At 37.5% G+C, this 144179-nt stretch overlaps 1 protein-coding gene across 1 annotated transcript; it reads left to right on the top strand.

Moving 5' to 3' along the window:
- The first annotated feature begins 32546 nt into the window (after nt 1–32546).
- LOC121476977 (elongation factor Ts, mitochondrial-like) lies at nt 32547–131223 on the top strand. The gene is made up of 2 exons (XM_041731137.1): nt 32547–32771; nt 130705–131223. The coding sequence occupies exons 1-2, from the start codon at nt 32547–32549 to the stop codon at nt 131221–131223; spliced, it is 744 nt and encodes a 247-aa protein (XP_041587071.1).
- The last annotated feature ends 12956 nt before the right edge of the window (nt 131224–144179 follow it).

The following is a 144179-nucleotide window of genomic DNA, read 5'->3' as shown; positions in this document are numbered from 1 at the left end:
AGTGAACCTTCTTCTCAACCACTGTGGTGAGCTTTGGAACATCCAAAAATCCTTGGATGAGTGCTAGCCATCATCAATAGGATGAGCAACTAGCATCCATGAGTGGACTTGAGCAGGATCATATTCTGTTGATACCAATGTTCTGTAGGAACATTTGGCAATACTTTGAAAACATTTAAAAATGTGTCCATTGCTTGTCTGCACAATCCAATTTCTAAAAATGTATCCTAATGGAATTTAGGATGTGTGCAAAGTTCATTTACAAAGATGTTCACTGTAGAATTACTTATGGTACAGACAAATTGGAAGCAATCCGAAGATTCTACAATAGGTACTTTAAACCATTGTATATAGATATAATTCTTTTATTGCAATTAAAACATATAAAAAATTTAGAAAATATACTTCAAAAGCTTACTAATAATTGTTATCTAATAAGTCATGGGGTTATAAGTATATCCTTTTGATCATTTTGCCACTTGGTATTTTCTACAATGAACATGTGGTGCTCATATAATAAAACTGCCCAGTGGCTCACACCCCTCCACTTTGGTATGTCTCAGAGCTTCCCATTCCACCTCAAAGCCACAGTAACAATCCTGGGCATTGGAATCTCCTTAAAATCTATAATTTTGCAGTTGTAACATCTTAAGACTATCTCATTTCACAGTATCTTTTTACATGTCTTTCAAATATACAGTTCTTCAGAGAACTATATAATACATGTTATTGTTTTAAGTTAGAATATGTTATTCTTAATTTTTGTATTTGAATATATCTTATGTAACTGTCTATGTAATTGGGAACATCTGGTGCTCAGAACCACTTCTTCAGAAAGTAGATTTGTTTTAGGGCCTACTTCACATTTGAATCATTTTAGTTAAGGATGCTAAGAAGCGATCCTTAAATCCTTTTCAGTATATGGTGGAACTGAGAACCAAATTATTGTCAGAAAGAAAAATAAAGAAAATTCCAGTAAGGAAAAATCTCCATCTTCATTCCTATATTTGTTTCTCGCAGTCACAAAATGTCCTTAAGTTCTGTCAATGGGAGCAGGGTAGTACCTTCTCCCAACCTCCATTATGCCTTGTAGTTAGATCTGGATCACAGAATAAATAGCTATGTATTTTGGGCTATAATGGAAAACAAATCATATTGCCCATCCTTCAGATACACTACTTTTACAATTTTCCAAAGAGTATTATTTTCAACCATTGCTATGCCTGATGTCTCAAGTTGTACATCTGGGTTTCCTACTACCTTTGTGTCTTAAAGCTTATGAATTTTAATGCCATCAATGCCTATATACTAAACCTGCATCACCTTTTAGATTAGGTATTTAGAGAGGAGTAAACCTGGAATGAAGGTGATTGAGGTCTGGAGAAATAATTTCAATGGCGACTGAGTTAAAGGACCTTGCTTTCATGTAAATTAATCATTCATTTATCTGGTTTGCTTCGTTCAGACTGTGGGTTATAGTTCATGCTAAATGAGTCAATTTCAGATCTTCATTTCACTCAGGATTATGTAGCTTTTACACTCAACAACCAACTTTTTTTTTTTTTTTTTTTACTAATTTACTATTCTAATAGAAACCTACTGAGCTTAGGAGACCCCAAAGTACCTTCAAAATTCCCAACGTACTGCAGTAAATTTCCCATGGCATCTCCTTATTAACATGCTCAGCCCTCCCTAATTCTCATCCTCCCACATGGGCAAGGTGAGAGGGCTTTTTCCCTGAATGTTGGTACCTTGTAAAATCTTTATCATAGCGCTTATAGTATTATATGGGCACTATTTATTTTGTTTTTTCATAGTTGACTCCTTAAATAAGGCCAGTACTATGACTTGCTTACTTTACAGATCCAAACCCTCTGTCTGCCATAATAGGCAATCAATGGGTTAAATACATGTGACATAAATCAGGAGATAACTGTAAGAATTTGACATTCTCCTTGTAAAGAAATGCCATAGGACAGAATGTCCATTTACTGTTAAGGATAAACTTATGTCTGTCCTGGTAGTGATAAAAAGCAAGAAAGGAAAGCAATGATATTTTATAGTGCCCATTTAATGATCTATAAGGCTGGAATAAAAGCTGGATTTTTTCCCCCCTCTATTGTGTAAGTCAATTTGATAAAGTAGATACCTTACAGCTTTTTGCTGGGGCATTTTTATGCATATGCAGTAACTGTTCAATCTCGACAGATAACTTTTTTTTCAGTAAAATTGCAGCTAACTTCTGCACAAAGCTGATACCATTCTGCCACTCAGAAATCTTACACTGTATCGGAGTCACTGCACCAAATATCAGCCAGCACACTGAAGCTTGTCTGGAGCAATGAGCAGTCAGTAGAGCAGCAGATTTCATTTCAAAGCCACAGTGTAATTGAATAAGCTTTTACTTTCTTAGGCACTAGATAAAACACTGTTTGAATGTATCATTACTAAGAAAAAGTAGTCTTTCTGCATTTTTTCCCCTCTTCTGCCCATATCCCTTTATTTCTACACCATAAAAAACTACAGTATTCACATATAATTTAAGGGGAAAATGTCTCATAATGACAAGATTAAGGAACTTCTAGAAGCAGCCTGAAATTCAGGTGGCAAAACACATTGGGTTAAAATCTTGTCTTTAGCTCTAGGACTTGGGAGGGAGAAGTGAGATACTTCTCCATTCTTAGAGGCCAGTTCAATGGCTGAAATATGTGGAGTGTAAATTAAGTGTCAGACAATACACTGGGTGCCTGATGGGTGTTGGAGACAAAAAGACAAATGAGTTGAAGTGGCTTTGCTTGAGAGGCTCAGAAGGAAAAACAGACAATATGATAAACTATAAAGAAGCCCATAGGGGGCTTTGGGATCCTAGAGGAGGGACATGTATGCTTCCATATCTTTTTGTGTGTGGTGTGTGTCAGGTTTTTTTTTATTTGTTTCTTTGTTTCTTTTTCTTTTTCTTTCTTTCTTCTTCTTCTTCTTCTTCTTCTTCTTCTTCTTCTTCTTCTTCTTCTTCTTCTTCTTCTTCTTCTTCTTCTTCTTCTTCTTCTTCTTTTTTTTTTGCTTTGGGATTTTATCACTTGGACCTCAAGAGTCTTGGCTACTATAATCTCTCAGTACTAGATATACTGTTCCTCATTCCCTAGTCTCTGTGACTATCTCTTGGATCCATGGCTCTGTCCTTGCCCGTTGATGCCTGCCCTCCTCTTGTTTTGGGGGCAGTATTAATACCTACTGCTGGAATACAACTGGCCATCCTCTGTTTTGAAACAGTTGGCTTGCCTGGTTCCACAGTTCTGGATTTTCCACCGAGGTTTCTCCTCTGTTTCTTCCTGGGTCCAAACCACAGCAACCCAGTCACAGAATTCTGTTGGCAAGTTGCTGAATGCAGCTGCCAGACGATGATTTAGGTCTATTGCTTCTTTAAAATCAGCTGATTTATTGTGATGCCAAGGACCCCAAGGGGACATCTTCCCCTCTTCGGTTACCACTTTAAGAAGTAGATTAGGTACAATAGAATGGGAATTTAATTAGGTAAGTCATTTAATATTTACTGAATGAGCATTTCTTCATCACTTGTGGATGTCAGGTACCAAGCTAGGAATTGGAAATACAAAAATGCCCTGGTGTAACTGATAGCAAAACAGGGGAGGTGGCCATGAAACTAAATAGTGACACTGCTGTCATGGAAGCTGAACTGAAATTTGGAGGGGGCAAAGGAGGGAGGTGGAGAGCCAAGGAAATCTCCACAGAAGGGGTCTCATTTCAGCTGGGTCTTAAAAGCCAGTACCTCATCAAGGAGTGTGGAGCAGCCTGTTCCAAGGCATTGGAGTGAGAAACAATGCAGTATGATTGGGGACTGATTTCAGTGTAGATGTGGGTGGAAGGAGGGTTCAAGGGATTGATGAGTTTTGCCCCAGATGTAAGTGGATTGTTTTCCTGCCTATGCATTCTCCTAGTTAGTTTCTCTTCTCCTTAGTGGGGGAGAATTTCCACTTTTTTTCTTCCTGCTGGAGGCCATATTTCTAATAATTCACTACTCTCAAAATATTAATTTCAATATGTTTTGGGAAACAATGTTAGATTTTTTTACCCTGACCATGGAGGCTAAACTCCTTAAGAGGTATTCACTGATCTGAAAGAACTAATACATTTCTTAAAAAAGATTTATTTGGGAGAGAGAGGGAGAGAAAGGGGCAGAGGGAGAGAGAGTCTTAAGCAGACTGTGCTGAGTGTAGAGCCCAACACGGAGCTCAATCTCAGGACCCTGAGATCACAACCTGAGCAGAAACCAAGAGTTGGATGCTCAACTGATGGTGCCATTCAGGCACCCTAGAACTAATACAATTTTTAAAAAGTGACATTTATCCAGCAATATACACTGAAGGAGTGGCTGAAACACTTGGTGCATCAGATTCATTGTTTTACCATCATACAAAATGGAGCCGTGCAGCCTGTACACAAATGCTCTAGTAACTGGCGTCACACCTGTAAAATTGTCTCAACAGCTTACAATAATCAAGGAGAGGCTTTGTGTTCTTAAACTGAAATACATGATGAGTAAGAAGATGATTCTTACTACAGGCATTCATACTTCTGTAATTTTAATTTTTCAAAATTCAAGATGAATAAATTGGAAAGAGATGGACTAAACCAGTGATTCTCATGTATATCAGAACCACTCATGGAACTTGTTAAAAATAAAGGTGGGGCAAGATCTGGAATTTTTTTTTAATTCCACAGATGACTTGGTGCACAGTTACATTTGTAAATTCTGGGATCCAATGACCACTTGTGGATATGTCCAGTCATATGACTGTTAGGCAATTTTCTGGGTGAATAAGTAAATGATGTAAGAAATCTCTCCACCTATTCAAGATTGAATTGTATATGAAAAGAATTTGTTGAGATAGAGTGTCCAAATGTTTTAATTGTGAAAGATTGTTTTGAAAACCATATCATTGAATTCTAACCATCCTGCTAGTCCAATATAACCATACATACACAATATATACAAAATACATAGTTCAATGTAACAAAACATGAATCCACAGCTCACCTGTTGTTTCTGTTCTTCTAATTCATATTGGTAATACTTCTGTCACTTTGGGCCACTAATTTATAAATACCTTCTACCCCCAGGCAAACCTATGTAGTAATGTGCTATTATTAAGCCAGAGTTACCTTCTCTCGGTTGAAGCAGGTGTCTTCAAGCTGTTCAGCATCTATAAGAATTAGAGAAAAAAAATTAACTTTCTGCTATTGTGAATTCTGATGTGGTTGGTTGTTTAAAAAACTACTGAGTGTTAAAACATTTTAAAAATTATGAGGCTTATTGTAGAAAAGCAAATTCAACATGAACATTCGAATAACATAAAATGACATATATGATTTCCTTTATGATACATCAAATAGGGAGGGCCAAACTGGTGATGTCTGGGTCAATGCCCCACCCTGCAGTGAATGGTGGTAAACAGAGGAGAAATGTATTCTGCTTGAATGAGGTAGAGCAGAGAGACAATTCTTTCAAGGCAGAAGGGGGGTGTTGTGGCCAGAAAATAAAAGACACCTAGCATATAAAAACAATATAGGTCCACTACAATTATAAATTGGATCACATTGTTATTTATTTGTTTCCTCTAAAACTACAATTGAAGTAAGTGTACACAAAATAAGCCTCTCCATTTAGCTTTATTTTTGATACACTTTTTAGGGTGGAACACCAAGGTATGCATACACTAGCCATTTCAAGAATATAAGAAGGAAAGGAAAGAAGAAGGTGTGTAGGCAGGTATGTTCCAGCATCAAAAAACTGCGTTGATACACTTCAAAGAGAAATATCGTTTCCGATGTATGCAACATTAGATGCTATTATTATTATAAAACGGTATGAAAAAAAAAACGGTATGGTTTTGTCAGTGAAGTGCTAAGATTTGCATGTGAGATGAAACGAGTGGTTGTTTTGGTTGCTTTCCCAATCAAATCTACCGTTCATCTGTGTCAAAGCTGTTTCTATTAAAGTAAGCAGAATCAGAAGCTCCAACTTTCAGTAACAAATGCAATGAGAAGTTACAGGTTGTTATGTGCCAGAGAATAAACATTTTCTATGGGCACCATTTGGTAAGGCCAGCAGTTTGTCCAGTAGTAACAATTTAGAAACTTATGACCAAGCCACCAAATAGATCATAACTCCATTCCACTCTTCTGCTCGCTTTACTCTCACTTTGATTTTTGAGTCTTCTTTTGCATCTTCTCTTTCCATTTCGTGCAGTAAAATCCATACAAAACCCCATTCTCCACTCTTCTTGCCCCACATTACCTGTTTTCTCTAAATACTTCTTACAATAATCATCTTTTCTTGTTTCTAATCTTTTTCTCCTTGCCTCTCTTCCCCTTAGTTACTTCCTGATTTCTTGCCCAGATGAATGTAGAAAATGAAAAAAAAAATGACAAGGGATGGAAAATAAAAGTGAATGAAACAAAAATGAGAAAAGAAAACCTAAAGACAGTAGGTTGCTTTTGTATAAAAATAGAGACTAATGCAGGCCTTACACGTTGAGACTAAATGGAAGAGGTCATGGTCACTAGCTATTTGCAAAGCTTTTAAACTGTCCTTTTAGACTGCCTTCTGAAGGCAGTGGAAGGGAACTCCTCAAAGTGTCTAAAAGGACACATACCATCCTATTTCCTCTCCAGAGCTTGGGAAATAACTTTAATATGAAGGCTCTCAAGGTGGGATATGGGAGGAGGAGGGGGGAAAACAGAAAAATGGCCTTTGACACTAGAACAGAACCTGGAAATGTGGAAAAATTAAAAGGTATGCCAAGTGTTGGAAATAGTATCTGTGCTTAGATGTAGCTTGTGGCTCTCTACGGACAAAATCTTCACTAAAGGTACAAAGTGGTCACGGTTTTGAAGAATCTTTGATAAAAGGGTAAAGGTTTAATAGCTAAACTTGGGGTTTACTCAGTAATTTTGTGAGATTTACTTTTATTTTTAGTAACAGAAGCAAATAGGAGTTGGTGCTTAAATGTAGACTTCTTCATCAAAGATGATGGTTTTGAGGCATAGATACCCTAAATTCACAGGGATTTGGCAATTCTGACACATCTGGAGGCCTCTGCGGGAAGAAGTGAGATTTAGTGAACCAGCGGAAGGAAGTAAGATCTGTTTTAATTTCAGCTGGAATACACCCTTGTCCTGTGACTTGCACAAGTGGTAGGTCTTGGTTACAGTCTCAGAATTGTGAACTGGGGAGAAGATAATGAGTAGAAGCAAATGAGAAATCCGTAAAATGGATTTCAGTAAATAGTAAAGCTGTACAATATGAGGGATTCTTAAATATCCAATACATGTATTCGTACTGGGTGGGCTTTTTCCAAAAGCCCTTTCTTGTTGATTTCTGTCAATCGCATTACTGTCAGGAAAGATGGCCTCTTGATTTAGAATGTATTGAGATTTTCTTTCTAGACCACTAAGTGGTAAATTTTTTTTTGTCAAGTTGCCATATATATTTGAAAATAATCTGTATTTTCTGAAGAGTTTTCTCTCCCTAATCAAGTTTGGTGACTGTTAATTAAAGGCATTAGAGCCTGTTTTTGTTTTTGTTTTTCACTTTGATTTTTGTGTGAAAATCCCCCATAATGATTGTGGATTTATCAAGTTTTGCTTGTATTTCTCTCAGTTTTGGTTTATGCATTTTGAAACTATGTTGGTAAGTATATAGAGGCTCATAGCTGTTAACTTTTTGGTGGATCACACCTTATAATCAATAATAAATCTTCTTTCTCTTTTTGAAGGTTTTTGTTTTGTTTTGCCTCACAGTTAATTTAGTCAGAAATTAATAATGCTATACTTGCTTTCCTTTGGGTGGTGTTGATTTACAATACTATTTTTCTTTCCTTTATTTTCACGCTTTCTGTACCACTGTCCTAGGTCTCTTGTGGACAGCATAAAGGTAGACAGTATTTATTTCATCAGATTCTTTGAGAACTTTGCCTTTCAATAGAAGATCTTTATTCAATCACATTTCTTATAATTTCTATTATATTTGGACCTAATTTCATTATATATTTCTAATTCTTTGTTATCAAATTACTATGGTTTCTTGTTTTTCTGTCTCACTTTTCTGTACTCTTGTTTGATTTATTGTTTCCTCTTTGAGCAATTCTTTTCTTTAGTGGTTTGGAAATCATAACTACTATTCTATTCTTCTACTGATTTGTCTTTATTTTTTTATGTGCCGCTGATTTCATTTTTATTTTTTTGAAAAATAAACCTTATATCCAACATAAACATACACATACAGAAAAGTTTGCAGGGGTACCTGGGTGGTTCAGTTGGTTTAGCAAATGACTCTTGATTTCAGCTTGTCTTTATCTCAGGGTCCTTGGAGGAAGCTGTGTCCGGCTCCATGCCCAAGGGGTATCTGCTAGAGATTCTCTCTCTCTCTCTGTCCCTCCTCCAGATCTCACACACACACACACACACACACACACACACACACTCTCTCTCTCTAATAAATAAATAAATAAATAAATAAATAAATAAATAAATAAATCTTAACAAAAAGTGTGCAAATAAATTTTCACAAATTGAATGCCTGTGTGTAACTGGAACACAGAACAAACATGAAAACTTAACTACTTGAAGTCTCTTTCCTGAGATCCTTCCTAGTTACTATCCCTCTGCCAAGGGGAACCTCTGTTCTTACTTCTAACATCCTAGATTAGTGTTGCTGATTTGTGAACTTTATGTAAATCCAATTATACTCTTGTATTTGGCTTCTTTTGCTTAACATATGTTTGTGACATTTATCCATGTTTTTTCATGCAGCTACAACTTGTTCATCCTTTTTGCTGTGCAGCATGGAGCATGTAGTATTTCAGAGTATAAATCTCTGCAGTTTAGCTACCCAGTTTACTGTTGGCTATTTATGGTCCTTTTGGTTTTTTTTTTTGTTTTTGTTTTTGTTTTTGTTTTTTTGCCGTTATAAATAATGATACTATGAGCCTGCTTGACCTGTTTCATAGTGAGTACATGACTCATTTCACTTGGGTATGTACACCTAGCAGTGAATTGCAAGTATAGAGTCTGTGTACATTCAGCTTTAGTAGACTTTTAGTAGGTTTAGTAGAGCTGTTTTACCACCAGTTTTCCAGAATGGGTGTACCATCTTATACTCCTTATGCTCCTCAGCTGGAATAGGAAAGTTTCAGTTGTCCCATATCCTTGCCAACACTTCATTTTCATCTTTTTCCATTTTAGTCACTATGGTGAGGGTATAATAATATGACATTATAGTTTTAAGATGCATTGCCTTGATGACTATGAACTTGAGTGTTTTTTCATGTTCATTGGCCATTTAGATATCCTCTTGTGTGACCTTTGCTAATTTTTCTATTATCTGCCTCTTTGCTTACTGTGTTATAGTAGTTCCTTATATATCCTAGATATGAATTATATGTGGATATATGTGTTGAAAATATATCTTTCCAGTTTTGTGTCTTCTGATGAACAGGATACTTCACTTTAATGTGGCACAATTTCTAACTCCTCCTTTATGGTTAGTTCTTTTTGTGTTCAATTTATGAACTCTTCACCTATACTAGAGACTTGAAAAAGATATTTTATTCTTACACTTTTAATACACATATTTAATCATATTTTTCTGGGAATGTTAATAGTTAGAGCAAGAATACCTTTACTTCCTTTCTCTTCCTCTTTCTGGGCTCCTTCCATGTTGAGATGGCCTGTCAACTTAGATTTAGATTGTTACTGTCTCTCTTTTATTTTATGGTGGTTGTTATTCTATTTTATTTCATTTTCATTTATTTTATTTTTAATTATATTATTCTATTTTATTCTATTATTTTTCAGGTTTCTTTTTTCTTTTTCTTTTTCTATTTTTATTGCTTTTTTCCATTTTATTTTCTATTTATACACAAAGTAAATCTCAGGTTTATTTTTTTAATTAAGATTTTATTTATTTATTCATGAAAGACACAGAGAGAGAGGCAGAGACATAGGCAGAGGGAGAAGCAGGCTCCCCACAAGGAGCCTGATTCAGAACTCGATCCCAGGACCCCAGGATCATGACCTGAGTCGAAGGCAGATGCTCAACCACTGAGCTACCCAGGCATCCCTATATCTAGATTTCATCTTGATTTATTTTTATATATGTATTTTTCTGCATCTCTCTATTTATATCTTTACACTGATGTAAGTACTTCCCCAACACATTTCCAGTACTCCAGAAGGCTCCTATATATAGCCCATTCCTCTAAGATCTAGAGTGGTTTATTACACGTCAGTAGATAGCTGATACAGCTCCCTCACACATACTAATTTATTCCAAGAATGGACATAGTTTTCTTTCTTATTATTTCAAAGAACATAGTATATTAACCAAGGTGGGCTAGATTATGTTAAGTTAACAAACAAACCATAAACCCCAAAAAACAAAAAATAAAATCCCAAATCTGAGCAGTTTAAACCAAAAGCACTTATTTCTTCTCATACCACATTTTCTGTTCATCTTAGTCACTCAGAACCCAGGCTGAGGGAGATATTATTTCAGTTGAGTTTCTACGTGTTTAAGTTTTACTAGGGAGCACCCCACTTTCAGTACCAATTTTTGGGGTAGTCAGGTTAGGCTAGGTTAAGCCACAGCTTAATTTCCTCCCCTTAATATCTGCCTCTGCTTGGTATTTCAGGTGCTGGGTCGTTATCATTCTACATCAAAAACTTAGGGGGGGATCCCTGGGTGGCTCAGCAGTTTAGTGCCTGCCTTTGGCCCAGGGCATGATCCTGGAGTCGCGGGATCAAGTTCCACTTTGGGATCCCTGCATGGAGCCTGCTTCTCCCTCTGCCTGAGTCTCTGTCTCTCTCTCTGTGTCTTTCATGAATAAATAAATAAAATCTTAAAAAAAACCCTTAGGGTCTCCAAGGCAAGTTTCCCTTATGTTGAAAATGGATGTCCCAATGTCCACTGTCAATGTAGGTTCATCAACTGTAACAAGATAGTACTCTGGTGGGGACTATTGATAATGAGGGAGGCTGTGCATGTGTCAGGCAGGGGGCTTATAGGCAATACTCTACACTTGCCTCTCAATTTTGCTGGGAACCAAACTGTACAAAAAATAAATCCTCAAATAATAAAGCAAATGGATAGAGTGTTGTTACCCACCTTATTAGGGTGGCTGTGAGAATGATATGATTATGGGTATATGTAAGGGGATCATCTGCAAATTCTCTAATTCCCCTGTCATCAAACATGGAATCTATGTCCCTTCCCCTCGAACTTGGATAGTTATCATGGAAAAGGCTGTGTAGCTTCTTTCTTTTGGATGTTCACTCTGGTGGAAGTCTTCAGCTGCTAAGTTAGATGTCTAGCTGATACAAGGGCACCATTTGGAGAGATCTGAGAGAGAGAGATATAGATGATAGATAGATAGATAGATGATAGATAGATAGATAGATAGATAGATAGATAGATAGATAAAGATATCTGAGCTCTTGTTGGTCCAGTCCTCAACTTTTGAATCTTCTATCCCAGGAACCGTATGAGTGAAGAAGTCTTCAAGATGACTGAAGCCCTAATCATTGTCTGCCTGCACTTGTATGTGGGAGCCCAAGAAGGAACCACCTAACTGAGCCCAGTCAACCCTCAGAACCTTGAGAAATAATAATATTTAATCATTGTCATTTTAGACCATCATTTTTGTTATACAGGATAACCAGAGCAGAGCTCACTACATAAGGAAGGTATTATTCTAAGTATTTATGTATATACTTAACTCATTTAATCCTCACAGCTTTATTATGCCTCCCACTTTACATACTAGACAGCTAATGTATAGAGAAGTTAAATGTATCATGTGGCTTTTTTCAAATAACCCCAAATCTAGTAGTAAAAAAATAATAATTCTGCTGATCTGGGCCTGGCTCACCTGATCTTCACTGGCTTGATTCACCCATCTGAAATTAGCTGTTGGCTCATTGATGGCTGGGGAGTCTATGATGGCCTCACTCATATTTCTGGCATCCACTCATTGTCATCGGGGAATACTGGGGTGAAAGAGCCATGTGATCTTTCATTATTTAGCAGGCTAGTCCGGACTTGTTCACTTGGTGATGGCAAGGTAAAGCATTCAAGGGGTCTTGAGGCCTGATCTTGGGATCAATATAGTGTCATTTCCAGTCTATTTTGTTCATTAGATCAGGTCGCAAGGCCAGCCCAGAGTCAAGATATAAGGAAAACAAAATCTTCCTCTTGATGGCAAATTGTATCGTAAAGGGTAAGCAATTCTCAGGCCATTGTGCAGCAACATACTCTATTACATAACTTGCCCGTTGCTACCCAGGTCATAAGTGATAGATCCTGGATCTGAACCCAGGCAGCAGGGCTCCAGAGGGCATACCACTCACAACTACACTACCCTAAGTAAATGATAGCTATTATTAGCTCTTGGTGAAAACTATCTTAAAAGGCAGACTGGCTCCTATATCAAATCAGGAAACCAAGGCTTTTATGTCATGTTAGAGCAGATATTTTGAATCTTTGTTTGACCACTTAGCAGCTATTTGTTCTCAAATTACTCAAACTTCTTGAATCTCGATTTTCTTATATGAAAAATGAGTTTTGTAAGATTAAATAAGATAATAAGGTACAGTCAGTTCTGCTGTAACACAACATATGCATTTCTAAAAATCACTGTGCCATGCCAAATTGCACAATAAAAACCACAGGGTTTAAGGAAAAAGTGAGGTCTGAGCATAACACTAAACCATCAGTGACACACGTTAAATCAAAGAATAAGACCCTAACGAAAACGGCAATGCAATTTTACATGATTAATGGTTAATATATGAACATTACAATAAATATGGCTTTATATTGGAAAAAAGACCTGAAATTTGTTTGTGAAACTGGGTATTGGCAGGGTTGCAACTTGCGAGTTACTGTGGAGTGATAGATGGGGTGGGCAGTCCTGAAGCTGGACAATATATGGCAACTCTGGACATGGTCAGCTGCCTCATGAGCGGTGGGGACCTGAGGCAGTTGGTAGGCACTTGAAGTGTGTGTATGTATGCTCGGTGTGCATTCCTAAGTGGTTTGTTTCAGCGGAGTGAAGTGTTTGGTTTTCACCTAGTGTTTCTTTCAGACAAAACAGCGCACAGGCAAGTAAAATTCACGTTGTTTTCAAACGGTTCTCTAATATATCAATCATTTGGGAACAAGTTTGTGTTCAAAACATGCATTTGAACAGAATTGACTCTAGGGTTGTTAGAATGCATCTAACATTACCTCTCAATAATTGTTAGCTCATCACTGTTAGCAATGAAGACTTTTTGAATGTAAAAAAAAAAGACATAATCTATTTAGTGGCATGAATGTGAGTGAAGGGAGGACATGTGGGTGTACAGCAAGGAATCTAGAAAAATAAATGCCAGTGAGCAAGAATTGCTAATGTATTTCCAGCACTGGTCAGAAAACCCAAGTGTCCTGCCTTCTTGGCAGATAAATCTCAATTTGGAGATGGATGTGTCAGGTCTGGTGACATCAGTCATTAAGGTCATTCGTACAACTTCCTCCTCCTGCCCTCAGTCCACACTCAACCAGCAAACGTGATGATGATTTACCTCTTTGTGCTGTTAAGAGGCTGCATTCTCCTGCTGACATAAACATTCTGAGCCACTTGGCAGTTACATTTCTTAGTGTAAATTGCTAAATTGGCACTCTGACTGGTACATCAGTCTCTTGTAAATTCCAGGGATTAATCAACTACAAGCACACTGACACATTCCATTTTCTGGACCTGCAAAGCTGAGGAGCAGATGCTGGAATGCTGTGACCCTGCGAAGTGGCTGCATCCTGCCAGGCCTGGCAGTTGCCTCCCCAGATGACACATTTACCCATTCTTTGGCTGTAGGAGTGCTGGCATGTAACTGCACTGGATCTGAACACATGTGCATGGCAGCAGATATAAACTAGGCTTCTTCGAAGGTTCTCTTATGGTAGGACCAGTTTCTTTGTTCACTAGTAATTAGCTTCAGCCACTGGGATCTGAACCTCAAGGCACAGCATCCTCACTTACAACACTTGGATTTTGGATGGCTGACTCTGAATGAATTTGCACCTGCAAATACTGATTTTTCTTTCTTCAGGGGGTAAATTACCTTAGAAAGAAAAGGAGTGTGACATTCAGCTGTCTACTCTATTCCCTATTCAGTTTGAACCAAACCTGAACTAACAAAAACACACATGATTAGTGTCATCAAAGAGAAGTTAGAGTGAAATAGACTCTTTTCTTATTTTGCTTCACTGCAATACTGTCAGACATCTAACTTCATGACTGGGTCTGAAATTCACCACTTTTGAAGATGCCAGGTTTGTAATCTTTTCTCTTACCAATTGAAAGAATTTGTAGGCTTTACCTATGGATGAACACATACTACTACAAATAAACCAAAGATGTATGCAGACATTTGCTGTTATTTGAAGGCAAAAATAATTGGCCAATTAGGTAAATTGGAACCATGATCATTATCTGAAATCTTTCAAAACTTTTAAAGTTCAATTGCTGTCAGTATCTGTCATCTCATAAGAGTACTTTAGTACTTAAACTAATTCAATTGCAGTTTGCATATTTATAGGATGAAACATCAATTCTCTATGGTTGCATGCATTTAGGTATTCACTCAAAAACTCAATTATTTGTTCAACAAACACTTAAATATAGTGACTGAATTCCAGGCAACATATTATGTGCTAAGGATATAACAATTGTATGATCCTTGTAAGAGCTTGAAGTCTGGTTGAGGCAAAATACAAATAAATGAATACTTATTATACAACTCATTAATTTATTTATTCAGCAAATCTTTACTGAGCACCTCAAGGCTAAGAGTTATTCTAAACATTGAGAATACAACAGCGAATCTGGGAGACAAAGTCCTTGCTTTGGTAAGCTTGCATTGAGGCAAACAGTTAATGAATAAGTATAAGTAAACAAACAAGATAATCTCAGATGTCCAGAAGTACTATGAACAAAATAAAGCAGGGTGAATTAATACAGAATGAGTAGAGAGGGTAGTATTTTAGCTGCAATTATTAGGAACAGCTTCTCTGGGAGGGTGACATCTGTGCTGAGATCTGAATATCAGGAAGTGGCCAGCTGTGAGGATCTGGAAGAGGCATTTTCCATGTAGGGGGCAGCAATTTCAAAAGCCCTGAGAGAACAAGTTTGGCATGTTTAGGGGCACAAGAAGCCAGCCAGCATGGCTGCAGCAGGACTGGGGAGGACACAGGGCCAGAGATGTGGGCAGGGACCTCAAGACCCATGGTAAAGCACTGGAACTTTATCCTAAATTGGTAAGAGTTCCTGGTGGTTGCTGAACATTGAAATAGCCTGGCCTCATGTTTTTAAAAGATTATTTTGGCAGTTTGCACAGGGGTTAGACGGAAGTGGGTTGACAGGATGGCATTTGCTATAATCCAGTGGGGACATGGTTATGGCAAGCACAATGTCTGCAGTGATTAGGTAGGTTACAATGTGGTTGGTACTATTACAGCTGTATAGAGTATAGGAGAGCCAGGGGAGCACAGAGGCAAGTGGGATTAATTCTGCTTTGAAAGGCTGAGAGTTTATCAGGAGGGGCACGTGGGATACCACATGTGAGACTAGGGCAGCGACTGGCAAACTTCTGTAAAAGATCAGTGGGTAAACATCAACCTAACTCATTCTTCAAGCTGTACTCTTCCACGCGATCCAGTATTGGTCAAACTTGTATCCAACTTTCATGGCTGATCTCAAGTCACATCTTTCTTGAAAGATTTTTGATTACTACAAAAATCCTTGGTAGATTATTTCTTTTGAAACCCTGTGCCAAATATTGTTTCCAATAAGCCCTGGATACTTGATCATATACTTCCTTATGTTGGAGCTAAACATTTCTTCCCAGTAGACTATAGTTTTCTCAAGTGCAAGGACCACACTTTCTATTTTTTGGTATTGCCTATGGGCCCACCACATAGGTGGGTACAAGTAGGTGCCAGACAAATACTCATTGGCTAACTAGATTTAAAAATGACAGAGGAAGGAAGAGAACCTCGTCTGCCTAATTTACAATCTCTTGACTAGTCACAAAGACTCTTGAAGTTAGAGAATTTATCTGGGAGAGAGAAAGGTTTGAAGAGATATCAAAGTGTAGAGGAGATTTAAAATCGTTTCCAAGAAGAAAAGCTGAGTGGCAAATGCACATATATGTGCGCGCACATGCACACACACACACACACACACACACACACACACACACATGCATAGCCAAAGGCAACCATCAGGTGGGCAGAGAGAGCAGTAGGTCCTGATATCAGAGGGTGCTCTGGTTACAGACAGAGTGAAATGTGTTTATCACACACAGAACAACAAAGATACGCAGTAGGTAGTCTTACACATGTGTTTCTGAAAGTGCTTAGAGAGACAGCTACCAGAGAAGTCTCCTGCACACTCTCTGAGGGACCCACTACCAATATGCTGTGCTTTTGGAAGGAATCCTGCTTCACAATCAGCTTCCCAGGCCCAGACCGTCCATCTGTGATGTGAGCTGTTTGGAGGAAGAGTTTGGAATTTGCCCAGCCAAGCACCAGGCACAGACTGCCTCAGATCCAGAGGTGACCCACACTTCTTTGCCATTCACAGCTGAATGTACAGCTGAGCTCTCTTTGGATGGCTTGGAATATCCTCCTTCAGTGGATCAGCGTCCACACTTTGTAACTTTGTGTAAACATTCTCCTAACACATCCAGGATATGTCACAGGGAGGCATAACCTGTGCTACCCAGGTATCTTCATTGCCTGGCGTCCATTGACAGCCCTTCCATGGGCATAGCTTACATGGGTATCCCTTGTAGATATAGCAGAAGCAAGTCTTCCTGCTTTCTTCCAGGGACTGACATCCTACACAACTGGCATCCAGCCCTCCAGCCCGTGGGGTGATGGCATAAAAGATGTAACTATGTCAGTAAGCAGTCCGTGGCTCTGCTGAGGGAACTGCCTCTGAAAGAGATACTTACACTCAAGAAACAAAGTCATATTTCTTCTTCCAAAACACAAAGAATAAGAGTCCAGTGATCTGGAGGAAGTCATCAGTGACTCTAGGTGACACGAGGAACATGACAGAAGTGGTTGCAGCAGATTGGTTTATGTGCTGACATATCACACTGTCTCCTTCAACCAGCTGATCTGAGGATGTCTGAAGGGAGAGTGCCTGTATCTAGGACCTACAACTTCTTCTTTTTTTTAAAGATTCTATTTATTTATTCATGAGAGACACACAGAGAGAGGCAGAGATACAGGCAGAGGGAGAAGCAGGCTCCATGGAGGGAGCCCAATGTGGGACTTGACCCAGGGCCCCTGGGATCACATCCCGAGCTGAAGGCAGATGCTCAACCACTGAGCCACCCAGGCATCCCATAGGACCTACAACTTCTGAATTATGTATGTAAGTACTTTTGAGGATTCTCAGAAATACCTGCAGGTCAGCCTTCCTCTCTGGGTAAGAGTTTTTTTTGTTTTTTTTTTTTTGGTAAGAGTATTTTCAACTAAAGAGCAATGGGGAGTCTTCTGAGCAGAAGTTTCATGGGATTAATGTTACTACAGTTGGCTGGTGATGGCCAGAACACCTGGGCTCCATGAAGAGTTTCCCAACAGTGAGAAAGGGCTGCAGATCAGATGGTCTCCAGTGCAAGTGAGTTCTTGAGTGACTCAAGTCTGAACATATCTAGTAAGCAGGGATTAGTGAGAGGATCTGGGTTTCCATTTCTGGGTGGTGGGTGGGGGTGGGATGGGGCGGGTCCTAGGATCTTTGAAGTCCCTTCTAATTCTCACAATTGAAGGTAAGAGAATTTCTGTAGAATATTCTTATTGGACAGTCTTGAAATTTCCCTTATCTGTCCCTTGGACGTTACTGTGTTGTTATGAGGCTGCATGTCTTTCTCACTTCAGCCATAAGTTCTTATTTCGTAGTCAAGAATGTGGGGGAACACATGGACACAGTGGCAACAGAAAGGAAACATGAGAGGCAGTTTTGGAAAAACAAATCTTCTGTAGGCTTATAGATCTTATAGGCATTTAGTTCACAGTTGCTTTTAGGATTCTGGATAGCTGCCTGAAATCTGTGCAGCAGTATGCAAGGAACTTCAAGTGTAAAGTTATGCTCTCTCCATTGTTCCCACTTGCCCGTATGGCCACAGCAGAGTTATACAACTGACAAGATATTTTTACAGATTTTTCTCAGTAGGACAGAAAATTGATCATTCAGGGATTTATTGAGGAAAATTGTCGGTCAATCGGTGCTTCTACATTGGCAAGCTGATCCCATTGCTAACCTGGTCCAAATAACTTGACAGCACAGAGTATCAACAGTTCATGATCTGACAGATCACTTTAGGTAAAGAAGAAACCAAATTACCCTTCAAATGAATTGATAAAGTTGAAATGCATGAAGAGAAGCAGTTTTCTTCTTAGAAAAGGCCTGTATATATATTTTTAAGATTTTATTTATTTATTTATGACAGACACAGAGAGAAAGGGAGAGACATAGGCAGAGGGAGAAGCAGGCGCCCTGCAGGGAGCCTGATGTGGGACTTGATCCCAAGACCTCAGGATAATGACCTAAGCCAAAGGCAGACAACTGAGCCACCCAGGTGTCACGAAAGGTCCATATCTGAATCAAAATATAGTAGACTGTTAGAGCAAAAAGATTAATGCTAATATAGTAGAGTAAAATTAAGTTCCTCAGTAAAATGAAAGAATTGGGGCAATTTTATGGATGTGGCAACTTGAAGCTCTCTGGCTTTGCTCTGCCCAGATGGCCATAGGATGGGACTGACATCCCACTTGGTGCCAAGGGAAAATGATATTTTGCAAAAACAAACACACCAACCAAACCAAGAGCCAATTCTAGATTAATGTGCCATTTGTGAGCTTCATTTTATTTAACCTTGTTCTATAAGTTAATGGGTTAGAGCTATCACTTTTTGTGGTTTATTTAAATTGCTTTATTTGATTGAGAACCTCAGCTACTGTTCTATTTTGTGTGTGTGCATGTGCAAAAGCTTTTGTTTGTAATATTAATTTTTCTACTGGATATTTTATAATGTAGATATCCTTTATCAGCTTTTATTTTATCTTCATAAAAATATTACCTTATGCTTCTTGTATACATATTAAAAACCTCTGGTTGTTACTGCATGAAATTTATTCCTCCTTTGGAGAGAAATTGGAGGAGCCAGTTGATTAAAGATAACATATTAAATATAAAAGTCATTACCACTTCCATTTTACTAACCCACTTTTGCCCATTGATTTCACCTAGAATTCGTTTTATCCCAGTATCCAGAATCAATGCTGAGACTCAAAATCATTTTCCATCTGATCACTTCTCAGTAAAAGCAGAAACTAGAGAATTGGAAAAAGGGGCAGAAAAAACAAGCCAAAATGTTACAGTATTCCCAAAATAGTTGTGGAATTGAGGTGTATTTGAGGGTTAGGTCTCTATTTTCTAGATTGCTTTAATTCTTTCACATTAAATGTTTTGACTTGGCTCTTGTAAATGCTTTCAATTGGTTGTGGTACAGTATTTTTAGCTTTCAACTTTAGTTTAAAAATGTGTTATGCACACACAGAAGTATATAACTATGGAAGTTACCTCCATGTGCAGAGATGGAACATGATGTTACTAACTTTTTTTTTTTTAAGAAAATAGAGTAGTCTACATCATCTCTTTATTCAACAAATATATTCAGAGCATGTGCTATGTGAAAAGAAAACTGCTAGATGTAAGTTATGCAGATATCACAAGGCCAAAGTTTTATATACTTAGATGTCTAAAAAAGAGGTGATATATATCACAATATCTATTATATAAAAATATATATACAACTTTAATCTGAAAGATTTCCTTCCAAAGGGCTGGGAGTCGTGGGAAGAACAATCTTGACAGTCCAATGTATTTTGGTCTCTGCTAGGATTAGTTTCCTCTTGTTTTTTCAATGTCCTTTGGATTCAAGGTTCATCCCCATACCAGGCTGCTTGCCTTTCAAGTGCTCATCCCAAATCCTCTCCATCTCCAAAATGGAATGGGGAAGAATGGCAAATCTTGCATATCTTCTGGAATTCAGATGTATGGGTCCTTGTGATGTCTTGTAGTTCATACTGACTTCTGATTGAGAAGTCCTTGTCCACTGAGTGACCAGCTCTTACCAGATGTACATTGCTGGTGAAACTTTTGTCCTACTCTCTTGACATAGGCATCATGCCCTGGGAACTAAGCCATCTCCCTGTGCACCAGTCATCAGGCTTCGCCCATCTGCCCTGAAGCCCTCATTCTGTCCCACTGCAGTGACCCCTCGCTGGGCACATTTACTGGACCAGACCCATCAGCTACCTGTCTCCTGTGAGACCACAGGTCCTCCTAGTGCCTTTCTACCGCCTATTCTTTTCCCAGATATTCCCCCCACCACCATACACACACCATCACGACCACCACTACCACCAGCAGCATTAAACGTGCAGCTGCTTCCTCTAAGGTGTATTTCTCCCAGGAAGACTGAAAAAGACAGAAAACTGAGTCTTAGACTGATTTGGTGAATTGCCCAGGGTCACAGAGTTAATGAGTGGGAAAATGCCGGTAGCCAAATCTGAGCAGCTGACCTTAGAGCCTGAACTCTGACCAGCATACTGCCCAGTCTCAAGGTCACATCTCAGCCAAGGTGATCACCATACACCCAGGGTCTTCAACAGTCCAGGCTTCAACTATTCAGTGCCTTTGATCCATGAAGATGCTTTAACTTGTCCAACTGTGTGTCTCATTTTCTTACAGTTCTACAGATCAGAAATTCAAAATGAGACTCCCTGGGATAAAATCAAGGTATGGTGGCGCTGCATTCCTTCTGAAGTCTCTAGGGGAGAACCTGTTTCCTCACCTTTTCCAGTCTTGGGGGCCTGCCCACTTACCTTGGCTCATGGCCAACTTCCATCTTGAAAGACAAGCAGTTACAGCCGTCCTGACTTCCTTCCCTTGTAACATCTCTCTTCCTCTCTCTTTTTTCCCCCAAGACAGAGAAAGATAAATTCAAGGACTCACAGCCACCTCTTGGCTCAGCTTCTCCCTCTACCCTCAACAAATCTGGGCTTGTCATATCATTTCCTCTTTCTCAAAGGGGGGTGGGAAGGGGGAGAATTTGCATAAGGCTCCCCAGGCTCTAAAGCCATGAAACTTTTCACCTGTTTTCTGTCAGGTGGGAGTCTCCTCACACTGTTTCACTGCTCGTTTACACTGTAGTTTCTAGTAAAGCTTTCTTCCTGTGATGTGTAAAGATGAATTAGGTGAACTTTGAAATCTTTTTTCTCTCTGAAGATTTTATTTTCAAAACTAATGCTGCCCATTCTAAGTTTCACAGGTGAGTAAACTTCTCTCCTGAGGCAGGAACTCAATGTCCTTTCTTGAGGCAGGAGGCTAAAATAAATACCATAGTTGTCTGCTGTTGGTGAGAAGAAAAAAGAGGCTCAGTGGGATCCTTGTTCTTCAACCTGCCTCCATGCGACCTCCATCAGGGGAGCTTGCTGTTCCCCTGCCCCCCTCCACGGGGACCACTCCTGGGCTTCAGCCTACTCACCCCTCCATGTCTACCCTTTCATATTATACCTTTCCCGTCATCTTTTGTTTTCTCTTCTACCTCCAGAGGACTAATAAGTCTAGGTCTATAGCTCATTTACATGCGACATCATGAGGCTTTGGACTATCAACTTATTCCTTTCTCTAGGGCTTCTGTCCATTTTTAGAAAAGGGAAAGAAAGAACCACCTTTCCTACAACTGGAACTTTGGAAGATGAGGTAGGGAGTTCGGTGAAAGATGTGCCTAAGTCTTCCTCAGTAGCTGTATTAAGGCAGATAGAGCATTGAGCCTCCACTGCATACTCCAGGTGGAGCTTCCTCTTTTTTTTTTTTTTTTTTTTTTTTTAAATTTTTTTATTTATGATAGTCACAGAGAGACAGAGAGAGAGAGGCAGAGACACAGGCAGAGGGAGAAGCAGGCTCCATGCACCGGGAGCCTGACGTGGGATTCGATCCCGGGTCTCCAGGATCGCGCCCTGGGCCAAAGGCAAGCGCTAAACCACTGCGCCACCCAGGGATCCCTGGAGCTTCCTCTTTAACAGAAGAGGGAAAGAAGAGGAAATCTCCCATATTGGAAATCTGTTGCAAAACTACATTATCAAAGGGAGAGAAGAAATGCTTAATTGAAGAAAAACAGACACTGGTAAGATTTATGACCTATGTTTTTCAACATTGTTTAAGTATTCCTCAAATCTTTCCGCTTATAGCATAGGACGATGGAGGCTCTGTGTGTGTGTGTGTGTGTGTGTGTGTGTGTGACGATGGAAACACATTATTTCTTTGAAATTTCATGGCTTGGTTTTAAGAAAGAGGTACAAACTTCCAGTTACGAAATAAATAAGTCATGGATACATGTATGGGCACATATGTATGGTGTTTGGAATAAAGGGGAAATACCTTGGGATGTGTGATTAGTGTATGGCAGAGTTAGTCTCAGTGAATTTTAAGTTATTCATTATTGTATTAAACATTGCTATTATCATCCTTTCCTCCTCCTCACCTTCCAAGTTTAAGATGGTTATGTATGTGAAAGCACCTAGTATAGCTAGGATCTGCTTATTTTATATCTGAAAAAGTTTAAAATGAGGTATTTGATTCTGGATGACCTCTTTATTTTCCATAGTGACACTGAAAAGTCCGTCCAATAAATCTGACTGAGAAAAAAATCAACTACATCCATGTATATATTTGTTTTTTTTAATACATAACAGCTTTACTGAGCTATAATTCACATATCATACAATTCACCCACTTACACAGTGTATAATTCAACCATCACCACACTGAATTTTAGAACATTTTTTTCACTCCCCCCCAAAAAACCTGTATTCATTAGCAGTCACTCCCATATACCTCCACCCCTCCAGCCTCTTCCCTACACATGCACAAGCCAGCCCCTTGAAACCACTGATCTATTTTCTGTCTCTATGGATTTGCTTATTCTGGACATTTCCTATGAAGAGAATCATACAGTATGTGATTTTTTGCAGTTAGCTTCATTCACCTAACATAATGTTTTCAAGATTCCCATGCTGTAGAATAGGTCAATACTTAAATTCCTGTCTTACTATCAACTAATATTCCATTGTAGAGATGTGCCACACTTTATTTATTCACTGGTTGATAGACATTTGCGCTGTTTTGACTTTTTGGTTCTTGTGAATGACACTCTTTTGAACAGTCATGCACAAGTTTTTTGTGTGGTCAGAGGTTCTTATTTCTCATGGTGATACACCTAGAAGTGGAATTGCTACGTCATATGGTAACCCTATGCCACACGATTTCCCAAAGCAGCTGTCCCATTTTACATTCCCACCAGTGGGGAGTGAGAAAGCAACAGCCCAAGATCCGGGACAGGCGGAGGCCAGGAGGGTACAGGACAGCATGTATATATTTGTTAAGTCTAACGCATGTATTACTCTGCTAAGAGCTTCACGTATTTCTCATTTAATTTTTATAAAAACCCCCAGAGAACCCAAATAATTTGCTCACAGGAATTCAACTGGGAATGAAGAAAGGTACAATATGAACTCTGGTCTGTTTGAAATTTGAAGACCTTGCACCTTCTATAAAATAATTTTATTCTAGTTGCACCAAAGAAAACCACATGGAAGGAGAGATAATGACCAGATTTCACTCACCACTGACATCACTCTCAGTGCTTCCCAATTCCAATCAAAATGTCAATAGCAATTGCTCTCTTAATTGGCCATAGACTCCTGGATTGTACCCTGAAGATTCAAAAAGTTTGGTTTTCTACAAACCAGGCCCTTCTACCTTGTTCACACTGTGCATCCTGACTCTGGACAATGTGACAAGCGCCTGTGTCATCACTCAGTTCTGCTGCCTCTTTATGAGAGAAAGACTAGGATGGTCAAGGCCATGGTGCTGAAGTCTGGATAGCCCAGGTCAAACTGGGCTACTTCTAGCTCCGTGAGAAGATTTGGAAATTTGCCTTGCTGGTAAAGAAGAGTGGTCAAATCAGATGCCCCATCAATTGTTTGTGGTGTGAAAAATTGAGGTCAAACCAGAGCCAGTCCTCAAATGTTTGTTTTCTATCATTTGTTTTGGATCCCATCACTAAAGGCAAGACACTTAGCCACTGTAATTTGGTCTTGTGACTATTTTTTTGTGAAATATAAAGTTTTTATCTTTTCAAAGGGGATTATTATTCCTTGCTGTTTATATCACAATTTAAATACAATTTTATGCTCATAAACCTTTCCTTTTTTATGTTCTCTGTCAACAGCTGAAGGTAAATAAAAATAACATTTGAATAATGCATGCTAATAAAATTCATAAAAGGAAGAGTCTTTAAAAGAGAGTTTTAAAGAGAATTTAAAAATCAAACCCATACACAGGCTAAAAACCCATATTCAAAACACATTATTATTTCAAGGAATATGACATTTCAAAGCTGCTAAGATGTCTTAAAGCCCTTTCAAATTATATGACCTGAGAATATTAAATAATAATTTCTTTTGATTTTGTCCCTAGCTATTCCAGCAATAAAGGAAAGACAATTATGCAAATAAGTCTGGGCAACTTGCTAAAAAGATCACAAACCACTGAGTGTTGTTCTGATGCCTATATTTTATGTTAGCTGCATCTCCTCAAAGAGTGGAAAATGGATTTCTAATTTTCCCCAAAGAAAGTTCACAGAGTATATTTCAGCTTTCAGGGCTCTAAGCTCAGAACACAAGCCAATGCCAGAAATGAAGGAAGGTTGTTTTTTTGTTTGTTTTGTTTTTGCTATTCCCCAGAACAAAGGGTCTGAAGGTATCAAGGATTGTATTGGATTTTATTATATAAATATTTTTATAAAGGCACAATCTATAAAAGCAATGAACTAGAGGGAATTAAAGATAAATTGAAAGTCCTTTCGCTTTTCTTGGTCCTGAATTTCCCAGATAATTGTCCAAATTTTCATTGCACTTTTCATAAGGAGAAACAGCCATCACTTTGTTGAAGCAAAAGCAACTTTGAGATTTCTTTGGTTCCTTTTTTATCTTAAATTGTTTCCTCATGAGTGATGAGAGCCATTCATATAATCCAGCCCCATGTAGGGGTCAAAGTCACAGGCCTGTGACTATAGAATCTTGTCTTCTATTCAAGTTGGATTCACACAATGTGAAAACAATGGAATAAGAGCTGTGTAACTCGGGAAAAAGATATACAAATTCTGTGCAATAAATATGAATCTAGCATACCAGCTGGAGAGGAGCAGGGGAAAACTAAAAATAATACTGTCAATTTTAAAATAGTGGAAGCTAAGACATGCCAGGAAATATCCACATTCAGTTAACATTTATTGAGTGCCTACTACACACAAGGGTCCATGCTAAGTACTTCACATATATCACCTTTTTTCTTCATGAGAGTCCTGCAAACTAAAGACAGATGGATTTTTTTTTAAACAGAGAAGGAAATTGATGTTCCTAGTGGTTAAATGATAGATTTCCAGGCCTCATAGCTGGTGAGTCTAACCAGGTTTCAGATCAGGTTTTCTGACTCTGCTTGAAGTGGTTTCTCCCAGAAGCAGAACCTTGGCCAAGGAATTGAGTGCAAATGATTAAGAAGAAAATGTCCACGAGTAGGGATGCAGGATGGGGATGAGCAAGACACCAGGAAAGGGTGCAATTTTAGGTGAAATTTTAGATTTAGATTTTGTTTTGAGGCAAAGGAACTAAGAATTTGTACTTCCTCATCAGTTAGTCTGTGGCTGGCTCAAGTCATTCCCTTCTCCAGAGCAACCCTCTTAGGTAGGAGTATTTAGTGGCAAAGCAAAAGCAGAAAACAGATACACAGGGCAGGTGCAAGAATATCATCAGAACCCACTAGAGATTCCAAGGCTTGTGCCTCCTATTCTTTCTGTTTCTGTTGTTGTTGTTGTTTTGTTTTTAGTATAACTTTAGAATAAATTCTCCCCCCCCACCCCAAATCATGGAAATAGAAATGCAACATAATAAAAGCACCCAATGCCAGACAAATACAGGAAAAAAACAGATACTCCAGAGGGCATCTTTGAAGATTGCATAGCTGGCAATTTCTTTAGTTCCAATAGAAAGAACCATTTGTGTCAGGCCTATGGCTTCACAGAGCTTGTATGACCTGCAGTATTTTCCCTTGAGCTTTCCTGGGACTCAAGAGAAAAGGAGACTATTTTTATTGTTGGGTTTGCCTCTTTTCCTAATTTCACTTTTTGAAAGCCTATTCTTGGATAAACGGACAATTACTTATTGGTGTAAATAGTCAAGTAGGATGACTTCTATTTCTTAATAAAAGATGAATTAATAGTACTCCCACTTTGCTAAAAGATTTATAATGCTCCGCCTATCCTTTTCTTTCTACAACTTCTCTTCATATATTTATTTCCAGTGAGTGTATAATTTTTCTGGCCAAATAGTAGAAACAGTGATATTTATTTGAATGGGCTGCATTAATACTTCTTCAGTGTTGACCATCATGTCATCAGCTACTCATGGGAGCATATCTATTCCAAGACCCTTCTTTTAAACCAGAGATTCCATCATCTCTACTTCTCTTCTGTTCACGGTGTTGTTTGGGCTATAAACTTGTGTATCACCTCCAGACAAGGAACAGCCTGGCTTTATTTAGCACTGTATTGACCTTCATTGGGAGCCAGAATTTGGACTATAGTCAGTTGTGGATCTTCCACTGGGAACAATAAAAAAGTTTGCTGAGAATGATTAACTCCTCTCTGTGGTATGAGCTACATGCTGCCATACAGCCAACCTAGCAAATTATATATAATACATAATGTGGTTTCAATGCTAACTTTCCATCTCTCTTCTACAAGACTTGGTAGAAATATCTCTAACCTTGTCTTATATGTGTCCTCATCTTTCTGTGTCAACCATCTTTGCCCCAGTTCATTCCATTCGCCATGCTTCTCTGTGTCAGAATGGGTACTTCATTTTGATTAGGCCTTGTTCTATAGAGAGTTTGCTCTTTCTATAGTTGCTCAAAGTGTATGCTTTCCATACAGGGCTTCAGCTGGCTCTCAATTTATACCATTCTTTGATATAAGAACAAGAGGAAGGTTGGTCTTGCAGCACATGCTCTAAAACAAGCCAGCTGTAACCACCAACCAAACCAGAAATGTCTTCCCTTTCCTACATTGCACATTCTCTGACTTATGCTCTCTGAGTGATGTTATGTATGTGTGTATGTGTGTGTGTGTGAAGGTCTAAAGTTGCTGCATTTTGGTATGGGATAGAACAAATTCTGGTTTCGTAGCACCTGAACTATCTCCCTCCCAGTATAGAAAGTACTAACTGTTAATCACAGTTGTGCATCAGGAAGCACTCCTTGTTGATCCTTTTATGGCACCCTATGTGGGCTTTCCGGAGGCCATCTACATATGGGCAAGGCCTGAGGAGTGTGTTCAGGCATATCTACCTACATTAGTGCTCACCATGGAAACATAGGCTGGGGACTGTAATCCAATTCTCAGAATCTCTGCCCATGCAAAGAAGAAAAATAGGGAGATTGATTGATTCCTTTTAGTAATCAGAACAATTCAGTGAAATATAACCTGTCACTTCCCACTAATCAAATATGAGGGTTTTAAAGTTTCTGTGACTTCAGAAAGGGTACTTATGCCTAATTCATAATCAGTTTCAGAAAAGTGACATTCCATAGATCAAATACAAGATAGTCAAACTAGGATTCATTAACATCACATTTAACTATCTTTTTTAAAATCATATGAAGCAATAAATTGAGATGAATTAGTAACTTGAGAGAAGCTGAGAAATGTTAGGTATCTGACAAGACATTTATCACCACAAACACAATTTTCTATCAAATAATAGTGATTGCCTCCATTATAGAAGCCAGAATCTGACAAAGGGGAGAAATATTTCCTAGAAGATGCTACAATTCTGTATGTCTTCTTATTTTTATCTGGACAGAGAACTGAGCTCTTATTCTCATTACTTTCCTTCTGTAAATATAACTTCTAATTTCTTGAAATGTGGGCCAATTCGATAGATATAACCCCAAGGTTTTTTTGTTGTTGTTGTTTCTATGGGCTGCAATCCACAGGCTTTAAGATGTATTAAATAAACTACAAGGTAGTTTATTTAATACATCTATAAGGTATCTTATACATCTATAAGGTAGAGTTCCTTAGCACAGAGTTTGTGATCCAGATAATTTCATAAAAAAATAAGGATAGTAAAAAAATATACCACTGTATTTTTTTGAATGTGGTATATAAAATGATTTAACTTAGATTTTGGAAGTGACTCATCGAAAAGATAGACCCAAAACTATTTTTTTTTCCTGAAAATAATATTCAGTGAATTCTGATTAAAAGGGATAGAGAAGTCTATTGGTCATTGTCATCCATCCATGATCAGACAAGAACTGGTGCCAGGCAAAGTCAGATCTTTCTGTGGCCTATTCATAGCTTCCGTGCTCTTTCCATTACTCAAACTTTAGATGAATTTTTGGTTACTACCATGCTTTTTATTTTTCAGAATTAGAATTTCTGAACTTTGCTCTATTTTTCCAAATTACAATCTCCTCATGTATATGACTAGTTTCACATTCTATAATGTCAGATGAAACCAAATGAAACAAAACTTCTGTTTTAGCCTAGCAAGGGCACATATCTCAGGCATCATGATGAAAGGAATGGGAATATGGTAAGGTTCCTAAAGAATGTGGAAATAAATGCCTTTAATTCTCCTTGGAGGAAAAAGAGTGAAAAATCATATTCACTATGAGAGAGCACTGAGGGGTAAGACGTATGTAAAACCCTTATTTCTTGCATAGAACTGATAGTTGACTTTAAGAATGAAGTAAATTCATTTTCATAAACATTTGAAGATAGAATTATCAGCAGCTTCTGAGTTAGAAAAACTCCCAATCGATCGACCTACCTATCTATCATCTATTTATCCATCTATCATCTCTTTATCTATCTGTCTATCAATCATCTATTTTTGTCCTTTATTCTGTAAGGAAAAATCTAAGATTTTAGAATAGGCAAAGGGATTACCAGATATCCACTCAGTGGAATGGTGGGGTCTCTGGGAATTGTCTAATCTTACAGGGATGTGTGCCTTTGTCTTTCATAGGCTATTCTACAACTTTGTAGAGAAAGACACTAACTTGTAGAAAATGGATGCTAATGCAAATATTTCCTCTTCTTAGCTGTGCAAATGATTCCTGGTCATGGCAATGCAAATGAATTTTGTGCAGTAGAGAATATAAATTTCTGTAAATTAAATCTTCATTTGAGCCAGTTCTAATACCTTACTTGTTCCCTTATGAATGTCTCAAAATTATTTTGACACATTTATTTTATACCTATATGAGAGTCATAATTTTATGTTTGTTGGAACACTATCCTTTAACAATACTCAATGAGGGACTTCTTGTTTTCTTTTGAGAGTCAGAATGATCCTCTGAGGAGGGGCAATGACGCCAGTAGGAGCAGAATCACTTGGTACCACTTGTGGAACACTGCTTGCAGAATAGCAGAAATGGTTGGGATATGGTTAGAAATAGGGCAGTGCTGAAAGTATTGTGAAATTGAGAGCAAAAAGCCAGTTTTGTATTATACATGCACACACATTTACAGGCGTACGCCATAAATACACTTACGGGAGAGAGAAAGGAAGAGAGGAGAGAGCCATTTCTTTTCCTAAAACTTTCCCCTTGCTCTTTGTTTCTTGACTTAGTACTTTTTTTACATGTATCATTATTTGTTTTGTTTTGTTTCCTAGAAAGAACTTCACAGAATGCCTGCAATTTATACAGCAGATATATTTATTTTGGCATGCTGTCAGTTTCATTTCTTTCAAAACAAAATAATTTAAAAATAATATGTCAGTTAATAATTTTGAAAATCTGTTTTTTGAGAATATGTATTTATCACTCTTGTATGCTTACTTAGAGGCATCTATAATTAACTAAAAACATGAATTGATTAAAAAAAATTCTCACTAAATGATTTAATCCTTTCCTGTAAGTCACTAGCAGTAGTAATGTTTCTTCAGTCTCCTTATACCTAGATCAATGTTCAGCCTTTCTTTTAATTGAAATGGAATTTTTGAGGAGTACAGAATAGTTGCTTTGTAGAAAGTCCCTCAGTTTATGTCTGTATGATGGTTTCCTTGTGATTAGACCCAGGCAATAACTTTTTGGCAGAAAATCTACCTAAGTAATATGATATCTTCCTTGACGCATTGAATCTAGCATTTTATGAAGTCATTTGGTGCCATTATTTGGTGCCATTATTGGTAATGTTTGATTTATCATATGATTAAAAATGAAAGCAATGTAGGATTTGACAGTAGAGAGAGAATGAAGAATGGTATATAAAATTTATTGCACTCTGTCTAAAAAGTAACTTATTATATCTGGTAGAAATTTATGTGAGGAGATACTTTTACACTATGAAAGTATTTTATTCCTTCATGAACATTTTAGCCAATTGTTTTACGATCCATATGAATCTTGCTTAAATCAGTTAGTACTATGATGACTGAATATGGTGATTTTTCTGTCTCTTTCATTTCTTTCATATGTAATATTAAGAAGTCTGCTGTAAAAAAGAGCTGCTTCTTCCTCTCTTCTCATTTCATCCTCCTCTGACCACAAAATATACCTTCCAAAATATCGGAAAACTGGATTTTATTAATATGGGGAAATGTTTGCTATCCCAATGCAAATCTCTGACCAACCTGGATTAGAGAACATGATTTAGACTCAGGGCCAACCTAGAAACTTCTGCCACTCATCCTAAATCTAGACCACAGCCCACTTAAGTGAGGAAAATTCCTGTGGAATAGCTATCCTGGTTCATTCCTATCATCTAGTAGACAGAGTTCATCAAGAAATGAACCATTTAATGTCCTCTCAGGGGAATCCACTATGAGGGGAATCAGGCCCACCACAAGTATACTGTACTCTGGAGAGCACTGCTACAGAGCAAGTCTTCCTTATAAGGTACAGCTTCCCTTTCTATGTTCACATCAGCAGACAAGTGAATTCTGGTTAGAATGACTCTCTGGATCAGTGATAACCTGACAACGAGGGTCAGAAATGATACTTAAAATCTGAGGGTAGCAGACAAGTAGATCATTTATCTGAGGGATAGAAAATTAAAATACTTATTCTGTTTTCTGATATTTGGGGTCTACTAAGGGGAAAAAAAGGACAAGGAAGAGGAGCCGCTCATTGCTAGTGAGTCAGCATCTTCGGTGTTGGGTTGAATTGTGTTCCCCTAGAGATGTCGAAGCCCTAGTCCCTAGTACCACAGAGTATGACCTTGTTTGAAAAATATTTGGAAATTGAAGATGTAATTTGTTAAGATGAAGTCATACTGCAGTAGTGTGGGCCCTGAATCCAATATGGCTGATGTCCTGTAAGAGAAGAGAAACCATACGAAGACAGAGACACAGGGAGGGAAGACAGCCATAGGAGGAGGGAGGCAGAGACTAGAGTGATGCATCTATCAGCCAGGAAATTCCAAGGGTTGCCAGCAAATACCATAAGCCAGAAGAGGAAAGGAGGAATTCTCCCTTACAGGTTTCAGAGAAAATATGCTCCTACTAATTGGTTTATTTTAGACTTCTAGACTCCTGAAAGTGTGAGACAATACATTTCTGTTCTTTTTGGCTGCCCAGTTTGTGTGTGGTACTTTGTTACAATAGCCCAGGAGACTAATACAGATTTCCTCATAACAAATACTTAAAACTATGGGGGTAGCTATAGAGTAATGGGTAGAGATTGAAAGAATTTTGAATTGCTTGATTGTAAATGTCTAGATTGATTAGAGGAGACTGTTGGTAGAAATATGGACACAGAAATACAGATCACTTTCTATTTCTTAAAGAATATAGAGATCATCACTAACACAATATGAACAAATATGAACATTAAAAGAGCTTTTGGTGGGGACTCAGATGCAAACGAGGAGCATGTTACTAGTTCCTGGGTGGAAAAAAATCACCTTGCTATAAAGTGGCAGAGACATTGTTTGAATTATGAGAACTTCCCAGAGAAGAACGTGGATATATCACTAAGGATTCCAAGAAAAGGGTGGAATGCAGCTTGGATTCTCCTTGCTGTTTATAATGAAATGTGAGAGAAAAGAGGTCAATTGAAAAAGAAACTGCTAACCAAAAAGGAGCCAGCACTTGATGGTCTGGAAAACATTCAGCTGCACAGATAGTGTTTTCTGAGATGGGGCCAACGGTACAAGTGGACAGATTTACAGAGAGGTGAGTAGGCCGATAACTATCTCAGCAGAAGTCAGTGAGAGAAATGGGGTTTCCCAGGCAGGACCTGTGGAAAGTTCTCAGGTGTTGTGGTGTGGCTCCCTACAACATGCATGGAAGACTAACATGGTTTCTGAGAACCTTATACCAGCAGAAGCAGCACCAGCCTGGACTGAAGGAGACAGAGATGGGAAGAAGTGAAGGAATGATGACTGAGTGTAGAGCCATGGATGCACAGGGCAGTAGGGCTGCTGCTGCCACCACCTGGGCTCAGAAGGTACAGGCCCAGCTGGTGAGGCCACCATCTCCTTGTTCAGAGGTGGGGGTGGTGGAGGTAGGTGTTGCCACCCAGGGCCAAGGGGACAGGATCACTGCCTGGAGCCAAGGGGGCACAGGACGGGGCCACAGATAATTATTCTCAAGACTTGAAAGCTGATGGGGTTTTCCCTGCTGGATTTTGAACTTGCTTTAGACCAGTGACCCCCTTTTTCCTTTCCAATTTCTCCCTGTTAGAATGGGAATGTCTATCCAACGCCTGTCCCTGGACTGAATCTTGGAAGCAGATAACTTCTAGGTTTCATAGGTCCACATATGGACAGGAATTTTGCCCTACAATGAATGAAACTGAGGCTCACTTATAACTGATTTAGTTAATGAGATTTGGGATTTTTGAGATGAGAGATATTAAGATGAGATTTTGAACTTAGAGTTGAGGCTGGAATGGTTAAGACTTTTGGGGATGTTAGGATGTAGTGAATGTTGCACACAGGAAAAGCATGAATTTGGGGGTGGGCAGAGGGAAGACTGTTATGGGTTGAACTGTGTCTCCTAAAATGTTGAAATCCTAGCTCCCAATACATCAGAATGTGACCTTATTGGGAAACAAAGTCATTGCAGATGCAGTTAGTTAAGGTTAGGTCATGTTGGGATAGCCTGGCCCTTAATTCCAGCTGACCGGCACCCTCAAAAGAGAAGAGAGGGGTGCCTGAGTGGCTCAGTTGGTCAAAGCATCTGTCTTTGGCTCAGGTCATGATCCCGGGGTCCTGGGACTGAACCCTACATCAGGCTCCCTGTTTGGTGGGAAGTCTGCTTTTTCCTTTCCACCATTTGTCTCTCTTGTATGCTCTCTTTCTTTCTCAAATAAATAAATAAAATCTTTAAAAAGAGAGGGAGGGAGGGAGAGGAGAATGCAAGCATAAAGACAAAACCAGGCTGGGAGAAGATGGCTATATATGGTGGAGACAGACAGTGGGTGAGGTCTCTGCAAACCAAAGAGCACTAAGGATTGCCAGCAAGCACCAGAAATAAGGAAGAGGCCAGGAAGGATTCTCCTCTATGGTTTCAGAGACAGGGCATGGCCCTGTCTCCAACTTGATTTTAGATGTCTAGCCTCCAGAAATATAAGACAATAAATACTTGTTTTAAGCCCCCTGGTTTGTGGTACTTTGTTATGGCAGCCCCAGAATTTAATACAGTGTGAAGTGAGGAAGATCAACTGACCAATAATCAATTTGTTATCAATATTCACCATTTTCAGTGCCAAACACCAAGACTTCTTATTTCTTATTTCGCTAATGAGATAGCCTCCTTTTCCTATGATATTTTATTAGAAATTTACCCTTAGTTTGCCCTTGAGATTCTACTGACAGAAGTCACTTTGATGGTTATCTGAGCCATCTGTGTAACAAAATATGGTGGAGAAAGAGTCTTATCACCCTCTTCATCTTTATATCCGCTTTATCATAGGCCTCCCTACATCAGTGTACACAAACATTTTTAACGTATCCCACAAGAAGAAATACACCTGCCACTATAACCCTGTGTTCACATACCTATGCATTCACATAAGCTGAAAAAAAGTCCCTTTACCATCTTTAATACTTGCCAAACAGACGTTTTCTATTCTATCCTATTTTTTTAAATGGGGATATCCACCTGTATTTGTCTTCTTGGGCTGCCATAATAAGGTACCACAGACTGGGTGGCTTAAGCAACAGGAATTTCTCTCTCACATTTTTGAGGGTTGGGGAGTCTTAGATCAAGGTGGTATCAGATTCTGCTCCTGGTGAGGGCCTCCTTCTTGGCTTGCAGATGGTTGCCTTCTCTGTGTTCTCACATGGTAGACAGACAGAGAGAGAAAGAGCAAAGAAACAAGCTCTCTGATGTCTTCTTATGCAGGCACTACCTCATGACCTCATTAAAACCTAATTACCTCCCAAAGGTCCCATCTTCAAATACTATCACATTGAGCATTAGGGCTTTGACATATAAATGTTGGGGTGGGGGGATGTCATAATTCAGTCTACTGCACCACCCTATATGTTGATCTCATCCTCATTATTGGGTAACCCACAGTTTGAAAAACGCTGCATATATATATATATATATATATATATATATATATATATATATATATCTGATAATTTGAACTCTGAACTCTAGCCTCCAGAGCAGGCTTTACTAAGTTCTATGTCACATCCTCCTCTACCCTCCTTCCTAACCATATGCAACTGAAACACCACCACCCTATGTGGTTTAGAGATAAATAAGGCTAAGAATTTATAATGACAAACATTCCTTGAAATGAAAAAAGAAATATGAACTCTCAAGTTAAAAAAATATATTTATCATGCAAAAATAAGGTTCTAGCTGTTTTCAAACAGAGTTGCAGCCATACTAAATCATTGTTTCTTGGTATTCATAGCAACTAGGCACCTTTTATTCATGGAGCTATTATATACAAAGGCCCTATGCATATGGGACTCTCGGATTATTCATTACCACTCTGTTTCCTGGTCATTTCAAACAATTGCTCATGTCCCTAAACCAGGTTGACTGATTTTCTTTCTTTCCTCAAATAATTTATTGTTTGAGTGAATCGACCAAGTAACAGCTTGTGTTCTGCAGATAATGCAAGTAAATACAGAGCTGACAGCTAATCTAGATGAGACCATTTGTTCTGGGTGAATCTTGATGTGGTCTTAAGAAAAACAACCATCAGAAACTATTGCTTGACAGATAAGCTAATAATTTTGAGAAACAGAAGGCACCTATTATTCAGGCTTCACTTTTTAACTTGTTTCTTAACTTGAAGTGACTTGGGAATGATGAGAATAGATGCTTCAGTGATGTTGAGAAGAAATATTTGGCTGGTTTCCTTTAAACTAATAAACTATTTTCATTGTCAGGGATTTTTGCAAACAAATTCATCCTATTATCTAACAAATATAAACAGAAAGAATTGCTTGGAATCAATCACTCAAACCCGAAATCAACATTTTTATCAGAAATATTTTAGAATGTGTTTGAGTTACATTACCAGGTCTCTAGAGTTGGGCCATTTGGTATATTTCACATTGCAATTATTCTGGAGTATTTACTGGAAAGTTGTATTTCTCTAAAGAAGTTGATTTCCTCTCTTCACTGTTAAGGTTTTTCGTTGGTCGCTCTAACGGTGATTGGTAACTTCCATATTTAAATTGCATGGGCTATAATTATCACTGAGATCATACTCTGTGGTTTGGAACTGTAAGCCTTGAGCAGTCAGAAGAGAGCATCTGAAAAAAAAAAGAAGAGAGCATCAGTTCTCTTGTTGGAGTTCAACTATGGCTAATGGGCAAACCTCGGATGGTTTACTCTAATGCTGAATAAAACATTGTAGTCAAGGACCTAGGACTGATCAGACTTTGAGAAAATAAAAACTGGGCTCTAGCCAAGTTTTGGAAGCAATGTGAGCATTTAAATGTTTCCTTGCAGTGTCTTGAATAGGAAATAAAAGATTAAGAAAACTTTCTTAGTTAATGCCAAAGTAACACTGTTTGCTGTTATATAACGTTCCTGTCCAAATAATTCTCAGCAACCTTTAAAGGTGGCATGATCTCTACACAAACAGAAACACTGGTTGGGTGCCTTAATTTTCAGAAGACATTGACCTCTTTCTATTATTGTTAACCAATTTTCAAATATCAAGGAATTACCTAGAATCAGCAGTATAGAATACATGTACTTTGAGCATTTTTATCCAAAGCCCAATTGTACAAAATTCACGGAACATTGCTATGATTTGTAGCCTATTCATTTCTCAGTTTGCTTGAATTGAGGGAAATTATAAAAAGCAGTCATAATAAATTTGCCCTCACATCAATGTAGGGATGTCACTGATTGAAACACTTATCTTCTATATTTAGTTAGACAATAGGCAGGAGAACTTATTTATCCTTTAGTGTCCCAAATGAGCTAAAGAATGATAATTAAATGTCAACCCATATGAAGGTGATGAAATGTCTCAGTTTGCCCAGGATGGCCTGGTTTCTACCTGTTGTTCTGATGAAATTATTAATAGTGACTCCTTTTATTGTATTCAAAAGTATCTGGGTTTGAAATTTCAATCATGTGGTCGCTGTACCACGGGAACACAAAATCTGTCTAGTGTGGAGTTAAAAACAGGAGACAAATCATCTACCCCCTTAGAAGCAGTTGGCCAGCCTTGTTACACAGTTCCCATGTGGCTAGTAGGCAAACCCTGCCATTGGTCTACCCAAGTGAATGCCAGGTGAAACATTGTAGCCAAGGATCCAGGCCTGATCAGGCTTTGGGAAAATAAAAACCCAGCTCTGGCCAAGTTTTGGAAGCAGTGTGGGCATGTGAATGTCTCCTTGCAGCATTTTGAATAGGAAAACTTTTCTTTCATAAGATTATAGGGATCAAAGTAAAACCATGGTCATGGAGGGAATTGTTCTTAATTTTGATAAATTCTATGACACATAGCTCAAATACTGGCAGTGTCCTGTATGTGAATCCTCATGCTGATGACTTTGAAATACCTGGATCCCACAAATAATCTATTATATGGCCAATACTGCTGTTTGGAACTTTTTGTTCACCTCCAAGAGGGCTTTAAGAAATAACTCTATGCATGAATAACACTTAAGGAACAAAAACTGTTTCTTTCCTTGAATATATTTATAAATCATCAGTATACTTTTGTCATCCTCAACAGTACAATATCCTACTGCATGATGAATGCAGTCATTATTTCTTTAAAAAATTTTTTTTAAAAGATTGAAAATACAGTAGCAATTTGAATTTGTAAATCAGGCATTCTAAAACCGCTAGCAAATTGCAGACCTACAAGTCAGCCACCTTTTTATCTTTTCCTTGATGGGTGAATTGAGCAGAAATGATGAAGATTAAATCAAGGACGCATGAGTTCCATCTTCATCAGTTTCTGAATGTTGCATGAGCCCTGCAATTCCATCTATAAATGGCATTGTTAGGGAATGAACAAAGCAAGCAATTGATACTTTATTCTTATTGTTGCTTATTACCTTTTTCAAAGTACAATTGAGTGAATAGTGATTACTCCTGCATAAGCATAAATGCCTACATGTGGAAGAAGCAAAAAACTAAATGGCATGAAAATAGCTTTCAACTTCCAAAATCATTTTCTCAATATGCTGAATGAGGCCAGAACTGGGCAATATACATTAAACATAAAACAGAGTAGACTCTTCCAGTTTTGTTATTTAGAATCCAATAATGGAAGGTGAACATTTAGTTTTCTACTTATGGATACAACTAAGGGAAAGTATGTAGTAACACATCCTTTAGTTATCCATATCTCTACTACTTAATCTGTATGCATGACAGTTCGAAAAGCCCTGATTTAGGCTGGTCATGTGTAAAACTTTATTAACATTTGAATCCACCTCAGATGTTAGCCAGGTTTACTCCATTGCCATGACTACCAAGGAATTGCCGTACATACCCTATGCATATGTTTTAGGTAGATAGCTGTGAAAGGAGTCCATCATTCTATTCTATTAGTAATTGGGAATAAATGTTTAGTTGGTTTAAGTTACAGGATTTAAGAATTTTCTTCCCCTCCTCCTATTATAAATATTTCCCACTAATCAAAGCATTGTTAGAATGTAAATAGATTTTTTCCCAGCAAAATCATTTGCAAGTGATTGCCCACAACAATTTCACTTCATGAATGTCCATTAATTACATAGGTTACTACTCAGCTCCCACATATACATTGGACTCTCATTTAGTTACAATAATTAAAAAATGGACACTAACAATTAATTGACCACTCTGGTTGACTAATAATTACATTATACATTTCTAGAAATTAAGCATGATCACAAGCACTATATAAAACATGATTTAATCTTTTCTTTCACATGCACAGGGACTTTCAGGATCTTTATGTGGCTCCAGCTTCATTTATTAACAAGTTTCATTGAGCACTAAGCCTGTCAAAATTAATTTTAGGAATATCTGTGGAATCACCTTCCTTCTCTCCATCTCCAGTGGCATTTTCATACTTTGAGTCCTCTCTTAACTAGATTAATGCCTCTTCTTCTTTCTGGTTACCAGGCTGGCCACTCTTTAAATTGTTCTTCCTTCTGAAATCTGAGAGATTTTTAAAAAGAGGAGTTTATAACTTCACCCCTCTGATAAAAACATACCAATGACTTTCTATTTCTTGCAGAATGAAGTTCAAAGTTCACAGTTTGGTATGGACTGCACTTACTTTTCAGTGTCATACATCATCAATCCTCTCAACATCTCAACCCCACTCTCCACACATGCATCCCAATCCCCCTTTGGTCTGTTCTCCAATTAGAAAAATGACTTTTGGGTTCAGAAGTGTCTGTGAACTTCCTGACCTCCCGGCCTCTGCATCTGCTGCCCCATTGACTGGACCATTGTCTTTGTTCTCTACTTCCTGTTCCCTCACGTTCCATCAATTCATAGTCTCCTTTGGGCCTCAGCTTCACCATGGGTTGGCATGGAGTCCTGCCTGCTTCTGCACACCTCTCTGACCCTCAGCCAGTTGAATACTTCTCCTTAGTGATCCAATAGCAGCCCAAACATCCTTCACCCCGGCACTCATATTTTGGACTCAAATTCCCTGTTTAACTATCTATATCCCTCATCTAGAAGGGTCTTCATGGACGTAAGTCTTTCCCAGCATTATAGCCCCAATGCCTAGCACAGTGACAGGTGTAGGAGTCACCATATACCTTTTTATTAAATAAATGAATGTAATACTGCCCTTTACATCAAAAAGCTAAGATCCAGCAGTTTAAATGTCAGTTTTCTATACATGCTGTCAGGTAAGTATTTACTTTGAATCTCTAGTTATGTTGGTGTGGGCTCTAGAAGATGCTATTTAAAATGAATACTCAATATTAACATGTTTGTCACTTCTTTTCATTAACAAAGTGAAGACTGGACAAATGCAGAGTCGGTTAGGTCAAAATCACCGGCTGCCCTTCATAAAAGTGAAGGTAAGATTCTACTTATTTGCATACACTGATGATTACAAGAGAAGATGGATTGTGGAATATATCTTGAGAACAAAGATTTATAAAGCAAGAATGGCAAAAAAAAAGGAACAATGAACAGTAGATGACATTTAAATAGATGCTCAAATCTTGAGAAATTGCAAACTAAATATAGTAGCCCATGATAAAATTCTGAGAATTTAATCAAGCAATTACATGTAGGAAAAAAGTATTCAATTAAGAGGTAATCAGTAGAATTTCAGGTTTGTTAAGGAATAATCAAACTCAGCTGATGTCGTCATCACCCCAGAAAACATCTGTATAAAGAATTGGCACTTTGCATCCTTAAGGATATGGCTCAAGGCTCAAAGCCTGGTTGAGATGCCCCACAGAGAGCTGCCAGGTGTGGCAAAGATGGATGACTTGAGGCAGGAAGTCTGCATGTGTAGTAATCAGCTCTGCTGTATGACTAATGACTCCCAAATATTAGTGGTTTCCACTCATGAAAGCATATTTCTTATGCACTTGAAACATGAGCTGTTAGGTCAACTCTAGCTCTGTTTTAACATGTCTTTACTTCAGGATCCAGGATGAAGTCGAAGCCATGTTTTGGGGCATGTCATTCTCGTGGGAAAGGAAACACATGAAATAGGGTTTAAACACACAACCACTTTTATGATTCTCCTTAGAGGTGGCATATGTCACAGCTGCTTGCTTACATTCCATTGGCCAAAGCAAATTACATGACTAAACCTGATATTAGGCTGAGGAAGTTATCTGGCACCAACGCAGAAGCCCTGCAAGCTATGGGTAGATACATACTCTTCTTACGTGGAAGGGGTTGAAAGTTTGGGAACAATACAACGTACCACAGTCCTTGAACTGGGAAATAGAGGGGACAGAGTCAAAATGAGGGACTTGGTGGAAATCTGTTAGTTTGAAAATAGAAGGCCCTGTGGAATAACACCTAAAACCTGTGTCTGGTTCATGAGAAGCAGAGTATGTGGTGGCTGGAGGTTAAGGACCCAGGCACACAGATCTCAGACGGTCCTGGGTGAGAATGTGGGCTCTAACTCTTCATTAGCTTTGCGAGCCATTTCATTTCTCTGAGCCTTTGTTTCTGTCGCAGAGTCTGTCTTCTCACCAAATATCAAAGAAAAATATATATGTTTCTCCATTTTTACTCACCTCACTTGCAGGTGCACTGGGCACATGAGAGAAGTTCTGGCTAATGAGATATGAATACTTCCAGGTATGGCCACTAAAATCTTCCCTGAGATCCTCAGTGCATTTTCTCTTCTACAGAGCTGGAGCTGCTAGGTGAAGGTAGCAAGGATCCTTAAATCACCCTTTTTGAAAGACAACACAGACTCCTGACCTGTACCAGGTTTTGTTGGGGTGACAGCCCTGGGTTGCGGCAAGGCATTGAAAGCTGAGGCTTTGTTTGTTACTGCACAATTGCCCAGCATTCGTGTATGAACGAGGATAAAGACTATCTCCAGGGTTTATCTCCAAATATTGACATAACTGATGCAAAGCACAGAGCAACATCTGACACAATACTTAGTAGGTGGCAATTGTTATAATTTACTTTAAAGTCATATTCATACAGAGATTAAGAATAAAGTCTTTGGAACCAATGGATTTAATTCAAATCTCAGCTTTAGTAACTAACTGTGCATATTAAGAACATTATTTAACTGCTTCATGCCTCATTTTCTGTATTTATAACATGGCAATAAAAATAGCATCTGAAAATGCTATAAATTTATAATAAGACAATCCACATGGTGGTAGTGCTGATGGTGGTGGTGATGGGTAATAATCTGCCTGATTTCCCATCACAGGAGCAGAGGTGGTTGTCAGTGAAAAGAACTTAGAGGAAAAGTTTATGTAGAGACTGAACTATGGTTCTTATCTGATCAACTGAACTGACCAGTCACAACATCACCACCAATAAAGCTGTCTCCATCTATAAAGGTAGTGTCCAGATAATGGCGACTCTTTCTGTATCAATAGGTGTTTTGTTTTGTTTTGTTTTGTTTTCCTGAAGACATGAAAAGCTTAGGAACTGGAAATACATAGTTTTATACCATTTTGACTTTATGTTGTGTATTCCATTTTTAGTAATTTTAATGCAGTAAGGAATGTAGCATTAATAATTAACTTTATTTTTTTCCAATTATAATAGTAATGTTTTTTTGTAGGAAGTTAGAAGTTCAGATATTTGGAGAGAAAGAAAAACATGCATAGTTCTTATCCAACAAATAACTAGTCATTTTTCTGTATTTATATCCAGGCTTTTTTCTATGTAAAAAATTGGTTTATTTAACATCATTGGATTTTCTAACGTTATATTAAAATTGCTTCATAAATATGTTTTTCAAGGATTTAATTAGGTTAATATACCACACTTTACATAACCATTTATTTATCTTGGGTCATTAATTTATGTTTAGTTTTTTGCCTTTATAAATAATACCTCTATTAATTTCTGTTATACATTTCTCTATGTTTTATTTATTTAATTAGGACAAATTCACAAAATTGGAATCGCTAGGTCAGATAGAAGAAATATTTATAAGAAATAATATACTGCCAAATTGTTACACCCTCACCAAATACATGAAAATGATGATTTCACATGACTTACCATGGGTTTTATTTTTTAAAAATATTTGCTAATTGTTTAAACCATTTATTAATATAGGCCATATATTTATATAGGTATAAACATATATAGTTATTTTGCATTTCTTTTTTTTTACATTTTAAAGCCAACAAATGGTAAATGAGATTGTTTATATTATAGGAAAAATATGAATAGCTCTCTGTATGTTGCTAATGTGTTTATGTTTTCCTCATATGTAAAGCAAGTCACTTTCTCAATTCATATACAATGGTATTTTGTTACTTAAAAATTAATTCATTTAATAATCCTTGCCTAATATGTATAGAGCACTGTTGAATTCAATATATGAAAAACAGAATATAGACCTTTGGTTGAATCTTTGGTCTAATAAATCTGACCTAATGATTGCTTTATATATAGATCATTACAATATTTGTAGATGAACTGTATTTTCATTGTGGTATTAAAAAAAGAGTAACATTGCTATTCTGGTTATTTAGCATTTTCTTAAATGATATGTCAGTTTGAAAAATCCTCTGAGTTTACTTTTAGTGCATAATTTTTAAGTACCTCTTTATGTCAGTTGCCAACTTATTTGATATTTTTATTCCTGGTTTGCAGGAGTGTATTTAATATTAAGGATATTAGACATAGAGTCTTCTTAATATATTTCATCCTTTATATTAGGGAACTAGTAGCTGGATCTGCTCTCCTTTGCTCAGTTTCAACTGACTAGATGGTTTTTGCCCTCTATTCTTATATGCTCTTATAGCTGAATTTTCCATTGACCATAAAAAAAATCTCCTTTTTGGGTAGCCTCTCAAACTCAGCAGTAACCAATTCCCCATGAAGGTAGGCCACAGGAAGACTTCTGAACTTTTTAGCAAATACACTTAATATCTATTTGTCGTTTTTCACAAGTGGCATAATGTTTAAGTCCTTCTTTCTTTTTAAGATTTTATTTATTTATCTTTTTTTTAACTTGTTTTTTATAATATATTTTTCTTATTGAAGTTTGATTTGCCAACATATGGTATAACAGCCAGTTCTTATCCTGTCAAGTGCCCCCCTCAGTGCCTGTCACCCAGTCACCCCATCCCCCCACCCACCTCCCCTTCCACTACCTCTTGTTCATTTCCCAGAGTTAGGAGTCTCTCATGTTTTGTCACCCTTTCTAATTTTTCCTTCTGTATGCAAATGCTTCTTCCAACCCAACTTTGGAACTGTCAAAGAGGTACTGAACTGTGGCTGAGTTGCTGTGTAAACTGCAATATGGGAAAAATTGGCATCTTCATAGAAATTTCCATTTTGAGCCACAATTCACATTGCTGTTTGTACTTCAGATATTTTATAATACCTGTTCACACATCACAGTTCTGAGCACTGAAAATGTTTTCTCAGAACTCCTCCCATAGAGGTGCTATTCTCCATGATGGCCTATCCCGGTATAAAGCAGGGGAGAAGTTGGTGGACTCCATGGTCCACGTTGTCAATTGAGCTCCTGTGTGTGTTTCTGCCCAGGCTAACTTTCTGCCTGATATTGATCTCTGGACATTTAGATAAGGACTCCAAGGTGGGGTTCCTGCCATAAGCTCTTGTCTGGCTTTTCCCAGGGCACCTTTTAAAATGCCCATGCAGAGTTGTGGCTATGTAGAATTAGCGACTGCCATCCCACTACCTTAGAAGTAACAGGTGCTTGCTACCCTGCTCTCTCCTGATGCTTGCTTGTGACCTGGGACAGAGGACTGCTCTCTAACCTCCCATTTACATTCCTGTTCGGGACTTGCAAGTCATAAACTTTGTGACATTACTTGCTTTATGTGGGTGTATTGAAACTGTGCCTTCAGTCAAACAACCCCAGGGTTTCCACCACCTCAAAAAGCAGAAGTTGGTGGGGGAATGGAGCAGGATATGTGTGGGTGTGGGGGAGTGCCACCTGCTAACCCTGATTGAGTGGCTTTGTGCTGCCTCATTCAATAGGTCATACTCTGCATATTCTTAACACATGATAGCTCTGGGCTTTCCAACACATCCTGTCTCCATCAGTCACTGGAGCGGATTTACCCCCAAAGGAGGCCACCTCTGATGGGGCAGCTCACTTGAGCAATATAATCTCTGAAAGCCTGATGTTGAAGGCTATCTGCCTACAGCACTTTCAACAACTGGGTAGAAGTCCTCCCTTTAAGGAAGATCTGAGTGACACACTTTCATGTCCATCCCAAGACTGAGATCACTCACTAGTGGATAAGAGAAGGGGCTCCTGTATCAGAGTGCCTGTGTTCAAAACCATGCCATTTCCTAGATGTGTAACTTTAGGAAAATTATTTACACCCCCAACCTTGAATTTTGGTTTCCCCATCTACAAAATGAGAGAGCACCTTTTCTCCCCCCATAAGATCATCAGGAGGACTAAAGATAACACATAAAATGCATAAACTAAAAATGACTGATTACAACAATCGGTACTATTTTTTGTTCTTAAGTATTTATATCCTTATGGCCAGAGCACACCCAAGAAAGGGCATGTCAGCAGCCTCTGGAACATGTACACTTTCCTATCAGGATCTAATTCTTTCAATGTCTTGTTGGGGGACCTCACAGTTGGTCATTTACTCCAAATTCTGATCTGTCTCTTCTGCCCCATGAGTCTTTATTGCATGGAAGAACTTTCGTTAACTGCAGGCCCTGCAATTTTGCAAGCTGCTTCTGGTAGAACTGCTTCTTTATAGCTTATTCAGAAAGAAGACTGATCTTTTTTTCTCTTGAACATTTAAATCCTATTAGGTTTGAATAATTTTTCAGCAAAGCTAACAGTAATTTACTAACATATATGTTGTGAGTGCCAAATAATTCTCCTGAAATCTTTACTATTTGAGACACTACTAAGTCAGATGAAACTATTAGGGGCACTTATTCCAAGAGTGAAATGTCCATATGAAACCTTTGAGACAGTTCTCCAAGTCCCAAGTCCCTCCCTTTAAAGGCTCAGGGTGGATCAGTTTGTTGGTACATTGGCTGACATCTAGGCTTGGAGGGGCTAAGATGTAGGGCAGGTTTGCAATGGTTGGCAGTATGATTATATTAGGACTGTTAGGTGGATGTGGGGCTGCCTGGGGTTCTGAGAGTAGGCTTGTGGACTCCAGGGGGGGAAGCTGAGAAGCCACAAGGACCACATTTTAGGAGGAATGCCAAAGGCACACCTTATCTACTTCTTGACCTGGTTTTGGTGATGTCTGTAAAAAGTTTGAAGAAATTTGACAAAAAAAAAAAAAAAAAAGAATTCCAACACTTTATAAAAGGATATACGATGAAAAATATGTTCCTCTTCTATCTCACTCCATTTCTCTTACTCTTTTCCCCAGAGTAAACACTGACACCAGCCTCTTGATTATTCTCACAGAGCTCTTCTCTGCAGATAAGCAGAAATGTGTATATGAATATATGATTCCTACTTAGTGCTTTACTAATATTAACTAAATTAATCCATGCGGATGAGTATAAAGTATATTCTATTACTATCACTTCCCACATTTACAGATGAAGATGAAAGCACAGACAGATTTAGAAAGTTGCACAAGAAAGGATATGTGTGTGTGTGTGGATATATATATATATATATATATATCCACACACATATACATGGTGGAGCCAAAGAATATATATATAAAAAATATATATAAAATATATATATTCATAAATGTATACATGTGCATATACAAGTACCATGTAAGTTATTAGTGATCTATCATCTGAAAGGTATTTAGATAGTGGCTTCTCATATTTCAAACACTGCAATGCATTTCCTTGAACACAGAGCCACCTGTGTAGGCTGCACAATGCAAGGAGATGCCATTCACATAGATTATTTTGTGATACAATTCACATAGATTATAATGGCATCCTTGGAACTGCTCAACACACCAGCAGTGTTTGTTCATGTTGACCTACTTTTAAGTTGAATGTTTCATTTTCTGATCAGCTGGTATTTCCACTGGGTTATTTGTAATATAGAATGAAATAAGGTGCCCTATATACGACAGTGCTAGAATGTCCAAACTCAAGACTTGAGAAATAGCCTGATAAAAATCTGTGCTCAGTTCCCTCCACCCCCAACCTGCCAGGAGAGATGGGAATTCTGTCCTTTCATGCCCTGGAAAAGGGTTTCAGGCACACATGGTGATCTGCAAGCAATGACACTGAGATGTCATTGGGCACCTTTCTCCAGCATGATATAGTTCTGCCTCTCAACAAAATAAACATCATATTTTCACCCAGAATACTCCTGGAATATAAATCATCTGGATAGTTTAAATTTTTTCTTTGATGGCATGATGGATCACTAGGCATTAGATCCTTGAAGAGATGCTATTTTTCGGAAGTTGCCTTTAAGACATCACTCACCCTGTCATAACAGATCCAAGTTTTTATAGCCCTGCAGCTAGTATTCTAAATTGTTGAAGTCGACACTAAGTAGGAAGTCCACCATAAATGACTAATATAAACTTAAAAAAAGTTTATTTGAAATTATTTATTTCAATGTAGTTATTAAACTAATTTGAATTTATCACACAAGTGTTTACAACTAGTATTTGTCTGTTGTACATCCAAGAATTTTCCTTTGTATTTTTAATGATACGTTTTGTTCTAGCTAGTAGGTCCAGAGCACATCTGTCCATTCACATTTGTATGTAAAGGGGTTTATGTCGTTCCCCCTGGAACTGTGACAATCATAGAAAAGAGATGGCCTCTATCTGCATAACTTCATTCCTGCTCCTCAACATAATCAATCAATTTCTGTTTGCAATTTGATTTTGTCAGCCACTATAATGGTCAATTACTAAGTAAGAATTGATCACCAAGTGGCCTGATGCTGTTACCTTAGCAACCCTGCACACAGTCTAGTTATTTTAATCATTTAAATGACTATATTGGAAAAAAAATAAATGACTATATTGGATTAGCCCTTGCCATTTGATCAGTAACACAGTGGCCAACATAAGACTGACTAATCCTACTGTGTACTTAGGCAAAGTCTTTGGGGGGGAAATGATTAATTAATATATGAAAGTATTTCTCTGGACAAAACAGGACACTTCCAGATTTAGTACCTAACTTTGCAGCTATTTTATTTTTCTCATGAATTAAGAAAAATGCTAACCTTTAAGTCATTAAAAGGAGTGTGACACCATAATCTATTCAACAAAAAATACTAGGTAAATTTTTATATATTGGGTGTTGGGGTTATAGTGATGAAAATAATTCATAATCCCTGCCAGCAAGTAAATCAGAAGCTCCCAACAGATAAACTGGTAAGGAAATAATTTCAGTAGAGCATGGCAGTAGACCTTATTGTGCAAACAAGGTATGATGTGAGGAGGGGAAACAGAGGGATTTCCTATTTCTACCCAGAGAAGTCAAGGAATATATATATATATATATATATACACACACACACAGTCAGGAAACATATACGTACAAAGCTTGAGTAGGTTCTTGAAAGATCAATAGTCATTCTCAAGGTAGTCAACATTATAGTAAGGGAAAAGCTAGTAAAGCACGAAATAGCACAGCATTGTATTTTTTCATATCTCTTGGTAGAAAGTGAGAAAAATCAGAAAACTAATTTGAGAAGAAAAGAGGATATTTATTGGAAATTGCGATAGGTAGGCAGAATAATGACTACCCATAGATGTCTCCATCATAATCCCTGAAACCCGCGTGTTGTCAATGACAAAGGGGAATTAAGGTTAGAGATGGGATTACAGTTGCTAATGAACTAAACAATTAATCTAAGGAGATTATCCTGGAACATCCAGGTAGGCCCAATGTAATCTCCATCTTTACATGGAGAAAAGAGAGGCAGAAGCATAAGCATCAGAGTGAGAAAGACTTAACCAGCCATTGATGGTTTCAAGGATGCCAAAGTGGGGGAGGGGTGGCCAGGAGGGGTGGGCAGTTTCCAGAAGCTGGGAAACACAGGAAACCAATTTTCCTCTAGAGCCTCCAGAAAGGAATGCAACACCTTGATTTTAGCCTAGTGACACTTATTTTGGACTTTTGACTCCCAGAGGTGTAAGACAATAGATTGTTAGAAGCCACTAAGGTTGTTGAGGTCAGCTCGATGCAGAGGCATTTATATTATGATTCTTGCTGCACATGTGATGGGTTATGGAGCCTGGGGGAGTGAGGTGTACAGTCTGCAGATGAAGGTCAATTATGGGGGAGATAGAAAGAGTCAGAGAGAGGGAGAGGGACAACAGAGAGATAAACAGATGAAAGAGAGCAGCAGGAGAGAAACACAAAGGTCCTTATACCTACAGTTCAGCCTCTGCTATTCCCTATCCCAGGGTTTCCAAGTACGCAAAGCCCTCTGCAACCTAGCATTCATTAGGCAATTCCTTAAAATGCCTCAAATGAACCTCAGAAAGGAACCTCCAGCCAACATTGTCTTTATGATAGCCTCAAATGGCAGCTATTCTCTGAATCCTAGAATCACATCATTGCTGATTCTGACTCTTTAGGCCAGCTAGACTCATCTTTACTTCGTAGAGTGTCTCATTCAATAATTACTGTCAGGAGTTATTCTTGCCCATCTATCTACACTAGATTCCTGAGGCTGGTGTAACCAAGTACCACAAATTGACTTAAAACAACAGAAATTTGTCTCACATTTCTAGAGAATCGAAGTCTGAAATGGAGGTGTCAGCAGGCCTGTGCTCTCTTGAAACATGAAGGAGAATCCTTCCTTGTCTAAGTTTCTTGGGGTTTGCTGAAAATCTTTGATATTCCTTGACTTGCTGCTCATTGTCACAGGTGTTCTTCCTGCATGTCTCTGTCTTCATTTATAGCCAGTTGTTAGAGGGCCATTGGTTTTATTGGATTAGGGGCCCATTCTCTTCCGGTATGACCCCATTTTAACTTAATTAATCACATCATCATCAGTGACCCTATTCCCAAATAAGGTCACGGTCTGAGATCCTGGAGATTAGGGTTTCAACACATCTTTTGGTCAGGGGATACAATTCAACCCACATGATTCTTTAATTTTTGGCCAACTCCTGTTCAGATTCTACATCCATCTGATTATATCCATCTGGTTCCTGACTCCTGATTTTCTTGCTTATATATGACCTAGCTCTTCTACTTTGGGTTAAGTGTCAGTATATCATTGGTACAGATATGAGAAAGAGAAAAGCAGCCTCTGATTTCTGGCATCAGGCTGAGTATTCTCATCGGGGCTAGGTGTTCTTGTGAGCTGTTCCTGCATTTGGCCTTGGCATTCTCTTGTTGAACATAATCTCACAAAACATCAACATCTGACAAAGCTGCTATGAACATGATGATTCAAAACAAAAACATGACCACTCTATAATCATGTCTGAGCAGAGAGCAAAATACAGACATTGTCCTAACCACAAAAGTGACCAAACATTCCTCTGTATTGGTTAACATGAGTGACTGCTGCTTGTTTATCAATTACAGCTTTGTCTTCTTCTAGTCTTTCCTCCTTCTAGATAAGATTAAAATAAATAATTAGAATTGCCCCCACTTCCTGAGGGTATCCAATCCAGAACAAGGACCCACATCCTTAAATGCTTCCCAAATGACATAACACAACCTCAAATCTCACAGTAAATACTTTCTAACTCCCTCTTCCTGAGCCTCCCTCTGGTTCAGTGATGTACATTCTCCCTCACTGCAACAAGCAATAAGCTTGACTTGCTCAGTTATGAATATGTACCTGATGGTATTTTCCTGGAGGGCACTGACAAGCATTTTAATAATGTATATTGGCTGAAATGCAATAATTGAATTAGGAAACATGCTTTGCATGTGGAATGTATTGATTACCAAGTGATTACTATGGGGATCCTTCTCCTTCAGACAGAAAAATACAGGTGCAAAAAAAAGGCATATTAACAAAAGTATTAATTGGTACACAAATCTGGTGTTCAAGTGCAATCATATCTCTGATTTATAAATCAAATTAATCTCAATCTTTGATATATCAGTTTGATATCAGGTTTAGTATCTTTTTTTTGGGGGGGAGGGGGTGTCATCTTCCCTCTGAAGGGTCAGAAAAACTAGAAAACTTATTAAATCCATGAGGAGAGATCTACTCAACCTCCACGCCCAACTGTGGAATGGAAGGGGAAAGCGTTGAGGTCTCATCAGCTGGCCACTGCCATTACTTCTGGCTGCCCCATGGCATTGCCATTGGAAATTCACCTTGGGATGCCTGGGTGGCTCAGTGGTTGAGCGTCTGCCTTTGGCTCAGGTTATAATCCTAAGGTCCTGGGATCAAGTCCTGCATCAGACTCCCCACAGGAGCCTGCTTCTCCCTCTGCCTGTATCTCTGCCTCTCTGTGTGTGTCTCTCATAAATAAATAAAATCTTTATAAAAAAAAAAAAAGGAAATTCACCTCACTGCATCAGGTCAAGCAGTCAGCAATCTATGATGACATTCTGGAGCCACCAAATGTCCCTTATTTTGATTCTGCTGGTCACATCTATTAGTTCTTGACTCATTCAACCCACAAGCCATTCCACCCATTTACATGCTGGCCTCTCTAGGAGTGCTGTTAGGAGTGGGTTGGGTGCCTCTCCCTTTGGGACTAAAACCACTCTTCCTTCTCCCTTTAATGAAACCTTCTGTCCAGGATGGGCAGCTCATCTTGAAACCCTCAGACACAAAGGCTTCTTTACTTTCACTTCCCCTGTAACAGCAAAAACATTTTTTTAAAGATTTATTTATTTGAGAGAAAAAGAGCACAAACAAAAGGAAAGGGAGAAGCAGGCTCCCTGCTGAGCATGGAACCCATGTGGGGCTTGATCCCAGAACCCCAAGATCAAGACCTGAGTCAAGGCAGATGCTAAACTGACTGAGCCACCCAGGCACCCCAGTTAAAAAAAAATTAACTCTAGAGTGTTCTTAAATTCCCATTCCTTTCTGGAAGGGAAGGAATCTCTGTCTCAGTGAGAGGAACCATTCCCAAGGATGACAATGGAGGTTTTCAAAGCCCTCTCTCAGTAGAACAGAGAAAAAGGAAACATTTTTAAGCCATTAGTAAATGCTTGGTGGGGATGCTGCTGCATGCATGTGACATAGCGACACAGGGCTGCTTGTTTTTGAGTGGTTGCTCACTTGGAATTATTTATACTGGATTGGGTTCTGTGGTACAGTTAATTCTAATAATTTGTCAATACATTCTGCCAATCTTATATACTATCCCAGACTTTTTAATGTTAATGAGATTTGTTTTAGTCAAAGCTCATCAACATATTATTATCTTCGGGTTGAAATAATAATACATTCTTAAAAACATCATTTTTAAACTCCCTCTAGGGAAGATCACATTATTATTAGGAATTAAAATTTCCTTAGCTCCTAGCTCTTTTTCCCAGTGAAACAATTATTTTTATAATGTCATTTTAAATAATGTGATGCTATCTGGGTGATTCTATCAATAACAATTATACTTGTAGCAGACAAAATAGATGCTCATTTTAAGTCCTGGTCAGAGTTTTGTCTAGGACTACCTCCTTTCCCTCTTTCCTTTGTTGCTAACCTGGTGGGGTACCTCATTCTCAGATACAGACTTCAGTAACAAATCATTGGCCTCTGCACAAGTCCTTTGAGGGGAATATGTTTACTTGGTTACTCTTACTTCAAAAAGGGTGGCTGTTACCAGTTACAAAAAAACATGTCTCTTCCACAAGGGTTTGAGGGAAGCAGTATAAGGAGAAGAATATTTTGCCGTTATCAACTCAGACATTTTTTGCTTCAAAGGGCTTCTTAAAGTCTTAGCAGAAAGAGAACCTGAGAGGATGGGACTCAGAATAGGTCAGTTTTTGCTGGAAACAGAAAGCTTTTGAAACCCAGTATAATCCCCCAGAGCATAAGGACATAGAGGGCAGAGCAGGAGCAATGGGGATATGTGTAAAAAGGGTAAAGAAGTCAGAATTTAACTCATGTCCTAGTTTTGCTTTGGTTTCTCCTCAAACCTTGAGTTTGTCTACAACAACAACATCCTTGTGAGGATCCTTTTACAACAATGAATTAATTAAGAAAGCTAATTGGGTCAAGTTTTTTTTTTTTTTTTGACTTAGGTTGAATGATACACACTCTTTCCAACTCATGACACATTCTCCTAAAGATTTCATAACATCTTGAGCTAATTTGCGTAGCACGTTCCTGTTGTCTACAAAACCGGGGACATGTTATGTCTCTGCCATCACTGACATCATCAACTGGAATACGATTTCAGCCCTGCTGAAATCCAATTGTGATGATGACAGACAAAACACATTTCTCTTATGCTTTCAAATCATTCGCTGTTCCTGTAAAGTATTTATTGTTTCTGTTCTCTTCAATCAGATGAAATACAGAGAAAAGCTCATCGGATAAACACTCCTTTTCTGCTCTACACCAGTTTCAGTGAAAATTGAACTCCTGGTTCTTTGACAAAGTATATTTGATAAGAATACTGGCCATGAAACCCATGTAATAAAAGCTTCTTAAACTAAGTGCATGAATTCACAAAGTAGCAGAATCTTCAACCATTTCCCTCTGCCTGTCGTGTTATGTTCTGATGATTACAAATTTTTCCATTTGAAGAATCATCACTTCTAAAATTCTTATTTACCTTCTATTATTTAGGAATCAGAATTAGAATATCTCTTCATTAAAGCCCTACCTATAATGAATTTTCATTTCAGGGCAAGATTTTCAGTGAACAGGAAAAGAGAAATATTCTTCTTCTTTTTAGATATTTTACATTATTTTTGGTTTTATTATTTTATTTGCATGCATTGATTCATTCCTTGATTCATTCTGCCTCTGCTTTGCCTGCTGTCCCTGGGACTAAAGCCCCTGTATGTCAATCTCTCCATCACGTGAACCTCCTACCTTCCACTGGAAGGAGAGAGGAAGAGGTTGTCAGATGCCTATTAGGATTGGGGAGTCCATCTGGAGATCTAATTCCTCTTCCAAAGATCTTAAACTAACCCCCACTGTTTTTAGGCCCTCATTTCCCTCTGCTTTTAGAGGACTTGATATTTTCTATTCTTGAAATTTTCAGAGGTTCAGTTGAATGAATCTGCTTGTTCCTTATTGGTTTTCTTCCTTGCAACCACCTAAGAGAACCTAAGTTCTCTCTTATCCATCTGTTTTCCAGTTTCCAAACTGTTACATATTCTTTTATTTTCATGATCTCTTGTGTATATGCATATGTATACTTTTAGATTTTGTCTTGTTTTTCCCCTTTATTATCCATTTAGTGGGATTTCAGAAGGAAGTGTATTTAACGTACATGTTAAATCTATTGTTTTACTAGAAATCCCTTGTACTGATTTTTTTTAAAAATTTCAAAAATATTTAATTGAAGTGTAAATGTCATACAGTTTAATATTAGTTTTAGTTGTATAATATTGATCGACAATTCTACCATTTGCATTAGTGGTGACATGATTGAAAAAACTACTAGACTAGGGACAGAAGATGTCATTCAAATTTTGTCCTTAAATCTTTATAAATATATAAACTATGTAATCATTAGAAAGTCACTTAAACTCTCAGATCCTCATTTTTCCTTTTCTACAAATTGGAGATACTAATTCTGTTATGTCGGGTCATTGTGAGGATTAGAAATCATATTTACAGTGTATAATAAGGAAGTATAATAAAACAGAAGTAGTGGAATGACACTTTGGAGATTAAGTTATAAAATGACTGCCTTTAATCTTCACTGCGTTGTTCTCGCAGTCTCCGGGTCCCTTGGGCAGGGGAAGGCCGCCTGTTGTGAGGCCGCCCTGAGGAGTGGCCCACGTGGCCACTGACTAAAGCCTGCTGACAGACAATGGACAGCTGCCTAGTGAGTTTGGAAAGAGGTGTGTTCAGATGTGATTACAACTCTCGGCATCAGCTTGATAGCACCTCCTGAGAGACCTGGAGTCAGGAACACCCAGGGAAGCTCTGACCAGATTCCTGACCCCAAGAAAGGGAAGTAATTAATGTTCTTTTTAGCTGCTGACTTTTGAGGTAATCTGCTCTATGGCAGGGAATGGCAAATACCTATAGAGCAGAATAGCTGACTTTTACAAAAAGAAAATATTTTCTTCCTTTTTATGGAAATCATTTGGTAAATTTATCTAATAAGTTCATATATAACTCACCCTGGAGATCCCTGGGTGGCGCAGCGGTTTGGCGCCTGCCTTTGGCCCAGGGCGCGATCCTGGAGACGCGGGATCGAATCCCACGTCGGGCTCCCGGTGCATGGAGCCTGCTTCTCCCTCTGCCTGTATCTCTGCCTCTCTCTCTCTCTCTCTCTCTCTGTGACTATCATAAATTAAAAGAAAAAAATAAAAAAAAACTCACCCTTAAACTCTATTTGGTGTGTGCTGAGGTGCAAAGCAGTAGGGAGTTTGAAGGAGTTCTAGGACTCAGACTTTGGGTTCAGTTGATCAATCGTAAGCTTGAGTCTCAAAAATGTGTCCGAGGAACACAAGTCAGCTTTTTGAAATTCTCCAAGGAACATAAGAATTGTGGTCACTGGGGCACTTGGGTGGCTCAGTGGTTGAGCGTCTGCCTTCAGCTCAAAGCGTGATCCTGGAGACCTGGGATTGAGTCCCCATCGGGCTCCCTGCCCGGAGCCTGGGAGCTCTGCCTGTGTCTCTGCCTCTCTCTGTGTCTCTCATGAATAAATAAATAAAATCTTAAAAAAAAAATAAAAGAACTGTGGCCTTTCAGTCTAGAAAACACCAATACCTGCTTTCACTCCTGAGATTCACAATGAAACACAGGTTACAGGTTCTAGAAATCTGAGACATGCTAAGATTTCTAATGGGTTAGTGGTTTTAAAAAGTTAAACAGGGGATCCCTGGGTGGCTCAGCGGCTTAGCGCCTGCCTTTGGCCCGGGGCGCGATCCTGGAGTCCCCGAATCGAGTCCCGTGTTGGGCTCCCAGTGCATGGAGCCTGCTTCTCCCTCCTCCTGTGTCTCTGCCTCTCTCTCTCTCTATGTCTATCATAAAATAAATAAATAAATCTAAAAAATAAAAAGTTAAACAGCCCGTTGTACCCTCTGGGAAATCATTGGTTACGGTGACCAATAAAATGCTGAAATCCTAGCTTGTTCTCACGGTGGCCTGACTTCGCTTATCAACAGCTATTTAACCTTGTCTCAGTCCCCAAGGCCTAAGGATTCAGCTTTTCCCCAGAGCAAATGTTTTGTTATACAATAACAGGAATTCAGTGTTGTAATCACCAGATGGTAAGAGCTGAGCAAGTTCTGATCTGACGACACAGAAGAAATTGTACCCAGTCTCATTCTGTCAGTTCCCATTTTATCATTTGCCTCCTAATCATTGAGTCAATTATTGCTTGATCCTAATAATTCACTCAGGTTTTCAGAATTGTTACCAACCCCCACTCTCCCCACAAGGATATATATCAGAACATTTCCAATTTAAAACTCCTCACTAAGTAGGGTCTCAGTTCTCCATGGAGGACTCCCCTTCCCTGTGACTTGCAGCATCCCTGCTAAATATTGTATAATGTTTTTGCAACATATTGAATAATTCTTTGGAAATATTTGCACATCTCTCTAGTACCACTTGCAGCAGTGTGTAGCAGTTGCTATGACAACACTCTTTAAAATTAAAAAGAGAAATTAAAAGTTTTGCGTAACTGGAAGGACTTTCTGACACTAAGGGTGAGATGTTAGGATTTTCACATAAGCTGTATCTTAGTGTGTGAGTCTGTTCTGATTAAAATAAGATTTTAGAAATCATCACTGGAAATGTTATTTCACCACATTTTCTTTCCATGTCAGCTATGCTAATATCATTGTTGGAGAAGTTTTATAAAAAGTCTCCAGCTTATAAATTTTATGAAACATGCTTGGTTAGCAAGTTCTCCTCTTTGTTTCTTTTTTTTTTTTTTAAGTTCTCCTCTTTGAACGCTAGCAACAACAATCACAAAAACTACAATAGTATTAAACAATCTTTGAGTGGCTCTGTGCTACATCAGATATATATATACATATATATATATATATATATAACAGATATATAATATATATTAGAGATATGAAGGATTTGTGAAATTGTCGTGAAAAGGAAATATAATAATTATGCAGTCTCAAATACACAATTAAATTTTGTTTTCACAACAATCCTACAAAATAGCTACCATAAGCCCCATTTTACCCATAAAGAAACTGAAGCTCAGAGAGGTTAGATAACTTTTTCAGGGTCAAAAGGCTAGTGCGTGGCAGAGCTAGCATCCAAATCCAGATTTTTTTATACTTTTAAAAATATACTTAGTTAAAAAAATTTTTTATATACTTAGTTTATAATTTCCCACTCATTGCAATTCAGACAGGAGGTTCTTGATATGAGGATAGGGCAGGAGTGATCAAGGGAGAAGCTCTCTAAGGCAAGGCAAAGATCCCACACTTCTGCTGGCCAGACTCAGGCCACTAGGGAAATGCAAATCAAAAGCACCAAGAGATACCACCTTACATTTTATGCTAGGATCATTACAATTAAAACAGAGAGTTACAAATATTGATGAAGACATGGAAAACCTGGAACCCTTATCTACTGCTGGTGGGAATGTGAATAGTGTAGCCCCAGTGGAAAACAGTGAGGTGTTTCCTCAAGATAATTCAACACAGAATTACCAAATGACCGAGCCATTCCACTGCTGGGTAGATATTCCAAACAACTGAAATAAATCAAACTTTAATCAAACTTTAAACAGAGACTTGTACACAAACATTCACTGCAGCAATATTACAATAGCCAAAAGGTGGAAACAACTGAAATGTCTCAACAGACACATGGATGAACAAAATGTGGAATATCCATACAACAGAATCATCTCTGGCCATAAAAAGGGATGCAGTTCTGATACATGTTATTACAAAGATGGACCTTGAAAATATTAGGCTAAGCTAAACATGGCAGACACAAAAAGACCAAAATTGCATGATTCCACTTATATGGGGTATCCAGAAGAGGCAAGGTCACATGGACAGCAAGCAGATTATGGGTATGGTGTGGGGGGCAGGGGATGGGGAGCTCTTATTGGTTACAGAGTTTCTGTTTAGGGTGATGGAAAAATTTTGGAAAGAGGTGGGATCACTGAATTTTACACTTAAAAATGGTTAAAACAGCAAAATTTCATTTTACAGATGTTACTAAAGTTAAAAAAAATGTTCCAATGATCTTTACTGTAACTAACCAACCTTTACATGCTTGACTTTACATGCTTTTCAAAATGGCACAGTGATTGCAAGTCAGCTTCCTCAGAAGCCTTGGGAGAAGGTTGTGAACATCCTGGGGATGCTCAACTTATAACCCTGGCTCTAAAGAGGGAAGAAACAAAAGACATATTCATGAGTCATCCTCACCATCTGTGAGTAGAATATGGTTTGAATTACTGTGTTCCTCTTCCTTCCAGGGTCCATCTAGGTTGGCACAAGCCAGACACTTCAGAAACCTATATAAAGTTCCTCTAACTCACCTGAATGTATAATTGGAAAGATTTGTATTGTCCTAAAAACCTGTAGCCAGATCAAAGCTGCTTATCGGTTTATGTGTGAACACTGACAATCCTTTGAATGCCATTGAAATTGTTGTGTTTTAAAATTGAAAAATGCTGGGAAGTTAAAATTGCAACTACACACACTGCTTGCAATTTTATGTTCTTTGCAAATTGTCATCATGCATATTTCTGGAAATCTGAGGGATCCCAATTTAGAAACTCATTTTTCTTTCTTTCATCCTCTTTATTATTCCAACCTTGTTCTAAACCAGGCCCTATTTTCTAAAGAAAAGCTACAAAGAGGTCACTGTGATTCAATATTTTCCTTTTAGAAATTCAGATTGTCAGAACCATTTATATTAAATTGCTTTTTAAGTAAGGAATTGCTCTTTCTAGATTTTCTAGTTTTCATTGTAAAGAAAAGCTCTAGCTGAGGAGGTAGAAAACTGATGTTTTTTGATCACATCAGCTTTGGGTGAATTCCTTACCTCTGAATTTCCGTTCTTATTGGCAAAATGGGAACAAGTAATTCTTGCTCTACCCACATTACTGAGTTGCTAAGATGATTAAATAAAGATACCAGATATGAACAAAACTGTGAAACACTGAACAAAGCACAACTCCAAGAGTGAAAACTACAAAAGCTTAGTTATTTGATTAGCTACCTTTTCAAATAAAGAGCAGTTTGGAATCTTCTGGGGTTCATATTCATTCTAGTCTCTCACTAATCCCCATACTTGAGTAAGCAGTAAGAGCTCTACAACAAAGCAAGGGAAAAATATGTCTGGTCAGGGTGAATGTTAGCAACTGAGAAAGAAGTATGAAAGAGCACAACATAACTCTTTTTTTTTTTTTTTTTTTACAACATAACTCTTTTTTTTTTTTTTTTTTTACAACATAACTCTTAACCCCCAAACTCCAAACTGATAGGTATGGCTTACACAAAGGAAAGGCAGCTCCATCCAAGCAAGAAATATGCCAGAGCTCCCAATATAGAAGAAAAGTCTTTACTCAGAAAATTGGAGGGGTCTACAGCAATTGCACTACTGGGTATTTACCAAAAAGATAGTGAAATGCCAAGATACCCGCACCCCAGTGTTCATAGCTGCAATGTCCACAACAGTGAAACTATGGAAAGAGCCATGATGTCCTTTGACAGAGGAATGGATAAAGAAGATGTGGTGTATACATACAATGGAATATTACTCAGGCATCAGAAGAGACAAATATCCACCATTTGCTTTGACATGGATGGAACAGGAGGTATTCTGCTGAGTGAAATTGGAGGACAATCATATGGTTTCACTCATATGTGGAATATAAGAAATAGTGAAAAGGATTATAAGGGAAAGATAGGGAACTGAGTGGGAAAAAATAGAGATGGAGATAAACCATGAGAGACTCCTAACTCTGGGAAACAAACAAAGGGTTGTGGAAGGGGAGGTGGTTGAAGGGATGGGGTAACTGGGTGATAGGCAATGAGAAGGGCACTTGACGGGATAAGCACTGGGTGTTATACTGTATGTTGGCAAATTGAATTTAAATAAAAAAAAAACTCAAAAAAAAACCCCTAAAAAAAAAAAAAAAGAAAATTGGAGAATTCTAAAATTTGACTCTGCTTTTCATTTGCTCTCCCTTTGGTGGAACCACACTTTCTGCCAACTTACACAAAGCCTTTCTCATATGGTGGAGGGACAACTGCTGGCCAAACAGATGTATTTAAACACCAAGGAAATCTATGCAGTCTCTTTCTGATTAACTAGGTGCTAAATTAATTCATGTATATATATTAGAAGGATCAGCAGATATAAGGGAGAAAACAGATAAAAGAGAAGGGTTTGATCAATTAACAGAACTGATACAAGAAGAACTAGAGATAAATTAGCAAATAGAAAATAACTTAAAAATAATTCTATTTCCCAGAGAAATTTGAAAATACACTATAGTCATAATACAAAACTATATTGCAATGCCAAGTAATGAAAACCAAGATAGCATTGGAAATTTTAGAAATTAAAAATATTAACTCCCCCAAATGCAAAACATCTAGTCATGGCTAAGGATAATTTTTTTTTTAATCTGGAAAGTAAAGTGAATGAAGTTAATCTCTTTTATAAGACAATGCAAATAGACAAAATAACAGAAAAACAATGGAGAAAATGAAGAGATAGGGGAGATTATACCACAGATCCAAAATACAGCTAAAGGAGTTCCAAAACATAAGCATTGGAAAGTGATGGGAGGACTAATTAAAATGATGATTATTTTTTCAAGCTGAAGAAAGTCACGGATGGAAAAAGCTCACCAAAAGGCAAAATGAGAAGAATGGTTTAACATACAGATAGACATATAGAGAGATAGAAAGATGATAACGTATACACAGATGAACATCCTGATAAAATTTCAGATGCTCACATAAAGAGAATATTCTCAAGGTTTCAAAAGGAAGAAAAGCAGCTTATTTATAGAAGGACTAGAACCAGATAAATATCAGATTCCTTACAGATCTAGACATTAGAAGGCAGTGGGAAATGAGCTTCAGCATTCTGAGAGAAAAGGAGTTAAGAGTTTTATACCCAACCACATTAGCATTCATATGTAAGGGTACATCAAAAATATACATTTGCAAAGTCAATCATCTGCAGAATTTTGCTAAAGGATTGTTTAAGAAAATATCACAGCAAAATAGGGGTCCCTGGGTGCCTCAGTTGGTTGGGTGGCTGACTCTTGGTTTTGGCTCAGGTCATGATCTCGGGGTATGGGGTTGGGCCTCATGTTGGGCTCCTCACTCAGTGGGGAATCTGCTGGAGATTCTCTCTCTCTCTCTCTCTCTCTCTCTCTCTCTCTGTTTGCCCCTCCCCACCACTCTCTCTAAAATGAATAAATAAATCTTTTCTAAAAAAAGAATACAAAGAACAAGGGAGGCAAGAAACAGTAATGAACAAAGAAACAAACAAAATGCATAGTTAATCCAAAACAAGTATTAATATGTAATATACAAACAAATACAGCCGATCTTCATGTGATAGATGGGGAAGAGAAAGGATGGCTGGGTAGAAGAGTAAGGTAGATACATGGTAAAAGAAGAAATGATAGTATGTTAAGTATGTAGAGACACTCATTAGTTGTAGACACAGATAGGGAAATACAAGTTTATTTATTTTGTGTTAAAAAATGTAAGGGTGACTATTATAAAAAGGACAAAACATTGGAAACTTCTAAATCACCAGGTAGAAAAGAAGAAAAAAGATAAGTCAGTCAAACTATTATCAATCTGAATAATCCTTGTCCTAATATATTTGAGGCATATATAGACAAATAATGACCCTGAAATGCCTGCTTATCCACAGACCAGCACTGTGATCTTTACAAGTCACCTTGACACTTTTGATTTTCAAGATGCTTTAGTGATAGTGACAGCTGACTGCAAGCTGCAGGGAGTGAATGTGTGTAGGCCAATGCATGGGTCAAACAGGCCTACAATGACAATGGAGCACTTTACCTGTCATCATAGATGCTAGATTCTATCCATCTTCCATTCAGAGTCAAGTTCATTGAGCATGAGCTCCAACCAAGATCCTGAGCTACACAAAAATGAGGAGAGGCAGCTTGGTGCAGGGTTTAATGACATAGACTTTGACATCAGCCATACTTGTGTTTGAACCCTCAGTCTTCCAGTAATAAAGCCTTGACAATTTCCTTAATCTCTTTGAACTTTAGTATCTTTATTTTGGAAATGAGCCTTATAATAATAAACTAAGCGTAACTTGTATAAAATAGCACAGTCCTGGCAAATAGCAGCAATTAAAGAGAAAACATTTGTGACTAATGTTATTTCAGGAATTAGATAAAATGAAAGACTGAAGGAATGCTAGTTAGAAGGAGTAGAATGAGGGAAGACATCAAGCAAGAAACATAATAATGCTTTGGGGGAAATACAAGCAATTTGATGTATCGAAAGGCAAGGAGGGGCAAGAAGAACCACATCATGGAGAACCTTTAGATGGCATGCCAAAAGGCTCAAATTTCATGCAGTGGTGGGTAATTTTCCAAAGGTTGTCCTGACAAGGAAAATCTTTGAAATCTATAAAAAGGACAAACTGTATTGTAGATAGACAACTTTTTTCATGAAGTGTTAAATGGATTGGAGGGGGTCATATGCATTTGAATACATATGTACATGTACATATATTACCATACACATGCACACACACACACAGGCACAAGATAAAATTAGTGAAAGTTTGTGATTAATTATAAGTGGGGAAGGAAAATAAAGTAGATCAAAGAGATCAAGTTATCTCCAAAGCTTCTGCCTTTGATAAGCAGAGTGGTCATGCCTATGAGAGAGATAAAGAACACACAAAGGAGAGCAAAATCGGAGGGAAGATGAAGAGCTCGTGTTGGGACTCTTGAGTTTCTTGAGTCAATGGGGCATCTAACTATAAACATCTAGCAGGAATTTGCTTAATAATATTCCAAATTAAGGAAGGGTTGGTGGTATTGGTTTGTGAATCAGTGATACGCTTAGAAGCACTAACATTAGTGGGATGGTCAAAAGAAGGAATGGCTATTAAAAAGACTGAGAAAAAAAAAAAAAAGAAGACTGAGAAATTACCTCAGTATGAACTGGAGAGTCTGATGCAACAGAAAGTACAGGAAAAGAGTATCCAGAAGGCAAAATGTTGTCTGTAGGGTGAAAGGCAACAAAACTATCCACTAAGGGCTGAAGTATCCTCCTCTTTAAGAAAATTTTAAGCCATTAGATGATAAGTTTGAAGGAAGAAAGGGAGCATGAATGAAATCATAGAGTGGTAAATAAAACGTAAGAAAGGCAGTAGCTAGAGTGGAAGATAAAATGAAATTTTTTTGGTGATTAAACTACAGCCTGCTATACATCTCAATTCAGGCATTCCTAGGCACAGCAGAATCAACATGGTCAAACCTGTACTTATGTTTATCCAATTTTGTTTATGGGAATTTGATATACTTACAAAGTGGGGGAGAAGAGATAGTAAATACAGGAATGTTGAAAATAGAGGAAAGAAAGGATAACTATCCTAGAAGAGAGATGTGAGAGGCTTATATCAAAATCACATTGGGAAGAGTGTTCCACAATAGGTGGAGACAAACCTTATCCTCTGAAGTTAGAGGTAGGATCAATGAATCGGCTCTGACTTCTGCCTTGGTGCTCAAACAATATCTCTTGTGGTGGCTTCTTATAGAAAACTCCTCATTCCAGCTTCTATGGCCTCCTCAGGTCCGGCTGTTCCCTTGGGATCTTCCCTCCCCCAATCTTGCTTTTTCTCTCCCTAATATGGTAAAACAAAAGAAATATATACTGCTCTGTAATTAATATGTTCTCTCAGAGTCACCAGGATGAGTTTGAGTTTTTAGAAATGAAAGCCTGGAAGACATCTTTTTCTTTCTGCTTCCTGATAGTATTATCTATCTATAGATGCCTTGGTTACAGGCTCTACCACATGCTTGAATGGGAAGGAGGTACAGAAAGACAAAGGTAAGAAGACTTGGAAATAAAAGTTCAGGAAGTCAAGATGTGATTCCAAGCAAAAAGGTGTCAGAAGCTCAAGACAAAGTATCTAAATATCTACACATTGGTCCAAGTAACAGTACAGGGTATTAGAGTCAGGAGGCACTTTGCTCCTCACTACTTTTGGGTCACCTGTTTGGTCAGTGTCTTTTCCCCTGGGCAAGAACTGGTCCTAGAGTGTGAAGCCTGAGTCAAATATTGGGGCTAATGGGTAAGTAAGACTATAGTGGGAGAAAAAAGGAACATGGAGCAAAGAAAGCTTGACAGGGTGATGAATTAATCAGGCAATATGAAAGCTGGAAAGTCTCTAGACCCAGAAAATACTCGTAATAATCAAGCATGGTATATTAAGTACTAAGGTTGTGTGTTAAGTGCTTTATATCCATATCCTAAAAATAAATCCACGAAGTTAACACTATGTCCATCTGACAGAGGAAGAATCTGAAATTTAGAGAATTTAAGTGATCTGTCCAAAGGCACTCAGCTCAAAAGCCTTCAGTAAATGTTTGAGAGAAATCAAATCCATATATGAAGGATTATAAAATCCCAGATGCATGTTTTCTTGATTTTTACCATTTTGTTCCTTAATAGCCCAGCATGCATTTTATGTTACTATCTAGAACCCACAACTGCAAAAACATTCTAGTGCAGTCGTACTGCTATGGTGATGTGGGAAGTCACATGCAGTCACAGAGTATTAATTTAACATTCAATACATTTCCAGATTATATATTCTGATATTTCCTCTTAGAACTATGGGAAATATTTCAGCACCTAGCAAAATGTGTCTTTAATCTCCCTAGATTCTGTTTATTTCTGGCCAGCAAGGCACAACCCAAATCACACTGCTTAAGTTTCTAATTTAATGGAACATTAAGCATCCATTTCTGGTACCTAAATTATACAGTCTGTTATTTATAGAGTTTACATGCAAAGTATTTAACTGAAAAATGGAAATAAAAATAGGAAATGGATGGGTGCCTGCTATTGAATCTCATAAGTGATCCTATAATATTATTAAATACAGTAGGTAATGAGTGTTAATTTATATTTTAGAAATTTTAAAATAAATACTTAATTACTTCCTTTGGCTAATGAGTTTCCAGTTTTTCTTTTGTGTTCCAAATATGTGCTTCTGGAAATAGGTCAGCTATACTCCATATGATATTTAGACATCTCTTATTCTTGGTTATGGTGCAAAAGAACCCCTTCCTCCCTCCCTTCCTTTCCTCTTTCCCTCCTGTCTCCTTCTTTCCTTCCCTCCCTCCCTTCACCTAAGGAATGCAATATATTGTCTAAGAAAAGATAGCATTCAATTCTTATAATAAGATAAAATGTGTCCTCTTTTCCCCTAGAAGAGGAAGAAAGGAAGAAGAAACTCACACCTCATGAATAAACCCATAGGGTTGGAATCAGACAGATTAAATGTCACCTCAGCTCTGCCAATAACTGCTTACTACCCAGGCTTTGGACTAGTCTATCAGCCATGTCTTAGCAGGAGACAGATGACTAAAATGATTGAAGAATTTCAGAAAGGAATTATTTACAAAGTTGTAGGAGGGTTAAGGAAAATCAATAAGGAATATAAAAACCCTGGCAACGGAGGGACATTGCTACTATCCCTAGTGCACTGGGTGACAAGAACTTTGTGAGACCTGGCAAGAAAGTGTCAGAAGAATAAATACTCCACCCTCCCTTCTTCCCACCCTCTGATCTCCTGCCAGTGTCTCCCTTTGGTTGAAGCCAGCTGAAAGAGGACATGGGAGCCCATTATGCAGACCATAGATATCTGCCTCCCAAGGCATTGAGTAAGATGAAAGTAGATATGGAGGAGCAAACAAAAAAAAACTCTGCATAATGATTATTAATAACAATCTCCTTGTAGGAGATAAAGAACAAAAATGCAGTGTTGAAATGCTGCTGTGGGAGGTTTCCGTGTATGAGGTTTGATTTCTCTATTGGAGCTCCCACAATGAAAAAAACAGTTTTTTAATCACAGCCAAGAAAAAATGAGGCATTTGAGCTATGTAATAGTGTCTGTGAGGCATATTCTTGTCCTCAGGCTTATCAGGCCATAAGGATCAGCAGACAAGGGGCTATTCAATATTTTTACAGCTGGAGGCACTGGTCGCTTTTGGTTTCACCCAGTTGGGAACATATTTTCGGCTTAAAGGAAGGAATTCTCTGAGATTTTAAATTCCATTCTCCTAGGTTTGTAATGATAAATGTTTTGTGACATATGTTTTAATTGTAAGCCTGAGGAACATTCAAAATAACTCTCATGTAACATCATCAGACATATAGTAAAGCCTCAAGTTTGCTAAATTGGCACGATCACTGTAGCCAAAACACAGCAGCAGAATGTACACAGGATACACCAGACACACTTCCTGAAGCACTAGGCCCTGGAAAGTATATGACTTCTTCATAAAGCCATCACACTCAGGAGCAGGAAACATAACAAGCTTTCCCAACAAAAAGAAGACAACAGAGACCTAGACAAAATGCTAAGAAGGAGGAATTCATCCCAAAAGAAAGAACAAGTCATGGCCACAGATCTAACTAAAACAAGAAAACGGGGATCCCTGGGTGGCGCAGCGGTGTGGCGCCTGCCCTTGGCCCAGGGAGCGATCCTGGAGACCCGGGATCGAATCCCATGTCGGGCTCCCAGTGCATGGAGCCTGCTTCTCCCACTGCCTGTGTCTCTGCCTCTCTCTCTCTCTCTGTGACTATCATAAATAAATAAAAATTAAAAAAAAAAAAAACAAGAAAAAGTCATGGCCATGGATCTAATTAAAACAGATATAAGAAATACACCTGATCCAGAATTTAAAGCAACAATCATCAGGATACTAGCTGGGCTTAAGAAAAGCAAAAGCCCAGGAAGTTGCTTTTCATAGAGATAAAAGACTTAAAAATTAGTCAGGCTGAAATGAAAAAATGCAATAACCAAGTTGAAACCAAGTGGATGTAATGACCACAAGGGTGGAAAAAGCAAAGGAATAAATAAGTGATATAGAAGATAAAATTATAGAAAATAATGAAGCTGAAAAGAAGAGGGAAAGAAAAATACTGGGTTACAAATGTAGACCTACAGAATTCAATGTCTCCATAAAGTGTAATATTCATATCTTAGGAGTCCTGGAAGAAGAAGAGAGGGGTAAGGGGACAGGTTTATTTGAGGAAATCATAGCTGAGAACTTCCTTAATCTGGGCAAGGAAACAGACATCCAAATCCAGGAGGCACAGGGAACTCCCATCAAAATCAACAAAAGTAGGCCAACACCAAGACATATTGTAGTCAAATTTGTGAAATATAGAGATAAAAAAAAATCCTAACAGCCGTAAGACAAAAGAAGTCCCTAATTTACAAGGGAATACAAATAAGGTTAGCAGCAGATCTCTCCACAGAAACTTGAGAGGCAAGAGAAAAGTGATATGATATATTCAATGTGCTGAATGAGAAAAATATGTAGCCAAGATTACTCTATCCAGCAAGGCTATCATTCAGAATAGAAGGAGAGATAGAGAGTTTCCCAAACAAACAAAAACTAAAGGAGGTTTGTGACCACTAAACCAACCCTGCGAGGAATATTAAAGGGTACTATGAGTGGGAAAGAAAGACCAAAAGTGACAAAGACTAGACAGGAACAGAGAAAATCTCCAGTTATAACACAATGATTGATACAATGGCACTAATTTCATATCTATCAATAATTACTCTGAATGTAAATGGATTAAATGCTTCAATCAGAAGACATAGCATGTAAGAATGGATTAAAAAAATAAGACCCATCTATGTGCTGCCTACAGGAGACTCGTTTTAGACCCAAAGATACCTGCAGATCAAAAGTAAGGGAATGGAGAAACATTAATCATGCAAAAGGATGTCAAAAGAAAGCCAGAGTAGCTATACTTACATTAGGGAAACTAGATTTTAAACCAAAGACTATAAAAATAGATGAAGAAGGGTACTACATCATAATAAACAGATCTGTGCAACAAGAAGATATAACAATTGTAAATATGCCCCCAACTTGGGAGCACCCAAATATATAAATCAATTAATAACAAACATAAAGGAATTCATTGATAATAATAATAGTAGAGGACTTTAACACTCCACTTACATCCACGAAAAGATCATCTAAGCAGAAAATCAACAAGAAACAATGCCTTTGAATGACACACTGGACTAGATGGCTTTAACAGATATATTCAAAACATTTCATCCTAAAGTATCAGAATACACATTCTTTTCAAGTGCACATGGAACATTCTCCAGAATAGATCACATACTAGGTCACAAATCAGGCCTTAAAAAGCATAAAAAGACTGAGATCATACCATGCATATTTTCCAAGCACAGTGCTATGAAACTTGAAGTCAATCACAAGAAAAAATTTGGAAAGACTACAAACACATGGAGGCTAAAGAAATCTATTAAAGAATTAATGAGTCAACCAGGAAATTAAAGAAGAAATTTAAAAAAACACTGGGAAATTAATGAAAATGAAAACTTGGCAGGCCAAAATCTTTGGGATGCAGCAAAAGTGGTCATAAGAGGGAAGTATATAGCAATCTAGGCCTCCCTCAAGAAGGAAGAATAATCTCAAATACACAGCCTAACCTTACATCTAAAGGAACTAGAAAAAGAACAAATGAAGCTTAAAGCCAACAGAAGAAAGGGAAATAATAAAGATGAGAGCAGAAATAAATGATATAGAAACAAACAAACAAAAACAGTAGAACAGGTCAATGAAGCCAGGAAACTGGTTCTTTGAAAGAATTAATAAAGTTGATAAACCCCTAGGCAGACTTATCAAAAAGGAAATAGGAAGGACCAAAATAAACAAATTACAAAGAGAAAAGAGATCAAACCAACAGTACAGAAATACAGATAATTATAAGAGAATATTATAAAAAATTATATGCCAAGAATTGGGCAATTTGGAAGAAATGGGTAAATTCCAGGAACACATAAACTAAAACAGGAATAAACAGAATACTTGAACAAATCAATAACCAGCAAAGAAATTGAATCAGTATTCCAACATCTTCCAAGAAACAAAAGTCCAGGGCCCAGTGCCTTCCTAGGGCAATTCTGTCAAACATTTAAAGAATTAATACTTATTCTTCTCAAGCTGTTCCAAATGATAGAAATGGAAGGAAAACTTCTACACTCATTTTATGAGGCCAGCATAACCTTAATTCCAAAACTAGACAAAGACCTCACTGAAATAGAGAACTACAGGCCAATATCCTTGATGAACATGGATGCAAAAATCCTCAAGATACTAGCAAGTCTAGTCCAATGGTACATTAAAAGAATCATTTACCATGACGAAGTGAGATTTATTCCTGGGTTGAAATGGTGGTTCAATATTCACAAATCAACCAACATAATACAGTATGTTAGCAAAAGAAAGGATAAGAACATTTGATCCTCTCAATAGGTAGAGGAAAAGCATTTGACAAAGTATACCATACATTCCTGATAGATAAAAAACCTCAACAAAGTAGGGGAAAAGGAAACCTACCTAAACATCATAAATTAGGCCATTAGGGTTCCTGAGAGGCTCAGTAGGTTGAGCATCTGACTCTTGATTTCAGCTCAGGACAGGATCTCAAGGTTGTGATATTGAGCACCAAGTCAAACTCCATGCTGGGCATGGAGGGTGCTTCAGATTCCCTCTCTCCCTCTCCCTCTTCCCTCCCTCTCACCCACTCTTGCTCACTCTCTCTTTCTAAAAAAATAAAATAAAATAAAATAAAGGCCATATACAAAAGACCCAAGGCTAATATCAACCTCAATAGGGAAAAACAGAGCTTTTCCTCTAAAGTCAGGAACAAAATAAGGATGTTCAGTCTCACCATTGTTATTTAACATAGTATTGAAAGTCCTAACATCAGCAATCAGACAACAAAAAGAAGGAAAAGGCACCCAAATAGGCAAGGAAGAAGTCAAATTTCCACTATTTGCAGATGACATGATATCCTATATAGAAAAAAAGCACGAAAAAATTGCTAGAACTGATAGAAAAATACAGTAATGTTGCATGATACAAAAACAATGTAAAGAAATCTGTTGCATTTCTATACACTAATAATGAAGCACACAGGAAACAACAGGTGTTGGTGAGGATGCAGAGAAAGGGGGACCCTCTTTTGCTGTTGATGAGACTGCAAACTGGTGAAGCCACTGTAGAAGACAGTATGGAGGTTCCTCAAGAGGTTAAAAATAGAACTACTCTTTGACCCAGCAATTGCACTACTTGGTATTTATTTACCCAAAGGATACATAAATACTGATTTAAAGGTATACATGCACCCCAATGTTTATAGCAGCATTCAACAATAGCCAAATTATGGAAAGAGTCCAAGTGCCCAACAACTGATAAATGGATAAAGATGATGTAGTGTGTGTGTGTGTGTGTGTGTGTATGTATATATTAGCCATTAAAAATATTAAATCTTGCCATTTGCAATGACATGGATAAAGCCAAAGAAAGACAAATGCCATATATTTTGCACATATGTGGAATTTAAGAAACAAAAGAGATGAATATAGGGGGAAGAAAAAGAGAGAGGGAAACCAGAAACCAGATCCTCACTGGAGGGGAGGTGGGCAGGAGAATGGGTTTAGATGGGTAATGGGGATTAAGGAGCACTCTTTGTGATGAGCACTGGGTGTTGTATGTAAGTGTTGAATCACTAAATTCTATCCCTGAAACTGATATTGCACATATGTTAATGAACTAGAACTTAAATAAAAACATGAAACAAAACAAAACATGAAAAACAAAAGACAAAAAGGAATAAGGGGAAATGAAGTGACAGAGGAGGCGAGAGAGAGTGTTGGGGACTATAGAAATAAAGCACTGATAATTTCTTTTTTTTTTTTAATTTTTATTTATTTATGATAGTCACACAGAGAGAGAGAGAGAGAGAGGCAGAGACACAGGCAGAGGGAGAAGCAGGCTCCATGCACCGGGAGCCCGATGTGGAATTCGATCCCGGGTCTCCAGGATCCCGCCCTGGGCCAAAGGCAGGCGCCAAATTGCTGCGCCACCCAGGGATCCCAAGCACTGATAATTTCAACAATGCTTCCAAATTTAAAGGCTCACATGGGAAGAAAGAGCAGAGTAATTGAGAAAAAAAAAGCTAGCAAAATAATCACTTCTGGGAAACATGATCCATCTATTAACTCAATCAATATGTATTTAATGAGCAACTACTACGTGTCAGGCACTGTTGTAAGTGCTGAGAATACAGAAAAAGACAAAATAAATGCCCTCATGGAGTGTGGTGAGCAAGTGATACACAACAATAGGAAAGGTAGGTAGGAATTAGGTTACTAAGGCCATGGAGATTTGGGTAAGGCGGCTGTATTTTATTCTATGTATAGTAATGTAGCATCAAGAATGCATCCATCTACAAATGATAATGCCCTAACTTAACCGAAATTAAAAAGAGGGAGGATTTATTGTCTCATGTAATAAATTCCAGAAGTAGGGTAGCTCCAGGAATGGTTAACTTCGCACTTCAGTAATGCCCTCTAAGAACAGATATTTTACAACTGTTTTGTCATTCTTAATGTATTGCTTTTGTGTTCATGGTTGTAAAAAGACTACCTAAGTTATATTCTGTGACTTGCAGTCATGACAAAATCTACAGAAGAGTTTATTAGTTAGGAGTAGATTTCATGGCAATAACTGAAATAACCCTAATGCCTTCGAGAAACAGAAACTTCTTTTTGTGTAGAAGAAATCTGGAGTCAGGGTTGGTCAGATGTCTCCATGAAGTTGTCTGACTCAGGTTCCAATCAGCTCTCTGCCTCCCTCATTCCCAGGATGAAGCCCTATCCAGTCCTCAGTCATGAACATGGCTGCTGGAGCGCCAGCTATTTTACCCACCCTCAAAGCAATAAAACTCAATGAGGAAGGAAGAAAATAGATACATCCTTTGTCTTTCAAGGGGAGTTTCCCAAAGTGCACCCAAAGCTTTGACTCTCATCTCATTGGGTGAAACTTAATCACAAAGACACACCTGACAGCAAGGGAATCTGTGATTTGTGATCTGATAGGAGGACAGCAACGTCCAGTTAAAAATTAGGAATTTGTCAACAAAAAATAACGGGAAGATGAATCCTGAGGAGAGACAGGAAGGCTCTGGCACCAGAAAGTATCTTCTCTTCTTTATATCACACTTTGAAAATAAGGAAAAATTTCCAGATGCATCTGAACAGAAAACTCAGTTATAAAGGCTTTAAAGTTAGGAGAGGGGGATCCCTGGGTGGCGCAGCGGTTTGGCGCCTGCCTTTGGCCCAGGGCGCGATCCTAGAGACTCGGGATCGAATCCCACGTCAGGCTCCTGGTGCATGGAGCCTGCTTCTCCCTCTGCCTATGTCTCTGCCTCTCTCTCTCTCTCACTGTGTGCCTATCATAAATAAAATTAAAAAAAAAAAAAATAAAGTTAGGAGAGGGTTTTGGGATCAGAAAGTTGTATCAAATCCTCGCTCTGGTATGTAAATTTATGCAGAAACCTCTCTGAGGTTTAATTTGGTAATATACAAAATGGGGATTATAAGTTCATAAAATTGGTGGGAGTATTAAGTGAAATTATATATCACAACAAATGGTGATGATAATAATAATTAAAGATGATTTCAGAGGCGCCTGAGTGGCTCAATCAGTTAAAAATCTATCTTCTGCTCAGGTCATGAACCCAGGGTCCTAGGATCAAGTTCATATCAGGATCCTTGCTCAGTGAAGAGTCAGCTTCTTCCTTCTTTGCCTCTCTCCCAACTTGTGCACTCACTCTCTTTCTTAAACAAACAAACAAAACAAACAAATAAATAAAATCTTTAAAAAATGATTTCAGAGTGGAGGGGCATTTCACTACTGGGATCATATTAGTGACTAACACAGTCCAGCAGCTGATCTGATCTATTGTTTGAAGAGTCAATGTTTCTGGAACTGTTGCCAGACAGTGCAAAGGTGGCTTTGGCCCCACCAGCATCTCTGCAGGCGATGTTTATCAGCACAAGCACATGGCCTTTGGTGCTAGAGAACACATAGGTCCTTTCTTCTGTAGCTACCATCGGTCTTAACATTTGCCACCTTCCATTGAAGAGGGCTCTAGGACATTTTAGAATGGTCTTGCGCTGGGACTCAGCTGCAAAATATAAACATTCATGACACATGGTTGAGTATAACTAATACTAAAGTTCCAAAAAGAAGCTGAAAATCCTAAAGAACTAAAAATACTTCCTTTAAACAACCTTTTTCAGTAAAGCTGCTTCTTTGTTAAACCAGCTACCCTCCCCCAGGGTACCTCTCATATGGGGCTGCATTTTTTTTAATTTAATTCTTATAGCTCAAGCTGTACTGTTTTAATGGTTTTACATTTCTACCACTGAAAGGTGAAGAAAGAGAAAGGGCAATGAAAGAAATAAAAGACTAGAGGAAGATTTATGAAGATATATAAATATATATCTTATGGCTAAGATATATAACTCTAATTCAGAGTTTGGTGGTAATAGGTAGGGGGAATCTAGCAATACAGCCCAGAAAAAGAATGAGAAAAATGAGTGTGTTCCTGATGGGCAATAGCTACAAATCTAGCAAATCAAGATGTGTTCAATCTGTAGAATATTAAATAATTTCTGCACCCCATTGATCAAAGTATAGGAAAGTCATTGAGCATGGTATTTAAACAAGGAATCCCAGGGGCACAGTAAATGGTGGGAATCTCAGGGGATGTTGGCCTCAGGAAGGTTACTTAAAGTCTTTGAACCTTGATATCCTCATTTTTAAATCAGAAATAATAATAGTGATGCCTACATGGTAGGTTCATCCAGGCAATGTGTATAAGGTACTTAGGACACTGCCTGGCACAAATAGAGCCCATGATAAATTTAATCACTATTTTTAATTTAATTAACTTTTTCAGAAAAAGTTCATACTTGTCAAGAAAAAAAAGCAATAGGTAAAAAAAAAAAAAAAAAAGGAAAAAATGTTCTCTTTCAGCATGAGCCTGTAAGAAAAAAAAGTTCCAAAGCTACAATTCTGTCCTCAAATGGGTAAATCTTTCTTTGATTCTCAAAACAGATTGCCTAACATTATTCAGCCTTAAAAAAAGAGGGAAATTCTGTTATATGCTACAACATAGATGAACCTTGAAGACATTACATTAAATGAAAAAAGCCAACCACGAAAAGAAAAATACTACATGATTTCACTTATATGAAGTATCTGAAATAATCAAACTCTTGGAAATAGAAAAGGGAATAGTGGTTCCCAGAGGCTGGGGAAGAGGGATGGAGAATCATTGATCAATAGCCATTCAGTGAGTTAAGATGCAAAAGTTATAGAGATCTGTCATAGAACAATGGGCATACAGCTAACAAAACTATAATGGACATGAGATACACACACACACACACACACACAGAGAGAGAGAGAGAGAGAGAGAGAGGCAAAGACATAGGCAGAGGGAGAAGCAGGCTCCCTGCAGGGAGCCGGATGCTGGACTTGATCCCAGGAGTCCAGGATCATGTCCTGAGCGAAAGGCAGGTGCTAAACTGCTGACCCACCCAGGCATCCCCACTGAAAAAGTTTTAAGATTGTAAATTTGATATGTGTTTTACTGCGATTTTAAAAAAGAAGGAAATTTCAACACACGCTATAACATAAATCTTGAAGATCCTATACTAAATGAAATGAGCCAGTCAAAAAGGAGCACGTATTGTACGATTTCACTTCTATGAAGTACCTAGAGTAGTTAAATTCAGAGAGACAGAGTGAAATGGTGGCTACCAGGGGTTGGGGGGCAGCTATTGATTAATAAGGATGGAATCTCAGTCTAGGAAGATGAAAAGGTTCTGGAGATGGATAGTGGTGATGGTTGCACAACACTGTTTTTCTGTATGTTGGTAAATTAAACACCAATAAAAGTTAATTAAAAAAAAATAAGGATGGAATCTCAGTCTAGGAAGATGAAAAGGTTCTGGAGATGGATAGTGGTGATGGTTGCACAACAATGTGAACATACTTAATGCTAATGAACTGTATACCTAAAAATGGTTAAAATGGCAAATTTCATATACATTTTTACCACAATTTTAAAGAGAAATAAATCAGTCTGCCTTTTCTGTGATGGAGTTTACCAGTATGTCTTCACAAATGAATTGGTGTGATGGAGGCAGGGGCAACTGAGTTCTTAAACAGCTGCTGTATTCCAGGGCTCATGAAAGAATGGGACCCCACTTGCCTATATAATCTGTGGCACTCTGTGTGCTGGAAGAAAAATAAGTTTTGCTTAGACAAAATCTTCTAAGGAGGGCTCCTTGCCTAATTTGCCTGGCATGAGAACAAGAATCAAGGATATTTCTCCACCCAGAAAAATACATACTGTAGATTCTTAAACTCAGGCAAAACGATTTGAGCATGTTTCAGGCTATTTCTCTTAGTCCATAATAAATTTGTAATATATATTTAGAGAGGACATATTTTAAAGAATGTATTTATAATTCTTCCTCAAGAAAGACCTGGTGTCAAGCCTTCAACAGAAGGGCACAGGAGACTTCTTTCTCAGACTTCATCCTTCTTCTTTCAGACTCTATGTCATTGTTTTTTTTTTTTCACATGAAATCTGCATAAGAGTGTCATGCATTGCTTCAGGGCCATTGTGTATAAACTCTTGAATTTATGTAGGCACTTGTTCAAAGTAGTCATTTACTTCTGAGCTATTATGAGCTAATTTCTATAGAAGGCATTGTTTTTCTTAAAAATAATACTCTGCTGGCTGTCCAAATTTGTTGCCTCTCTACTTTCTCTTCTGTGATAACCAACTTCTTCACTCTATAAATGGAAGGTGAATTTTATACTAATTATAGCAGAAAGGGTTACTTCTTGCTCAAATCAAAAACTGGAAACAAGTTAGAGGCACTTCCTATGCAAAACTATCACAACTCTCTTGCCATGGCAATAGGAATAATTTAGAGCATTAAAATTTATTCGATGTACAATATCATTTTGATTTTGTAAGTGGAGATCTTTTGAAATGGAAGTTAATGAAAAGCAGAGACTCTTTCTTTAAATGTTAACAGGAAAATTCAAAATAAAGAGCTTAAAAGCCTGCAGAGTATTCAGAAATTGTAAAGTATAAGGAATATCTTTTAAAATATAAGTGAGCCTGCCCAAGAGTAAGGGAAATGACCAGGGGCCACGCAATAAAGGGAAGATTAAAGCAGAGTGTGGTGGGCTTCCAAATGGTTGGCATTTGTCACCTCCATATTTAGGGTCTTGGGTTTCAACCAACACACAAAGATAGAAGATAAAGCTCTGGGCTTGTTTAAAGTAGGGAATTGTTTCTGAGATTCCCAAGTAAAGCTGAAACCACTGAAGGACTAAACTAGTGGAAAGGGGAATTAAAAAAAAATCTATGGATTTGCAAAGGGAAATAAAACTTTTCTATTTCAGCATGGGCTTTGATAGAAATTTTTTTCTTGTAACTCTAAGCTTGTCCTCGTATGGAATTGGGTTCAAGTTTATACTCCCCCTGTGGTCAAAAATACTTTGACATAAAACGTTAGTTTCAAGTGCCCAAGGCTAATAGTAGGCCAAGGAAGTTGGCAAAAGGAAATGAAAATCATGTTTGGGGGTCATATTCTTTTTATTTTTAAAAAGATTTTATTTATTTATTCATGAAAGACACAAGGAGAGAGAGAGAGAAAGAGAGGCAGAGATACAGGCAGAGGGAGAAGCAGGCTCTATGCAGGGACCCCAATGTGGGACTCGATCCTGGGACTCCAGGATGTACATAGTGTGTGAATGTCATTTACAAGAATGAACTCTCAATTTTATGAACAGGAGAACGTTTAAAAAAATCCCTTTGTTCTATTTCAGATGAATCTAGAAAACACACTCAAAGGAAAGCCATGAGTCGGTGTTTGACTCGGCTATTTGTTGCAGATGTAGACAGGAACAGATCTACATTACAGAGATTTAAGGGCTGTGGAGTGGCAGCACTTTTATTGGAAAGAGCAAGACCCAGGTTTCCCTGTCCCTCTTCTGATAACTCCCCATGTAAAAAAAAAAAAAAATCTCTCATCTCTCTGGAGCTCCGTTTCCAATTTCAGGAGTTGGACTTCCTTATTTCTAAAGTCTCTTTCATCTCTAACATTTATAGACTGTGATTTAAATGTGCTACTCCTTGAAGGCTGTGGGTAATTTTTACAGTGTGAACTTCAGCTGAGGGAGAAAACTCATCACAAATGAAGACTGAAACAGTTGGAGCAGGAAGGAAGCTCTTTTCTGGATATAGCTTGTGACCCAGATGCTCCTACAGCTAGCCTTTCTGGGGTGCAGATGGTGCAGTGGAGCTGTGGCGTTTTGAAAGCAAAGAGTTTTTAGTAAGACTTATTGGAACACAGTTGCCGCCTAGAAACTGGCTAAAACACGACTGATAAAGTCAAGTAGCTGCCAGACAAACCCAGCATATACAAACTTGAATTTATTTTTAAAGAGTAAATGAAAAGAGCAGGAGTTATTACTTGTCTTACAAAAGAATGGGTTGTTCCTGTGTGTGGGGGGGGGGGGAGGGGGACTGTTAGCAATGCTAATAGTACTGCTAAGTGATTTGCCTTTTACAAACGCCTTGTGTGATTTTGTAGAATTCTCAAATTATGACTAATTTTAGGAGCCTCTTGTGAGACATGAGGTGTGTCTGTATCTCCAAGGCATGTATAAGCTCAGCTGTGGATTTGTATCTTTCCCTTAGGGCCTTGGGGCTGTAGCAAAGCTAATAATGCCTGAATAAAGGGCTTCCAGGTCAGAAGATGGCTTGTTGGGAGGATGTGCTACCTGTCTAAAGAGAATTTTAATTCCAGAGCTGCAGTTCAGATGCATCGATCACTTGTTTGTGTTTACAAAGATAAACAGCTTGATTCTCCAAACTGAGATGCTAGAGATCAGCCACTAAAAGGAAGAGTTTGGGGACCTGGCCTATTGTATGTAAATTTCTACTAGTGTACAAGCAGCTAATAATGATAGAAGATTTTATTCTTTCTGGCCATGAATTAGAAAGTGATAGTTTAGGCAATTGCTTGAATTAATCTGAAATGTGGAGTGGATAAAGCATAAACCCCCGCTTTCACTTCTTCCTTCAACTATGGAAGTTGAGTTTTCCTAAGCTGCTTTCTATAATTGACTCCCTAAATCCTGACCTAGTGTGGACTACAGACAGGTGATGGGGGATTTAAGGTGACAAGAGATAACAGAGCCCTTCTCCAAATTAAAGACCCTATAGAAGGCCATTGGGAAAATTGTTGCTCTTGTTGGAAAATGAGGGGGACCAAGATAGAGAATGTTCTAGATCACTTGAAGCTGGCACGTTCAAGTGATTTTTTATCCCCCAAATCTTAGTTCTTCTTTGATAAATTTCTTTTTTTTTATAAATTTCTTAAAATTACACATTTTCCTATCCCTTTGAAAGGAATATAATTTTGGTCCAACCTTGTCTTGATGCTTCCAGGACACTCATATCGACAAGAGTAACAATGCTGTGCAGCAAAAAAATTTTTGTATGTAGTGATCAAACTGTTTTTCGCCTTTATCCTTTGTCTTTATCCTTCTTTAATTTCATGCTGACTGGTGCCATGCATTTTTCTATCAACTTGTCCATCTTTAATTATGTTTTCCACCATTTTCCTTTCAGTTTGCTCTTATTAGTGTGATACTAAAAAACCAACCAGCTCAGAAAGTACAGCTATGTAGGGAAAAGATGATGAGCTGAACTTATATATATATAAATATAAAACCCGCCCATTGATATGCTTATCTCTGGAAGGAAATACATCTAAATGTTAGTAGTAGTTTTCTTTGGATTGTTAGAATAATTTTTAGTTTCTTCTCTTTAGTATTTTCCCCAAATTTCTGCAATGACAATGTATTTATTTTATAATTTAATAAAACCCAAATTATTTTTACTCTTTCAGTACAGGAAACCAGTACTTTCCTGGTTCCGAACCTAGGTCTACCCATACATAGAAGATAAAATCTTGACTAAGCATCATTGAATGACCTTGATTAAGATACCCCTCTGAGCATCAATTTCTCCATTTGTATAATACCTCCTCCACAGAACTGGGAGAATCAAATAAACTAAAAAGAGTGTGTGGCAGATAGAGAATGATTAAAGAAGTATCAGTCTCATTTTTAAGGATTATATGGTAACTGAGGGAAGACTTAAGAGACTAAAATACTCAGATTTAAAATAGAGACTTTGTGAAAATGATTTTTTTTTGGCACTTGATTTCTCCCAATGTGTGTGTCTCGTAGTGTGTTCCAGAAAGCCTGACTTATAAATACGCGGGTGTACTGTATCCCTTTGAATTGTAATATTTTAGATTTAGGAGGAGGCATCAGGAACCACTGAGCCCCAAAAGTTTTATTTCAAGTTGAAAATGCTGGCAGGAAGGTTTTTTAAGTCTACAGTAGCTTGTCTCCAGAGTGTTTTCTGAGAGCAGATCGTCGATTAACTTTTAGCTGTTGATTTGGGATTACCTGCCATCACCTTAATAAGATTCCTGAGACTCTGGGTCTCAGGCGAGAGGCCAGAATGAGCGGAGACAGTTGGGGAGAAGAAAGAAGTGCTCCAGAAGGGATATGTTAAGGCATAAGCCCAGCAGCAAACCCAGAGTGATAATATTCATCTTTAATTCTGGCTAAAAATACACTTGCAGAGGGCAGAGCTTTGCCATGCAATTTTATAAGCTGTGGGACTAAGCAAAACAGCTATTTCCTCACTGACATGTGGACATTCCTTGTTTCAGGAGAACATGCATGCCTTGAGTCAGATCAGCAGTGAATACAACTCACACAACTCCCTGTGTTGCATTTTGGGAGGTGGCGGTGTTAGAAGAAGCAATGGTTTAACAGGAACCTTGCGTTGTGTCCTTAAGGTTGGTGCTAAAGGCAGAGAGAATGTGGTGTTTAGGAGAGTCTGCAATCTTTTGTTCTAAGACATAAAATCTGTCTTGTTAATTGGAGTAACAAAACTCAGAAATATTTGTATTTCTTAGACTAATGGCAGACTTTCTTCCCCTGGGCTAACCATTTTCACAAATACGCTAATTTGGGGGAAGGGAGGTGGAGTGAAAGAGTTCCTTTTCAGCTTATGATGAAGTGTTAATTATTCCTTTGACAAGACCTGTAACTCTTGGGAAACAGCTCTCCCTTTGATGGAGCGGTTTCTGTCTGTTGCTGTAATCTAAAAGCAGCCACCTGGTTTCAGGTCAGAGAAGGGGAAAGAGCTTAATTAAGTTTCCTTAATACTGATTTAATTTTTGAAAGACTTAAAAAATACAAACACAATAGCTGAGCCTATGATCTACTCGTCTCACTTTCTCACATCCCATAATACCCTCCCTTCTACATTTTTTGCTATGTTCCATGTTCTGGATTTCAGGATGACATTTTTCTCCACTTAATTGTCTTGTAACAGGTGTATAAAAATTATGAAAGAAGATACTGTTCTAAATGCCTTGAATAGAGACTCAATGTGCACAGGTAAATCAGTGTGGAGAAAACATTCTATTGACATTACAGTCGTCAATTAATATGAAGACAGTTACTAGAGATGTATTGATCCTTGCCTTCCCAGAGGTTGTCAAACATAAAGGATATTGAGAGTATTCTTATTTTAGTCAGGAAACCTGGATGTTAGTAATAACTGTTCTCTCTGTAACTCGGCCTTTGGACTGTTACCTCTATGCCTTGGTGCTAGTTTCCTCATCTGTAAACCAAGAGGAGGGAGCATGACCTCTAGCTGGGTTTAACTCAAAGCATGGTTTGGCGCCCATGGGCAGACTGCTCAGTTTTGGTCCTGAGAAGTCAGTATAGAAATTGAGAATGGTCGTTTATGTCCATTCAGTTTGACAGAAGGATTCTACATCTCTAGAATCTCATCAAAACTGGGAGTTTGGATTTTTGTTTGTTTGTTTGTTTTTAAAGATTTTATTTATTCATGAGACACACACACACACACACACACACACAGAGAGAGAGAGAGAGAGAGAGAAGTAGAGACACAGGCAGAAAGAGAAGCAGGCTCCATGCAGGGAGCCTGATGTGGGACTCGATTCCGGGTCTCTAGGATCACGCCCTGGGCTGAAGGCAGCGCTAAACCACTGAGCCACCCGGGCTGCCCCAAGGGAGTTTGAGTTTTGAAATCTTTTTTTTTATTCATTTCTTTTTACTAGTTCGATTTTATTGCATTTTACAAAAGCATCAGTTGATGGATTTGAAAATGTCTATTGCTATTTGAAAGGCTCTGAATAGACCTGCAGAAAACAAACCTATAGACCCAGCATTCCTGGACCGGGTAAATTGTTTTTTTCCCCCAAATATTTATCAACACTGCCCCCTGCACATTCTCTTCATTTGTTAATTGGAGTAACAAAGCTCATAGAAATATTTGTATTTCTTAGACTAATGGCAGACTTTCTTACAAATGAATACAAATGAAACTCTTCATTTCTGACATTGCTACTAGGCTGCATGGCTGCCCTCCTCACCTTTCTGTGGCTCTGATTCTGCAGGCCAGGTCCACCATTCCTCACACTGACACCCCCATTCATGTCCTTCCTTAAACTGACGCTGCCCTGAGGCATTGAGCACCCACTCCTGCCCTCCACAGACCTCTCTGATGGTTTCAGTAAGGGATGGAAATTAAGAGGCAGAGGAAAATATTTTTTGTTAGACATTTCCTATTTTAGTTACTTCCTTTTCTCCACAGAAAATGATCAGTTGTTCTGTGATCATAAACGTTCTATCAAGGACCTCCTTAAGAATATAACTCTTCAGATACATGCTATAACACTTCTACTTCAAAGAGCACAGTGGCCCAAAGTTTGGTTTTCAACCTTAGAAATGTGCCCAAGAGACCACCTATAAACATACCTTAAAAAGACAATGCACAAACATAGCTACCCTTAAGAATAACGTTTTTCTTGAAGTTTCCTTGTGGCTGCTTCTCACAATTGTTTCTCAAAGATTATGAAAAATCCACTCACATCTTGTCCTGTTTTATTGGGGCGAGGTGTGAGGGGATGTCTTTCAGTTTGTGTACCTCCTGAGATGACTAGATATTAAAAGAATGTCTTTTGAAAAAGGGCATTTCTGAAACAGGAAGAAATAAGTGTGTACAGTTTGGGTACTTGCTACTTATATCCTTCTCTGCCTGTCCAGTACATACCAACAGTCAGCCAGAAAACATTTGGGCCTCATGGATGAGGGAAAAAAATAAATGGAAAAATTTCACATATTTATTAAAGTTTGAGGTGTTTAACTGTTCATTCCTTCCTTCCCCCACATGTTATGGACTTTTGATAGTTCCTACTTCTTATTTCAGTGGAAGTGAAGCAGAAAATCAAGCCATAACATCATGTCTTTAAATAAATTGGAATTTGGGGGATCCCTGGGTGACTCAGTGGTTTAAAGCCTGCCTTCAGCCCAGAGATGATCTGGGAGTCCCGGGATCGAGTCCCACGTCGGGCTCCCTGCATGGAGCCTGGTTCTCCCTCTGACTGTGTCTCTGCCTCTCTCTCTCTGTGTCTCTCATGAATAAGTAAATAAAATCTTAAAAAAAAATAAATTGGAATTTAAAATAATTTAAAAATTCTCTTTTGAAATTCTAAGACTACAATTCCTAAGTATGATTCTTTTTGAAGAATAAAGTCATAGGTGACTTTGGTTTTGTTCTTATACTTTGTTTTGTATTGTTCAAATATTGTACAACAAACATTTCCTACTATCTTAATCAGAAAAAAAAAACATTTGCATGAATGTTGGAAAATATATTTAAAAAGAATACCAGAGAACCCAACTGAATACACATTCTTCTCAAGTGCACATGGAACTTTCTCCAGAATAGACCACATACTGGGTCACAAATCAGGTCTCAACCAATACCAAAAGATTGGGATTGTCCCCTGCATGTTTTCAGACCACAATGCTTTGAAACTAGAACTCAATCACAAGAAGAAATTTGGAAAAAACTCAAGCACGTAGAGGTTAAAGAGGATCCTACTAAAAGATGAATGGGTCAACCAGGAGATTAAAGAAGAATTAAAAAGATTAATGGAAACGAATGAAAATGAAGATACAACCATTCAAAATCTTTGGGATACAGCAAAAGCAGTCCTAAGAGGGGAATACATCGCAACAGAAGCATCCCTTAAAAAATTGGAAAAAAAAAACTCAAATACACAAGCTACCCTCTCACCTAAAGGAACTGGAGAAAGAAGAGCAAATAAAACCTACACCAATCAGAAGAGAGATAATAAGATTTGAGCAGAACTCAATGAAATAGAGACCAGAAGAACTGTAGAACAGACCAACAAAATCAGGAGTTGGTTCTTTGAAAGAATTTAGATAAACCATTAACCAGCCTTATTAAAAAGAAAAAAAGACTCAAATTAATAAAATCATGAATGAAAGAGGAGAGATCACAGCCAATACCAAGTAAATACAATTATTTTAAAAACATATGATAAGTGGGGATCACTGGGTGGCTCAGAGGTTTGGTGCCTGCCTTTGGCCCAGGGCGTAGTCCTGGAGTCCCGGGATTGAGTCCCACTTCGGGTTCCTTGCATGGAGCCTGATTCTCCCTCTACCTGTGTCTCTGCCTCTCTCTCTCTCTCTCCCTCTCTCTGTCTCTCATGAATAAATGAGTAAAATCTTTAAAAAAAGATTGACCAACTATATGCCAATAGATTAGGCAATTTAGAAGAAATGTATGCATTTCTGGAAAACCACAAACTACTAAAACTGGAACAGGAAGAAATAGAAAACCTGAACAGGCCAATAACCAGGGAGGAAATTGAAGCAGTCATCAAAAACCTCCCAAGACACAAAAGTTCCGGAACAACAGCTTCCCAGGGGAATTCTATCAAATGTTTAAAGAAGAAACAATACCTATTCTACTAAAGCTATTCCGAAAGATAGAAAGGAATGGAATACTTCCAAACTCATTCTATGAGGGCAGCATCACCTTCATTCCAAAACCAGACAAAGACCCCACCAAAAAGGAGAATTATAGACCAATATCCCTGATGAACACAGATCCAAAAATTCTCAACAAGATACTAGCCAATAGGATCCAACAGGACATTAAGAAGATTATTCACCATGACCAACTGGGGTTTATCCCTGTGATGCAAGGCTGGTTCAACACTTGTAAAGCAATCAATGTGATAGACCATATCTACAAAAGATAAAACAAGAACTACATGATCCTCTCAATAGATGCAGAGAAAAGCATTTGACAAGAGAAAAGAGGAAAAAGAGAAAGCATTTGACAAAATACAGCATCCATTCCTGATCAAAACTCTTCAGAGTATAGGGATAGAAGGAACATTCCTCAGCATCTTAAAAGCCATCTATCAAAAGCCCACAGCAATATCATTCTCTGTGTGGAAAAACTGAAAGCCTTTCCCCTAAGATCAGGAACACTGACAGGGAGGTCCACTCTCACCACTGCTATTCAACATAGTACTAAAACCCCTAGCTTTAGGCAACAACAACAACAACAACAACAAAAGGCATTCAAATTGGCAAAGAAGTCAAATTCTCCCTCTTTGCAGATGACATGATACTGTACCTAGAAAATCCAAAAGACTCCACCCCAAGATTGCTAGAACTCATACAGCAATTCGGCAGTGTGGCAGGATACAAAATCAATGCCCAGAAATCAGTGGCATTTCTATACACTAACCATGAAACTGAGAAATTAAGGAGTCAATCCCGTTTACAATTGCACCCAAAAGCATAAGATACCTAGGAATAAACCTAACCAAAGAGGTAAAGGATCTATACCCTAAAAACTACAGAACACTTCTGAAAGAAATTGAGGAAGACACAAAGAGATGGAAAAATATCCCATGCTCATGGATTGGAAAAATTAACATTGTGAAAATGTCAATGTTACCCAGGGCAATTTACACATTTAATGCAATCCCTATCAAAATACCATGGACTTTCTTCAGAGAGTTGGAACAAATAATCCTAAAATTTGTGTGGAATCAGAAAAGACCCCGAATAGCCAGGGGAATTTTACAAAAGAAAACCAGGGCAATGCTGGGGGCATCACAATGCCAGATTTCAAGTTGTACTACAAAGCTGTGGTCATCAAGACAGTGTGGTACTGGCACAAAAACAGACACATAGGTCAATCAAACAGAATAGAGAACCCAGAAATGGGCTCTCAACTCTATGGTCAACTCATCTTCGACAAAGCAGGAAGGACTATCCAATGGAAAAAGGGCAGTCTCTTCAATAAATGGTGCTGGGAAAATTGGACATCCACATGCAGAAAAATGAAACTAGACCATTCTCCTACACCATACACAAAGATACACTCAAAATGGATGAAAGATCTAAATGTGAGACAAGATTCCATCAAAATCCTAGAGGAGAACACAGGCAACACCCTTTTTGAACTTGGCCACAGCAACTTCTTGTAAGATACATCTATGAAGGCAAGGGAAATGAAAGCAAAAATGAACTATTAGGACTTAATCAAGATAAAAAGCTTCTGAACAGCAAAAGAAACAGTCAACAACCTAAAAGACTACCTTCAGAATAGGAGAAGACATTTGCAAATGACATATCAGATAAAGGGCTAGTATCCAAGATCTATAAATAGCTTATTAAACTCAATACCCAAGAAACAAGCAATCCAATCATGAAATGGGCAAAAGACTTGAAAAGAAATTTCACAGAGGAAGACATAGACATGGCCAACAGCACATGAGAAAATGCTCTGCATCACTTGCCGTCAGGGAAATACACATCAAAACCACAATGAGATCCCACCTCACACAGTGAGAATGGGGAAAATTAACAAGACAGGAAACAACAAATGTTGGAGAGGATATGGAGAAAGGGGAACCCTCCTGACTGTTGATGGGAATGTGAACTGGTACAGCCACTCTGGAAAACTGTGTGAAGGTTCCTCAGAGTGTAAATTGGGGCTACCCTAATCCAGCAATTGCACTACTAGGGATTTACCCCAAAGATACAGATGCAGTGAAACGGCGAGACACCTGCATTCTGATGTTTATAGCAGCAATGTCCACAATAGCCAAACTGTGGAAGGAGCCTCGGTGTCTGTCGAAAGATGACTGGATAAAGAAGATGTGGTCTGTGTATACAATGGAATATTCCTCAGCCATTAGAAAGGACAAATACCCACCATTTGCTTCAACGTGGATGGAACTGGAGGGTGTTATGCTGAGTGAAGTCAATCAGAGAAGGGCAATCATTATATGGTTTCACTCATATGGGGAATATAAAAGGTAGTGAAAGGAATTATAGGGGAAAGGATAGAAAATGAGTGGGAAAAATTAGAGAGGGTGACAAAACATGAGAGACTCCTAACTCTGGGAAATGAACAAGGAGTAGTGGAAGGGGAGGTGGGTGGGGGGATGGGATGACTGGGTGATGGGCACTGAGAGGGGCACCTGACGGGATGAGCACTGGGTGTTATAATATATGTTGGCAAATTGAGCTCCTATAAAAAATATGGAAAATATAAAAGAAAAAGAATACCAGATTCCATGGATTTTTTTATTGAAGTGAAATTAACATATAATGTCATATTATTTTCAGTTATGTTATATTGATTAAACAGTGTTGTATATTACTCAGAACTCACTAGGGAAGTGTAGTCACCATATGCACAATGGAATATGACTCAACCATAAAAAAGAATGACATCTTGCCATTTGTGACAACTTGGACAACCTAGAAGGTATTATGCTAAATGAAATAAGTCAGATAGGAAAGGTAAATAACATATGATTTCACTCATATGTGGAGTCCAAAAAACTAGATGTTTAAAGGTGATGGATAAAGTTCTAAATGTTCCAGTATACAGGTTATGGATATTGAAACTCTATAAAATCCTACCTGACACTTAGATTCCTTTTTAAACTTTCTCCTTTAAAATGTGGGTGAGGGTAGCTTTTGTAGTGACACGGCCCTGCTGATAGATCATTTTTTGAGCTTCAAGCTATAATGCTTCCTCCAAGGTTAAACATGGACATCCTCCCCTCTGAGGAAGACACCCCACCTTCTGGCCCTGATTCCACTTTATTGCAGAAGTCCTCTTTCCTTGGTTTGAGATTTGTCTCAAACAGAGATTGAGCCCAAAAGGAAACTGAAATGGGCCAATATTTAGTGACCTTGGTTAAGGTAGAAAGCAAGGCAAAGCAGGTAACTCAAGACAAACAATCCACTCCAGGATTGGTCAATCCATCAGGCCTGTCCAACTAGAATCAAGGTCAGGGCTGTCCCTAGTCATAGAGCCCACGTGTGAAAGGACCACGCGGCATCTTTTAGCACAGCCCTGAACGGCTGGCACTTGGTTCACTGCCATGTAGCCACATGTTCTTCAGGTTGAGGTAGAGGATTGCTCATCTAATGCTAGAATTGACCACTTTAGAGTAATCAGGAGCACACAGCATCTGCTTTTCTATCGGATATGATGGCTGACTATGGTTAAGTCCTATCCTATCATTACTTTTGATTCTGTGTGAAACCACATTGAGAAATGAAACCAGATTCTGCTTTTGCTGCTAGACTCCCAAGACCTAGCAGTATCTGGGGAATACAGGAGTTTCAACTAATCATATCCTGACATGTTTTTTTTCTGTACAAACAAGTCGCAAAATAAATAGCAAAAATGTGTTTTAATGTTGCTACCTGATAATAGGGAAAGGACTTTGAGGGATTTTAATAGAAGCAGTGATTTCACTCATATGCAAACTGTTCTAAGAAAATGTATTTGAAGCAGGCAACAGCACATATGTCCTGAAAGGGCTGCTTTATTCAGATACCACATGTCATTTCTCAAGATGGAAAGGTATTCATCTCTGATATTGGGTAAATACAAACACTAAATGTGTTTTAGGTTTTTCTCTCAAGTGTAGGCACTTGTTATACCTTTTCTAATAGGTCATTATATTTGTATCTCTTCACTAGATTATCAGCTCCTGAGGAATGGGGGCCTTAAACATCTTTAAGACAACTGTCCAGAGGAAGTAGGTGCTCAAATATGTGTGTTCAATGGTAAAGTAAGATTATCACTAACATTTATTGAGATATTACAGTGCCAATTGATATGTCACATGCAGAATCTCTTCTATTGTCTATAAAGTAGGTGTTTTTGCTGCATACATTGTGCCAACGGAGGAAGACACTGGAGTTTGGAATGGTTACTGTACCACGTCATGTACTGCATAAAGCAGGACAAGTACACTCACACCAGTGGGCTGACACGGGAGCCAGCACCTAATGCTATTCTGCAATATCTTGTACTTACATGAAAGAAAGAAAATGCTTTGTCCACAAGTTATTTATTTCTAGGGTTACTTATTGCTATAATAACATTTCAGCCCTCAGAAATCCTTCGGGCAACATGAGTAGGTAGTTCTGAGTTGGAGTTCTAGCTTGGTCATTCACAAGTTATAAAACATAGCTTCAAAAAAAAAATAAATAAATGAATAAAAAATAAATAAAACATAGCTTCTCTGAACCTCAGTTTATTTTTAAAAAGGACAATAAGTACTATGCAAAATTATTGAGAGGATTAACATTAACATATGACAATCTTGGCACAAAACGTGTTCATTAAATGCCGCTTTTACTTTTTTTTAGATAAACTGAGTCTGTAATGACAGCACTTTATATTTTAATTATTCTAGAAGTGGAAACATTTCTAAAAGAATTCCATATGCTTTTGTCTTTTTAAATAGGCTGTGGTGTAGATAATTATTATTTTTTTCTTCATGGACTGAGAATCAATATTCCTAGCAGCTTCAATTCAATGATGTCTTCAGGCCCTAATTAAGTGTTTCAGTCTTTTGTTCTTATACTAAATAACCTGAAATTGTTCTACTTTGAAGTTTCACGGTTTTGCTTTTTCCCACCAGTTCTATGTAAGTCTTATTTTAGTCGTCCAGCTCACTGTTTTTGTAGGCTATCTGCTGGAGAAGTCCATGTACCCAATTTAAATTTGTTACATGCTTTATTTAATACAGGGTAATAATGATTTTTTTGACTTGTATATAGAATCTGAGATCATAGACCTGAAGCTCTCCTAAAAACAAAATATCTGTTTTACTATGTGAAATTTTAAGTAACCATTTGGACTTCCACCAGGCTACCTCACCTCCCCTGGCCCCCCTTCCCTGTGTTCCTGACGCATTGTAAATACTTGCCTTTGTCAGATGCAGTGACAGCTTGTCTCCTCCTTCTCAAAGTTGATACACAGTGTGTCAGTCATTTGCATGCCTTGTGCATTCCTTCCACCGTCCACATTCCACATTTTCAGACTGCTATCCCCCCTATTTCTGTATTTCAAAATCTAAATTTGGCAATCCTAGTTATCATTCAATGGACCATTTTATTATTACTTTCTTATCAGCTGTCAAAACAGCTCAATGCTAAACAATTGGTCAGTTGCCAAAAACAGCATTAGGAGACAGGGTAGGAGAGGTGATTAGACCAGCTCTGAGTTATTCACTCTGAGAAATCATCTTGGGACAAGAAAATGATTGCATTCCAAATAGTGCCTATAAAAACAATTCATTGACCTTAATTTCCACTTCTTCCTCATATAAATGATGAGGGAACAGTTAACACACCATTGCATTTATCAGGAAGATAAGAAGCCAGATTCATCACCTGATGACAGGAACAGCTTTAGCAGTTCCTTAAGCTTCTGTTTATGGAACAGGCCAGATGGGAATGTCAACGGAAGTGCAAACTGGTGTCTTTAGAGGCTTTGCCATGAAAGCAGGCGCTGAGCAGTGGGTCATACAACTAACACTCGTGCGCAGCAAGGCTCAAGTCTCCAGTCTGACCTTGAGGTCGGTGAAGAATTTATGTTCTCTTGGCCTTTTCCAGTTAGCTACATCTCCCTTTTCTCAGTGTCCAGGAGCACCTAGCAGAATCCATAGTCCTAACTAAATCAGTCTCTCAATATTCAAGCACATGAAGCTAGGTAAAAATGCAAAAGGAACATTTTTAATAGACTTTAGTTTTTAGGAAAGCTTTAGGTCCACAGCAAAACTGAGCTGAAAACAGGTATTACTCCTTGACTTCCTCTGTTACCAACCATCTCCACCAGAGTGATATGTTTGTTATAGCTATGAACCTACAATGACACTCATTCTTACCCAAAGTCAATAGTTTACTGTTGTAAATAGGCCTTGGTAACGTGGTGGTAAAATGCAGGTGATGGGAGGCATTCTAGAGTCCTATGATTAGGATTAGTCTCCTAGGGAGACTTTGGCTCTGGACTGAACTTCACACAAGCTTCTGAGTACCCCTCATCCCCATAGGTGGCACATGATGGCTAATGTGGTTGAGGTTGGGTATCTCCCTTCTCTTAGGTTAGTCAGGCTTGGTTAATCTTAACAAATTAGGCTTGGTTAAATATTTTTTCCCTTAAGGATATTCTTTGTAAAGAATGACAGAATGCTTTGGAATATTTCAAAATGGTTCCTTCCTCCCTCACCATCCTACTTTGAGAAGCTTCCAGAAATTCATTATTTACTGTTTAGGTTTCCCTACTTTGTTACTGATCCCTATGGAAGTTTCTGATATAGTAAATTGTGATTCTATGATTTTGGAGGCAGTAATTTGCTCTAGGACCTCTCTTCCCTTACAGATCTAAGAAAAGTTGTGGATTTTCCAGTTTGTTCAGCTTTTTAATAGTTGTTACGCTGGAGTAGTAACTTCCAAGCTTCTTACATACTGGACTGGAAACTAGCAGTCCCATTTTTTAAAAAAAATCATCCTTTTATTTTTGAAAATTAAATATGCCAGTTATAAACATACTCTATGCATCAATGAATATATATTCAACTATTACTAAGCAGTACATAATAAAGGGTAAATTGTTTCCCACACTCATGCCTCTTCTCTTTAGAGGCAACTTCTGTTAGTGGTTTCTTGTGTCTCCTTCCAAAAATATCTTCATCCTGCATAAGGGTGTATATTTTTAATAATTTTAATTATACAAATAATACACTAATTTTCTGGGGATGCTGGTGTCATAAAATTAATTGGGAAGCATTATTTCTCTGTATTCTGGAAGAGTTTGGGCAAGATTGTGCTCTTTCTTCCTAAGTATTTAGTAGAGTCTACCAGTAAAGTCATCTGGGCTTGAAGTTTGTTAGATTTTCACAAATTCTTTGACTAATTCTTTAAATTTTCTTCAAGTATATAGGACTATTCAATATGCTGCTTCCTCCTGTCTCCATTTTATCCACAATTTCAAATATAGTATCACATAGTGTCTGAGTGTCCTCTCACTGTTACCATTCCTGAATTGGATATATGTTTTTTCTTTGTTGTGAAACTTTCCAGAAGTTTATCAATTTTACTAGTATTTTATTTCTGTCCATTTATATTTCATAGATGTTGAAACCATGCCATTAAATGCAAAAAAATTAAAATTGTTCTATCTTCTTGATATATTATGAAATACCGATTTTTATCACTATTATTACTTGTCACTTTACTTACTTATGTAAACTTAAAAAATAATCTCTACATCCAATGTGGGGCTAGAACTCACAAGAGTCACACACTCTTCTGACTGAGCCAGCCAGGTGCCCCCATTTATCATTTTAAATTAGTCAAATCAGTCTAGGCATAGTCACTTTTCTGGCTAATTTTTACAAATTTTTCAGTTACGTTTAACCTTTGAGTATTCATATGTTGAAATTATATCTCTTGAAGAAGCATATATTTCCTTTTATCTCATTTGACAATTGTTATTTTTAAAATGGAGCATTTATTCCATATTTGTTGTATTAGAGTTTACATTTATCATCTTAAGATTTATTTTCTATTTCTCTCTCCTTTATGATCCCTTTTCTTCTTTATGGCTTTTTTATTTTTGTGTGTTTCTATTATGCTCCTTTTCTTAGTTTACTGATTATATATTCCTTTAGTGGTTATGGTGGAGATTAGGACATATGCCCTTGATTTATCCAAGTTTTGTAAAAATTAGCAATATACCACCTTTCAGAAATAGTTTAATTCATTTCACTCAGCTACTCACCAGATTTTGTGCTATTACAGCATGCAATTTAATTTATATATTAAGTCTCACAAGATTTTTTATTATTATTGTATTATAAAGTCTACATACATCTTGTTTTTTACCTCCCTCTCTGTTCTTTATTCCCTTTTGCAGAACTCTGCATTCCCTTGGGATAAGTTGTCTTGTGTTTAAAGTACACACTTAATATTTTCCTTAGTATGAGTCTGGTTATAAAAACTGAGTACCTTGAGGTACCTGGGGAGCTCGGTCAGTCAAACATCCAATTCTAAATCTTGGCTCAGATCTTGATCTCAGGGTCATGAGTTCAAGCCCGACTTTAGGCTCCAGGCTGGGTGTGGAGCCTGATTAAACAAACAAACAAACAAACAAACAAATAAACTCTCTGAATTTCTTCTTGTCTGAACATTTCTTTATATCTTTCACTTTTAAAGGCTGTCTTTGCTGAATTCTAGGTTGAAGATAGAGATATTTGATATTCCATTGATATTTTTGGGTGGATATCTTTGATATTCCATTGTTTTCTGGCTCCCATTATTTCTATTGAGAAATTATTGTTTATCTTATTGTTGCTTTTGTTCAGATGATATGTTTTGCTTCCTGGAAGCTTTTAAAAGACTTCATAGATCTTTAACTTTTAGCAGTTTTCCTATGATGCAGTTATGTATGCATTTTTTTGGTTATTGTCCTACTTAGAGACCTACTTGAGGTTACTAGCACTTACTGAGTCTGCAAATTGGTATCTTTTGTCAATTTTGAAAAGTTATTAGTCACTATCTCTTCAAATATTTATTATGCCTTATTCCTTTTCTGTTATCTTTCTCGAGTACCAACTGACTCACTATGACAACTTTCCTCTGTGTATCCTATGCCTCTTAGACTCATTTCAATATTTTCCAGTCTTTGTCTCTCTGTACCCGACTAGATTTTTATCAGTCCTATCTTCCAACTTATCATTTTTGCAAGTACCATATGCTATTAAACTCATTTGATGAGTTAGTTTCAGTTTTTATATTTTTCTTAGTTATATGTTCTTTTAAATTTTTGTTTTATTTTTAAATTCTCCTCTTGTAATTTGATTCCTCAAACATATTAACACACTTTTTGTGTTTTTATTAAGTATGTGCCATACTTTTCATTATCTGTATTTCCACTAGGTCCAGTTCTAACATTTACTGTTCCTTGGCTTTTGATCAATTTTGGGTACTTATAAGTCTCTCACTAATTTTGGTTAAGGGCTGAACATTGCATGTCAAAAATTGTAGAGATCATTTGAAGTCCTGTATGATTTTATTTTCCTCCAGAAATAATTTATTTTGCTTCTTGTAGGGAGTTAAGCTAGAGCAAGTCATCTGAACTAAACTTCATTTAGATGATTTAAAGATGGGCATCAGTCCTTCTGAGAGCTATTCTATTTGCTATTCATTATAAATTGCAGGGTGTACCCCATCCTGAAACTCATTTTGAAATATTGAATATTAACCAGTGACTTTTCCCTCATTTCTGATTTTCTTTTATTCCTTCTACTTCCACAGACTAATGAAAACTATACCCAGCTTTCACCTTTTATTCATTATCTTTTCTTTAATAACCTGTAATCATCTAGTAGATAAGTGATACTTTAAGTGCTTACTTTTCTTAACTTCCCTGTTTTTTTACAGACTATGACCTGAATATTCTCACTTCCTTAATAGTTTTCCAATAACTTAGGTCAGATGTTTTATACATTTTGAACAGATTCTATGGGAAAGTTGATCCTAATCAACCCAGTTATCCACTGCTGGCAGCAGAACATATATAAAATCTGAAGTAAAATAAAAAAAAATAAAAACCTATGAATCCACACCTTATCTAAAATATTACAGATATAATTAAACCTACCTCTACCCTATGTTGGCCTGCCAATCACCCAGAAGTAACTGCCACCCTGAACTCCCTTATTTAAAAATTACTTTATTGCATATACTTATACTCTAAGCAATGCATTGTTTGGTTTTGCTTGCTTTTAAAATTTATAAAAATATATACTTTGCATAGTCTTACAAGATTTGTCTTTTTCCTTCAATATGGTGGTTCTAAGATTTATCTATGTTATTGTGAGTAGCTGTAATTATTTTATTCTTCCTACCACATATATATATTTGTTGTTTTTCCCAGTGGACATTTGTAGTTTGTATCATTGCCATTCAAAAAGAAAAAAAAAACAGAAACAAGTTTTTACAAATATTACTATACATATCTCATATTGTCAATAGTCGATAGATTCTGTAAGGTGTACAACTAAGAGCAGAAAGTTTGTGTAAGAGTGTATGCACATTTCAACTTTTTAAAATAGTATCTAGCTGTTTTATATAGTTGGTGTATCATTTTACTTACAATTGCTTATGAGTTCCCTTTGATTTATATATTCACTAATATTTGGTAAATATACTTCCAAATTTTTGCTAATATATTTGCCAATATATTGTGTGCAAAAGTGTAATTACTAGATGGTCTCAATTTGTCTGAGACACTTGTCTGGTTAATAATGAGGTTCAGCAGCTATTTAGGTACTGGTTTACCATTCATGTTTCCTTCTATATGAAGTGGCTGCTCTTCATGGATCTTTTTGCCCATTTTACCTAAAGAAATTGATTCCTAAGAATTATATGTATTTGGGAAACTAATCCTTTATTAGTTACATGTGATATAAATATATTTTTACATACTATGACTTTCCCCCCTCTTTTAGTGTATTATGAGAAAGGAAAATTAATAGTTGAAATCAGTTACCAGTCGGGCAAAATTAAACTTCAGTAGTTGTTGCAGTAGGAAACAAATGCTTTCTTTACCAAAGTGTATTTAAAGTAATATTTAAAATGAAGATTAATTTTAAATTCATATTAATCATCAAAAAATAAAAATAATTTCGTGTGTTTTTGCATAGTCTTACCCACTTTGCAGCGCCCTGCAGGTGCCAGCCCGGGGACTTCTCTTCCCCACGATGGACACTCGCCCACCTGCCGCCCTGGCGTCTGCTCTGAAGGGCGTCTGTTTCCTCTCAGGGGGGTGAGCCTTTCGGAGGAGTGGGGAGCGGATTTTCATGTTCGTGGCCACGACCCGTGGTGGCTGCTTTCATCCAAGTTTGGTTCAAGAGGTTATATGTGGGCTTTTTGTTATTTTTTTGGTTGGGGGGCACCCTCTCAGGCCCGCCTGGCTGTAGGAGGCGTCAGGTTACTTCCATATTTTGAAATCGCCAACAAAGTATGTGTATAATTTAAAAAACTTACTAATTACAGTTATACCCAGAATTTGGACATTAAACCAGCTTGTAATTGAAACAGAAAAATAATGTACAGAATGAAATCTTATAGTTACCTGAAACAATCCTGACATTATATTGTTCAAAAGTTTAGCAATCAGAGCCCACTTCCCTATGGCTTAAAAATTCTACTTTCTGACACATTTTTTTCTATTGAGGGTATCAGTCCAGAAGTATTTTGTCAATTTCCTTGCAAAATGAAATTTTATCCAGTTGCAAATAAGAAACACCAAAAGATTTGTTTCTCTGCAATATGATGAAATTTTAATACATTTTATGGCACTGTGAACAATATGAAACCAAACTTTTCAAACTATATAACTCAAATCACTATTAGCTGAAATTCATATTTCTGTTGTGAAAGGCTAATAAGATTTAAAAATAAATCACATTAATTTTTTATGTTTCTATTCACGTGAAATTGTTCAAAAAGTTATTGTCTTCTTCTCTTCCCTTGTAAGTTGAAACTTGCCATCCTTGGATTGATTAGAGCAATTTCAGCCCCCTCAGTACTAGGAGAGCCTTCCTTTCCACGGAGAAGTCAGTAGTATGTATGTGGATCTCAAGGATCCTTTTCATGGGAGAGAGTCAGCCTTAAATTGGATGAATCCTTCACGCACTCATTCAAAAAATATTTATTGAGAGCTTAGTGCTAAGCTTCCTTTAGGCCCTGATGATTCAGGAGTGGGAAAGACAGGCAAGATCCCTGCTTTCAACAGGACTTAAAGTCCAGAAGAGGAAGTGAGATAAAAACAAAGACAAAAGAAAATTAGATAATTAAATACCAGGTAGTTCTAATATACAGTGGATGATTTGATGGAAAATAACTAGGTGGCCTCTGGAGGACATATGCAAAGATCAAGAATAAGAGTACTCCTGATAGAGAAAGCAGGTAGTACATGGTCCCTGAAGGACAGGCATCCAAGAAATGGAAGAGTATTAATGCTGAAGAGGGAGAAAGAAATGTATAAGTGAAATCAGAGAAGTAGGTAGAGCAATTTAGGTAGATATTTCAAGGAAAAATAATTTGGGGAACATTCCAAATGTAATGGGGAAACACTGGAGGATATATTGACAGATGGGCATCATATGATGAGTTTTTCTGGGATCACACCGACTGCAGTGTAGTGAATGTATTCTAAGAGTAAAATTGTAATGGGGTAAATAATTTGAAGTATATTTCATGGACTCACACCCATCAAACATGCAAATATATAATGACAATAAAAACAAAATCAAACAGTTCCAAAATTTTCTTCTTGTCTTAAATTTCCAAAACACTGGCTCATTATTCTGAAAATTGGTAAACAAAGGGCAAAGATCAAACATTCATCCTGTCTTTACTATATAAAGTGGATTTCAGGATAAGATAGTTGCTGAGGGGAAGTCCTTTATAGAGGAGTTTCAGCCGATACATGCAGATGGAAGGACAAAAAAAAATTTTTTTAAATCACCTTTGGTAGCCAATATTGAAATAATAGACCTAGGCAGTGAGCATTGTTGGTTCCTAGAACATTTAAGCACAAGGTTATTTGATAGGGGGAAAAAAGAACATTGCTTTATAGGTTGTTTCTTCTCAAATAAAAATTAAATCAAATTATAGTCATTTCAAGCTAAAAGGAGAAAAAAAGAAAAAGTGGGTGACTTCTAAAAAAAAAAAGCAAAGTAAACTTATTTGGGAATTGCATAATATGTGGAGCAATCTGACATCATTGGAACCCCACAGACTAATCTCATTATCAATTAAAGTAGGACAATCAGACATTAAATAATCCTGATAAGATGCAACAGAACAGATAAGATGCATCATCTATAGTTATTTTTGCCAAAATAAAACTGGACCTGATATAAACAAGTCTCTACAACTAACTAACAAGGTAAGGAAAAATGTGGAGAGATAAATATGTATAAAGAACTATGAATATACAATCAGCCAATCCAGCATGTGGGTAACATTATGGGACAAGTTAACTGATTTCTTTAACAAATTGATGATATAGAATAAAAAAGGCTACTGTTGATTAAAGTGTCTCAAGAAGCATATGCAATGTGTGGACCTTATCTGCAGGTTTATTCAAACAGAAAAACCATAGGCAACATTTTGGACACAATCTGGGAAATTTAAAGAGGGTTGAATATCGAAGGATCTAACAAAGTATTAGTTATTTGTTAGTTGTATAGTGCTGTTATTGTTATGCCAAAAACATAAGTCATTTTATGCTTATACATATTTGAATATTATAATGAAATTAAAACTGTCTGTGCTTTGTTTTATTAACACTTTATTGATTGGAGAGGAGAAAACGAAGGTGACAGATGAAACAAGATGAAACAAGACGAAGTTTTCATATGGATTCTATAATTTTCTTTTTTTTTAAGATTTTATTTATTTATTCATGAGAGACACACAGAGAGAGATGCAGAGACATAGGCAGAGGGAGAAGCAGGCTCCATACAGGAAGCCTGATGTGAGGACTCAATCCCAGGACTCCAGGATCGCGCCCTGAACCGAAGGCAGACGCTCAACTGCTGACCCACCCAGGCATCCCTCATTATAATTTTATTAGTTTTATGTATGTTTAAACATTTCTCTAATGATAAGACACAAACAACAAAAAAATAATACCTAATCATGGAATAGGGGTCAATGAAGTAGTAGCTGAGGCAAGGGATAAGAGTAGATTGGACCTGGTAGACTCCGAAATGGAAAGAGTGGATGGATTCAGAAAACATGGTGGAGATATAGTAAGTAAAGTTTGTAATTGGATTAAGATGGGAAAAAATAAAAAATGGTACTTGAATTTTTTGTTTGAGTAAACTAGGAGATTGGTGATGCTATTCTTAATTGGGATAGCAAAAAGGAAAAGGTTGGAGTCAAAGTCTTTTTTTTGCTTTTGTTTCTTTTGCCTTTGTGGATGTATCTTGCAAGAAGTTACTGTGGCCGAGTTCAAAAAGGGTGTTGCCTGTGTTCTCTTCTATGATTTTGATGGACTCTTGTCTCACATTTAGATCTCTCATCCATTTTGAGTTTGTCTTTGTGTATGGTGAAAGAGAGTGGTCCAGTTTCATTCTTCTGCATGTGGATGTCCAATTTTCCCAGCACCATTTATTGAAGAGACTGTCTTTCTTCCAATCAAGATAAGAAGCTTTTGCACAGCAAAGGATACAGTCAACAAAACTAAAAGACAACCTACAGAATGGGAGAAGATATTTGCAAATGACATATCAGATAAAGGGCTAGTTTCCAAAATCTATAAAGAACTTATTAAACTCAACACCAAAGAAACAAACAATCCAATCATGAAGTGGGCAAAAGACATGAAGAGAAATCTCATAGAGGAAGACATGGACATGGCCAACATGCACATGAGAAAATGCTCTGCATCACTTGCCATCAGGGAAATACAAATCAAAACCACAGTGAGATACCACCTCACACCAGTGAGAATGGGGAAAATTAACAAGGCAGGAAACAACAAATGTTGGAGAGGATGCGGAGAAAAGGGAACCCTCTTACACTGTTGGTGGGAATGCGAACTGGTGCAGCCACTCTGGAAAACTGTGTGGAGGTTCTTCAAAGAGTTAAAAATAGACCTGCCCTACGACCCAGCAATTGCACTGTTGGGGATTTACCCCAAAGATTCAGATGCAATGAAACGTCGGGACACCTGCACCCCAATGTTTCTATCAGCAATGGCCACAATAGCCAAACTGTGGAAGGAGCCTCGGTGTCCATCGAAAGATGAATGGATAAAGAAGATGTGGTTTATGTATACAATGGAATATTACTCAGCAATTAGAAACGACAAATACCCACCATTTGCTTCAACGTGGATGGAACTGGAGGGTATTATGCTGAGTGAAGTAAGTCAATCGGAGAAGGACAAACAGTGTATGCTCTCATTCATTTGGGGAATATGAATAATAGTGAAAGGGAATATAAAGGAAGGGAAAAGAAATGTTGGGAAATATCAGAAAGGGAGACAGAACATAAAGACTCCTAACTCTGGGAAACGAACTAGGGGTGGTGGAAGGGGAGGAGGGCGGGTGTTGGAGGGGAATGGGTGACGGGCACTGAGGTGGACACTTGACGGGATGAGCACTGGGTGTTTTTCTGTATGTTGGTAAATTGAACACCAATAAAAATTAATTAAAAAACAAAAACAAAAACAAAACAAAACAAAAAAAAAACCACACATTTCCAACACAGTTTTTGTGATAGTTTTGAAAAAATTTTGAAACAAAGGATGTTTATAAATAAGAGTACAAGGCATTCAATGTTGAAGATACACATTTAAAAATATGCCTAAACATATTAGACATATCGATTTATACACCAACTGAAGGCTTGCTCATGGTAAGTTTTATGAGACACTTGAGCAACATAAACCTGAATTTGTTTGTGTGCTATATATTTCAAAGAAATTGTATGTTAAAATGGTATTTGGCATCATTACTTCAGTTTAAGATATTTTTTAATGTGTAGACTCTATGTTGATGGGAAGATTGCAAGGCAGAAAAGGGGATTATTATCCCATCTAGGAAAGTGATCAGGTTTAAAAAAAATAACCTGAAGAATCTCATGCAATTTTAAGTTCTGTTTGAAATAAAAACCCTAGAATCAGATGTAACCTACTTTATCCCTCTCTCCAGCAGCCTAATCTTTTCCCATTTTCCACGCCCTGAATTTCAGGGCAGAATTATAACTGTAGCTGGAACAAATTAGAACTGTAACATAATGGGGGGCAGTTCCCCCATGAACACACTCCCACAGTATAACCTCTGTTTCTGCAGGGCTTGGGCACATGTAATGAGGACTTTCAATCCTATTCGAACTGAACCAGAAATGGGAAAATCTTAAGCCATATAAGAGTATTCTCATTCGATCATGTAAAATACGAGACCAAAGTGCATAAAAATTTATGCTGTGCAGAAGAAATCTCAAAACTAGAAAGATCATAGATCTAGAATTACAGAAATTAGTAAGAGAAAGACCTATTTTGATCTTTTGTTGGTAGGTATGTATTGTATATAATTTTTTGGAAACACAGTATCTTGTTTTCTTAATAAGTTTATGAGTAAAACCATGTAGTGTATTCTAAGTTGATTTTAGATATAACAAAATGAATTCAAATGGATCCTTTTGGCCTTCACTGATGTTTTTACCAAGTTCCAAATAAATTAATGTTTCCTTTAAAAAACAAAAAAAAAAAACCAAAAAAACAAAGTCTTTTTTTTTTTCATGTCTGAAAATGTATTTTTTTTCTCTCCTTTTTTTAAAAAAATTTATTGGAGTTCAACTTGCCAACATATAGCATAACACCCAATGCTCATCCCACCAAGTGCCCCCACTCAGTGTCCATCACTCAGTCACCTCAACCCCCCGCCCACCTCCCCTTCCACTACCCCTTGTTTATTTCCCAGAGTTAGGTGTCTCTCATGTTTTGTCACCCTCACTGATATTTTCACTCATTTTCTCTCCTTTCCCTTTATTCTCATTCACTAATTTTTTTTTCTAATGAGACATTTCCTTTATTTTTGTGTTCTTCCTGCATCATATTACAATTTCATTATGTAAGTGTACAAATGTACATATACACTCACGCACATATTCTCTCTATATAAAATCAAATTTCCCCGGGTGAATCTCTCTGATTCTTTTCTTTTTTTTTCTTTTTTTTATTTTTTATTTTTTATTAATTTTTATTGGTGTTCATTCACTAATTTTTATAGTCTCCAAATGAATGAGACCATATAATGGTTATCCTTTTCTGATTGACTTATTTCACTCAGCATAATACCCTTCAGGCTCATCCACATTGAAGCAAATGGTGGGTATTTGTTGTCGATCTTTTTTAAATTAAATTTAATTTTATTGGAGTTCAATTTGCCAACATCTGGCATAATACCCAGTGCTCATCCCATCAAGTGGCCCCTCAGTGCCCATCACCCAGTCACCCCGTCCTCCCACCCATCTCCCTTTCCACCACCCCTTGTTCCTTTCCCAGAGTTAGGAATCTCATGTTCTGTCACCCTCACTGATACTTACCACTCATTTTCTCTCCTTTCTCCTTTATTCTCTTTCACTATTTTTATATTCCCCAAATGAATGAGACCATATAATGTTTGTCCTTCTCCAATTGACTTACTTCACTCAGCATAATACCCTCCAGTTCCATCCACGTCGAAGCAAATGGTGGGTATTTGTCATTTCTAAGGGCTGAGTAATACTCCATTGTATACATAGACCACGTCCCTCTTTATCCATTCATCTTTCGATGGACACCAAGGCTCCTTCCACGGTTTGGCTATTGTGGACATTGCTGCTATAAACATTGGAGTGCAGGGTCCCAAGATTTCACTGCATCTGTATCTTTGGGGTAAATCCCCAGCAGTGCAATTGCTGGGTCATAGGGCAGGTCTATTTTTAACTCTTTGAGGAACCCCCCCAAACACAGTTTTCCAGAGTGGCTGCACCAGTTCACATTCCCATCCACAGTCAAGAGGGTTCCCTTTTCTCCACATCTTCTCCAACATTGGTTGTTTCCTGTCTAGTTCATTTTCCCCATTCTCACTGGTGCGAGGTGGTATCTCATTGTGGTTTTGATGTGTATTTCCCTGATGGCAAGGGATGAGGAGCATTTTCTCTGTGCTTGTTTGCCATGTCTATGACTGCCTCTGTGAAATTTCTGTTCATGTTCTTTGCCCATTTCATGATTGGATCGTTTGTTTCTTTGCTGTTGAGTTTAATAAGTTCTTTATAGATCTTGGATACTAGCCCTTTATCTGATATGTCATTTGCAAATATCTTTTCCCATTTTGTAGGTTGTCTTTTAGTTATGTTGATGGTTTCTTTTGCTGTGCAGAAGATTCTTATCTTGATTAAGTCCTAATAATTCATTTTTGCTTTTGTTTCCTTTGCCTTCGTGGATGTATCTTGCAAGAAGTTGCTGTGGCCGAGTTCAAAAAGGGTGTTGCCTGTGTTCTCCTCTAGGATTTTGATGGAATCTTGTCTTACATTTAGATCTTTCATCCATTTTGAGTTTATCTTTGTGTATGGTGCAAGGGAGTGGTCTAGTTTCATTCTTCTGCACGTGGCTGTCCAATTTTCCCAGCACCATTTATTGAAGCGATTGTCCTTTTTCCAGTGGATAGTCTTTCCTACTTTGTCGAATATTAGTTGACCATAGAGTTGAGTGTCCCCTTCTGGGTTCTCTATTTGGTTCCATTGATCTATGTGTCTGTTTTTGTGCTAGTACCACACTGTCTTGATGATCACAGCTTTGTAGTACAACCTGAAATCTGGCATTGTGATGCCCCCATCTCTGGTTTTCTTTTTCAATATTCTACTGGCTATTCGGGGTCTTTTCTCATTCCACACAAATTTTAGGATTATTTGTTCCAACTCTCTGAAGAAAGTCCATGGTATTTTGACAGGGATTGCATTAAATGTGTAAATTGCCGTGGGTAGCATTGACATTTTCATGATGTTAATTTTTCCAATCCATGAGCATGGGATATTTTTCCATCTCTTTGTGTCTTCCTCAATTTCTTTCAGAAATATTCTGTATTTTTTAGGGTATAGATCCTTTACCTCTTTGGTTAGGTTGATTCCTAGGTATCTTATACATCTGGGTGCAATTGTAAATGGGATTGACTCCTTAATTTCTCTTTCTTCAGTTTCGTGGTTAGTGTATAGAAATGCCATTGATTCTGGGCATTGATTTTGTATCCTGCCACACTGCCTAATTGTATGAGTTCTAGAAATCTTGAGATGGAGTCTTTTGGGTTTTCTAGGTACAGTATCATGTCATCTGTGAAGAGGGAGAGTTTGACTCCTTCTTTGCCAATTTAAATGCCTTTTATTTCTCTCTGTTGTCTGACTGCTGAGGCTGGGACTTCTAGTACTATGTTGAATAGCAGTGGTGAGAGTGGACATCCCTGTCGTGTTCCTCATCTTAGGGGAAAGGCTTTCAGTTTTTCCACACAGAGAATGATATTTGCTGTGGGCTTTTGATTGATGGCTTTTAAGATGCTAAGGAATGTTCCTTCTATGCCTACACTCTGAAGAGTTTTGATCAGGAATGGATGCGTATTTTGTCAAATGCTTTCTCTTCATCTATTGAGAGGATCATATGGTTCTTGTTTTTTCTCTTGTGGATATGATCAATCATATTGATTGCTTTACGAGTGTTGAACCAGCCTTGCATCACAGGATGAACCCCACTTGGTCATGGTAAATAATCTTCCTAATGTCCTGTTGGATCCTATTGGCTAATGAATGTTGACAATTTTTGGATCTGTGTTCATCAGGGATATTGGTCTATAATTCTCCTTTTTGGTGGGGTGTTTGGTTTGGGAATTTAAGTGATGATGTCCTCATAGAATGAGTTTGGAAGTATTCCATCCCTTTCTATCTTCTGTAATAGCTTTAGTAGAATAGGTATTGTTTCTTCCTTAACATTTGATAGAATTCCCCTGGGAAGCTGTTGTTCCTGAACTTTTGTGTCTTGGGAGGTTTTTGATGACTGCTTCAATTTCCTCCCTGGTTATTGGCCTGTTCAGGTTTTCTATTTCTTCCTGTTCCAGTTTTGGTAGTTTATGGTTTTCCAGAAATGCATCCATATCTTCTAGATTGTCTTATCTATTGGCATATAGCTGCTCATAATATGTTTTTAAAATCGTTTGTATTTCCTTGGTATTGGTTGTGATCTCTCCTCTTTCATTCGTGATTTTATTAATTTGAGTCTTTTCTGTTTTGTTTTTAAATAGGCTGGCTAATGGTTTATCTATCTTATTACTTCTTTCAAAGAACCAACTCCTGATTTTGTTGATCTGTTCTACAGTTCTTATGGTCTCTATTTCATTGAGTTCTGCTTGGATGTTTATTAACTCTCTTCTACTTCTAGGTGTAGGTTTTATTTGTTATTCTTTCTCCAGTTCTGTTAGGTGCAAGATTAGCTTGTGTATTTGAGTTTTCCAGTTTTTTGAGGGATGCTTCTATTGAGATATATTTCCCTCTTAGGACTGCTTTTGCTGTATCTCAAAGATTTTGAATGTTTGTATCTTCATTAGTTTCCATGAATCTTTTTAATTCTTCTGTAATTTCCTGGTTGACCCTTTCATCTTTTAGCAGGATCCTCTTTAACCTCCACGTGTTTGAGTTTCTTCCAAATTTCTTCTTGTGATTGAGTTCTAGTTTCAAAACATTATGGTCTGAAAATAGGCAGGGGATAATCCCAATCTTTGGTATCAGTTGAGACCTGATTTGTGACCCAGTATGTGGTCTATTCTGGAGAAAGTTCCATGTGCACTTGAGAAGGTGTATTCAGTTGCCTTTGGATGCAAGTTTCTGTAAATATCTGTGAAATCCACGTGGTTCAGTGTATCTTTTAAAGCTCTTATTTCTCTGAAGATGTTGTGCTTAGAATATCTGTCCTTTTGCAGAAAGCACTGTGTTGAAGTCTCCCAATATCAATGCATTATAATCTAAGTATATCTTAACTTTGGTTATTGATTGTTATACATGGCAGCCTCACATTAGGGGCATAAATATTCATGATTGTTAGGTCTTCTTGTTGGATAGATCCTTTAAGTATGATATAGTGTCCTTCTTCATCTCTTACTACAGTCTTTGGGATAAACTTCAATTTATCTGATATGAGGATTGCTATCCCTGCTTTCTTTTGAGGACCATGTGAATGGTAAGTTGTTCTCTAACCTTTTATTTTCAGGCTGTTGGTGTTCTTAGGTCTAAAATGAGTGTCTTGTAGACAGCAAATAGATGGCTCTTGCTTTTTTATCCAGTCTGAAACTCTGCATCTTTTGATGGGATCATTAAGCCCATTCACATTCAGAGTTACTATTGAAAGATATGAATTTAGTGTCGTCATAATACCTATTCAGTCCCTGTTTTGTGGATTATTTATTTGGGCTTCCTCTTTCTTTTACAGAGTCCCCCTTAAGATTTCTTGCAGAGCTGGTTTGGTGGTCACATATTCTTTCAGTTTCTGCCTATCTTGGAAGCTCTTTATCTTTCCTTCTAGTCTGAATGAGAGCCTTGCTGGATAGAGTATTCTTGGCTGCATGTTCTTCTCATTTAGGACCCTGAATATATCCTGGATCCCTTTCTGGCCTGCCAGGTCTCTGTGGAGAGGTCTGCTGTTAATCTAATAGTTCTCCCCATAACGTTAGGGATCTCTTATCTCTTGCTGCTTTAAGGATTTTCTCTTTATCTTTGGAATTTGCAAGTTTCACTCTTAAATGTCGAGGTGTTGAACGGTTTTTATTGATTTTAGGGGGCAATCTCTCTATCTTCTGGATCTGAATGCCTGTTTCCCTCCCCAAGTTAGGGAAGTTCTCAGCTATGATTTGTTCAAATATACTTTCTGGTCCTCTGTCCCTTTTGGTGCCCTCTGGAACCCCAATTAAAACTAGATTTTTCCTTTTGAGGCTGTCAGGTATTTGCCTTAACCTTTCCTCATGGTCTTTCACTTCTTTTTCTCTTTTTTCCTCAGCTTCCTTCCTTGCCATAAACTTGTCTTCTATGTCACTCACTCGTTCTTCTACCTCGTTAACCCTTGTCGTTAGGACCTCTAGTTTGGATTGCATCTCATTTAATTGATTTTTAATTTCTGCCTGATTAGATCTAAATTTTGCAGTCATGAAGTCTCTTGATTCCTTTATGCCTTTATCCAGAGCCACCAGTAGCTTTATAATTGTGCTTCTAAATTGGCTTTCTGACATCGAATTATAATCCAAATTCTGTAACTCTGTGGGAGAGAGTACTGTTTTTGATTCTTTTGTGGTGAGTTCTTCTTTATAGTCATTTTACTCAGTGTAGAGTGGCTAAAAATAAGTAAAACAAGGTGTACTTGTTAGAAGCTCAAACTCTTCTTTCTGTAGCATTCCAGCTGTTCTCTCTTTAAATCTCAGGTCGAATTTGTAGGTTTTCAGGATGATTTGAATGTTATCTAGGTAAGTTGGTGGGGATAGGTGACTTGGGTACCCTACTCTTCCACAATCTTGCCCGTTTTGATCTTGTTTGTTTATGATACCCATTATATATCTTAATGAAAATTATAAGTAGACAGTTGGCTATTCTCATCTACTTCCAGGATTATACCAAGGCAAGTGGTAAAAATTTGAAAGTCGGGCATATGACATCATGAAAGTGGATAAGAGTATGCAGGGAGAGAGTGAAGCTAGAAAAGAAAGGAATTCCAGGATGGAATTGGGGAAATACCAACATTCAGAGTTCAGGCAGAGGTATCGAGTTAGCAGGGAAACACAGTCCAGGAAAGACTGCATCACAGAATCCAAAAGAAACTTCAGAATGGAGAATGACCAGTAGAACAGGAACTGGAAGAAAAGGCAGATTTTGAATAGAAGCAGGAGAATCAAAGATTCCTTGTGTAATGATTATCACGGTCAAGCTAATTACCATATCCATCATTTCATATAGTTATCATTTTTGGTATGTGTGGTGAAGACACACAAAATTTACTCTTTTAGCAAATTTCAAGTATAAAATATTGTTAACAATATTTACCATGCTATACATTGGATCTCTTGAACTTGTTAATCTTTTTTTTTTTTTAAGATTTTACTTATTTATTCATAAGTGGCACAGAGAGAGAGAGAGAGGCAGAGACACAGGCAGAGGGAGAAGCAGTCTCTCTGCAAGGAACCTGATGTGGAACTCGATCCCAAGACCCCGGGATCACCACCTGAGCCAAAGGCAGATGCTCAACCACTGAGCCACTCAGGTGTCCCTGAACTTGTTCATCTTTAATTGAAAGTTTGTATCCCATAACCCACATCACCTGAAACACCACAGAGTATATCTTAAATACACATAATTTATAGTCAATAATACCGCAGTAAAGCTAGGAGAAAAAAAAAACGTTTATAAGAAAGGAAATGTAATCATTGTATGCCAAAGGATTCAGCTTCAAGTTACAGCGACATAGCCATAGCAATGTAAAAATTAAATTGATCAAGTTAAGCAGGTGAATGTGTGTGACATCCTTCATAGCAGGAATAAATATGTAAAGAATAAATTTAAAATAAGGGAAAAAATTTCATATAAGATATACTTAATCTCACTAACATTTGTTGTAATACTTTTAGAATGAAACTAAAAAGACCAACTTTTTAAGGCTTCTCTTCAAGAGACAATATTTATGAAATGATTAATATCTCAGAATTATGAAAGATTTACACTTGTGGTAAAGAGTCTTTTAAGTATATAATGTTTAATAAATCACAGAAACTTCATTAGACACTGTCTTATTTAGCAGTACACATTAGAGAAACAGATACTTCTAGTGGCAGCAAGAACTCACTTCCCTTGAACTTGTGGTTTCTATCAAATGGGCTAAGTGATGTAAAAAAAATCAAATTTTATCAAATGCAATCAAGTAGAAAAATCTTGCCTAGATTTTAATTGAGATATGACTTGCAAATGATACATTACATGTTTATTGTAAGTTTTCCTTCTTGCAAGAAGGACGAGCAGTTTAAAATAGATGGTCAGGGACGCCTGGGTGGCTCAGCGTCTGCCTTCGGCTCAGGGTGTGGTCCCAGAGTTCTGGGATGGAGTCCCACCTTGGGTCCCTGCATGGAGCCTGCTTCTCCCTCTGCCTGTGTCTCTGCCTCTCACTCTGTGTCTCTCATGAATAAATAAATAAAATCTTTAAAAATAAAAAAAATAAAATAGATGGTCATGTTGATTTCCTATATAATCCAACTCAAGTCAAAGGGGTTAATATTAATTTTTTGATATCTTTTGTTAAAATTTGTTTATTGTGCCAGAATGCTGAAATAGAAATGAGCAAAAAAAAGGAGGGGTGCATGGAGATTTATCTGAAAACAAACAGGATGAAACATTCCTTGAGCACTAGATTATAATTACATATTTGGCATTATGGGGAATAGAAGCTGTCACATCTTTATTTTTTTGTATATTTTTTATTGGAGTTCTATTTGCCAACATATAGCATAACACCCAGTGTTTATCCCATCGAATGCACCCCTCAGTGCCCGTCACCCAGTCACCCCAACCCCCTGGCCACCTCCCTTTCTACCACCCCTGTTTGTTTCCCAGAGTTAGGAGTCTCTCATGTTCTGTCACCCTCTCTGATTTTTCTCACTCATTTTCTCTCCTTTCCCCTATAATCCTTTTCACCATTTTTTATATTCCCCTAATGACACATCTTTAATCAGAACTCGTACCCCCAAAGCATTGCATTTTCGAAAGCACAAAAACAGAGAAGACTGTAGTACAAGACTAGACTCTGAAGGGACAAAGACCCTTTGGTATTTAGAGGCTGCTGCTTTACTGTCTTATGACATGCTCTGTTCCCATCATACCCACTAACTATCTCCATCGTTTGGAAGGTGAGACTCAAAACATTTATTTGATCCTCTTCAAAATTGCTGACTCTAGGGCCCAGTATACATTGAGTATCTGAGGATCTTATTTTACAGGCATGGCCACGTTATGTGACTTGCGGAGCTAGATCTCGAGGCACCTTGGTCAACTTCTCAGAACATAAGTATAGCTGTTACATTCCTTCAGCACCATGACCAGAAGCTTACCACAAGAAATCAATGGCTCTTATAAATGTTCTCATTATGAACACCAATAAAATAGTCCCATAAACATTTTTTCCTGTTAGCCTAAAAAATGGAAATAAGATGTTCAACCAGAAAAAAAATAGCTTTTGAGGCCTTATTAGGAAATGGTAGGAAACATAAATCTGTGTCCCAAGGGATGCAAGATAAACACATCCTTTAAAAAAGCCAATATTTGGAAACTGTGTAAAGCAAATATCTTAGCACATCTGCTCAAACAATTTAAAATAAAAACTTTAGAAGATATATAATGAATTTCCTGGTGATTATAGTTCTTCTAAAGAGTGCCACTAGAGACCATTTATTGGAAAAGACAGATCACATATCATGAAATATTCTAAAAACTATCATAAAGTCTAGCTTTGCTCACTTTTCCTAAAATGGAATAATCAGCAACCTAAGATCTCAGTTCTCATGGGCCTACTTTATAATTGGAACATGAACTCTCCCACTGTGATTTTTCTGCAAATAAAAAAAATCTCATTGGAGTAAGGAGAAGGGAGGGGGAACAAAACACTTCAAATAGAAAGTCACTTAAAACCTTTTGTGCTATTTCTAAGTCTTTATGGCAGTTAGAAAGTGGCTCTTTGCAGCAGGCCTCATGGAGAAGTGGGGCTATTTTTCCATTCTGAGATTCTAGCAGCTTTGTAACTCGCTTTGGTAAACAGAATGTGATGGGAGTGAGAAAGTCACATTATGTGCATCCCAAGCCTTGGCCATGGGCAGCTTTGAAGCTACCATTTTTGCCTTCTTAGAATTGCTGTTGTCATGTGAATGAATTTAAGCTAGCCTGATGGAGACATCATGCAGAGGAGAACTGAAGTACCCAGCTGAAAGCCCATATAGTGCAAAACATGTTAAGCAAGGCCTCCTTATACCAGGAAGCCCCTATTTAAATCACTGCCTCAAATGTGAGTCTGGGCAAAATCAGTATATATAAACCAGAGCTCATCCCAAATTGCTGACTCACAGAATCATCAGAAAATGAAGGATTGTTGTTGTTTTAAGGCACTATATTGTAGGGTGGTCAGGAAAAATACTATATTGTAGGGTGGTCAGGAAAAATACAGTCATCCTGATGTTGCCCTGTGCCCCCAGGCTCTTACTGGCACATGCTGTAATTAGCCAACCAGAGGAAAATGTCCATTTCACATTTTAGATCTTCCATGTAAAAGCTAGAATAAATTTTAATTTAAACAACCATCAGGCATCAATGGTGGGTAGGCCTCAGTCTATGAGAGAATTCATCCCTGTTGTCCCTATCATCAAACTCATTTCCATTATAAACACACACACACACACACACACACACACACACACACACACACGGGCATGCATTTTCACCCTCATTTGGATTGCTGTGTGAGAACCATTGTTATTTACCTTGGTATGTTGAGGAATTTGTGAGACCAGAATGAACCATAGTTGGGAATCAGATGGGGGACAAAATTCAGTTTAATTTCTTCTATTAATCCTTAAATCTCTTTCCCTGTGAAAGCCCCCTTCTTCTCTTGGATATTTCATCTCAATATTTCACTGATGATCTAGTTGAGGAGGAAACAGCTTCTTAACATCTGGGGTAGGGCAGGCTGTGAAAGATCAGTCATTCAAATCTCTCTGTGAATTGGTTTAAGCAGCTTGTTTCCATTACATCCACCTGAACCATCTGTATAGAAAACAAAGAGGTTTTGAGTGGAAGCAGGAGGTAGGAAATTAGGAATTTGTGATCTTTTGAGATGTACGTATGGCAGGCCAGATTGGGAAATCTTTGTGTCATAGTATCTATCTTAGGGCATTCTGATAGCATGGGCTTCCTGAGAACCTCAGGTAAAGGAGGTAGAAAGGACATAGAACAGAATGTCCTGAGAATATACAAGGCGGAATTTTACTTAAAATATGTCCTAGGGCCAACCCTTCCCAGGACTGGGAACAAACTCATCATTTGATTCTTTCACTTTTTCTCACATGACACTCCAATTTCAGGGTCCTGGATTCAAATTTATGGTACTATGCCATTTTCTCATCCATGTTTAAGGTAAAACTAGTGTTTGTGAGTGAAGACAGTAGATCTGAGTGGTTACCCTAAAAGTTGGCCTGCTATAGGATCATAAGATGTGTAGGACACAGGTCCCAAATGATGCATACTCTTTATTATCAATGTAGGACTTCATTCCCAGACTCCTATTCAGAACCCTTAAATGTAGGTGGCTTTGGTTTCAAACTCTCAAAAAAACCAGCCCTCCATCTCGTGACTTAATTTCTCCTTTCTGTCAAAGCCTAGGCCATAGACATTCCCAGAGACCTCTTCTTCATCTCTACCCTTAGTCTACTCCCTAATCTTGAGGCCAAGGGCCAACTATGGTTACTTAAAAAGGGATGGGTTTTTTCCCCACTAAATATTAGAATGGAGCTAGCTCAGGCATACCATCTTTTAATGTGATCCTGTGAGACATGTTCCTGATATGTCAACTCACTGGCAGCATGAGAAGAAATTATCCAAAAAAGGATCAAGAATAAAAGACTACAGACCATAGAGAAGAAGTCCAGAGAAACTCCCCAGATAGGAAGCTTTAAAAAGCAGCCTCGTGTGGTTACTCACAGGGGATTCATGGTCCATATATTGGCATCTCACCTAATTTCGCATCTTCTTTCCTTCTTTCTTCTTTTCTGCTCAAAGATTTTAATGACCTTGGCACACTACATCATAATCCATTATCACTGTACGTTAGAAGTAGGACACTGCTCATTTTACTGATGAAAGCAAGGCTCAGACAGATGGGGTGAGATGCCTAATTTCATCTGCCCTTCTGCGGTATACCATGCTGCCACTATGTGATCACCACCTCTTCGCTTCCTACAGCATTGACCTGTGTTCAAGTTCTGTGTAACCATTCTCTAACATATTGTTTAAAACAAAGGAAAAAAATCCCAAACAAAACTTTCCCAACTCTGAAGCATTTCTCCCTTGCTATAGTACTATTCTTCTCAGATTTACAAAACCCATGTCTAAGATAAAAATCACTTGTGTTTAAGTTTTGAGGGTCTTTGGAGAAACTCAGATTGTGATTTAACTAGATTATTCTGTCCATATGTTCCATAGAAATTCAAAAATTCCAGTTTTAATTCACTTACTTAAAAAAAAAAAAACAAAACCTGATCAATTTTATAAACCCTTTCAAGGAAACAGGTTTTTAGACTCTTGATTTTCTCTGATTTCCTACTTTCCATTTCATTGATTTCTGCTCTAATTTTTATTATTTGTTTCCTCCCACTTACTTTGGATTTAATTTGCTCTTCTTTTTCTAGTTTCCTAATGTGGAAGCTTAGAATATTGATTTTAGCTCTTTTTTTCCCCTAATACATATATTACATGCTATCAATTTCCCTCTAAGCACTGTTTTTGCTGAATTCCACAAATTTTGATGTTATATTTTCATTTTTAGTTAGTTTACAATATATTTTAATTGCCCTCGAAATTTCTTTTTAAACCCATGTATTAAAATGTGTTGTTTAATTTCCAGGTATTCTGGGATTTTCCACCTACCTTCTATAATTGATTTCTAGCTTACTGCCATTTTTATCTGAATACAGATACTGTATTACTTTTATTCTTTTAAATAAGTATTTAAATAGAAATAATATTAAGGTATGTCTTATGGCCCAGAATGTTCCATCTAAGGTTGAGAATAATGTTCTGCTGTTGTTGGAATATATAGTCTATAAATGTCAATTATATCCAGTTGACTGATGGTGTTATTTCCAACAAACTGACCTCACTGCCTATTATTCTACTTACTCAACTTTCTGGTTTTCTGCCTGCTAGATCACTCCATTTCTGATACAAGGATGCTGAAGTCAACAACAAGGATACTGGATTCATCTGTTTCTCCTTGCAATTTTATTAGTTTTTGCTTGATATAAATTGACACTGTTTTATTAGTCATATACATGTGAAGAATTATTATGTCTTCTTGAAGGACTAACCCCTTTATAATTATGTTATACTCTTCTTTATCCTTGGTAGCTTTCCTTGCTCTGAGGTCTGCTCTTTCTGAAATTAATATAATCTGTTTTTTTGTAAAATTAGTGTTAGCATGGCATAGTTTCCTCCATCCATGTACTTAAATGTTTTTGAAAACAGATTTTCAATAGAACTATTTTATAAGTTTACCAATGCAATATGACAAGTTGGCTGGTCCATATTTAAAAAATCACATGATGTAAATTATTTTTTCATATTCTTTCACTCTCAAAATTGACCCCATTGGGATGATAAATAACATCCTTGCCTTAGCCCCTCATCAAGGAAAGACTCCTCTTACTGTGACCAACTCGCCCTTATAGATGAGCCAATTATTTTTAGTTGGAATGAGAACTAGTAGCAGTGACCTCCACTTAGAAATACATGTAACTGACACTAACCTCCTTGTTTCTATGTAGAAATAGCACTAGGCACTGCTGGTACTTGTCTTGGAGTTAGAGTTAAGGGCAGCTATGCAGAGTAGACATTAAATTAAGCTATGATATATGACATGACACTATATATAGAAAATCCTAAAGACTTCACCAAAAACAACTGGAACTGATATATGAATTCAATAAAGTCAGAGGATACAAAATCAATGTACAGACATCTGTTGCATTCTCGTACACTAATAAATAAAGCAGCACAAAGTGAAGTTAGGAAAACAATCTTCTTCACAATTGCATACACAATAAATACCTAGGAATAAACTTAATGAAATAGGGGAAAGACCTATCCTCTGAAAAATATAAAACACTGATGAAAGAAATTCAAGATCACACAACAAAATGAAAGATATTCTATGCTCATGAGTTGGAAAAACAAATAATGTTAAAAACGTCTATACTACCCAAAGCAATCTATACATTTAATGCAATCACTATCAAAATACCAACAGCATTTTCCACAAACTAGATAGAACACGCAATTCTAGAATTTGTATGGAACTACAAAAGAACTTGACAAGCCAAAGCAATCTTAAAAAGAAAAACAAAAGTGGCAGTATCACAATTCTAAATTCCAATTTATATTACAAAGTAATAGTAATTAAAACAGTATGGTAGGCATTAGAATAGACACATAGATCAATGGAATAGAAAAGAAACCAAGAAGTAATCCCACAATTATATGGTAAATTAATTTTTGACAAAGGAGGAATAATCTTTTCAAAAACTGGCATTGGGAAAACTGGACGGCCACATGCAGAGGAATGAAACTGGACTACTTTCTTTCACCATACACAAAAATAAACTCAAAATGGTTTAAAGACCTAAATGTGAGACTTGAAACCACATCTTTGGAGAAAGCACAGGCAATAATGTCTTTGACATCAGCTGTAGCACCATTCTTCTAGATAAGCCTCCTCAGGCAAGGGAAGGAAAAGCAAAAGTGAACTATTGGGACTACATTAAAATAAAAAGCTTCCACACAATGAAGGAAACAATCAACATAACTAAAAGGCAACATATTGAATGGGAGAAAATATTTTCAAATGACATATCTGATAAAGGGTTAAAATCCAAAATATATAAAGAACTGGTACAACTCAACACTCAAAAAAATAATTCAATTTAAAAATGGGCAAAAGACATGAACAGACATTTCTCTAAAGACAACATACAGGGATCCCTGGGTGGCACAGCCGTTTGGCGCCTGCCTTTGGCCCAGGGCGCGATCCTGGAGACCCGGGTTCGAATCCCACGTCGGGCTCCCGGTGCATGGAGCCTGCTTCTCCCTCTGCCTGTGTCTCTGCCTCTCTCTCTCTCTGTGACTATCATAAATAAATTAAAAAAATTAAAAAATTTTTAAAAAAAGACAACATACAGATGGCCAACAAACATATGAAAATATAGATGTTCAACATCACCCATCATCAAGGAAATACACATTAAAACCACAATGAGGGGCACCTGGCTGGGTCAGTTGGTGGAGCAAGTGACTCTTTATTATTATTATTATTTATTATTATTTTTTATTGGAGTTCAATTTGCCAACATATAGCATAACACCCAGTGGGAGCAAGTGACTCTTGATCCCAGGGTTGTAAGTTTGAGCCCCACTCTGGGTGTGGAGATTACTTAAAAATCTTTAAAAAATGAAAAAAAAAACCCACAAAAACCTCACACCTGTCAGAATGGCTAAAATAAAAAACACAAGAAAGAAGTGTTGGTGAGGATTTAGAGAAGAGGAACCCTTTTGCATTGTTGGTGGGAATTCAAATTTGTGCAGGCACTGTGGAAGACATTATGGAGGTTCTTTAAAAAATTAAACAGAACTACCCTACAATCCAGTAATTGCACTACTGGGTATTCACCTCAAAGGTGTAAAAACATTATTTCAAAGGGATACACACACCCCTGTTTACTGCAGCATTATTTACAATGGCCAAACTATGGAAACAGTCCCAGTGTCCATCAATAGAGGAGAGGATAAAGAAGTGGCATATATGTACAATGGGATATTATTCAGCCACAAAAATGTATGAAATATTGCCATTTGCACATAGAAAGAGCTCAAGGGTATAATGCTAGGCAAAATAAGTCAGAGAAAGACAAATACCAGATGGTCTCATTCATATAAGGGATTTAAGAAACAAATGAACAAAGGAAAAAGAGAAATGAGACAAACCAAGAAAAAACTCTTAACTACAGAGAACACACTGATGGCTACCAAAGGGGAGGTAGGTGGGAGGATAAGAGAAACAGGGGGTGGGGATTAAAAAATACACTTATCATGATGAAAAAATAATAGAATGATAAAAATATATAATGTTGCATATGTACATAGCACTTAATTTTAATATACTTTTCATTCTCGTTTTCAGTTGTACTCTTTGCATTAGACAACTTAAACAGTTGTCTGAATTAGACAAAATACATTCACAAAAATATTCCATCATAACACATTACTGCTTTTATACACTAGGGATAGCCATAGTACATGAGGAAAAGACTGTAAGCCCTCAACATCAGATATGTTCTTCAAGGAAAGATTTTTTAAAAATCCTAAAATTTGTATGGAACCACAAAAAAACCCAAACAGCCAAAGCAATCTTGAGAAAGCAAACAAATGGAGACATTATGTTCCTGATTTCAAACTACACTATAAAGTTACTGTAATTAAAACAGTATGGTGCTGGCATAAAAAAAGACCTGTACACACCAATACATGGAACAGAATAGAGAGCCTAAATAAACCCACATATACATATTTAACTAAGGGATGAGGGAGCCAGGAATATTCAAAAGGTAAAAAATAGTTTCTTCAATAAATGATATTGGGAAAACTGGAAAATCACATCCCAAAAAATGAAATTGAATTTATATCTTACATAACTCATAAAAATTAACTCAAAATGGGTTAAAATTTAGAGTATGGTACCTGGGTGGCTCTGTTGATTAAGCATCTGCCTTCCACTCAGGTCATGATCCCAGGGTCCTAGGATCGAGCCCCACTTCTCTCTCTCTCTTCTGCTTGTGCTCTTTCTCACTATCTTTCTCTCTCTAAAATAAATAAATAAAGTCTTAAATAAAAATAGGGATGCCTGGGTGGCTCAGTGGTTGAGCATCTGCCTTTGGGTCAGTTTGTGATCCTGGGGTCCTGGAATTGAGTCCCCCAACAGGCTCACTGCTGAGAGCCTGCTTCTCCCTCTGCCTAAGTCTCTGCCTCGTTCTCTGTGTCTCTCATGAATAAATAAAAATCTTAAAAAATTTTAGACATAAGACCTGAAACAGTAAAGTTTCTTGAAGAAAACACAGGGAAAATCTCTTCACATTGGTCTTGGCAATGATTTTTTTGATATAACATCAAAAGCACAAGCAACAAAATAAAAAATAAACAAGTAGGACTTATTAAACTAAAAAGCTTCTACACAACAAAATAAATCATCGACAAGATGAAAAGGCAACCTATGGAAATGGAGAAAATATTGGCAAACCTTAGATAAGGAGTTAGTATTCACAATATACAAAGCGCTCATACAACTCAATGATAAAACAATAATTAATTTTAAAAAATGGACAGAGAAACTGAATAAACATTTGTCCAAAGGTGATATACAGTGGGCCAACAGATACATAAAAATATGTTCAACCTCACTAATCCTCAGGGAAATACCAATCAAAATAATGAGATGCAATCTTCCGTTAGAAGAGCTATCAAGAAGGTAAGGGATTACAAGTGATGATGGGGATGTAGAAAAAAAGGAACTTTTGTGCACTATTCAGTATGTAAACATAAACTGGTCCAGTCACTATGGAATACAGAATAAAGTTTCCTCAGAAAATTAAAAAAGAACTACCATTTGATTTACCAAACCCACTTCTGGATATATATCCAAAAGAAATCAAAAGAGGATTTCAACAAGATATCTGTACTCTCATGTTCACTGCAACATTACTCAAGATAACCACAATATGTAAACAACCTAACATGAATGGGTAAAGAAGATGCGATATATACACACAATAGAATATTATTCAGTCGTGAGAAAAAAGGATATCTTCTTATTTGCAACAATGTGAATGTACCTTGAGGACATTGTACTAAGTGAAAGTAGTCAGAGAATGACAAATACTGTAAGATATCATGTATATGTGGGATCTACAAAAGCCAAACTCATAGAAGCAGAGAGTAGAATAGTGGTTGCCAAAGGCTGAGGACTGGGGAAATGTTGGCCAAAGGATACAAACTTGCAGTTAGAAGTTCTGGAGGTCTAATGCAGAGCACAGTGATTATAGTTGACAGTACAGTATGGCATACTTCAAAGTTCCTGAGAGACCAGACCTTAAAAGTTCTCACCACGAAAAAGAAGTGATAATGATGTGACATAACAGGTGATTGCTAATGCTATGGTGGTAATCATATAGTATATAATGTATCAAATCAACATGCTGTACACCTTAAACTTACACATTATATGTTAATTATATCTCAATAAAATATAAAATAAATTTTTTAAGATGCTAAATTTTGTATACACGATAGTATTTCAGAGATTTGGTTGATATCTTTCAGAGATTTTCCCTCAAAACAAACAACTACATGAAACTAATTTAAAATATTCTGTTGAAACATATGCATGCTAATATTTATAAACAAGAAATGCCTGTGTAGTGCTTTCTGCTTTATGAAAAGATATAAAACATCTGGCCGCACATTAGGGACATAACTCAACCCCCAGTGATACCAAATCTGTGATATAAACATATGCGTTTAAAACAACATACAGTCTTATGATCAGCATCTTTCAAGATTTCCATTTAGAAGAATGGTCTCCATGGTAACAACATGAACATGCTGATTTGTATGTGCTTTCCTATATAAGGCTGAATGACCGAGGTAGACCACTTGGCAGCTGATGTTTTCAGTTATATAACATACGCTCCCCACAGAGCTCATAAAATTACTCCTCAGTCAATCTGAATCACTCGATGTGATAGCTAAAATGGCTGGTTGATCTTGCTGAGGCTCTGGATATTTTGGGCATCTTACAGACCAGCATGGACCAATTTTACTTACCATATGGTTTCCAAAGGGGCAGTGCACTCACTAGCTATGCCTACAGACCCTACATGGTAATTGGCTGCAAGAAAGAGAATTGGGGGGTATTATGCTGAGTGAAATAAGTCAATCAGAGAAGGACAAACATTATATGCTCTCATTCATTTGGGGAATATAAAAAATTGTGAAAGGGAATAAAGGGGAAAGGAGAAAAAATGAGTGGGAAATATCAGAAAGGGAGACAGAACATGAGAGACTCTTAACTCTGGGAAACGAGCAGGGTGGTGGTAGAGAGGGAGGTGGGCGGGGGGGGGGGTGACTGGGTCATGGGCAGTGAGGGGGGCACTTGATGGGATGAGCACTGGGTGTTATGCTATATGTTGGCAAATTGAACTCCAATAAAAAAAAAAGAAAGAGAATTGGGTAAAATCATGTGGATAATCATGTAGACTATCTGGGGAGAAACTAAAAACATTTAAAATATATGGATAAGGAACTAATGTTTTTATATTTATTCAGATACTTAAGCTCATAGAGACAGAAAACAAATTTTTCACATGTAGTAATTCTGAAGTACAATGATGACTGCTGCATTTCTTATCTTCACCTAATCTGGCTCTAAAATTTACTTGCAGTAAGTGAGTAGAAATTTTTATGAGTGAAATTGACATATGAGAGCTGATCAATAAGTATTAGTTCAGTGAATGAACGAAAAACGAACACTGGTCAGTATTTTTAACAGTGAGTCCCTGAATAGAAATTCAACAAAGAATATTAATTAATAAAGAATATTAATTAAAACATGTTTGTGGCTTTACAGTTCATCATATAAAACGACAAGAATTATAAATATGGCTAGAAAGCTTATAGTTAGAAATGAATAAATATGAAGCTAAGAGACTATGCAACTCAAAGACACAAAACAGCTAAGTAGTAGATTATAACCAAGTCTAAGGTTTTCTTTTTTTCGTTTTTAAAGATTTTATTTATTTTTTCATGAAAGACAGAGGGAGAGGCAGAGACACAGGGGGAGGGAGAAGCAGGCTCCACACAGGGAGCCCGACGGGGGACTCGATCTCGAGACCCCAGGATCGCCCCCTGGGCCAAAGACAGGTGCCAAACCGCTGAGCCACTCTGGGATCCCCAAGTCTAAGGTTTTCTAATGCTAAGTCTTATGTCTTAAAATTTAATATGGTGGGCAGCCCCGGTGGCTCAGCGGTTTAGCATCACCTTCAGCCCAGGGCGTGATCCTGGAGACCCCGAATCGAGTCCCACGTCGGGCTCCCGACATGGAGCCTGCTTCTCCCTCTGCCTGTGTCTGTGTCTCTGCCTCTCTCTCATTCTCTCTCTCTCTCATGAGTAAATAATAAAATCTTTAAAAAAAATTCAATACTGCCCCCAATATAGTAGATGAATTTGAAATAGTACTAATAAAAACAATGAGGGAAGATTTTAAAGTCATAAATGCTAAAAACAAAATTTTAATAATTTAAGAAAAAATGTAGAAAAATATCTTTTACACATGGATAGAAAAGAAGCCTTTAAGTAAAACACACAAAAAAGGACAAACCTTAAGGGAAAGATTGGTATTGAATTAAAAGTAAAATTTTATTACAAAGGATTCATAAATGAACTTAAAAGGCAAGCAAAGACTGAAAGAAGTTATGTGCAATGCATACAACCCCCAAAGAATGTTATTCTGAATTTTTAGGGAAACTCCACAATTGAATGACCTAACAGAAAAATGGAAAAAGGAACAGCAATGTGAAACAATGGTTGGCTTTGCCATGATTACAAACTAAACAATACTAGGAAATGCAGATTTAACCAATAAAATTCATTTTCACCTAAGCTATTTTGGTAGCGTTAGTAGCCTAGAAAGGAACACTGACTGAGAAACAGTAGTTTTAATTGGAGACAGCCAGCTCAGGACAATCTTTCAGGGAGAGAGCCCAGGGAAATATACATTCACATCATTCCCTTAACTCATTCTAATTTCCTAGGGTTCCTTATTAGAGAAACCTAACTAGAAACTAGAGAGATATAAACCTGTTAATAAAGTCCATGCAGCTATACTGTTAGCACAGATAACAGGTGAAGAAGGGTAAAGAGTTTATCTGGAGGAAAGAATTAAAGATATTTGGTACAGAGGATCTGATGCTTGGTGACTAAAAATTTGACAAGTGTCTGTGATTATAAAGTTTTTGTTAAAAAAATGTATAACATGCTTTAATGTGGAAAAACAAACTATTTAAAAATCTTTGCTGGGGAGGGACATGCCTGGGTGGCTCAGTCTGTTAAGTGTTCAACTCTTTGTTTCAGCTCAGGTCATGATCTCATGGGTAATGAGATGGAGCCCCATGTCTGGCTCCACACTCAGCACAAAGTCTGCTTAAGAGTCTCTCTCTTGCTCTCTCTCTCCCCCTCCTCCTCCTCGCACATGTGCACTCACGCTTTCACTCTCTCAGGTAAATAAATTATTTAAAAAACTCTAATGGGGAATTTAAAACTTCTTTTAGATTATTACAAAAAGTCTAGTTTTAAACACTATATGATAGACCTGTCTTTTGACTTAAGTGCATACATTTTCTCCTGGGAACATACTTTACAAAACAACATATTCTAAAACTAGATTGCAAAAACAGAGCATTTTGGCAAACCATTTTCAAATTTTTTTTTACTACTTTACAAAAAGAGTCCTTGAGGGATAAGTATTTTTATTTTTTTTTAAGATTTTATTTATTTATTCATAGAACAGAGAAGGGGAGCACAGGCAGAGGGAGAAGCAGGCTCCACGTAGGGAGCCCGACATGGGACTCGATCCCAGGTCTCCAGGATCACACCAAGGCTGCAGGCAGCTCCAAACCGCTGCGCCACTGGGGCTGCCGGGATAAGTATTTTTAAAATCATTTCTAGAAACAGTATAGAGAAGTATATTTATTCTCACTGTTCTACAAGATTCTTTTATCTTCTATAATTTGTTTTAATTTTACATAGTTTGCTTTTGGTCTTTACAAGTAGTAATCTAAAATGTGAGAATTCATTTTACTCACTTGACTACTCTTTTAATTATGCTTTTAATGGTACTGAAGGAGCATCCTCACAGCCTGGTTCTCTCTGGATTTAGATGGAAGTGCATAAACTGAAGTCCAATGAAAATATTTCCAACAACATTCCAATGAGTTTGGAAATGGCTTTCTTTGCTATATGAGCCAGATGGCATCCATATTAGTTAAGATAACCCAAACTACTACTAAAACTTTAAATTCTTAGCTCAACTCATCCAACACTTATATTTTGAATGCCTTCTAAGTGTTCTAGATATCTGGGTTATATCATTTAATTATAGAAAAAGATTCCTGTGGTCCTGAAGCGACCTGTGGTCCTAGCTCATCTTCTAGCAATGGAGACAAACAATAAATAATAAAAATAATAAATATATAAACTGTATAGTATGTTAGAAGTGGATATATGTTATGGGGGAAAGAAAAAGTAGAGAAGAATAAGAAGGACTAGGATATGGGGCATGTTGCAGAGTTAGTATAAGTTCCATTGAGAGGGTAATATTTGTACTAAGATTTGAAATGTTGGAGTTGGCCAAGCAGTTAGCTGGGGGAAGAATTTTCAAAAGACAGTGCTTTTTCACATCTTCTAATGGGCTGCTTATCAAGGTTTTATTTTCAAGTTCCTCACAATCATGTAAGAGATGAGATTTTGATATTATTTTAATATTATAAATATAGCTTTTTAAAGATAATCAATGAATCATAATAGTCATTTATTCACTTTTATATTATCCCCCTCACCATTTTTACTCATGCTGTCATTATTTGAAGCCAATAAGAAGTCCCAGCGACTACCTTGTCTAAGATATAGACTATCTTACTAATGAGTCATTGCCTAATACCCTGCATGATTCAAGAATATCTTGAAAAACAGTTATCTGGATCACCAAATCCAGGAAGAAGATTAAAGGACATTCTTTAAATAGATATAGTCAGTACTACAGCATCTAATTAAACAGATGTCTATTAGAGGGTGAAAATGTCATTAAATTGGCTGTGGTGATGCTGTGATTAGTCATTCAAATAAACCTAAGCCAAATGAAAGTCCAAACAGTCATAACCTTTCTAATAATGCATCTACTCTAGGATTCTTCCCCCAAAATCAATATCAAGCTCATTGTGCAGTGGTTTTCAGAATCCATCACATTCTTCTAATTTTTGAAAACTCAGACAATACCAACACCATTATTTTATCCATTATTCTATCACATTTCTGGCCAATTAGAATTTGTCAGAGATTACCAGAAGTGTTTCCTTTGGAACTGATGTGGTTCAAATTATCAATACTTTCTGAAATGAGGGAAAACATGGCACCTTCACACCCTGTTGGTGTGATATAAGTTGTTACAAGTACCCTGGAGGATAATTTGGAATTAGGTACAAAAAGTCTAAAAACGTATATTCTCTTTAATCCAGAAATCCCATTCTAGCAATAAAGGTATTCTAAAGAAGCAATGAGAACTAACTGTATATAAAATTTTATTTGAAAAATGTCTTCATTGCAGCACTTCTATAATAGCAGAATATTAGGAACAAACACATTTTGCCACCATTAGGAGCATGCCAATCATTAGAAGAATTGGTAATAAAGTATGCAACAGCTACACAGATAGTGGAGAGCCATCCAATCATGAAATAGTATACTTGGGAGTACTTGGAAACAAGTATTTTATTTTTAAAAAGTTAAAAATGGTATATAAATTATAAATTTAAGGGTGCTTGGATGGCTCAATTGGTTAAGCACCTGACTTCTGCTCAGGTCATGAGCCCAGGGTCCTGAGACCGAGCCCCACATCAGGCTTCCTGCTCAGTGGGGAGCCTGCTTCTCCTTCTTCCACTCCCCCTGCTTGTGTTCTCTCTCTCTGTCTCTCAAATAATAAAATCTTTAAAAGATAAATTATAAGTTAAAATGCATTTTACGTATATGTATATGTATGTGTGTGTGTGTGAGAGAGAGAGAGCATGTAGATATATATAAAACGAAAATGAGAGAAAAGAGAGACATGCAGATAGAGACAATGAATTTTAGTTACCGACATCAGTCTATAAGAAATATTATATTCTCATATATAATTCTAATTTAATATCTTCCAAGATTCCACTCATTGATTCATTAGACAATTTAATCTGTCATAATTAGGGCCTCCTGCTACCTCAAGGGAATTTAAACATAATATTGGACTTAAGAGGTACCAGAAAATATAGGTAGGGACCTGGTTATTAATCCACAGTAGTTAGCATCTTTACTTTACTCTTAAGCTACATCATATTCTTACCAATAATGGCCCCTACCATTTGTCTCTCAAGCACTACTGCTTCTGGAAGTTTCAGTGATATTTCTCATAGTGCCTGCCCCCCATCATTGGCACACATTTGGCACCCTAAAACTATTTCCCAATTTGGAGAACCCCTCACAACAGGGATAAGAACTACATTTCCTCTGGCTCTTTGCTTCTTACTCATTCTCTCAAGCTCCTGACTATAGAGACACACTGAATTCTCAGAAAGGATATTGAGCCCCAAAGCTCTTGATTTTCCAATAGGTTTAGAAGATGTAACAGGAAAACCAATTCTTTTTCCGACTGGTGAAAAGAGATCTTAGCACCTATTTATTTCTTAATTGCACATCCTATTAAATAAACAAAGTAGAAAAAAATTAAGACTAGAGAGACAGACAAGAAAACAATGTTATCATTGGGTGCAAGAGTAGTGTTTTTTTAGTTAGTAAGGTTTAAGTTTTTTGTTTATTCATTTAAGTAATCTCTACCACCAACATGGGGTCTGAAGAGAGAGAAATTAAGGAGTCAATCCCATTTACAATTGCACCCAAAAGCATCAGATACCTAGGAATAAACCTAACCAAAGAGGTAAAGGATCTATACCCTAAAAACTACAGAACACTTCTGAAAGAAAGTGAGGAAGACACAAAGAGATGGAAAAATATTCCATGCTCATGGATTGGCAGAATTAATATTGTGAAAATGTCAATGTTACCTAGGGCAATTAACACGTTTAATGCAATCCCTATCAAAATACCAAGGACTTTCTTCAGAGAGTTAGAACAAATTATTTTAAGATTTGTGTGGAAATCAGAAAAGACCCCGAATAGCCAGGGGCATTTTAAAAAAGAAAACCATAGCTGGGGGCATCACAATGCCGGATTTCAGGTTGTACTACAAAGCTGTGGTCATCAAGACAGTGTGGTACTGGCACAAAAAGAGACACATAGATCAATGGAACAGAAGGGAGAATCCAGAAATGGGCCCTCAACTCTTATGGTCAACTCATCTTTGACAAAGCAGGAAGGACAATCCAATGGAAAAAGGACAGTCTCTTCAATAAATGGTGCTGGGAAAATTGGACATCCACATGCAGTAGAATGAAACTAGGCCACTCTCTTTCACCATACACACAGATAAACTCAAAATGGATGAAAGATCTAACTATGAGACAAGATTCCATCAAAATCCTAGAGGAGAACACAGGCAACACCCTTTCTGAACTTGGCCACAGTAACTTCTTGCAAGATACATCCACGAAGGCAAAAGAAACAAAAGCAAAAATGAACTATTGGGACTTCATCAAGATAAGAAGCTTTTGCACAGCAAAGGATACAGTCAACAAAACTCAAAGACAACCTACAGAATGGGAGAAGATATTTGCAAATGACGTATCCGATAAAGGGCTAGTTTCCAAGATCTATAAAGAACTTATTAAACTCAACAGCAAAGAAACAAACAATCCAATCATGAAATGGCAAAAGACATGAAGAGAAATCTCACAGAGGAAGATCTAGACATGGCCAACATGCACATGAGAAAATGTTCTGCATCACTTGCCATCAGGGAAATACAAATCAAAACCACAATGAGATCCCACCTAACACTAGTGACAATGGGGAAAATTAACAAGGCAGGAAACCACAAATGTTGGAGAGGATGTGGAGAAAAGGGAACCCTCTTACACTGTTGGTGGGAATGTGAACTGGTGCAGCCACTCTGGAAAACTGTGTGGAGGTTCCTCAAAGAGTTAAAAATAGACCTGCCCTGCGACCCAGCAATTGCACTGTTGGGGATTTACCCCCAAAGATTCAGATGCGATGAAATGCCGGGACACCTGCACCCCAATGTTTCTAGCAGCAATGTCCACAATAGCCAAACTGTGGAAGGAGCCTCGGTGTCCATGGAAAGATGAATGGATAAAGAAGATGTGGTCTATGTATACAATGGAATATTACTCAGTCATTAGAAATGACAAATACCCACCATTTGCTTCAACATGGATGGAACTGGAGGGTATTTTGCTGAGTGAAATAAGTCAATCGGAGAAGGACAAACATTATATAGTCTCATTCATTTGGGAATATAGATAATAGTGAAAGGGAATAGAAGGGAAGGGAGAAGAAATGTGTGGGAAATATCAGAAAGGGAGACAGAACATAAAGACTCCTAACTCTGGGAAACGAACTAGGGGTGGTGGAAAGGGAGGAGAGTGGGGGGTGGGGGTGAATGGGTGACGGGTTCTGAGGGGGGCACTTGACGGGATGAGCACTGGGTGTTATTCTGTATGTTGGCAAATTGAACACCAATTAAGTAAATTTATTATTTTAAAAAAAATGAACTCATGACCCTAAGATCCAGAGTTGCATGCTTTTCGAACTAAGCCAGCCATGCACCCTAATGAAGTTGTTTTTATTTTAGGTATTTCCTAATTCTCTACATCAAATATATATAAATAGATAAAAATCATAAACAGAAAAAAATAAACACTTCATGTTTAATGGAAAAAAATCACCATAAAGTAAATTGATAGTTGCACCCCCACCCTACCTCCAAGAAGAATTATCAGGTATTTTGGCATAAGAATATGCTAAATGCTTATTAGCCAAGAATTACTGACAGTTAATGTGACAAGTTTAACTGGATCAAAAGCAGAAATCCCAGAGATTGTACTGGGAGAGAGAAAGTATGTGGGACCATGGAATACATGAAGCTGAGATTGAGATTAAAAAAAAAATTGTAAGAGTGAGGATGGAAAGACAAGTTCCTTGGAACTGAACCAACCAGTCTTTGCTCTTTATGGAAAGTCTACCTGTGAACCTTAAGAGAAAGCCAGCAACAAAGGGAAATAGTAGTTTGGTAGGAGGGAAGAATCTCTTGGCATTTTGTCCAGGGTTATGATCTAGAAAAGGAAAAAAATCAAAATAAATACTGGACAACAGATTCTGTGCTACCATAGATTTTCCTATCATATTCGATCAGCAACATACTAATCTCTGTAGAGTTTTCCTCCAAAGTAATTCCTAGTGAATCATTTTAATTAAGATCTTTATTACTACCTTTTTTGACCATTTACTCATTCATAGAGCCAAGAATTTTGAGTGTCTACTATGTGCATTGCACAGTTCTAAAGAAAGATTAGCAGGATCAGAGAATAAAGAGGAAAACCAATATAGTTACGGTGGATTGGTTTCAGAAATATTTCAGAAGATCTAAAAATGCAAATAAGAAACATTTTTTTCTTAGTCGTCTGGATAGTAAGAGGCCATGATAGATTTTTAACAAGGGAATAGCAATGTCAAAATATGGTTTCCAGTAACATGAATTTAGCAGCAGGAGAGATTGGATGGGGAAAACTCGGGGGGCAAAAAAACCCCACAAAAAACCCCAAAAGATAAATAGTTAAGTGGATATAATGGTGCTGCTTTCCATGTAGATGTAGGGACAGGGCTTTCATTCCAACCAACTATGCCTACTCTCATTTGATGACTTTAACATTCCATTTAGCACCCTGATGTTTCAGTGTATAATTTCCTCACTCCTTCTAGTCCCTATTCCATCTTTTTTCTCCCACCCACTCACATAGTCACGTTCCAACTTTTGTCAATACAAAAAGTAGCACCATTCCATAAGAGCCATCTGTCACCTCATGGTTCACCAGGATGGATTTAGTTTCTTTCAACTTCTGGATAGGTGGGATTGCCTCTATCGTTCTCCATTCCAAGTGTACCTCTCCTGAATGGTAGGACAGTTATTTGTCCTTGGTAAGGGAAGACTATACTCCTATCAAGTATCATGATTGATTAGCATAATGCCATAGTAGGGAAAAAATGTTAGATCAAGAACTCAATTCTGGTGAGATTCTTCTTAAATGAACTCATAATAAAAAAATGCAGACTTCCAGCTCTTACTTTCCATGACTCAATTATTACTTGGGTTTATAACCAATTCCGTTGATTTTGGATTATAAGTTCCAAGATAAGGAGTTCATGACCACACTAAACTCTCTGGTCATCTGTTTATACATTCAGCCCCTAGATATGTGGGATGCCTATTTGTGAGAAGTAAGTCAAAAGCCCCTTTCTTTAGTCATAGATTTAAGAAAAGAATTTCTTTTTTTTAATAATAAATTTATTTTTTATTTGTGTTCAATTTGCCAACATACAGAATAACACACAGTGCTCATCCCCTCAAGTGCCCCCCTCAGTGCCCGTCAACCATTAACCCCCACACCTCACCCTCCTACCCTTCCACCACCCCTAGTTCGTTTCCCAGAGTCAGGAGTCTTTATGTTCTGTCTCCCTTTCTGATATTTCCCACACATTTCTTCTCCCTTCCCTTCTATTCCCTTTCACTATTATTTACATTCCCCAAATGAATGAGACTATATAATGTTTGTCCTTCTCCGATTGACTTACTTCACTCAGCATAATACCCTCCAGTTCCATCCATGTTGAAGCAAATGGTGGGTATTTGTCATTTCTAATGACTGAGTAATATTCCAATGTATACATAAACCACATCTTCTTTATCCATTCATCTTTCCATGGACACCGAGGCTCCTTCCACAGTTTGGCTATTATGGACATTGCTGCTAGAAACATCGGGGTGCAGGTGTCCCAGCGTTTCATCGCATCTGAATCTTTGGGGGTAAATCCCCAACAGTAGAATTGCTGGGTCGCAGGGCAGGTCTATTTTTAACTCTTTGAGGAACCTCCACACAGTTTTCCAGAGTGGCTGCACCAGTTCACATTTCCACCAACAGTGTAAGAGGGTTCCCTTTTCTCCGCATCCTCTCCAACATTTGTGGTTTCCTGCCTTGTTAATTTTCCCCATTCCCACTGGTGTGAGGTGGGATCTCATTGTGGTTTTGATGTGTATTTCCCTGATGGCAAGGGATGTGGAGCATTTTTCTCTGTGCTTGTTGGCCATGTCTATGTCTTCCTCTGTGAAATTTCTTTTCGTGTCTTTGCCCATCTCATGATTGGATTGTTTGTTTCTTGGGTGTTGAGCTTAAAAAGTTCTTTATAAAAAAAAGTTCTTTATAGATCTTGGAAACTAGCCCTTTATCGGATACGTCATTTGCAAATATCTTCTCCCATTCTGTAGGTTGTCTTTTAGTTTTGTTGACTGTATCTTTTGCTGTGCAAAAGCTTCTTATCTTGATGAAGTCCCAATAGTTCATTTTTGCTTTTGTTTCTTTTGCCTTTGTGAATGTATCTTGCAAGAAGTTACTGTGGCCGAGTTAAAAAACGGTGTTGCCTGTGTTCTCCTCTAGGATTTTGATGGAATCTTGTCTCACATTTAGATCTTTCATCCATTTTGAGTTTATCTGTGTGTATGGTGAAAGAGAGTGGCCTAGTTTCATTCTACTGCATGTGGATGTCCAATTTTCCCAGCACCATTTATTGAAGAGACTGTCCTTTTTCCATTGGATTGTCCTTCCTGCTTTGTCAAAGATGAGTTGACCATAAGAGTTGAGGGCCCATTTCTGGATTCTCCCTTCTGTTCCATTGATCTATGTGTCTGTTTTTGTGCCAGTACCACACTGTCTTGATGACCACAGCTTTGTAGTACAACCTGAAATCTGGCATTGTGATGCTCCCAGCTTTGGTTTTCTTTTTCAATATTCTCTTGACTATTCAGGGTCTTTTCTGATTCCACACAAATCTTAAGATGATTTGTTCCATCTCTCTGAAGAAAGTCCATGGTATTTTGATTGGGATTGCATTGAATGTGTAAATTGCCCTCGGTAGCATTGACATTTTCACAATGTTAATTCTTCCAATCCACGAGCATGGAATATTTTTCCATCTCTTTGTGTCTTCCTCAATTTCTTTCAGAAGTGTTCTGTAGTTTTTAGGGTATAGATCCTTTACTTCTTCGTTTAGGTTTATTCCTAGGTATCTTATGCTTTTGGGTGCAATTGTAAATGGGATTGACTCCTTAATTTCTCTTTCTTCAGTCTCATTGTTAGTGTATAGAAATGCCACTGATTTCTGGGCGTTGATTTTGTATCCTGCCACGCTGCCAAATTGCTGTATGAGTTCTAGCAATCTTGGGGTGGAGGCTTTTGGGTTTTCTAGGTACAGTATCATGTCATCTGTGAAGAGGGAGAGTTTGACTTCTTCTTTGCCAATTTGAATGCCTTTTATTTCTTTTTGTTGCCTGATTGCTGAGGCTAGGGTTTCTAGTACTATGTTGGATAGCAGTGGTAAGAGTGGACATCCTTGTCATGTTCTTGATCTTAGAGGAAAGGCTCTCAGTTTTTCCCCACTGAGAATGATATTTGCTGTGGGCTTTTGACAGATGGCTTTTAAGATGCTGAGGAATGTTCCTTCTATGCCTACACTCTGAAGAGTTTTGATCACTCTTTGAAGAGGAATGCATGCTGTATTTTGTCAAATGCTTTTTCTGCATCTATTGAGGGGACATATCGTTCTTGTTTTTTCTCTTGTGGATATGATCAATCACATTGATTGCTTTATGAGTGTTAAAGCAGCCTTGTATCCCGGGGACAAATCCCACTTGGTCATGGTGAATAATCTTCTTAATGTATTGTTGGATCCTATGGTCTAGTATCTTGTTGAGAATATTTGCATCTGTGTTCATCAGGGATATTGATGAATTATTGATATAATTCTCCTTTTTGGTGGGGTCTTTGTCTGGGTTTGGAATTAAGATGATCCTGGCCTCATAAAACGAGTTTGGAAGTATTCTGTCCCTTTCTACCTTTCGGAACAGCTTTAGTAGAATCGATATTGTTTCTTCTTTAAACGTTTGATAGAATTCCCCTGGGAAGCCATCTGGCCCTGGACTTTTGTGTCATGGGAGGTTTGGTGACTGCTTCAATTTCCTCCCTGGTTATTTGCCTGTTCAGGTTTTCTTTTTCTTCCTGTTCCAATTTTGGTAGTTTTTGGCTTTCCAGAAATGTGTCCATTTCTTCTAGATTGCTTAATTTATTGGTGTATAGCTGCGCATAGTATTTTAAAAATTGTTTGTACTCCTTGGTATTGGTTGTGATCTCTCCTTTTTCATTCGTTATTTTGATTAGAGTCTTTTCTCTTTTGTTTTTAATAAGGCTGACTAATGGTTTATCAATTATTAATTCTTTCAAAGAACCAACTCCTGGTTTTGTTGATCTGTTCTATGGTTCTTCTGGTCTCTATTTCATTGAGTTCTGCTTGAATCTTTATTAACTCTCTTCTTCTGCTTGGTGTAGTTTTATTTGCTGTTCTTTCTTAGTATGGAGGGTCTTTAAAAACTAAAAATAGACATATTTTTAGGATCAACTCTCCACATACAGTAAAGGCTTCTTGAATTCCTCTGAGCTCTCTGAGATTCCGGCTGGGCCTGAGAAAGAAGGCTGCCTCAAGGATCAGCTAGCCTTAGCAATAGGGAGACTGGGAGAAAACATGACTCTTAAAGGAGCTGCATGGGTGAAGGTGCCATCTGGGTTCTATGTTGGCTCCTATGTCCATGGAGCAATGCACAGCCCCTCCCTCCACAACCTGGATCTTGGGAAGTACGGGGCCCTGGTGGTCTGCGAGACATCTGAGCACAAAGCAAGCCTGGAAGATCTTGGCCGCCGCCTTGGGCAGCATGTGGTGGGCATGGCCCCTCTCTCTGTTGGCTCTTTGGATGATGAGCCTGGGGGAGAGGTGGAAACCAAGATGCTGTCCCAGCCATACTTGCTGGATCCCTCCATCACATTGGGACAGTATGTGCAGCCTCAAGGAGTGTCCATAGTAGACTTTGTGTGGTTTGAATGTGGAAAAGGTGAAGAGGCAGCAGAAACCGAATAGGTTCCAGAGACTTGGCCCAGGAGATGTTTATTCTTGGCTCTGAACATCATTCCGAGAAGTTATTTCCTCAGCCTCTACAAACCCAGAATTTGTTTTTCATTGGAGTTTATAATGCAATGATATCCTCAGTGGGAAGAGTCATTAAATAAAATTTCTATATAATAAAAAGAGAAGAGAAGAAATGGGTAGGAAATATCAGAAAGGAAGACAGAACATGAAAGACTCCTAACTCTGGGAAACGAACTAGGGGTGGTGGAAGGGGAGGTGGGCGGGGGGTTGGGGGTGACTGGGTGATGGGCACTGAGGTGGGCACTTGACGGGATGAGCACTGGGTGTTATTCTATATGTTGACAAATTGAACACCAATAAAAAATAAGTTTATTTTAAAAAGACAAAAAACATTTAACATATTTGGTATATGTATTATACTGTATTCTTACAATAAAGTAAGCTACAGAAAAAAATATGGTTAAAAAATCAGAGAAAATACATTTATAGTACTGTACTGTATTTATTGGGAAAAAAGTAATCCATGTATTATAAGGATATTTGTGTAGTTCAAACCCCTTTAATTTTGTTTTTGCTCTGCACCCTTCTACAAGGCTCTCTTATCCATGGCTCTCCCTTGCAGTATTCAGTGCCTCCCTGTATTTTTACTCTTCCCAACAGAATTAAAACAGATTTCAGTCATACAAAATCCTGTATTTCAGGCAAGATATTAATGATGAATCTGACTTAATATGCTATATACAACCAAGTCTATTATTAACAAATAAAAACTTCTAAGGCCAAGTAAATTCATCTCAGGTGCTTGAATTAGTGGCCCTGTGGCAGGCCTTTTAAGATATCTTCTTTTGATAGCCTAAGTCATTTCCTATTTTGGCCATATTTATTGGTAAGTTAGCTTTGTAATAGAAGTCAGATTCTTAGTTTCAGGATTAATCTCTGCCCATTAGATATTTCTCAAGCTGGGAGCTTTTCCCTACTAACACCAAAACCTCCTTTTTCAAACACATCATCTTGTTTTGCCAAATGCTTCATCTAATATTTCCCCAGAACGGTTTTAAATCAGCAGTTGTACTGAACATTTTTTGACTCCTGGAAACTGACATTACTGCATTTCACTGCCTGTTAAATAGGCCTATTAGCTGAACATTAGCAACTTTTCTCCCTTACTTGCTTTGTCAGGGAAAATTAGACCCTGAGAAATGATCGAAATATAATGCCTATGGCCAACCTTGTCCTGGCTGAATTTTCCATGGTGATAACCAGTAACTCATGAATGTGGCATAGTTTAAAGACTTCCAAGGAAATTGCCTCATCCAATCTTCTGGAGGAGTGGGTTGTGCCTTGGAGAGAAAAGATTTAACAAATTATCATTTCTTACGTGGTTGCTCTGTTGATCTTCTTCCTTCCTTCAAAGGAATGAACCAGACATAGGTTCTGACATGGTGGGTTGATTTAGGGAAGCTGATTTTGCTGGTAACAGAGTGGCTAGGTATGGAAAGCTTAGAAAATAATCAGCTGTGTCCTGGGAAGCACTGAAATTCAGAAATAGATAAGTGGACTCCTTATCACATGGGGAGCAAAGCCAAGAACGTTCAGAGCCAGTTTTACATTGTAAAATGTAACTTACATTGGGTAAGAAGTTAAAAAAAAAAAGATGGGGAAAAGCCAAGAAAATTCATCTGACTGGAGGTGAAAGGACAAATACATGTTTTCCACTAACTGTTGGTTTGTGATTTAACATCATTTAATTAGCCAGGACTAAATTGTGTACAACCTTAAATGTATTCTTGGAGAAATCCTCAAATTTCTCCAAATGTAACTGTATAACTCTGTGTGTGTGTGTGTGTGTATGCACATGCATGCATGTGCATGTGCAGTGTGCAGGCGCAAGCACATTAACATATGCATGCTAAGGGGGCGTGCCATGATAGTAGTGGAGATATGAGACTGAGTGAAAAAAATAACCTCAAAGTTACTTTATTTCAACCAGACTTTTCTGCAGGATTCTAAAAAAAGAAATAGAGATTTTTTTACTTAGAAAAGGTCATATCAATTAATAAAATAATAGCTTTGGGATGCCTGGGTGGCTCAGTCTGTTAGGCATCCAATTCTTGATTTTGGCTCATGTCATTATCTCAGGGTTGTGAGGTCAAGCCCCTCATTGGATTGAGCACTCAGTGGGGAGTCTACTTGAGATTCTCTCTCTCTCTTTGTTTCCCTTTCCTGCTCTCAAGTTAAAAAAAAAAACTTAAAAAAATTGCTTTAGACCAAAGTTTTACTTATTTATGAAGAGATATAATGGTCAAATAGATACAGATATTTTAAGTGGATCATAGCCTATCTTTGCATCCTGATTAGTTGCATGAAAATAAGTGGGGAAAATGGCCAATTCTCAAAATCACAACCTCCAGTATGATAAAAACCAGAAAAGAAGCAATTAACCCAGAAAACAAACATTTAAAACTTACATAGAAATTGTCAGTGATAGCTTAGGTTGAAGTCATTCCAATGTCAATTCGTTTAACAATTGTTCACAAATTAAGCAGTTTATAGTATGTAGCAAATGTCCAGGGAGAAATCTGGTGTTTTTGATTGATTGAAGCATTACAGAAATTTCTAATTTAGGATTTTAGAGATGCAGGGATTTGAATGGTTACCAATATAAGAATGATCTGTCCTACTTCTCAGCCACTTAGCTGTTAGTTTGACTCTTGAACTGGAGGGGATTATATTTTTTTGTGAAATGAATCATTCCACTGTTGAACAGTTCAAAAAAATCATGAAGTAGATGTTCCTCTTAATTTCTTTGCATCTGTAAATTTGGCCCCTGGAGAGGAATTGTGATAGCAGCAGCCAGGACACTGAATCAGCAGTCACAAGTTGGGGCTAATATTCTAGCTCTTCCATTCACTAGCTTTGCTCCCTTGTAACCCTTCATTACCTTTTATCTGTTTCCTCCTGAATGAAAATTGGAATAAAAACCCATTTTTAGCATAGGGGACTGTTACGAGGTTTTAAGAAATACCACAAAAGTGGCTTGAAAATCAGCAAATGTTAAACACAGTGTTCTTGCTCATGCTAACAGACTTACATAAAATTAAACCTACAGTCCATTTCATATATCCACAATGAGACTGATTTCAGTAAGCTAGTGATCATAAGATTATGTTCTAAAGGCCCAGGAATTGTCCAATGCATGAACAGTTTAGGGTTTTGGTATAGTTCAATTACAAGCTCAAAAATCTATAATTTGCAGAATTTTGCCCTTTTTTCTCCCCTCTCTTTAATGTATTGGATGCCTGGGTAGCTCAGTTGGTTCAGCATCTGACTCTTGATTTTGGTTCAGGTCATGATCTCAGGTCTTGAGATTAAGCTCTGCATTGGACTCCATGCTCAGCAAGGAGTCTGCTTGAGATTCTTTCCCTCCCCCTCCCCTCATTCACTCTTTCTAAAATAAGTAAATCTTTAAAAAAAATTAATGTATTATTTGCCAATTTCTACTTACCTGGCAGTACCTTTAATCTCCATGACCTCTGAAAGTTAAGGGTACAAACTTTTAATTATAAGATGAATAAGTTCTGATAGTCTATTAACTAGCATGATGATTATAGTTAACAATATTGCATTGTGTCCCTGAAATTTACTTAGATAGTGGATCTTAGATGTTCTCACCACACATTCTCAAATAGCAACTATGTGAGTTGATAGAGGTGTTAATTAGCTTGATTGTGGTAATCATTTCACAATATGTATGATATATATATATATATATACATATATATATATATATATATATCAACTCATCATATCTAGATACCAAATATTTAGTTTTTATTTGTCAATTATACATTAATATGGCCAAGGAGGGGGAAGTAACTCTACTGTTAGATCTACTATATAACAGATTCATCATTTTTATTTATTTATTTTTTTAAAATTTTTTTTATTTATTTATGATAGTCACACAGAGAGAGAGAGAGAGAGAGAGAGGCAGAGACATAGGCAGAGGGAGAAGCAGGCTCCATGCACCGGGAGCCCGATGTGGGATTCGATCCTGGGTCTCCAGGATCGCGCCCTGGGCCAAAGGCAGGCGCTAAACCGCTGCGCCACCCAGGGTTCCCAGATTCATCATTTTTAAAAGAATCGGACCTTTTATTTTGTAAGTTTGGGATTTCAGAATCATTTTAAAGCCAAAGTTCAATTAAGTGGGAAAGTACAAGAGAGGATCAAGTTTTAATAGCTAAAATAATTTCAATGTTCATCTGAAAATTTTTCTTCTAGATTAAAACAAATAAAATAGGGATTGTGCTGCTTTGCCTTCTCTGTGACTTCTGAAAACTTGGTACTAAGAGACCAATAGTTAAAGGGAATATTAAAAGAAAAAATGTTCACATAGTGTTTGCCTTGTCCATATCACTTAACTGAAATCTTCAGTCTGATATTATCAGTCAGAGAAATGACTTAGTATCTCCCACAGGCCAGTGATGATACCTGACTGGATGTGGCTGCTTCTGTGACTCAGGTGCCTTTTCTCTGCCTGTTTTTAACACAGGTATTCTCTCCAAGGTGGGGAGAAGTGAATAGCGTTGGTCTAATATGGAGATGGACCAGGAAACTGATCACATAGGAAATTATAAGGTAAATGATTGTTTTGAAGGGTGTTATGGTCTATATCCATGGATACAGTATTTACAAATACTTAATCTCTTTAAATCCCATTAGTATTATAGAATTAGACTCAGAGGACTTGACAGACTTGGACTGAGCAAGGAAGTGGCAGATCTGGGTCCCAAACTCAGGTCTTTGGACCTCCAAATCTCCAACTCCGCTGACTCCACTGTTGACAAACACATACTGCATTATGATATAGCTCACATTGCTGTTATTAGGTTTAAAAATCTTTGGCATTATTTACTTGTTCTTATTAATGGTCTCCCAAACTTGAGTATAACAACCATGCTTGATATTCATTTTTTCCAAAGCACCTAACATGCTCCCTTATTAAAAAAAAAAAAGTTAAAGAAAATGCTAAAATAGTTGTCATTAAATCATAGTTAATATTTAGCTTACTGTCATCAGTTGCTATTTAACAGATCATGATATATGCATTTTGACAGATAGCAGAGGTACAAATCCAATGCAGGGAACGTGGAAGGAAATCAATACACAGTTCTGGGAATTTTGAACTTAAATTCCTAAGGGGAGCTGAGATTGGGCTCTTGCAGGAACCCCTGAAGAAGAAAGACTAGGCTAATGGTATGAGGGTATGTAAGACAGGAGTTACACTTTTACAGCATTTTACCATTTGGCCAGTAGACCTTAATTAAGCACAGAGAAGAATTTCAGGGGAACTGACGGACAGAGTCTTTTTGAGGATCTTGTCACACTGATCTTGTTACTTGCTCTCCATGAGTACTTTTTGCTGCCACATCTTTGACTTAGGGGATGTCGCTCTGGTTTTACCAGATGAGACACCTCTCTTCTTCCTTTCATCTCTTCTTTCCTTCCCTCTCTTTCTTTCTAGAGTGAAAATGGCTATAATCTGTAATGTGCATCTAATTATACAAATAATATTTAGAAATCATAGAAAATAAAACCAAATTAAAAAATTAAAGAAAATAAAACAGTCTCTTAAATGAATTTTAAGAAATAACCTCCTTTCATATACATGGCTTTTCAAACTTTTTATATGTATAAATGTACACAGTGTAAAACATAATACTGCTTTATCAACTTCTGTGTTAACTTATTAGCATTGCTTCTAATAGCCGTGGAAGACACCATGGCATGCTACAGCCCGTATATGAAACTAATTAGTTGTTAGTGGGCATTTAGTTTTTGTAATGAACATCTTCATACATTTTTGTTAATTTGTTTGATTTTCAATGGATAAATTCATACAAATGTAATTTCTGGGTCAAGAGAAATGCAAATTTTGAAGGCTTTTCAAACATATTTTTAAAAATCTTGAGAAGTCTGTTAACAGGAGCATCTTTCTATTATCTCCAATATAGTTTTTTATCAAATTTCTTAATCTTTTCATATGAGTCCAAAAGAATAGTTCAATTGGCATTTACTTAATTACTAGTAAAGTTGATTATTTTGAAAGTAGAGATGGGACATATTTTATATTTTTATTTCTTTTGTGAATTTTCTATTCATGTTCTTCCCGTGGTATTTTTTTCCTGATTGGAAATATACTATATAAATACTTATGGCTGGATAATATTTTAAGATAGAAACTTCATTTTGTTTATCTTGCATTCTCTTGCCACTTCTCCACCTAAACACCCTCCATTCTGTCCTCTCTCCATTTAAGCAGGTGCATGACTGTGCTCTATTGCCTTAGTGGAGGGGGGAGATTTGAGGTATAGAAAACAGAAGTAACCTCTAAGAAATTCTAATTTACCTTCCATCTCCCCCACCTCAAACCCTTAGACTCATTGAGGAGTACAAGATTTGAAAAAACTGGCTAAGTGCCCAGAAGAAGTGGGAAGGAGTTTTCTCCTAGACCAAAAAGTGATTCTTCTGTCTGGGGGAATTAGCAGTATTTGATTTGACAATCAACTGTTTATATCATATTTATGAGTGAATGTAACTAATTTTGGTAGACAAGTTTACAAGAAGCAGGTCTTTTATTGAGACTCTTCCACATAAACACATCGCAGAAACATGTTATATTGTTCACAACCACTGCTATTATTTGTTTAACTTGCCCACCATGAAGTTAATTAAGGCAGGTGGTTGGTGGGAGATAGGGTGGTGTGTGGAAAGGACATTCTCAGGACATCAGAAAGGTCATCTAAGGGGATCCCTGGATTGCTCAGTGGTTTGGCGCCTGCCTTCGGCCCAGGGCATGATTCTGGAGACCAGGGATCGAGTCCCGCGTCAGGCTCCCTCCGTGGAGCCTGTTTCTCCCTCTGCCTGTGTCTCTGCCTCTCTCTCTCTCTCTCTCTCTCTCTCTCTCTGTGTGTGTGTGTGTGTGTGTGTGTCGCGAATAAATAAATACAATCTTAAAAAAAAAAAGGTCATCTAAGATCTATTTCCATCTCTGTCACTGACTGACCTTGGACAATCATGGATCTTCTCAAAACTTTCCTGTGTGAGATAACCAGTAACACCATTGGGAGAATATCAATTCAGATTCCTGTCACTTATCGGACATTGATTGAGTGCCTGCTATACCAGTCACTGTTGTAAGCACAGAAGCTTTAAGAAAGAAAGAAACCACTTCTTGGCTTTCAGAGAATGTAGACTTATACACTGGGGTTTAGAATACATTGTAAAACTCATATTTTTATAGAATCTATATTTATATGCTTTATATGAAATATTTAGCATAATTTCACAGCAATATTATTCAATGCTCTATTTGAGATGTGAACAAAAAATTGTGGAACAAGAAAACTAATAACTGATTGTTAATGGGTTATATTATCTCTCTAAAACAAATGGTTTAGTACTACTTGATCTTCTTTTTTGAAAAATGATTCTTATTCAGTGCTTGATGATCTAACCTGCAGACAGTTTCTGTTCAGAAAATCAGGACAGCAAAGGGAACCTCAAGTTGAGGACAAGTATCTACCCATAATTTACTATTAGATAGCTCAAATGAGAGGGAAAAAGTAATTGTAAATGATAAAATGAGAGTTTTGTTGGACTTCCTCATATTTAACCTTATAATTTAGAATCTTTTTACTTTTTTTCACCCAGCCATGCTGACTTTAGGTACCCTGATTTAGGTGGCAGCTTGACTATTGAAGGGTTGGCTACTCTGAGGTACAGATCATTCCATGAGCTTCTCTTGTACTTTTGGGCATTTCATTCACGCATTCCCACTATAAAACTAGCAAATGTGGACAAAGAAGAGAAAACCAAACAAGCCCAATTTGGAAATTACTAGCAAGAGTTTTGTGGCAGAAGGCTGTTCAAATGAGGTCTTTCCTTGGGCCCCCCTCTATATTCATACAAGTATTTAAGAGTTGGCCTTATATCTAAAGTTCATTTGGGAACCTTCATGCCATTAGAATTATGGTCAACGTCTCCAGTCTCCCCATTTTCAAATTGAGAGTCTAAATAAATTAAGATTTTTCAAAAGCCATCTCCTTTGTCAAGGTTCGCTAATCCTCTATTAGAAAAGTTGAAATCGGCAAGTTTGGTGACTTACATGCATTTGAAAAATCAATTAAAAAAAAGAAATACCTACTGCCAGCCACGGCAACTGCAGACGAGTTGAAATCCTTTCAATTTCTCTTGCTATTCAAAATGGGTCTCTAGTGTTTTTGCACTTTAGCCAAAAGCTTTTAGGCTTAGTATAAAGCCTTCTGAGTGACAAAATAAAATGTATGTGCATTTTCCCATCACATATCTTCAAGCCAGATTTTCCATGTTTAAAAAGAAAATAATAAAAATAAAAGACTTAAGAAGGTCCTGGTCACATGCAGTCAAAATAGCATTTCACTCGGTTAACATTGTTTAAGCTGAATATATGACTGATGTTAGTTTACCCAAGTAGTTTCTTATATTCAGCATCAAAAGTGATTCAACAGTCTGCATTAGCTTGAATACTCTTTTTAGCAAATGTAGAGTTTTAAGAAAATTTCTAGGGACTGTGGCATTTTTAAGATTTATGCTCATTGTATTATACAGTATTAGATTTTCATTCCTTGAAGGATGGTGCTTAACTCTGTTTTTTTGACTACAAAAGGAAAACAGGCTTAGATCAAGTTTGTGCCTGTGCATCAGTGGGGTTGGGGCAGTGGGGTTACCGGAACAAGAAATAACTGCTGTGCCCAAGGTCATGTAGCACCAAGCACATATTGCATACCTTATTTAATCTTTATGATAGGCTTACAGATGGTGGCATTACTCTTATTTCACAGACAGAACACTAAAGATTAAAACTATTACATTACTCACAAAGATCATATAGCAAACACACAACTACATTATGATCCCAAGTTGAATCTACTCAGAAGCCTAAGTGCTCCATGCTGCCCATAGTGGGAGCTCAGAAAAAAAGGAAATTCCTCTCCCTGCTGCATCCCTCACAGAATGGCCATCCGATTATTCTGGTAGCTTACTGGAATGTGTGCCAGATTTAGATCAGAGGAACTTGGTCTAGGTCTAGTAGGACTTCGCATCTGCTTGGTTCAGTGCTGGGGTTTGAGAAGGTGAGGTCAGTCATCATGTTGCCTTCAAGCATTAAGAGTGAGGTCAGCTCTTTCTCTTAAGCTTTAATATTAGGACCTGCCTGCTCAAAGATCATTTCAGGATCAAAATGACCTTGTTTTCTCTGGGAAAGGACTTGGTAAATGGTAAAGCACTTTGTTGCTATAAGGATTGCTTTTTAAAAACTGATAGTCTCATATATTTTCCTCTGCTTTAAGGCATGGAAGACATTTAAGTTATAATGTTAAATGGAAGTGGTAAATCTACTGAGCCACCAATGACCTCAACGATCACATACAATCCATTGTGAGATTAGTTTTCTGGTCATCTACTTTAGGCTCAATGAGAATTCATAGGGGATAGCATAGGTTTTCATTGCTTTTTTAGTATGTTTGCATTAAGAATACTCATGAAAAAAATTAGAAATAAATTTTGGGATTAAAAATAAATTGTCATTATATAAACAATTATCAATACTTATATTTGGATGATGTATTTCAGAGAAGCCTTCTATTTGTCTCTTCTCTCCCTGGCAAGTAGGCATGTGTGTGTGTGTGCATGTGTGTGTATGAGAGAGAATATTTAATAGGGGTTATTTAATATATACAGCTTTATATTCTGCTAATTTCACATAATGATATATTGAATTTTTCTATGTTGAGATTCTTTTATCTTTCATAGCTGTATAACAGTCCCATAATTTTGGACTTAGATTATTTCCATTTTTTTTACAACTCTAAATGATGTTTAGTGAATATTTAATGTTTCTGATGACCAGAAATTCTGATGATCTCTTTAGGGTAGACTTCTTGGAATAGGTGAAAGGACAGCTTTTCAAAGGCTCTTTATGCATAATGCCTAGGTTCACTCTAGAAAATTGATACTAGTTAATACTGTCACCAGTTGTCTCTGAAAATAGAGCTTCACTTTATTCTTGCTTACACTAAATATTTTTGCAAGCTCAATATTTTTAATAGATTAAATAGACATAAAATTACATTTCAACAAATTAATCAGCACAAACAACATAGGGTGACCAAATAATTACAAAAACTGTCCATAGTACACTGAAAGTACACATATAGTGATTAATATGGAGAATCACTATTATATCCCCAACTTTTTGCTATTCCACTATAACAACTCAGCAAAAAGTTGCCGATAAAGTCTGATACCCTACATTAAAGGCTATACAAACACTGTCTATATTGAATTTTATCATTGTGTTAAATCATAGCTGAACTGGTGACTAACATGTTGCTGCTTATTAGGTTTGATTTGTAATTCTTTGATTTTAGTGATAGGAGCATTTTTAATACACTTATTGGCCCTTTCTTCTCAAAAGACAGCATTGTGCAGTGGTCAAGAGGATCATCTTTGGAGTCAGTCAGCCAGGTTTGAATCTTGGTTACTTAGTGGGTATTTAACCTGTAACAAGTGATTTAAACTTTCTGTCCATTATTATTCATTCTCACATAAAAAATGAAGGTGCTATTAATAGTGTGTATCTCATAAAATTAAGTCATATGAGTATTTGGTATATCAACCCAAGTGCATATAAGAATGTTTGGCATGCATATCATACAATACATAAGAATAGTAGTTTTTAACAAAAGGTAACTTGATTTTGCAGTATTCTTTTCCCCTATTGTAAGTAAAAAAAAAAAAGCAAAAACATTAATAAAAACATTAGCTTTATAGTTTGTGGTTTTCCTTCTTTTGGGGAGCAGACAGTAAAAGTGAGACTCAGAAATGGCACAGAAAAACTTGTCTTCTTTCTCTTTCTGCCCTGGTCAGCCTAGATATCACCTTTTATCACTGGTATACTAGATAGTGCAATGGAGAGAATCTAGGACAACAAAGGTAATTGAGTATGTACATGTAATGAATTCAGCTATGTGTACACACATCCAGGGTATCTCAGGGCACCCAAAGTATTGGTGTGCTCTTCTGAAGGACCTCACCCTTTGTGTAGACGAAGGATGAAACTCCTTCACAGTTTACTTAAGGTGATGGGGTTAATGTAAGTCAGACTGCAAGACTTAATGATTTTGGCTTGTCAGTCCACTTCTGAGATTGGGATCTAATAAGTCATCATGCTGTGCAATTCCCATATGGAATGGTTGCTGGGCAACCAGACTGTGATTTGGTAGAAATAGTAGGCAATTCTTTGAATCATGATCCCACTTGACCATTTTCACTAACATATTTACAGTTCATCACATTCTCTTCCATTTGGTTTTCTGGCAGTCTAAAGCCAATATTCTCCAACTAAAAATACTTTCAAGTCTAATGAAATTTCCATTTCTCACACTTGTTCATTTTCATCAGCACAATTCCTAATGGGTTGCCAAGACATGTTTTCTTCCTTTCACTGAAGTTATAGCCATAACTTTACTTAAATTCAGAACTAGAATTAAAGCTTCATGAAGATCTAGAGGCCAGCCCTATAGATGGCTTATAAATGCCCTAAGGCATTCATTTCTAAGCTGCATGTAAGTTTTGTTGTGATGTTGATATAGGCAGTGGTACGATGAACTAGGAAATCAGTCATCCTTTGATTAATTCCACAGAAGTCACCTCCTTTGTTCAATCACCATTCCACAGATATTTTTTAAAATTTTATCCATTTGTGGGGATCCCTGGGTGGCTCAGCGGTTTAGTGCCTGCCTTTGGCCTAGGGTGTGATCCTGGAGTCCCAGGATCGAGTCCCACGTTGGGCTACCTGCATGGAGCCTGCTTCTCCCTCTGTCTCTCTCTCTCTCTCTCTCTCTCTCTCTCTGTCTCTCATGAATGAATAAATAAAACCTTAAATTTTTTTTTATCTATTTGAGAGGATGCATGCACTCACACAGGAGAGGGGAGGAGGGGCAGAGGGAGAGGGAGAAGCAGACTCACCACTGGGCAGAGGCTCAATCCCAGGACCCCAGTGACCTCAGCTGAAAGCAGATGCTTAACTGACTGAGCCACCTAGGTATCCTTCCACAAATATTTTACTTCTTTTTTTTTTTTTGTAAAATTTTATTTATTCATTCGAGACCAAGAGAGAGACTGTGTGTGAGCAGGGATAGAGGAAGAAGGAGGAGGAGCAGACTCCCCACTGAGCCGAGAGTGAGATGTGGGACTTGATCCCAGGACCCTGAGATCATGACCTGAGCCAAATGCAGATGCTTAACCATCTGAGCCACCCATGAATCCTCACAGATATTTTCTAAGTGTCTGCTATGTAGCTAGCACTGCGCTAGGCTCTGAGAATTCAACTGTGAATATGACAGAGCCTCTGCCTTCAATTTTCTTGTTGTCAAATGGAAGAGACATATGAGGGGAGCAACCTTTATCATACAGAGGGACAAGTGTGATATAGCACAAAAGGGGGGATAGTTAACCAAGATGTAGGAGGTCAGAGAAGAGTCAGAGTCACAATACAAAATGTGAAAAGTGAATTAACACAGAGATTAGAGAATGGAAAAGGATTTCAGGCAAAGGGTACACAGTGTACAAGACTGAAAGAATTCACAGTAGGATTGGGAATGTGCAAGTGGTTGATTATGGCTAGAGAATGATGGGAGCATGAGAAAATTCAGATGGATGGTGTCTGCATTTGGAGAGGGTGGTATTAAGTCTCTTCACTAAGGTTCTGTCTCACAACTTTAGTTTTCCATCCCACACAAAAAGAGAATGTTTTATGCAACTTGGTTACTGCCCTAAAATGTTAGGAACTGTATCCAATGAATAATAGGGTGCCATCATCATATGATCCAACTTATCCATATATG

Source organism: Vulpes lagopus, chromosome 2, assembly GCF_018345385.1.
Source record: "Vulpes lagopus strain Blue_001 chromosome 2, ASM1834538v1, whole genome shotgun sequence".
NCBI lineage: Eukaryota > Metazoa > Chordata > Mammalia > Carnivora > Canidae > Vulpes > Vulpes lagopus.
The sequence above is the reverse complement of the archived record's forward strand: the minus strand, read 5'-3'. Positions and strand labels throughout refer to the sequence as shown.

Bases quoted from the DNA above. Each gene is read 5' to 3' on its own strand.
- LOC121476977 (XM_041731137.1), top strand. From the start codon at position 32,547: ATGCATGGAAGACTAACATGGTTTCTGAGAACCTTATACCAGCAGAAG. The intron at 32,772-130,704 runs GTAGGTGTTGCC...ACATATTTTTAG, and splicing joins CAGAGGTGGGGGTGGTGGAG to GATCAACTCTCCACATACAG.